The sequence below is a fragment of the Megalops cyprinoides genome, chromosome 24 (genome assembly GCF_013368585.1).
Source record: "Megalops cyprinoides isolate fMegCyp1 chromosome 24, fMegCyp1.pri, whole genome shotgun sequence".
Taxonomy (NCBI): Eukaryota; Metazoa; Chordata; class Actinopteri; order Elopiformes; family Megalopidae; genus Megalops; species Megalops cyprinoides.
The window spans coordinates 7462974-7584869 of record NC_050606.1 but is presented as its reverse complement, the minus strand read 5'-3'; the positions used below and the strand labels follow the sequence as shown (position 1 = coordinate 7584869).

At 44.7% G+C, this 121896-nt stretch overlaps 2 protein-coding genes across 4 annotated transcripts in view; both read right to left on the bottom strand.

The window, feature by feature from the left end:
• Positions 1 to 3825: 3825 nt before the first annotated feature.
• LOC118770978 (5'-AMP-activated protein kinase subunit gamma-2) lies at positions 3826 to 83614 on the bottom strand. Of its 2 annotated transcripts, XM_036518782.1 has the most exons (16): positions 83050 to 83614; positions 68246 to 68317; positions 58352 to 58637; positions 33053 to 33282; positions 24796 to 24847; positions 18250 to 18359; positions 15380 to 15461; positions 11370 to 11428; positions 10344 to 10389; positions 10158 to 10212; positions 9103 to 9229; positions 7832 to 7997; positions 7661 to 7698; positions 6900 to 7046; positions 6415 to 6508; positions 3826 to 4669 (listed from the first exon to the last, which is right to left on the bottom strand). In XM_036518782.1, the coding sequence occupies exons 1-16, from the start codon at positions 83134 to 83136 to the stop codon at positions 4638 to 4640; spliced, it is 1683 nt and encodes a 560-aa protein (XP_036374675.1). In that variant the 5' UTR covers positions 83137 to 83614; the 3' UTR covers positions 3826 to 4637. The 2 variants fall into 2 exon arrangements, with proteins under 2 accessions (XP_036374675.1, XP_036374676.1); XM_036518783.1 differs by lacking the exons at positions 33053 to 33282; positions 58352 to 58637; positions 68246 to 68317; positions 83050 to 83614 and adding an exon at positions 25979 to 26018.
• A 12110-nt stretch (positions 83615 to 95724) lies between these two features.
• Positions 95725 to 121896, bottom strand: part of LOC118771234 (histone-lysine N-methyltransferase 2C-like) — a 103799-nt gene continuing 77627 nt past the window's right edge. For both annotated transcript variants that reach the window (XM_036519167.1, XM_036519168.1), the window contains 29 exons: positions 121603 to 121741; positions 120279 to 120511; positions 119997 to 120070; positions 118774 to 118971; positions 115869 to 117899; positions 115369 to 115685; positions 113482 to 115232; positions 113026 to 113137; positions 112558 to 112636; positions 112258 to 112321; positions 111709 to 111941; positions 109114 to 110703; positions 108034 to 108231; positions 106083 to 106247; positions 105415 to 105556; positions 104936 to 105083; positions 104249 to 104427; positions 103762 to 103898; positions 103004 to 103232; positions 102073 to 102197; positions 101281 to 101388; positions 99571 to 100693; positions 99252 to 99388; positions 98618 to 98760; positions 97808 to 97976; positions 97298 to 97414; positions 97050 to 97123; positions 96060 to 96168; positions 95725 to 95845 (listed from right to left, as the gene is read on the bottom strand). In XM_036519167.1, coding sequence (XP_036375060.1) covers positions 95753 to 95845; positions 96060 to 96168; positions 97050 to 97123; positions 97298 to 97414; positions 97808 to 97976; positions 98618 to 98760; positions 99252 to 99388; positions 99571 to 100693; positions 101281 to 101388; positions 102073 to 102197; positions 103004 to 103232; positions 103762 to 103898; positions 104249 to 104427; positions 104936 to 105083; positions 105415 to 105556; positions 106083 to 106247; positions 108034 to 108231; positions 109114 to 110703; positions 111709 to 111941; positions 112258 to 112321; positions 112558 to 112636; positions 113026 to 113137; positions 113482 to 115232; positions 115369 to 115685; positions 115869 to 117899; positions 118774 to 118971; positions 119997 to 120070; positions 120279 to 120511; positions 121603 to 121741 — 10217 coding nt within the window. In that variant the 3' untranslated portion in view covers positions 95725 to 95752. The remainder of the gene's footprint in view (positions 95846 to 96059; positions 96169 to 97049; positions 97124 to 97297; positions 97415 to 97807; positions 97977 to 98617; positions 98761 to 99251; positions 99389 to 99570; positions 100694 to 101280; positions 101389 to 102072; positions 102198 to 103003; positions 103233 to 103761; positions 103899 to 104248; positions 104428 to 104935; positions 105084 to 105414; positions 105557 to 106082; positions 106248 to 108033; positions 108232 to 109113; positions 110704 to 111708; positions 111942 to 112257; positions 112322 to 112557; positions 112637 to 113025; positions 113138 to 113481; positions 115233 to 115368; positions 115686 to 115868; positions 117900 to 118773; positions 118972 to 119996; positions 120071 to 120278; positions 120512 to 121602; positions 121742 to 121896) is intronic.

Here is a 121896-nt window from a genome sequence, read left to right as displayed (position 1 = left end):
TTTCTGAAAGTCGAGAGTGCCTTCAATTTGAAGAGAAACAAATGTTCCTCAGACAGGAGCCCAGAAGCTAGCGCACTTCCTCAGAGTTGGAGACGCAGCCCCCCCCCCCCCCCCCCCCCCCCCACCACCCCACCACCAATCGGGCCCAGCTCGTGTGAAATTCTAACTGGAGTAAAAACCATCGAGCTTCCCGGCCCTAATTAGATGGATTCAGAGCCAGGCTAGCCCCCAGCGTTGCTGGCTCTTTCTCTTGCCCTGACACGAGACTGGCATTGTGGGAAATTCCCCCACGCTGAACGGCAGGTTGGAGGCGCTTTAGCGCCGCGTATGATCCTCTTCCTCCCCAGCCTGTCTCCCGCATCCGTGCACGCCGTCCCCACGAGCTTCAGCTATTGGCTGAGACAGCAGGCAGACTGTGCTGTGCTGATTCTGTATTGGTTCATATTAGAACTGGGGCATGTAAAATTTGGAAATGTCTGGGTGTAGTTATTTATTAAGGCTAGTGTATGTCTTTCAGATTTTTCAATCAGCTTACACACATACATACTATACTACACTCCTGAATAGAATATTCAGAGAACAGTGTGTATTTTTCACAAAAAAATGACAGCAGGTAATTTATGATCAAAACTATACAGTGCAACACGACGTATTAATAAACACAGAAACAACTGCATAGAATTGCATTTGCTCAAAGTACCACAATCTGAATTCTACGCAATCACCAGACAGTCCAGCTAACCCCACAAAACCCCTACTAAACTGATGCCAGTAGGTAATGCTAAGACACACAGAGGTTTGGTAGATCCAGGGTGGCAGGGTGGCACAGTACATAAATCAATGAGAGGCCCTGGCAGACTGGAAACATTTTCTACACCCTCCCAACAGCAAGGTCTAACCACAGCATGGCAAAACGCACCAAAGCTCTCCTCTCTCGGAGAGGGGACGCATCTGCTCCCCAGCAGAGGACAAAGTTCAAATGTCGCGTTCCCTGTTATCGCCGCCTGCGAGCGGAGCAAAGCATCCAATTATTTCGGGGGTTTCACAGGAAGCGGTCCTGCGGGGTAACCATGACAGCGAGAGGCGAGATCCATTCCGGCGCCACGTTCCTTACCAGAGCGCCGAATCCGCGGGCGCACGCTGCGCGCCGTGCCTGTCTCGCCGCGGCAGGAAAACCTTCGAAACCTCTGAACCTTTCGACAAAACGGCGCACGCGGAGCAGCGAGCGGCGGGTGTCGGTTTGAGGGCGGGAGGGAAATCTGCACACAACACAAAACCTAGGGCCACATCAAGAGCGCGCGCCTGACGCATTTTTCTGGAGAGCTGCCGTAATGCTCGCACTCACAACAAACAGGAGCTTTTGGTTGTTGAGGGCTTCTGCCTGTGACACAAATTTTGATTTGAACATTGTGCATACAATGTTACACCCACCCAGCCAACTTTTGCGGTAATAATGCCGACTTCCTCTCAAAAATTTACATACACCAGGATTATGTAAATCCTTGAAAACATAACATGGGTTTCACGGTCAACAGGCTGACCCCCTGAGGGAGGAATTCACCGGGAGGCATCAGAAGCCGCAAATTACAGGGTATTTTGTTTAAAATTTGTGTGTGCGTCTGTTGTCAATTTAGTGGAGTATTTACTTAAAGTAATTATGCAAATGAAGACAGCTGCAAACAATCAATTTAAATATTGCTAGCAGCTATTAACAGCTCATATTGCTGTGAGGCTGGGCTCTCAACGGGTGACAGAATCCGGTTAACAACAGAAGTCGGGCCTATGAGCACCGCTAACAGATTGCCCCGAAAGTACTGAGAATACATCATTTTAAAGCAGAATCGTACACTGATTGTACAGTTGCTTATTGTTTTACAAGGTTTACCTCCCAGTGAGCTTTCTCCATAGCCCTAGTCTCTCCCTCAATGGCTACTCCTGAAGGCAGAAGAATCGTCGGTGCGGTTGTATCCAAGGCCAAAGGGGCCATTGTTCACCTGAAAGAATGGTCGTCTGCTCTTCAAATAAACTAGGGTGCCACAATATGCATTGTCGCAGATGTTTCTTTCAAGACCAAGGTAGGACCAACCTCTACAATATTTCAGGCTGTTTTAAAATGCCTGTTTTATTAAAGCATTGTGTAGGCCACGATAAAAACATTTATCAGGGAGAGACACTCTATTCTATACAAAAGAAGGTGATTTTGGAGGGCAGCCCATGGGACCATAAGAGAAAACACGGCCACTGATAGCATGCGGTTTGATTCTTGGTGTGTTTAGTTATCTGGCATTGCTGAACCTGAGTGTGAGTGTAGGCGACTGAGGATGGAACATGTCTCCTAGCTATGTAGGCCGAGAACTGTTAAGGGACTTTGAATCGTGCTGTTTTGTGTTTAAGTAATGCCCAACTTTTAAATATGAGGCACACATTATGTTGACACATACAGGAGTTAGTAATCTATGTAAGCCACTCTGTCACTGTTTTTTACATTTAGCAGACACTCTTATCCAGTCATTACATTATTGACATGTTACCCATTTATAAAACTGGATATTTACTGAGGCAATTCTGGAATAGTTACCCTGCCCAAGGGTACAACAGCAGGACCCGAGCAGCAAATATAAGAGCCAACCTTTCCGTTAGAAGTCCTGCTCCTTACAACTATGCTACACCGCTGCCCTGTAAAACAGTCAAACAATAACCAGACAAACCTACCATAACCTACATGATTAGCATCTGGGTTTCATGCTTGGCACTGACTGAAAGAGACTTATTTTGATGACCGGAGGACATTATCAGGCAGTAGTACTTCACAGATTGCTTAAATATTACCTTGATAAAATGTAGATTATTATTTATATAATTTCAGCAAGCCAACATTTCGCTGACAATCCACTCATCTTTCCATCTGACTGTACAATTTACCATAATTTAGTGTTATGCATGGATTATTTTGGTTGAATACCTTTTAAACCTCAGTCTCAGTTGGTACACTGCTGTAATATACAAGATGGCCACTGAGTGGCAGCAGTGTACTGAAAGTCCTGAAAGCAGTGGTGTCAGACTATTCCTGAGGGGGCAGGGGGTAACACTGGATATTGCACCAATGTGTGCGGTAAATTACATAATTAGTCAAATGACTCATAAATAAATATGACAATAATTAGGATGGGAAAGAGGGTGTTTATGCATGAATCTGCCACTTGCTGACTTCTGATTGAGAAATATCTAAGGACATACCACTAGTCCTTCTTTGTATTATTCTACATAAACGGATAGCATTCCACCTATTCTTCACTATGTGGCACTGTGTACGCTACATACAAGATACATATACCAGAGAGGTAAAAAGATTCAGTAGCATGGTTTATTTTTCATCAAATCACCAAAATAATAATAAAAAATTGTTATAGTGTAATCTGCATACCAGTAATGCACACTTTAAAGTGGATAAAACGTTCCCATTCATGAAACCGGATGAACTATACATACCACTATACAATTTACAAAAAAAAAAAAAAAATCTGCAGTCATACAAACATGATTTTACATTTTTTTTTTTTTCATACACAGAAAAAATAAACCTTCTGGCACTTAAGTCTCCTCAATATGAAGGTTTCTTCTTATTTACAGTACAATACGCGGAGTCGGAGAGTTGTCTTCGATGCATGCTCTGAGTCCACAGTCTGGAACAGTGCAACAATGAAACACCCACAGCCCGTTTCTAACATAAGTCATTTACTATTACTTTCATGCACAAGGTGGGAAGACTTGCCGTCACGATTTACCCCCCCCCCCCCCCCAACCCCCCAACTCAACCCCCAGGAAATCATTTTCAGAAGTCGCTATTAAGAAATAATCTCTCTGAAAAAGCTCAATCTTCACAGCACATTCAAAAACTCATCTTTCAGGAAACTCAGGCCCAAAATTATGATTCAAAGGGGAAAAAAATGAAACAAAGGCTAGAAGTTCAGTAATTTACTTGGTGTTTTGGCATTTTAAAAACTCCCATGAGTTAATTAGTGTAGCTAAAAATCTTCTTCCCTAGCAGGTACAAATGGGGCCATCATCAGTAGTTGCAAGGCACTAATGATACAAAACCGCAGCGACCTCACCTTTTGGCACGGTGACATCAGGTGAATTTGGATTCCGCCCCACAGGATCCTCGCAAAGGATTGTGGGGGTTGTAGTGCCTGCCTGTGAGCATTGCCCAGTCTAGATTAGACCGCCCTCCTACATTCTAAATGTCTTTTAAACCAACAACCTTTTGTGAATGATGCAGCAAACTTAAGTGTCGTGCCGTTTACTCTGAGAAGTAAACAGTGAAGTGTAATCAACATAAGGACAAATGAAGGCCCAGTCCTCATCCATATGTTTAGAGGGAGTCCAATGAGTCCAGAAAGTGACGTCTCAAGCCTAGCGAGGCGTGTACACTGTAACTGTTCCTTTTACACAGAAAAGGCGTATCGGCCAGCTCCCGCCCCAGTGCAGAGTGCCCCTCCCCCTTCCCGTCCTGAACGACCACCCCCCACGCCGGTGAAGTGACCCGAAACTTCCTCTCCCAAGCGCACGATTGGGAAGCAGGGCCCGGATCCCTCTCCGCCTCCACGTCCCCGAACGGCAGCGTCGTGCGTCCCGCGTCACTCTGTCTCGTTCTCCTTTCTGCTGGCGCCTGGGAGGGAGGAGGCACACACAGCCACGCCCGTCAGTCTGCATATCTGAGGAGGACATGCCTCCCCTACCGCAAAAACAAGGCTTAAAATCTGAATTAAGTGAGAAAATAAGAGCGAAAAAATTGTCTTCAGTGTTTGCTAAGCATCAGGGGAAATTTGTTAAATTTTTCTGGTTTTACTTTGTAAATGAGAATGTAGATTTCTTCCTTCTAAAACTTTGTGTTGTGGAGATACCTTTCAAATTTTGAAGGGGGACAATATTTTCCCCAATACAAACACATTGGGATGAGGCAGTTTTTTTTATTATTCAGCAGTAGGGGGCAGTGGAATATCCACCTGTGACTATGGATAATTTGAAGAAACACATGATACAGACTTTTCCTCTGAAATATCCCAAGATGCAACATGCAGATTACATGTGACATCAATGTTTAGTTGCTCAACTGCAGAACAGTCGATCATAGCTCTCTCAACACCATTATGACATCATCCAACCAATGAGAGTGCATGCATCTGCAGAGGGAAAAGCTCGCCACCCAAGCTCAATCTGTGCTGTTCCTCCTCAGTTCCAACAGAGCAAAGACACGCAGTGCTCTGGGACCATCCTACTCTTCGAGTGGCTGCAGACTAACTGCAGGACAGACACGCCTACAACACACGACTGGAGAGTTCTTCTGAGTTGCTGACTCTTCTTCTATAAGTGTGGTGAACAGGTACAGTGAGTTATTGCTCCAGACGGAGGTGGGAGTGATGTGTGTGTGCACAGAAAGCCCAGGCTGGGCGTTGATAATTTTCTGGAATGGATGGGAGTCGGCCCTGAGCGATGCCTCTGTTGTTCCGGGGATGAGAACGGCATGCTGGGATGGCGGAGGTGATTTACTGAGGCTGCAGAGCGACACAGCAGAGAGAGGAGAGGAGAGGAGTGTGGCGGCTCAGGGCTCCAGACAGCTGGCGTATCGATCACTGCCTTTAACAACCTCCATCACTGCGGCGCCGGCTCAGTACTGCGGCTCCACAGCTGCGACTCACATTATAACGAATAACACGGCGGTGATGATAAAAATGATAAACACATGCGCTTCTCAGCGGTACTGACGAGCCACGGCACAGAGACAGACGGCCTTTAAGCAGAATATTCAGGACCCATGTCCGATTCATTTGGGGATATTGGCGATGAAGGTTGAGTATTGATGATGATGATGATGATGATGATGATGATGATGATGATGATGATGATGATGATGTGCAGGTCCGAATGCATTGATTGGTCAAAACACATGCAGGCAAGATGCAATGATGTCACAGCAACTAAGCATGTAGTACAAACAACATAAAAACCACGCAGCAGAGACATTATGCTGTGCCTGATGGTTCATAAATCTTCACTGGCTACAAGCTGATTTAAATGAACTGGGCACCAGGCAACGATGCTAAATTAGTCATTTAAATAATGAAGCCTTATCCATTCAGCTTGCTGCGGACTATTAAAATAGCACGGGAGACAGCTGCCTGCTATTTTCAGAGGGGGAGCTTTCTTAGTTGGCATCTGACTGGCACGGCACACAGTTCCAGGCAGAAACCACACTCCACAGCTGGCACGGCCCACGGGCGTCCCGTTGTGCCACGTCTGACCCCTACCTGTGGCGGCCCGCAGGGCGGGGGCGGGGTCAGAGGTCAGGTTCCCGGGGAGGAGTGGGTCGGGGTGGGGGGTGGGGGGTGGGCTAGGAATGTAGCGCGTCTATACCTGCTGGGCTCAGCACCAGCGCCTGCAGGATGTCCGACAGCGAGACGATGCCCACGATGCTGCCGCCCTCGTCCACCACCACCAGCCGATGGACCTGCGGGCACGGGACAGAGCCTGGCATCACATCTGTGCCAACCTCATGCCTTACAGCTCTCAGGGGAAATGTTACTTAACCTCTACCAGTAAGCTGATCACTTCAGCTGCCAATTGGATATATAGGCTAAAAATGAGTGTTTTACTGATCATTCCAATTATTGCTTGATTTATTCATATTTTAGAGAACAGTCCTAGAACCCTACATGCTCTTTACCAAGAAGTGCTGCCACATGACTTAAAGCGCTTTTACATATCACTACAAATCCCACTGTATGTGGTGTCCAATGCAACAGTGTCATTACATATTACATTACATTTGGCAGACACCCTTATCCAGAGCGACTTCCGGCACAGCAGAACATAAGTGTGTGCAGGGGGGGAGGGCTCACCTCTGCTTTCACGATGCGGTCCACGATGGTCTCCAGCGTCTCCAGCCGGTTGCACTTCATGACGCCCTCAAAGTACTGCGACCGGTGCTGCAGGGCCTGAGTCACCGTGATGTCCAGGTTGTTGTAGGTCTTTTCAGCAGCCAGGTTCTGCGCACGGTCAGTGACACACCGATCAAAGGGGTGCAGCCTTTCCCCCCCACACACACAATATTGCACTTATGTTCACATTTATTCATTTGGCAGACACTTTGCCTCACTTGCAAGTCGCTTTGGATAAGAGTACAACACAAGCAAAAAGCCAACAGTATTAGAGGTGCTGCATGAGCAGGTTTCAATGGTTGGCCAGACAAGGTACAAGCTAGCTGGTAGAGATAACGAGTGCATTAGATCTGTTTTACCAAAAAAAAAAAAATGGTATAACACTCAAAACTCAGCTCCCTTTCTGTAACTTTACCACAAATAATCCACTCACTGAACACCCCTGAGATCCAACCCACACCAGCCCTTTTATATCTTTAAATTATATTATGTCATTTAGCAAAGGTTTTTTTATCTAGAGAGATTTACATAGGTTACCTACATTTGCCTCTGTAAATATCCAGGTGTATGAGTGGATAAAATTGTAAAGTGCCTTGCCCAAGGCTACAGCAGCAGTGGAGCTACAACATTCCCCAGTGCAACATTTTGGTTATGAGCCCTGCTCCTTACCACTACGCCACACTGAAATGAGCAAAGCAAATACATTTAAAAAAGGTACTTACTATGACGTCAAATTTTGAATAAATATCAACAACCTTCCCTGAAAGACAAAATGAAAGGAGACTTAGGATGACCTGATGTCACATGTCACATGTCACATGTCACATGGTTATGTGTCATCCTGTCAGTGTGACACACTCCAGTGGCACTGTCTTGGAAGGCAGTGTCCGCACCTGATTCGTCCACCACCGGCAGGGCTGACACCCTCCTCTCCACGAAGATGTTGAGTGCTTTGATGATGGGCGTGTCGGGGTGGATGAAGGCGATGTCGCTGTAGGTACCTATCCCCAGCTCCTCCAGGGTCTGCTTCATGAAGGCGGGCTTTGGCATCTCACACACCTGGGAGGAGAGCAGGACCGGTATGACTCATTCGGTTTCTCATACACACACACACACACACACACACACGTACACGCAGACACACGTACACGCAGACACACACACACACACGTATACGCAGACACACACACACACACGTATACGCACACACACACACACGTACACACACACACGTATACGCACACACACACACACACACACACACTCTCACACACACCCAGACACACCCAGACACACACACACTGTCCCTCTCCCCCTTCCTCCAGCACAGCTCTGAGTCATGATTTTTAATATCTCCAGAAATAGAAGATCTCCATCTCTGTGGGCTGTTGCATCCAAACAAATCCAGGCAGACACCAATATTACTGCCAACATCTGATGAGGGACTATTCGGAAATGAACCACAAATTAAATGCACTTTGCACGTTACACTGAAAATACTGCAGCATCTCACAGCAGAATACAATATCTCTCTAAAAAGCTAATACTGCAGCAGGTAAGTGGCACAGAATCTGTGGGCAGATGTGGAAAGCGGGTAAGTTTATGTAAGTTACACAGTGATATGAGGAGCCATACGAGAGGATGGAGAGGAGAGGAGGGGGCAATGAGGTAGATTACACTAATCCTCTTAGGGGGGGAGCTGGGACAGAACATCCCAACAAAGTGCTCCTTCTGCCTCTCAGACTGCCAGAGGAAATTAACCCCTCGCTCACAGGCGCTGGAGGATGGCATGAGACAGACAGAAAGGTCTTTAATGCGACTTGGCTGAAATTTGCCAAATTCTTCAAAATTTATCACAAAATCAGTACCTAGCCAATTACCGTGAGTTATGGTCCAGTGTGTCCCTAAGGAAAAACAGACCCAATCCTACATAAGTAAGTAAACATTAAATACTAGAGGTCGCAGGTGTTAGGGGGAGGGGACTGAGGTGGAACTGAGACACAGTGTGAAGAGGTGGGTCTTCAGTCTGTGTCAGATGTAAGGAAAGTAAAGCTGGCTGTCTTCCATCTATGTGAAAAGCTTGAGAGATGTACCTCAGCTTCAGACACAAAAAATTGGCACTTGTCGGCGAAAGGCGGACTGTGCATAAAGTCGGCCTACTTACGAAAAGCTGGAGGAACTTGAGGATCCTCTTGTGCGTGAGGATGTAAAGTGCGTTTCCTGTGACCGGGTCGATGACGGGCAGCCGGTGGATCTTGTTCTTGATCAGCGAGTACACGGCGTCGAATATGCTGCGATATAAAACGGAGGTCAATCATGTCCTCAGTGTGTACACGCTATGCTACTGTCCTTTCAGCCTTTAAATGGGTTCTTTTCAGTCAAACCTCACAAATATTTACTTGAACTACCAGTTATCAAGTGCTGCATTGCTCAGCCTCACAGCGGTCGCAACAGCACATAATTATCAGCGGGTTGTTATCGCTCATGCTGGAGAAACAGACTCCTTGACTATGCAGACTTCCCGATAATTTCCTGAGCAATAATGCTGAATGCTTTAATTAAACATGGGTCTCAGGCAAACTGGTACACTAGAACTCTGGAAACATGACAGGAAGGGAGGCCTGACATCAAACCCGAAATCTGGGTTTTCAGCCAGCTACTCTATTAAGAGCTTTTGATGGCTCTTTAGAAAAATCCATATAGATCAAAAAAAAAAAAATAAATAATCAGCACAAATGCTATTCAAACACTAAAAATGTGTTATGAAAAAATAAACATACTCTTAAGGATGCACATGCACACAAACATGTCACATCCAGCAAAAACTAGGATGCAAGAATTTAGAGAGGTTACGGAGGCTTGGATTTAGCTAGTGATTAGACTTAGCGAGTTAGTGAGGTGTTTTATCTCAAGCTGCTTCTATGACCAAAGGCTTCACCAACACATCTCAAAAAATGAATCCTGAATACTGCCAAAGGTGAGACAATGAATGTTTTTCTAAGGTCACGCATGATAAAGCACAGTCAACTTGAGTCAACGTCCTGGCTTTGTGTTCAGTTCAAAGAAATGGATTTCTGTTTTTTTTCTAAATCTGCAGATTGCATACCAAAAACCTTCTCCCAGCTCAGAGAGAGGATCATTAAACAGAAAAGCATACATATTCTGCACACAGTATTGTATCTGCACACAGTATTGTTTATGGATTCACAAAGGTCTTACCTTGCATCGGGCGATATATTTACTAAGGGCTTAAATGTTTCTTGAAGGTAGAGTTCTATAGGAGAGGAAACGTCAAAATGAATTTCACACAGATGTGATCTATTACACATAACTTGACAGTCTCAGAGAGAGAATGTGATTATGAGAAAATAAAGGTAAGGATATGAAATGAAACAGGGCAGGCACCTCTCCATGTCTCAATCTTATGCTCCTCTAGCTCGTATATCTGTACCTGGAAAAAAAAAGGAGAAAAAACAACTGATGCATTTTTTTGTGATAATCACTTTGACGATTCTGTTGGTCATGGTCATGGTTTAAAATCTAATCTATAGTTATCATTTAAAATTCATCCCATTGCGCAAATGAAACTGGTTTAAGGCACAGAGCCCTCGGTAAACCATAGTGGATTTAATTGTGTTTGGAGTGTACTAAATGAATACGTGACATGCGTGGTAAATTCACTTTCAGATTAACATCTTAAATTCATAATCCAAAGCAAAAATATTTTCATTTCAATTCTTCCTATATGAAAGCAAAGCTCAACAAGTCCATCTTGAAACAGTATGGATCCAGGCCTACTGAGCTCACTCTGTCATTGATCAGCGAATGTGCATGGATCCCAGCACTGAGAGAGAGTGATTACTCTTCAGGAAGGAACTCTTTACCCAGAGAACACTTCCACCTAAAGCCTGAAGAATTCAACACTGTTGATGTGCTACATCAACACAGTGAAGTGTGCAACAAGAAATGCAGGACATGTACACGTACACACACACACACACACACTGCTAATTACGGGCCTGTACAGATGTCTGTGTACCCTTACATCCCAAGAGAGGATGACCCACCAAAGTGCTTCAGCTCCTATTCGGTTTGGCCACTGCACATTTACTGCAACCCTGACTGTTCTTTATTTACTGCCATTACAGCACAGCGGCTTCCTCCATGTTATTTTTATCTGGTGCACTCCAGCAAATGGACTCTGGTTGCCACTGCTATAAAGAGCCAGGCTGAAAGCCGACCCGCGCTGATGCACTGCACTAGGGTAATCCCAGCACACGGCAGCTTTCCCTGCTTCAGCTTCTCACATTCTGACTTAACAAGTGGGATCCGTGACACTCCCCTGCAGTATCAGCCTGTTTTATTTGGGGCTGCAAGTCCTGAAAACATTATTCCTTTACAGCGGGAAAACCGTGTAAAATGTTCACATACCAGTGGTGATTTGTAGTATCTTTGTAGTATGATGATGAAGTCTGTGATTGTTAACATTCCTGGAACAAAAAAGACAGAGTAGAGTGAGTATAACAGCAACTGTTTTGGGGACTTCAGTAAAAGGGAAGGTTATGTTGTTCATGCCACTTCAAACAGTGTATATAAAATATTCCTGTCAGCCTGTACCAAACTCTTTTTCAATACAAAGGGCAAAGGGCAAAGGACAAAGGGCATTCATCCATAAAAGCAAAACAAAATATTTTTCAAGTACAGATATGAACAACTGAATGATATGAAATGGTTTCGCCTAACTTTCATGTACACCAGATACATATGGGAACCTTGCTCTAACACCCATCAACCATCCATTTAGCCTGAGAAGAGGGGAGCATTCTCCTCCACTATGAATAAGTAAAAAAAAAAACTGCTGTAAATGGATTTTATTTTTAACAGTGCTTTTCAGGCAAGGCTTGTTTTGGAGGCTGAACTCGGCGAATGCGTAGCTCTCCCTTTTTACACCTCACGCCTTGCTTTATCTGAGCAGTGCAGAAACCCTGGAGAAGAAGAAACAGAATAATGGCTGCACCGCTCCAATGACAGCAGCGGGGATACAGGAGAGAGAAAGGGGAGAGAGAGAGAAGGGGAGTAACGGAGTGAGAGGGAGCTAGGGAGGAAGAGAGAGAGACAAAGGGAGAGAGAAGAAAGGAATGAGGGAGTGAGAGAGAGAGAGAGGGAGGGAGTGTGAGAGAGAGAGAGAGAGGGAGGGAGTGTGAGAGAGAGAGAGAGAGAGGGAGGGAGTGTGAGAGAGAGAGAGGGAGGGAGTGTGAGAGAGAGAGAGAGAGGGAGGGAGTGTGAGAGAGAGAGAGAGAGGGAGGGAGTGAGAGAGAGAGGGAGGGAGTGAGAGAGAGAGGGAGAGTGAGAGGGAGGGAGGGAGAAAAAGAGAATGAGAGAAAGGGACAGAGAGAGAAAGGGAGAGAGGGAGAGAGAAGGAAAGAGGGAGGGAGAGAGAGGAGAGAGAAAGAGGGAGAGAAATGGGGGGAGAGAGAGGGAGTGGGGGGGGGGGGGAGGGAGAGAGGCGTCAGCCGGCTATATTTACAGCAGTTTTTCATTTCTGAGAATCTTCCCTTCCCTTCTTCCACCTCACATGGGAAGAATGTTTATGTATCCGTCTCCATGACGCTGCCCCAGCTGTGACAGAGTGCCCCTCTCCACGGAGACCTGGTGCCACATGGGATTAAAATCAGCTGGACTGCTGAGGGCATGAATTAAGGGGGGGGGGGAGGGGGTTGAAAGCCAGCGCCAAATCGATACCGGAGCAGTCCGACGTCAGGCCCCTCATCTCTGTTTGTTCAACACTTGTAGCGTTTCAAGGGAGAGGCTGTAGAGATACAGCTGTATCTGCATGCGTGGGAGAGCACCGGCCTGCCTTCAACAGCGCTCTGTAAGCGATAAGACAGCAGATAGGGGGGCCGCATCCTCTAACGGTGCAAACAGCCGATATGCAGATACTGCGTACACCAAATTGATCAGGTCTGCTTGAGCAAACCACACCCCTACCTCTACGCTGGCGGTTTTTAACTTCTCAGTCAGATAAGTCCCATGGCTGATAAATAAATAAATATGAAAAACAAAAAGCATTTAAGCATGTATGTATTAATATGAACGTCATCGTTTCCAACAGACAGAGGCTTTCGTTTGATGCTGACACAATTAATAATTCAGCCCCACCCTTCTGTCTGCAAAGCACAGATTTCTGTTCTGACTGAAAAGACCAGACAGCCTAAATATAGGACACGGTCGTTACTCCGGCGAAAAGATTTTTCGACAGATAATTGTGCAGCGCAACACTTCACCAGAAGGGTCATTGGATCGAAACAAACGTAATAGCGGATTGTTATCGCAAATAGGAAACGCAATTACGTGCTTGGGTGGAGGTTAAATTCATGTCGTAAATATCGGGGGTAGTGCCGATTTAGTCCGGCGCAAAATCCCAGAACTGAGAAAGGACGTAGGAATAGTATCCCCTCTCTCGCTATCATTGCAATGTTAAACCTGCATTTACCAGCTGGATCCCTACAAAGACGATATGACTGATCTCATTTCGTTTGACACATCACCCGCTTAAGTGAACTGGCCACAAGGGTCCTTCAGATGAAACTCACAGGGTTGGATCGAATCCTGTCTTAAATTACGCTACAAACCGTCAGCTCCAAAGGACACAGAGCCCTGAGTCTGACAGTTCCTGCCTCAGTCCCTGTTGGCTTCGCTCTGAGCCAGTGCAGCCTCCTGCTTTACACAGACCTCGCTTGCCGAGCAGATGGCTCCTACAGCACGCGCTTAGCATTAGCATAAAACACTCATTAAAAACAATGGTGATTACAAGGCAGAGCGCCGTCGCTGCGCGGCCCGCCCCCCCAACGCGACTCCGTCAAAGTCAGACAGGTGTCGGGGTAACTCGGGGGACCCGTCACCTGCTCCTGTCAGAACCTGCCCCGGGGGACTCCTCCGGGTTTAGCTTGGGCTGCGTTTGCAGATTCTGCTCCTCATTACCGAGCCGACTCCGCCAACCTGCGTGTCAGGTGACGACCGTGCTCTAAACTGAGATAACGTATGTGCAACGGCCAGCCAATCACAAGCCATGCCCCCTCGATTGCAGTACGTGATTTTCTAATTGCTGTGTGATGCTGCAGCACACAGTGGGATCTCATAACTATACAAGCAGTTAGGGGCGGTACATGCGCATGCATCTCATGTTGGGGCGCGGTTGCCTTCAGATGTACGATATGCAAGCCTGGCTGAACAAGGCAGGGCTGATGTGCTTAATTAGATGGGGCCTAGATCTTTTTCTAAGCCTGGGTACATTCAGTTGGATGTGACAAAACATTTTCAATTAATTCGGAGGGCCATCTATTTCTTAGGTCCTGGAGAAGTCTAGCCAAACACTTGCCCTGGGTTCACTTTTGAAATATTTACCTTTCTACAAAAAGTGAACCTCAAAATATAAAGAGGTAATAGCTCAAGTCTAGGGTGGACCTGAAACCTGTGAATCTTTGCCACTTTGGTAATTATAAACAAAAACTGGATATTTGTTAGCTGAAACAAAGTGTCTGAATTTTTATGTTCAATGTCACCAACAGCTTAGGTTTTGTCCAATGAAAAAGTAAGAAAGTGTGGTGGCCAAACAAAGCCTGTCTCCAAAACAGTTTATCAGGGGGACTCAGAAATACTGTGCACTGCTACCTACATACACCATGCTCTGTACACTCCTGCCCGAAGGCTGTGTCTGTGCAAGACCTGCTGAAGGTTCATTAGAAACCAGCCAGCTCGTAAGCAGGAGCACCTGCAGGATTTTCCCGTTCATCACGCTGCACGTTTAATTTCCTCCGCCTCGGCCTGCCGGTGCACTTTTTATTTGTGCAGGGCGCGCTGTCGTGAAGCATTAGAGCAGTCGCTGACAGAGCCCCTATCAACACATGGCGGTGTAATGAAACTGACAGGGAGACGATCCTGCTCAATATGCAGTTATTTTTGTAGAGCTCTGACGGCGAAAACAATGGCTCCATCAGGGTGTTGTTATAGGGGTTAGAGAGCCTCGATGGGTCTGATTGATGAAGCATCTTACGCGAGAGATCAGCTCAAATCTCAGCTTGAAAAAAATGTTTGGGTGGATGCTTCAAGCACGCAGCACATAAATGGCCCTTATGAGGCTGAATTAAACTGACTTGGTCCAGCCAAATACTTCCCCTGGGTTTTACTTTCTCATAGAACAATCTCCGGTGCCTTTAAATTATTCATTGGTATTGACTGGAGGGGTTCCCCCCCACACTTTTTAATTTGTGATTCCACTTCAAAGCCCCATCACACTGACACAGCATTACACTAGATACTGATATACTGGGATTATACTGAATATGAAACACAGAGTGACAGAATTAGCCAAATCATCAGAAAGTCACACAGGTGGCGGTTTCCTCCGTCACTGATATCCGAACCCAGCACAAGCTCCTTACCTACAAAGCTCTGCTTTTTTGTCTCCCACAGGGGAGCAGCTCGAACCCCATTGGCCACCAGGGCGAAGAAGGCCTTCTTAACCTGAGGGATTTAAGGTGGAGAGAGGAAAAAAAACTTCACACAGAAGAAATGTGTGAGAATCACGCTCATTATCATCCGGGTTTGAATTGCATATTCAGCAGAGGAGCCGAGTCTTCCCACTTATTTTCACCTTCGCTTCTAACCGCCCTTCAGTCAGGTTAACCATTTGTTCCGAAAGTATGTAAATTCCTTGAGACTTTTTGAAAGGGAACGGTGTTTCTGCTGAAGCTCACTGGGCCGGAACTGCACATTTCACTTTAACACAGTTTATTTTTTTAAGATTCAACACAGATTTCCCCACAGGACAATTTGTTGTGGACATACAGTCAAGTGCTGCTTTACATAAACACTGAAATGAAAACGTATAAATAGTAACTCATAAAATAAACATATATCTAACTGGCTCTAAAGGATACAAACACTCTAACAATATTCCATGTCTCCACAGCTCCTCTCTTACCCCACTTATTATTACATGCACCCTGAGACACCGAGGAGGAGGAGGGGCCCCTATCTATGCAAACGCTGCACCGATCAGCCAGGCCACTGATCAGTGAAGACCACAGTGGTGATACAGTTCACAGTTTCTCCCTCCTGCACCCTGTTTCCCAGGCTCTTCGCATCCTGCTTTCCGCCCCAACAACTAATCCAGAATCAGGCCACCGAGTCTCATCCGTGACCCCCACACATTATCTACAAACATCTAAGGCTGATCTGGGGTCACTGCTCGTGGGCAGAATTCTTCTACACCATTCCTATATCTCCTTTTGTTCTTGCAACACAGCTACCAACCCAAAGTGTCCTTATGAAAATTCATTAACCATAACCACACAGTTTTTGCATTGTGCTCATGTGCCATATTCGGGCGATGCAACTGATTCTGCTGTGGGTCCATGGTTTGATCCACAGTAGAATTCTTACAGGGTAGAAACCAATGGGATGTGACAGGAATCAATCCAAGCACAGCCATCTAAGAGCAAGCTGCACAGCGGGGTGTAGGTGCGGAGGACATATTGACTAATAAGAGGAATGTGACTTTTTTTAACTCAGGAAAAAATGGTGCCAAAGCCCTTTGAAAGAACAGCAGGGCATTCAAGTGGTACCGCTCATAATCACTCCAGTAAAACACACCCTTCATATTCAAAGCACTGTGACCTCCTGAGACCATGTGACCACAGAGGACAGTAATGACCGTCCACCTCATGGTCATTCAAGGAGTTGTTACGCTCTTAAAAAAAGCTATTACAGAGGGCTAAATAAAGGACCTCCTTCCAAGACATTTATTGTCACAACACGCATTTCAAACGTATGCACTGAACACATGAGAACGGCTCATTTAGTTTCGTTTGCCTGTTGATTGTTTGTAGGGCAAAGGAACCTTACAGTGCTGTGACTTCTAGCTCTGTTCAATTGCTCTGCGGTCCTTTGGCGGAGAGCACGATCCGTTCTCTCTATCAGCACGCTCCTCAAAATGCAAATGTTTGCGTCCGTGTGATAATCAAATGAGGAGGGAATGAGCAGGAGATAAAAGCCTTGAGGATTGTTTATCATGGAGCCATAAAATATTCAGCAGCATTGATGGCACAATAACCAATCAAGTGGAAAAAAAAAAAACTGTAGAAAAAGTCCTGATGTTTGGCTGGGGTTCTGAGAGAAATGGAGGAGAGAACAGACAATAACCCTTCATTCCCCAGAAGCCTGAAAACATTGCAGCTGTGACTTAAATCTGGGAAAGAAGAAACACTTTACAGCTGTGACTGCATTTCAGTATGATTCTTGATACCAAAAATGAATAAAATAATTACAACGTTTTTGCTTCTGAATCGCATCATGGGGGTCTAGAATACACAGTGGAACTTGCTATTCAAAAAGTAAAGTCATATGTGATTAAGTGGCGTGTTTAATTGTCTGATATTAAGACAATTTTGTTCCCGGTTTCATTAAACATTAACACTTTCATTAAACATTAAAGGCTAAACTACTAAATATACCAATTCAGCAAGGCAAAACCAGTAGATTTCTGCTGCAATTTCAGGTCTCTCACAATTCTGTACTATTGCAGAGATCTCTGTAGTTCTTCTCTAACCAAACAGTTGTCATGCAACAACACACCCTCAGAATACACTCATCAAAGATCCATTTTGATTAATCTCAATGCTATTCAAACACACAGTACAACAGAAGATAATTTCAAACCTGTGCTATACAACCGGTATTGCAACAACATGATTTAGTTTGGCTGTCAAAAACCAATAAAGAATATTAATTTAGCATTGAGAGACACACCATATTTAATCTGACAAGTAGTCAAATATAATAAAGTATTGACTGGTTTAGCTATTCACATACTGGCGTGCAGATTGCCTGAGGATGGGGAGGATTACACATTACTGACACACCCATTCAGGTTAAAAACAGAAATGCAAACTATGGTTACTTAAGACTTTGGTTCACTCTTTTCAAATGTTAATAAGTATCCAGGTACTCAACTCATTAACAACATTATTTGCGTTCTCAATGCCAAAAATAGTTCACAAAATAATTTACCCAGTCCTACCTTTGCAAATATAACAATGGTTTGCATTATCAAGAGCCTTGGGCTACCCATAACAAGTGATTTTTTTTTTCCCCCACAAACCTTAAGGAGTATGTCCAGTTTGAGCATTTTTTTTCCCTTAGTGTAATGCTTTTATAAAACTGTATATATAAAACTAATTCTGTTAATTTCACACTACAAGAAATTATTTTCTTGCTATCCAAAAGAATTTCCCCTTATTATTGTACTTACTTGCAATGCAGTGTCAAAGACAACTAGCTTGGAGCTGGTCGGGACAATATCGTAGCACTTGTGGGACTTCATAAACCGCATGTATATATCACTTTCGGATTCTTCAACAGCTGGAAGGAAATAAGATGACACAACAAATTTCACTGCAGACACCATTTCATAATCAGTGGACTCCAAATGCTGCCTACCAATATTAATGTGATGATGAATGCTTTTGACACATCACATTCAGCTACTGGACATTTGGTTATAAAACTGTTTTGGCCCTGAAGTTACTGGTTATTTGATTCAATTCCCCTACTTATTCAGTTTAAAAATACAGGATGAAGTTCACTGGATGTCCACACAGTAGAGATGTTATACTATGATCTCAATCATATTTGCCGTTGTAAGAAGAGCAACTCAGGTGCATAATCATCCTGATGATTGTGTTTCCGTGATCCAGTTCCACCAGGTTTGTGTTTATTTTTACTGGTTGTGGTATTTTTACATGCCCACCTGAGCGTGAAGGAGTTAGGCAGGCACCTTCCTGCACACCACAACTTAGCCACCAGCTACGCTGTTTACATATAGGAAGATAAATCTGGGTACATAAGATCTATATTTAGCCAACCAGTACACACTCAAGTTGCAAAAAAAACTGAATTTTCTCTACACATGGACATCCATTATGGCAGCTTCATGAGAATTCACACAAGATTCTATGATTTATTTTTATATTCAATAAATTAAGACTGATATTTTAGGGTTTTTACTGCATTCAAGTTGAACTTTTTCCATAAACATTTAGCTATGTCTGTAGCACACAGACAGTGTTCAGCAGTCATACTGTATTGATCAGCGGTTCAAGGAAATAACTGTGGCATTTATTCACCAAAAAAGAAAAGTTCGAGAGTAATTTTTTTCTTGTGTCCTAATGCGATACAAAAAGAAAGATATTATGTAGAATTTAAATGACTAAATATGCCACTGAGGAGTGTTTCCTAATGCTGACTGGTGAAACCTCTATCATTTATTACATGGATAGTTTGCTGTTCTGTATGGTTTCTCAATCCACTCTGTGTCCAATCAAACAAAGCGTATACTTCCAATTCTGCACAAATACAAATGAGGTGTTCTTAAAATTAAATCCACACACCAAGCAAATTAATATACCTGCTTTGTCTATTAATGAGGAGACGAAGATTAAAAGACTAAACGAATTTGAACAATCTCACACCCTTTGAAGATCGTACTGATGTTAACACAAAACACATTAGCAGTCTTTCATTGATGTGAACAAAATTAATTTTAAAAGGTGTTTGTTCTCTCAAAAGCTTACTGCTTTAACCCGAGAACAGACTCATGTGCTAAATACTTAGCAACACCTGAGCTGAAAAATTAAATCTCGCATAACAATCACAAGCCGCAGCTATTTTTCAATCATCTCCACGGACCTCTCACCCATTAATTAATGCGGAGGAATTTTCTCGGGTCTGTGGACTGTACTGAGCCTAAAATACCTCCGGTTGGCATGGAAGTTGGCATGAGACAGCAGGCCCTTGTCTGTCAGCGCATGGGTACTCTGGAGGTCATTTTCTCTGGAGCCTGGCCATGGTGTTTACAGTGGCACGCTTCTTCTCCCCCCGCCTCCCACGGCGGTCTGACACAATGGGATATTTCTCAATGGGTTCCCCGCTGGTGCCGTCTGGCACGTCTGCGTGGCATGCCTTCACAGTGGCTAGCGCTCCAACCAGGCCCTGATCACATGATCGCATTAAAATGTCTGCTGTCCATTCACTGCGCTTTCCAGCCCTTCCCCAGCGCCATCTTGATTGATTTGCGTGCCAAGTAATACAGCCAATGGCCGGAGTTTGTTGTAAAATGCAGCTGCTTTGAGTTATTGCTAACTAGAGCGAAAGAGAACTCAGGCTAAAAATGGGGTGTCTGCACTAGCTTGGATTCTGCTGAACCTCAACACTGCCAGGGCTAACGTCATATGTGTATACACACCAGGTATTCCTCGGCCTGGGTAGAGATGAGTCTCACTTTACAACATGATGCTGAATGTGGTCAAAGAGGGCCAAGCAGAAGCTAGTATATTTATTATGGCACTGTGCAATATGAATGACAAGGTTTTCCTTCAGGTCCTCCGTACATAATCAGCAAGGTCCTTGGTACAACACATTATAAAAATGAGGGGAAAGGTACAGAAAATGCACCCAGTAGTTGCTATTTCGAGTCCTGTTGATGTAGTTACCTAATTACCTAACAAAGTAAGCTATTTCAATCACCTTGGATAAGCTGGTAAGTCTGCTAAGCAAATAAAACAGTTTCTCTGCAGCCAACTTCTCTAGAATTCTCAGAATTCTAGAATTATGGCTTGGTAATGCTGAGCAGAACACTGAATCACTGCTCAGACACAATCAGACATATACACTAAATATTGGCGAGATCATTTTGCCACCTTTAGTTACTGTGATTTGTTTGTTTTCTAGCAAGCTGGAGAGCTACTGTAAGCTAAATAGCCCAAGTATTTCATTGCACTACATTGTTTCTTTTGAGTCACATTTTAGATTCATGTTTAAAAATCTGTTACAGAAACTGATACCTGGCACTTCTCGGGGTTTTGAATGAAGGGATAAAACATAGCTGAATCGTGTAAGGATTAAGAGGAGTTTAGCACTGAAAACGGAACATCTCAATTTGAAAAGGCCTGGTATAAATGTATGCAACCTTTCCAGCCAATCAGTCGTAATAAAGATTAATTCACAAACAAACTTCTTCTGTCAAACAAATGCCAGATAATGATTTGATTACTTGACATGCTAGCTGAAAAAGAAAAAAAAATCATCATAAACTCAGTGGTCTGATTAAAGATGGCATTCAGATTGCATGTTAACATTTCACAGTTTGCAAAGCCTTCCCGAATCCTTCACAGAGCCTTCGGTTCAAACACTGTGGCGAACGGCTTAATTTCATAGCCCGGCAAGCGCCATAAAAATATTTGCCGTGTAAAGACAAAGCATATGAGCGTTAGGATTTCCCACCAAGCGCAGACATAATGCTCTGGCAGGCTCCCATAAGCGCTCGTCTGCGAATTCAATTACAGCGGAATGGGCCTTTTGTTGAGAGAAAGCCCAGATTAGAGGCATTTTAACTGCTGCAGAATTCTGCTGCAGCCCCTGATTAAATCACGTATTTGAGATGACGAACTGCTGCGTTTTATATCTAAGCTAACCTTGAAACCCTGTGGCCTCTGACAGGATTTTATAAACATTCACTGTTATTAATGTATTATTATTACATTTTATTTCAGTGCATCTGTTAATTCTCCATTCATTAAAAATACGACAATGAAGGCTGCTAAAATATTTATGATTTATGGGGTGAAATATCAGTCCCAGTGACTATAACTGATAGAGCACAATGTAGAGCAAGGCTGATTTTAGAGTGGCACTCAACAGCAAAACGGAGAGAGCTGCTCAAAATCTCAACTTTAAGTTGTTCAATTGTTATGTTACAATAGATACATATACTGGAAACACTCTTCACTTGTCTTCATAACTGAAAAAAGACAGTCCGATTTGAAATCATTGTGTATTTTAAGCAAAATTAACTACCCAGCCATCAGAAACCCATACAGAAAGCCCAGAATCAAGTGCTACATCTCTTCCCATTGCTGTGCAAACCACATTGCTGTTGCTTGCTACTGAAAAATTCAAGAACCACGAATAGAGACTCAAAATGCTGCTGTGAGCCGTAGACATAGCCATAGTCTACTTTTACAGACTTGGCTAGATTGCATCCTACTGCATTTCTTTTGAATTTATATACATTGTGGCAGTGTAGTAGCTGCACGCCAACGGACAGAGGGGATAAGATGAACTTCAGAGAACATTCTGGGTACTGGTGGCAGATATGACCAAAGTGAGAAGGATTACACTCACTTTCAACTAAAACTTTCAGAAATATGTGCACTTCAGTAAGAAACAGATGGCCTAAATGGTTGAAGACAGCCGCCTGCACTCACTTTGTAGGCTTCTGTGAAGATCAAAAAAAAAAGTATTTGTTTCAGGATGTTAGGGATCTGATTCCTAATCATCTCTCAGTTCATTAGTGGGAGAACTCTTAACATCATGGCCAGGAAGTACTTGTGAAAGGAAATGGATTCTTTTCTGCTGTAAACCCGGTTCCTTGCCATTCAACACCCATAGCTACTAAACTATAAGGAACAATAGCAAATATTTTATAGTACTGACTCAATGTTCTAGATTTACAGCTTATTCGGTCTTCCCAGCCTAAGGACCTAACCCAGAATATGACAGTTGACGCCCCCAGCCCCCTCTAACAGTCAAACAGAGTGGTGATCGGACATCATGATATCCTCCACCCTCCTGCTAAGTGTCTGTTGTTAGAGTACCAACAGTACCCAGTTTGCTGGCTGCAGCGTCCCACCAGATCTGATATGAAGGATCTGGCTACAACTTGGGAGATCTGTCCAAAGTGACAGTCCCATTGAAACTGAATTTGTGCATGTGGGTGATGCACCTAAACCCAGCTGTTACCCAAACAAATGTGTACAGGCTTGCTATATGGATATCTGATCTGTGGACAGGATGCATTGGGCGAGAATTACTTTTTGGACAGGTGCGTCTCTGGCACGTATGGTAAGAAGTGATGGGACGTGACTGTTCATGGGATCAGACTCAAGCGTTTGAAGTGCTCAGCAGCCATATTCTCAATTCAGGCACAACCACCAAAGCTCACCTGTTGATGAGCTCACCTGTTCATTAACAGGAGGAGATCATGTGGTTCGTCTGATCCAATCATGGATCAAGGTCTTGACTGTTCATGGCAATTAACACCCCAATTTCACTTTCATTCACACAGATATGAATTGCATGTGTGCAGGTCAGGTGACAAACCCAATCAGAGTTTACAGGATTGCATAATTACAAATTACAAATACAAAAGGCAGCAGGACTGTAAGGCCCCTACAACGAGGAAATAAATGTCAGACAAGTGCCAGCAAGAGACATGAGCCCCCTACACTTCTGTAAACATAAATTGCATGTGTCTACGTGTCATGAGTCTTTTTTTTTCTGGATACACAAGAGCCAGATGAAAAGATGCCACTATGTGAGAATGTTGTAAAACATGGAATCACACCTTCAATTGTTTTGAAGTCTAGGAAACGAAAACAGATCGTAGAGTTTGATGATCTAATCTGTTTTCACAAGATCGTTCCGCGTAGATGTAGCAATCGACAAGTTACCAGAGAGTAAACACCATGACGGGGCACTTTTTAATCACCCAGTGAACACCGATATCTGAGATAGTCGCACAGACCGTCATAGCTCGTCAGCACTGGATCTCAGGGGAAACCAAAGCCGATGAACAGGTAGAGCATAACGCACGTTTCAGCTTCCTTTTAAGTCCAAGAAGAGAACAAACAACCACCAATTGCTCATGCCGTGAACCATTATCATGGTGTCCCTTACTAGCATGAGCGATTCCTCCTTGAAGGGAAGTGAAACATACGGCGCTTAAGCGCAAAGCCGCAGTCCCGCCCCTTAAACTATGTTGGAAATTACCATTAGTGGAGCATGCAGCTTCTGTATAAGAACCTATGGCGGAATCGTGGGGTAAAATGTACGCAGAACGCCAACGAAGCGCAACACTTTCGTGCCTGGGGCAAACAGATAATCGCCGATGACGATGAACACATTCCCCGAAGACGGAAGGAATCCCCCCCATTTCCAAACATTGCAACCATTCACGCGTGCCGGGATAGAGTCTGGACCGGCAACAGCGGGGACCCGAGGATTATGACAAGGCTGTGAATTACAGGAAAATCGAAGTATATAAAAGCCATCAAATCACATTAAGCTTTTTGCATTAGCATGTGGGCAGTAATTACCGCGGTATAGCCTACTATTAAAATGATCGCATTAAAAAGATGTAAAAAGCACATCGACTACCCATTAATGAATTAGGGCAAAGAACAATTCATTTCACTCTCGATGCCTTGGGACAACCCATCATTATACCTGCGTGAACATATACAAACACACCTAACAGAATGTCGTTGCGTTCACTCAGACTAAAATGGTTGGAATCTACACTGCAGTTTTACTGTAGATACTTTTAATTGTTTCAGTATTATTTTTTGTTTCATCTCAAATGAAAGAGTTGCTTGCAGAGACAAACTACAACTGACTATGCATGGTCAACAAAGATCGGCTTGTGTGTGTAGCTAGTATAGTTTTAACTAAAGCCTCCCGTGACAAGTTGGACGTACGATTTGGGAGCTATAGGCACTGCAGTAGGGCTATCTCCGTAAGCTGCACAGTTTGCGGGGGAAAGACTGCTCTGTGGAAACGCACTGGACATTTCATCAGTTTAAACTGCCTCTTATGTTGGCGAGGGAATGTTTTTGTAACGCCACACATCAGAACTACAAGCTTCTAGATATACACGTCTGAATTCATCTAAAAATATTACTCCGTAATAGCCTACACTTCAATGCAAATCGCTGCAAGTCAAGGGAGAGAATGCACTTACCATCACCGTCTAGTTCAAGTTTCTCCAGCATGCCTTCAGCTAAACCGTGGACCTGTGGATGAGATGTAGAGGTACACTGTGAACAGCGAGCTCTCCCTCTCGTCGTCTTCCGGCACACACACACGCACACACACAGGTACTGTACAGTAGGGCAAGGCAGACAGGACTCAGGCGGCTCGGCAGAAGCGTTTCAGTTAAAAGTCATCTGGCCGGAGACCGCTTCTCACACTTGCGGGATTGCAGTTTGAATATGCAGAGGCGATACTGTAACCGCGGAGCTCAGCCGCTGGCGTAAAGTCAAAATTGATTCAAATGGAAAGCAACAAGCTTCCGTGCAAGTGCGCTCGCTCCGGAGAGCGGACTTCGCTAATTGACAGCCCACACTCCTGAAATTCCACTTCGCTGGAATGCAGATAAGAAACCGCCGAGCACGACGATTCAAGGGCGATGTAAACTGAAACGCCTTTCATTCAAGCACTCTTCCCTCGCCAAAACCGTGCGAGAGCAATAGCTTCCGCGGGACATTCTGTCCGCAGTTGCGAACATAAATATTAATATACGGACAAACCCCCACCGACGTGAAAGTGGAACATTCCTCTACCAGCTTGCTGCAGTCGAGCGACGAATGTACTTACTTGAACTCCACCACCAAACTCAGCAAAAAGACGCGCAATCCCCCATCGCGACAAGAAAAGCCTCACTCAAATTAAAAGGGGACGGGGTGTGAATTAAACCGGCAGCCAGCTGTAGACTGGTCTCAGTTTGTACATGTTAACAGGCATAATAAGCCAGTGTTGCTCCTCTAAAAAGAACAAGACACCAGAAAGCTTCATTTAGCCACAGATTTAAATCTCATGCAAAGAAACGGAAACCTGTCCTCTTTCATTCTGGAAATGTACTACGAGCGAGTTCTTGACCAAATTAGGAAATCCCCCGCGTTGCCTGGCAGCGAGAAGCCAAGGATTTCCCGACCTCTATTTGTATTTGGGGTCACAGCAATAGAATAGCCAATCTCTGTGCGAGAATTACTGTTATAGTACTGTACTGCAAGAGTGGCTTCTATAATTATGTCTCAGACTAAGCGTAGTAGTGCATATTATTGTTAATCACAGGATGGAATGTGTGTGTATAATGCATATTACAGAAAAATTAATTACGTTAAAATGAATAACGCTACTCTTACCTGAAAGAGACAAATCAACTCCTAAAAGGCAGCTTGGTTATCATTCAAGTAATAGAAAGAGTCATGCAAAGTGAGTGAAGTAATCAGTTCACTCCCACTTCATCTTAGCTCAGGGCCACACCTCATTTATGGGTTGCGGAAACATAAACCAACCATATACCGTAATGCCGAGGGGGCAGAGTTTACGGGGAGAGAGGGCAAGGCAGGAAGACCCGTCGCAATTCCAAACCAAAGATCGACTGTGCCAGTTGAGTTATCATGTGTCATAGATGGCCTAGATTTTCACACTGTGGTTCCACCCTAGAATGTAGCAGCAATTGTAATTTTGGGGGCATGTCCGCCAGTTGTTCCGAGAGCCCTCTGTATGGATTCTCACGCTGATAGTGCAAAAATGGACACAACAAAAATAACACCAAACTGGCCATTGCTCACATGGGAAAAATCACACCAGGAAGACTAATACTGTACAAACACTAGCTGCACGCAAATGAATGTCCACAGAATGTCTTTGGATGAATTCTAGGATAAATCTGAAATGTATTTCACAGTCTAACGCAGAGGGTTAAATGATACTTGCCAATTCTTACCAATTCTGTCTATGATGAGAGATGTGCATTTTCATATGGCAACGGTTTCACCTGGTCCTGTCAACCCATGACAGAAAAGACCAACTGACAATGATTAACTGTAACTGCAAAATTTAGAGCACTGGACTGTCTTTCACTAAACTGTAAATGTAACAATTCCCCAATGACACTCCCCCATGTTTCCATGGGGAGACGTCCCATGAATCCAAAGGTCGTTGGGTTTGCAGATATTCACAGTATTCCTCACCAGTTTATAATGAGGTATTTACACTGATGCACAACTTATTTTTTTTCAACAGGAATCCATCCAGTTCACTACTAGGGAACAGCTGTCTGTTACAATGCCTTGCCAGCCATGCTTAACCTCCTGCTAACTTGTGCTGACTATTGCTATGGAGCAAGCAGATGTAATTTGCTTGCTTTTTATTTGCATACTTTGGTTTCAAGTGACACACAGGTGGCAAAAACACATGTCTTTCATTCATGTGCACATACGAGTGTGCAAAGCAGTGCCAATGGTTTAAGTTGCTCCAAGGTCATGGCAATACCAAATACACTGGTAAGCGGCCTGCATGCTGACCTAATGTCCCCCCACAGTCAGAAAACCAACAGTCTGATACAGGAGGGGGAAAGGTGCAGAACTTCATTCTGTTGGGAGTTTTAAAACTGGTAGGTCTGATGGGTTTAAAACTGGGAGGTCTCAACAGAGACCAGCAATCGAGCCAAGGTCCACGGAAAAAAATGAAGGAACTAAAAAAAAAAAAAAAAATAAAGTCACAAAAATCCAAAAATGGTAAAAACAGCTATGTTGCCTGTGTGGCCTGTGTGAGCACTGCCGCTAGTTCAATTGTTTTTCCTAGTGAAATAAAAAGTCCCATCATTAGAAACTTAATCTGCAGTGTGTGGTTATGAAAATTTGAAATCCATACTTCGTTAAATTTTCCTGAGGAAAAACACCTCCAAGTTTACTCACACATCTTGGCGCGTGTTTAACTCTCATACATAAGAGTACGTGTTAATTATTGGACCAGGCAAGCATGCTAGTTAGCATAAGAGTAAACTACAATATGAAAAACTGAGCATGTATTCACTGGCCAGAGTTTGGCTCACGAGGCATTCTGCCCCAGTGAACTGACAGATGTCAATTACACACTGAATCACAAGGAACAGCAAGAGACAAGCTAAAAGGTCCTGACAGGCAAAGCCGGCAGAGCCAACAATGTTTGTTATCATTTGTTAAAGGATGTCAGGTCAGTGTGCGAGCACGTTTATGTCTTCAAGGCTGCATTAGGTTGTTACATTTGATTGCTTTACAGCTTCATCATTAAACATCTCCACTAAGTACAAACTAAATCTATTACTGTTTTAGAAGTGATTCATTGTGATAGGAGACACAGACACGGAGATAAAATTCCCAGAAAAGCACTGATGTCAACAACTGATTAGGTAATTGAGTTTTTACAGCAACAGTTCGACCATTCATCTTGATGAACTTCAATTACCAAAAACCGACAACCTTTTAAAGCAATTTTATACAGATCTGTCCTCTATCATTTCGTGAATGGCTACATGGGGTAAGGATGATGCATTGTAATTTAACAGCACAACTCCATGCCCAGAGCCTGTTACACTGTGTGCTGTGTGACAACACTGTGTACTCAAATCATTTCAGAGGGAATTCTGGGAAAACCTGTTTTATGGGCTTCTATGCATCATATAATCCACATTACAATTTTATCACACCTGCAGGGTAATGTCTCTTCAGTTATTCTACTGGCAGCGTTACAAACCTCCTGAGTTTATGCTTCAGTTAACTCTTGGCTTTTATTTTTAGTCCGAGTCGGAACTGTAATTCTACAACCTTCATAATGTCAAAGGCTAATGTCTATCATTTGAACATTTACCATATAAAAGCCACAATCCCAAATGATCAAATTCCTGTGGGACTTGATATGGTCAGAACGTTTATTTCATACCAATGCATGGAAAGCTATTTTCCATGTTAATAGCTGCCCTTATGGAGAAGAAAAAAGAACAAAAAAATCATGACATGGTCCCAAAGTAAAATGGTCTGCAAACATAGCAGGACAGTATGGGACTTCCTTGAGGAGTCAAGACTCCAAGTCCTCCAACAGACACATCTCCTGCACAGACATGTTGATGAAGGTCAGGAATTTGCCCATAGCTCTACCTTATCTTTAACATCACCCATTTCAAGAGATATCTCTAGTGAGGCTGTATGAAAGAGAACCAAGAGATGGAGCATGGCAGAGAGTGATGTTTACTTTTAATTTTAACTTTTACTTTAATGTTGAAGATATGAGATGCATTTCTGTCCAGCTGCCAGCCTTCCTCCAAAGGAGAAAATATCTGTCTGCACAGGTATATAATGCAAACTCTAGCTGTGGAAAGCTTGGACAGCAATCGAAAAGTACTGTAATGCACAGTACATGGAAATAAACATGACAGATTCTGCCTCCCCATGGGACTTTCAGGCATCGTGTGTGAGGATGTCTATCACCTGCCAAACCAGACTGACGTCAAACAACTGGAATGTCCATTTTCATTGCTTGTAAAGAACTGCAGCTTCAAATTAATTAATGCAGCAAATCCGTGAGATCTATCTATTGGCAGCGTAGAGTGGGTGAGAAGAAGGCATGAAACTAGCATAACTTTTGGCGGCAGTGTAGCATAGTGGTTAAGGAGCAGGACTCATAACCGAAAGGTTGCTGGTTGGATTCCCCGCTGGGACACTGCTGCTGTATCCTTGGGCAAGGAACATTATACACAACTGCCTCAGTAAATATCCAGCTGTATAAATGGGTTACATTGTTAAAAAAAACTGTAACAGATGTAAGTGGCTCTGGATAATGTAATAATGTTAATCTATAATGAAATAAATCATAACAGGACAAATTCCTGCAATGCTTTTTTGTGCTTTACAAGATGCGTCCTGTTGGGCTGTGATAGAAAACGGACCCCATCATAGCGCTGAGGTGTTGTAAAGCCCCGGTGCCCAAGGTTCTCGGATTACTTCCTGGACTGCAAATCACTGCAGCAGAGGAGGCTGGCGATCTCGACCCCCCGAGGCAGCCACCGGAACACAATGCCAGCGCATTACACAGCAACTCTCACGCCAGCGCCCAAGGCGCGGTCGTATATCTGCCTGACGTGGGCGGGGATCACATTTGGTCGCATTATTGCAGGAAACGCCGAAGGCAGCGGCGCAAGCGGCAGGCGCATTTGTGCGGGAGCATTTCAGGCCGTTTGGGATTCTTTGGAGGAATGGGATGTCAGGGGTTCTTTAATACTTTGGGTCATCTTGAGGTTGACGTTAGACAAAAATGGTGGCGGTGGTGGGAGGTGTAGTTAGGGGTGACGCTTAGGAGTCCTAATGCCTTGAAGGAAGAACAGTGACACAGTAGCATGTCTGCCAAGGGAATGAAAAGGGGGGGGGGGGGGGAGAAGTTTGGGTGAATTGCGACCACAACGATGAAGCCTGTTTGCCAGATGTGTAATGGACTTGAAACTTGAAAGGAGCCACGGTTCAGTTTCTATATAAGGACTATATACATGTTTTAGAAATAGCCAACAGTGGCAAGATCCAAGGCCGGGTGGCTCATCTTTGTGGCTTGAAGTGGGGTATAGTGGCAAGGAGCAGGACTCATACTGTAAGCTGTGTCAGTTATTCTAGATTACATTTGCTTTGCAGATGCCATAATTTAAATATAATTTACTGATGTACAAGTGACTGGACATGTTACCAGTCCATCATAGGGCCCCAGGACCAATCTACATCTTTTAATGCTGATTAGTAAGCAGAGAGGACAGGGGTACCATACCAATGTCTTTGCTATGCCCTGGCTTGAATCCACCAGCTTCTGTAGAAAATATTTAAAAAATAAGGTCAATTTACAAGAGTAAGGAATATTAACTTCTTTAACAACTATTCTTGCTAGACTGAAATCACAGAGCAGCTGTCAAAATGCAAGTCTGTAGTTACGGTGCAAAAATACAAAAGATTTATTGTTGAACACTCTTAAACAGAACAAACAGAATTCTAAATAAATAGAGGTAGGTAAAATAAACAGAAGATAAGGAGTCATAAATTATTAAAATGCTATCATTTGTACACTAAAAATGACTAACGTACTAAAGAGGGAGAGAGCCCGGGACAGGCACAGCATGTGAAATCTCGCCACACTTTTAATCCCACAGGAATGCCGTCTATCATATTCTGGCTGCTTTATATTCTTGGCCTGTACCAGCACTAAGGAAGCTGAGATCACCGAACCGCCATCTGCATCAGGGGCAACGTGCTGGGAGATGGTGGCAGAGCAATTCTGATTCCTCCCGATTCCCTCAGGTTCTTGAAAGAAAGTGGGTAACTACTAGGGATGTAGTGGCAGTGTACCATAGTGGTAGGGAGCAGGGCTCGTAACTGAAAAGTTGCTGTTCGATTCCCTGCTGGGGCATCACTGCCTGGACAAGGTACCCATCCCAGAACTGCCTCAGTAAAATCAAGCTGTATAAACAGGTTACAGTTTTACATGTTATCCATCTAAGTCACTCTGGATAAGAGCGTCTGCTAAATGACAATGATGTAATGTAATGCAATGATGTAAGCAGAGTAGGCACATCTGTTTTAAAAAGCAGGGTTCCCTCTGGTCTCCTTGGCCCATTCAGAGCCTAAATATTACTGAAGACTGCTATGAATATGCACTGAATATCATTTTTCAAAAAAAAAAGTGCACATCCGGTGTGGCGAGCAGCATTCAAAACAAATGCTACTGGTGGCCCTGGTGAGATGTATTATTGAGGCGACAGGAAGATTTGCGATGATATAATGCGGCAGGAGAGACAGGCATGAAGAAATGGATGAAGGCACAAAATGATCCAAGCTTGGCCATTTATTGCATGGCTGCATGAACTTGAATTCTCCCGCCAGCCGCCCCAATGTATCACGTACATTACAGACATGCAGGATAACGCCAGTCTGTTGTAAAAATAAAACCCCTCTTTCTACCCCCTTTGTTTGTCCATAAATACTGTATACACACTCTTTCCTTAGAATATTCTGGAAATGCCATTTCTCGCTGACAGAACGCTCTAATGCAATCTGTTGATACATGCCGGTTTTATAGCGGCGGTGGGGGCTGGGGAAGTCGTTAAAACCTGACGAGTCTCATCCGCGCTCCTTCGATATCGCGCTGATCTCCCGAATGGCTTTTTTTGATTTATCGACAATTGGGTTTTGAGGATCCATCATATCGAGTGCTGAATTCAGCATGCTTCCGTAGGCACCAGCGTTTTCTGATAAAGTGCTCCGTAATGAGCTTTGACTTTAGCATTCCGTCCACACCGTGGGACACTGCCAGACCTAGCGCATGCAGGACCGCAGCCTTAGGTGCGTGGCTCAGCTGACGGTGAGGAGAACGGACCAACTCCCGCTGACTCCGAGGGCTGTCGCACCCTGCTATAACAGGTTCTTTTCAGTGAAAGGCACTCTGTTAAAAGCTGAAAAAGTCCTTTGTGTTTACCAAAACTGCAACCTCACTCACGAATGAGACTGCCAAGTAGTACAGCCCATACTGGGGAGCCATTTCCTCAAACTAATGGGGCCGCATTCTTCAGAAAAGGCTAAAGATTAGCAGGAAATTAAACTGGTGATTTTCCAACATTACTTACCTGTATGGGGAGATGGAAACAGTGCAACTGGAACTACAGCCACTTTATAGTCAAACCAGCTTGGACTGAAACAATATTTGATGTTTCTGAACAAGCGTTTGATGTTTTCCATTACATGGCACGTTACATACTGTATATTTGTGTAATTTCTGCAAAGCAATGACCATGAAATTCCAGGTGCCAGAATATTTGTGTGAAAGGACGATGCATCATCTTCAGACTACACTGCAAGCATAGGTGTGAGCAGTACAATGAACAGACTAATGTGCAAGCAGTGGGCAGCAGAGTGGCACGGTGATAAGGAGCAGGGCTTGTAACCAAAACGTTGCTGGGTTGATTCCCTGCTGGGGCACTGCTGTTGTACCCTTGGGTAAGGGACCCACAATTGCCTCAGAAATTATTCAGATGTATAAATGGATAAAATTTTAACCTATGTAAGCTGCTCTGCATAAGAGAGTCTGTTAAATGACAATAATATAATATGTTTTGCACATTACATTATTGCAGACTTAATGTGTTTAATTTGGACATTTGAGGGGATGCTACATGTAGAATCAACTTTGATGTGTTGTAATGATGCAAAGCTGTTTGAAATGTCTTTAGTTTGCTTCCAGCTTGGATCATTCACAATTTTCTGTTTGTCCTTGCTCGATTATTTCCTAACGTGGAAAAGCCGCTCATGAAATTAAGCATTAACATCTCATTACTTTAACGGCAAGCATTCAGTTCTGAAAGACAGGCATTACATAGTCCGTTGACTCAGCATTGATCGGGCTGGTTTGTGAGGGTTCAGACAGACCTGTGTTTTGGGTGCAGCGCCTGCAGGCCGTGAGGTAGAGATGGGGATGGCCGAGGGGATGGGAGGTTTGCTGGACAGCAGGGACAGGCGCTGGCCAGCCTCTGACGGTGAGGAGAAGGAGCGCATGCGCACCGCCGGCCGCTCCGGCTCCGCCTTGGGGGCCTCCAGGGGGAACGTGGGCTGTTTGGTCACTTGCGTCGGAGTTGTAGGTGGCGAGGAGAGCCCCGATGCTGTGGAGGTCAAAGGGCAGGAAGTTAGGATTTGACTAGAAAAGAAAACAAACATTCCTTCTCACTTTTCAGTATTTAGTGTTTGGAACAGACAACGTTTCACCCATGTTTGTATTCACTGGGTACTGGGATTACAGTTTCCCCAAAGAAATGCATATTTTACTGTCGATTCTGATTGGTGTCCTGTAAACACACACACACACACACACACACACACACACACACACACACACACACACACACACACACACACATGCACACACATGCTCACACACACACACACACACACACACACACACACACACACGCACACACATGCTCACACACACTTTCTCTTCCCCCCTCCTTGAGACTCTATGGCACAATCTCATTAAGAAGCCAGAGGCTCTTTCTTAAGCAAACATCAACTATCTCAAGACAGAGGACTGCAGAATGCAAATTATTCCTACTGAACACCCAAACAAAGGGTGGAACACAGGATGAACCAGTTTTACTACAGATCCAGTTTTAGTTTCAGTTTCATAGAACACCACACTAAAACGGCACAAGCGTAGAGCGGCTCAAAGAAAAAGAGAAGGATACTATCTGGTTTCCTTTCCTACACCCACAGATGTCATTGACTCTGACTCCAGTTGCTTTTGCAAAGCGAAGTGAAAATCACTGAAGACATCTGGATGAATAATGGAGCAATATAAATATTCTAAAATGATTCTCACTGACACATGATTCAACAAATTAAATTGTAGATCCTGCCAAAAAAAAACAGAAAAAACACTTTCACCTTAATCGACCACAACACACCAGTAAATCTGATGCAGCAGGCAAAACATCACAACCATCACTTACTATTTATTCACACACCATCTCTACTGTATATTCTGATTGTTGTTCAGATTGATGTGAAATCATTGCCTTTCCTGTCAAGGACAACAACGACTGCTGTCAAATGATGGAACGTTCTGAATGCTTAAACAAGTACTGAATAAGCAATGAATACAAATAACTGCCGCCCTTGAGATGAGCTTTAAGGAGTGCCACAGAGAATCATCAGATACGTTATCACTCTGCCAGGGATAAGGTTCCATTGAAACTGGGGGATATTCCTGTCATGGTGGCAGCCCCACTGATCTCAGGTCAGTTCCTGTCAGAGAAGCAGCCACTTTAGCCATTTTCTCTTCTGGGAGGGGGACAGGGGTCTCGTCTGGTGGTTTGGTGGTCACTGCAGCACAGAGACACTGTGGTTTGGGAATTAGATTTGTAACCAGAGGGTTGCATGTTCAAAAGCTGGGCAGAACACTACTGTTGCACCCATAAGGAGAAACAACTTCTGTGTAATGCCCATCTTGTCAAAACAGGCAATGGAAATACATACACAAAGAGTGACTAACATAGGTTACAATTCTAACACAGAATCCATTTATACAGCTGGATATTTACTGAGGCAATTCTGGGTTAAGTATCTTGCACAAGGGTACAGCTTTGCTGACCAGTGGGGGGATTGAACCAGCGGCCTTTCGTAAGGAGCCCTGCTCCTTACCACCATGCTGCACTGCCACCTCGTACTGAATTTGATTTAGAACCCCTCAGAAATGGTGCACGGTGGGACTTCCTTCCGCTGCATTCTCATGACATCTTGTGGTCATGGGGGTGTGTTCTGTTGTGAATTATGACCCATAAACACCTGTCATGCAGGGACGGGTCTCAGACATGTCACAGCAAAGGGGTGGCAACAGAGATCCTCTCAAGAGTGAGAGGGACAATCTCTGCACCCTGCCACATGGGGCGTGACATCTTGCACACGGCCCCCAACAACACAGAACCACACCCCCCCTGGCACGCATCACGGCAACGCCCACCCCTCTGCTCTGCTGCTGTATTTTGAGAGCCGCGCTTTTCTGGGGCGGTTTTGACCTTTGCTGGCTGGATCGTGTTTCTGTGGCTTTCTGTGGCTTCTGTCCCGCTCCGGCTCTCACTCCCTCTGCCTGCCTCTAAACTGGGGCACTTCAAAGTTCAAATTCATTTAAATTCATGACAATGCACAATTTCGCTCAGGAGGTTTTTTTTTTTTTCCCCCCCTCCTCAAAATCTTCAAAATTTACATGTGCTCTAAAATCTCCCAGTCCCAGAACTGGGATCACCAACCAAGTGTTGTGACTTCACCCCAGCTTATGAATCTGCACAGGCCTAGTATGGTAAAGGCACAGATTTTGTGCCTCCTAGAGACACAATTTCACTTCGTTCTACTAATTCAAACAGTACAAAGTGCCTAGTCTCCGTCACTGTACATACTTACATAATAACACAGCACCATCTATGGTTAATCAAACTCTTCATGCACCACTTAAACCAGAGTCTGGAAACCCTGCTGTATATAACTGACACCGCGACCATATCTATAACCAAACATTTTGAAACAAACAACAAGCAAATAAGGCCCTATTGACCTGGTGCTGTGGTCAGACTGCAAAACATAGCCTTGGTTACAGCCTGCTGCCATCAATGTGTTAAATGGGATTAAGTTTGACCCAGTATGTGATTTGTAGTCATTTCTGAGTTGTACTTTTTTTTGGATAATATAAAAACTAGGTACACTCCAAAATTTTATCTGTAAAATAGCAATCACAGTTTAGACTTGATGACTATCCTTATGCAGGGGGTTGTGCAATGATCATGGATGCATTAACAGAAGGAAATCAATACTCTATACCTATAACTTATCTAAAATGCCTTCAACTGTGGGTTATGTTTATGAAACTCAAGGCTGTACTTACACTCACTGAGGGTTTGCAAGTTTATGGCACATATTTAACATTTTACCCCTAACATCTGTTTGCAGAGTAAGATAGTACCTCTTCCTTCGTTACAATGGAGACACAGTTACTGTGGCACTAGATGCTGACGGGCACCTCTGGTCTAAGTTGGGCTTACACTGCTGGTGTCAGTGGAAAGTGGGGGCCGCACTGACACAAAACTGCAAGTGATCTTGCGATGGGAGAAAGGGCAGATACATGAGAAGAGCACACACAGAGGGGTGTGACATTACTAAGGGAGCATCTATAAATTCTCAGCCCCTCCAGAGGGGAAGCTGTTACCAAGGGACCGCGGAAACGGTGAAAGTGCTAAACTGTGTTTTGGGAAGATTTCGACAGGCAGACTCAAATCCGGTCCTGGAAGACTGCAAACCGGCTCTCTTCCAATCACTAACACTCTGAAAAAACTGTTAAGGAAATGAAAGGTGGCTTGATCCAGAAAATGGTTAATGAAATTGTTGAGTGCCTGGCTCAGGCAAAAGCCTTCAGACAGTGTTGCTTCTGAGTGTTGAGATACATTCCTTGGAATGTCAGCAGATTTGAGCCATGGAATGGTCTGTGTTGGCCAACTCTCTAAACTGCATTTAGACCCTCATTACCAACATTGTTTAAATCAATGTTTCCAAACTGTGGACCAGAAACCACACAGTGTACATATTCTAACTTTCAATTCATGGGTCAACTGAGTACCAGTTGGTTAGCATGGTTAACTGAGCACTGAATAGTATTTAGCATTTGTTAACTGTTAATCAGGTGGAAGTGTTTTATAAAATGTGGCTGTTAAGGAGCTGTTGTTCTACAAGAGAAGCTGTTTATTATGCATGCTCTGGTTTACCGGGGAACTAACTGACTTCATTAGTATTTCAACGAATTTTTCTAGACCCATAAAGCAGTTACTTGAACAACGAATTAATCTTCTAAATTTAAGATGAATGTCGATATGTATTACTGATTTAACTAAATTTTTAAATAAACTTTATTTGGCCAAAGGTATTACAATTAAAATCAAGAAATGAATAAGCTTACCTTGTGATTAGTCAAATCATCCAGCCATTTAAAAGGCCAGAAGATGACCATTAAATATTATTAATTCTATCTGCCCAGTGCCGGCCAGAAGTGGATGGGCTCCCCCCACTGGGTTCTGCTCAAGGTTTCTTCCTGTTAATTAGGGAGTTTTTCCTTGCCACTGCTGCCTTAGGCTTGCTCTCAGGGGGTCTCAGGCCTGGGAACAATGTAAAGCTGCTTTGTGACAACCTGTGTTGTAAAACGCGCTATACAAATAAAATTGAATTGAAACTGAATTGAAAATATTTCAGTATGTGAAGCCATAACTTTAATAAAATAGGGGAAAATGACTACATGTGTACAGCTACAGATGAGCCTGGTGATTTCAAACTAGGACTAAGACATTGCTTCATTAACATAAGCAATTTATGTGAGTGAGGCAGTTCTCAGAGATCTCCTAATGAGCAAGATAATTGACCGATGTTCAGTCAACAAAGTGCTGTAAAGCGAGGGAAGGACCCCTGCGGGCTAACAGCCAGGTCAAGTTGGTCATTTTAGCCAACATGACTTTGCTGAAATAGACAGAGAACTGCTGTTTGAGTGCCACGCTATCTATGCTGCACTTCCATTTCAGACCGGGTTTGAACTTTAAGAGATTATGCATTTAAACAGAGACATGGGGGTAGCGTGAAAAAGGGCATTTTAGCTTTCATCTGACTGAATAAAAATGAACTCATTAACATTCAAAGATAAAAGCCTTCTATTTAAATGGGACCGCTTATCATGTAAGTAAATGAATGTGAGCAGTATCCCACTCATATGATGATAATTCAACCGCAAGAATCCAATTCATTTTTATCTTTGTGTGCTTTGACTTGTGCAACTGCTGGTGCCTGAAGCACTCTTGCATACCAAAAATGTCTCCGATAGTTTATATCTATATTTTGTTTTGTTCAATAAGTGTATTTTTACAATTTTGACAAAATAATATTAATAAAACTAATGTATACATTTTCAAATCCCAAGCTGAAGGCAATCATCTGAATAGGTTAAAAAACAAAAATGTATTCAATATATGTATAAAATAATAATAAAATAACAGTGGAAATAATAATATATTTATCTGCCTTACACATTATACATTCTCAGCCTATATATGTCGTACTTTCTCCATATATACTATTTTTTTATCAGGATATAAGGTCAAGTTGATATTCAACTGATATTTCCAATTTCAGAGCACATTCATTATCTTACAGAACTATCTCCTGTTTTTTGGGTACATGATTACTGCACAGCTAAAACATGGAGTGAAGACAGCGAACGTTGAAAGCGGAATGCTCAGCAGTTCTATGCGGTACTCGGAAGCTCCGCCCACTTCACCGCCGACATTGCTGTAATGGAACCAGAGGCATGCGCACATCAGTACATCAGCTGTGCAAGGTGGCAGAACTGCCCCATTGTCCAGCAAACAGATTCCTTACACAGTGTCTGGCTCAGGCTAACAGGCTGATCTGCAGTGCCACCTACAGCTCTGCACGTGATGTCGACACACAGCGGTCTGCAGACTACAGTGCTTAGACTGCTTTGCATGCTGGGAGCCACTCGCTTGAATTGAACTTCAAAAATCCTCATCAATTCCCCCAATACAGTCCTCACCTTTACCAGTTAATAGTGCAACTACAGCAGGACTCACAAGAGGTTTGGGAATTGTATTTTTGACACGTATGAAGTCAGAGAAATATAGTAAATGAAATGACCGTCACAATCCAGCAGCTCAATCATGACAGTACATATATACTCGTCAACTTATGCACATTTCCCTAGTAAATAAAATGCATTCACTATTATTCTTCGTACCAATGTCCAGCAATATTGCTCTTCTTTCAGTCTGTACAGGCAGGCAGGGCAATCCAACTGTAGCTGCTCTTGCTTGCCTGCTCCTCTCTGGCTCTCTGTGACAGTCCGACAAGTAAATAAGGAAAGATTGCTACCATTTGTTTGGGAGGCTGAAATGACACATTCATTCACAGCTGTTTCTGAGATTTTTTTTTTTTCTTTCTCGATGTGCCCTTGCTCTACGTTACCAGTTTCCCCTTCACCAAGAGCTGCTTTTGAGTCACCTCATCTCAACAGCTGGATTAGAACACTGAAAACCGAAGATAAAAAGGTCCTGGAGCAATTCTGCTTACAGGAATAGTGAATTGTTAGAAATCCTCCCCCAGAAGAAACTCATGTTGGAAACTCATAAAACACTGCGGGAAGGATCTTATCAGTGCAATTCATGCCAGAGGATGATTTACAAAATATTACCTACACTAGTCTGAATAAATGTTTCCCCCATGTTTTATGGAATAGAATTTGTCATTTGCAAACAAAATTATTGACTTTTAAAGAAACAAAAAAAAGACGATTTTTTTCAAGCCCAATTTGTGTAATTCATCCAGTTATATCATAGTGGCATGAATAAATGTTGAAGGGCACTGTGTATATATATATATATATGTATATGTGTATGTGTGTGTGTGTGTGTGTGTGTGTGTGTGTGTGTATACATATACATATATTTACAAATGTATTTATCATTAGTATTATTATATTGATGCGAACGCATCAAAAGCAATCTGATTTTCAAATGTTAGCATTTGCCATAAACAGCGACAGAGAAGTCCTTTGCAGCCTGGCAGTTTGGCTTAACTGTGGCTCAAAACGCATCTTTAAATGAGTACTCTCTCTGAAGCCACAGCCTGGATTTATCACAAATCATCACGTCATATTACCATCTCACCTACCAGGAGAGGATTTACACTCCAGTCTGAGCATTAACCTCCCTCAGTAATTCATGAAAGGCTGATTTCAGAGGCCTGGAAGACACAGACACCGAAATGTAGTGTCTTGCTTTGAGTCAGTTTTTTTTTTTTTTCCCCCAAGCCGCATTAATGATATGATAACACAAACCACAGATGTTGGACTCTACTGAATGATTGATCACGAAGTGAACACTACAAAGGAAAAATTAACACGGATCATTACCTTATCATTTCATACAGGTACTCAGTTATGCATGTATGACGTATATCTATGTAATTATGTATGTCTATACACACACATACACACACACACACACACACACACACACACACACACACACACACATACATATATATATGTGTGTGTGTGTATATGTTTGTTTCTATGTATATATGTATTTATGTACTGCTTGATTCTGCTTTCACTCAACCATCAGATCATGCATGTGAACTAAAGAAAAGATTTGTTTTATGCCTTGAAGCTCCTGCCTAATCCTATTGATGGCATTAGGATGGCATTTGTAGATGCAGATGAGGTTCATGGTTCAGCTTTCACACTGCAGGGTAGTGTCGATGCTCAGCACACAACGACCTGCTCATCTTTTCCACATGGTACAGAATTACTGCCAGTAACTAATCTCTCATCGATCGTGTCAGCCGTGTGTGTGTGTGAGAGAGTGTGCGTGTGTGTGTGTGTGAGTAAGAGAGAGACAGAGACAGGGGCTTCATCTCTCCAATAAACCCACTCAATATTGTCAGTGTCCTGCTGCTTGTAGCCTGGAAACTCAGCTGTATCTTGGATAGGCTTTATATTCTGAAGGATGCTCACAACACTGAGCCCCCTTCCATGGTGGACTATATTGAAAACCCGGGCATGAGTGATCAGATGATAGCCATGATATTTTACATTGCTCTGCATTTAGTCACAAATAGAAATTGCCTGTAAGCCATTTCACTGACGTGTGTCACACCCCCCAGCCACTACATAAAGGGGCTTCAAGCTGCTCTGGTAAGTGGTTTCACAGAACCATTTCCACTCATGCCGGTCTTTTATGAAATGGTTTTATCTGATTCTAGCAACAAACTCATTTTCAACGATTTTGAATGCCTGTAATGTGCAGTCTCAAGTGACTGGACACATTCTGGAATGTTCGAAGTAAAACATCAGATCAAATGGACTGGAGAAGAATGAACAAGAATGTTTCTAAACAGTGCAAAATTGACCAATAAGATGAAATGCGATGAGGTCAGACCACAAGAACACTTCACAAATAAACATATTTTTGCTTGTTTTCATCTAACGATCTCATCATCCTAACAATGAAGCAATCCAACCTCGTAAGATTTTGTCAGATTTAAACACGCAAAAGAACTGCCTCAATAAAATGCTTGAATACACATAAACTGACATTCGAAGTCATGAGATTGGGAAACTCAGGAGGTCTTGACACCACGCTGACCTCACAAGCATCTCTCTTATGTTCTGCGGGACGAGTCTTACATCAACATGACCCGTCAATCACCCGGGGTCAATGCCCTCATGAGCAGTGCTGGCTACTCCCTTGCTGCCAGACAAACGTTGTAATTAGGTCGTGACCTGCAGGGCTGACTCACTGAAGTACAGGCAGCTTCAAGTGTTTTACACTATGGAGCAGCTGTATTCTGTATAAGAGTGCGCAAAGCCATTAAAAAGTCTAGGGACATTACTTCCTGCTTTGTGACAGCGAGTGAGACAGCGTTCTTATAAAGAACAGAATAAAGCTACAGTTACTGAGGAATGCATCAACTCTAAAACATCCACTTGAGGCAAAGTAGGCCATCTTACGACCGGCATCTGTGCTACATTTGGCTGCGCTGGACCGGCAGTCAAAACATCAATGTTTAATTTGAACATCAGAGGACAGACGATACGTGCTTTGAATTGATCCAGCACAGTGTAAACTATCGACAATGCTGAATGAGCTGCCCCAGTGTCTCTTCCCATTCCCGCACGAGAATGAGATCAGCGCTCATTCCAGGCTGGATTTTTTGGCAGGGGGGGCAATGGATCGGCCTTGTCATCCCCGGTTAGACACCGCCCCTCCCTGCGGCTGTGCCAGCTCTACTCTGCCCTGCTGGGGGGTGCCGGAGTGAGGCCACATCAGAGAGGCAAATGAGGGGGATAAACAGCCCGTAAATGTGCGGCAAGCCGAGAGAAAGTTTCGCGCTCAACTTTCTTTGGCCCGGCTCCACCGCTGCAGCAAATCCACTGGCAGCCGCTGGGACTGTTTCTCACCGGCGTGACCAATGCTGACAGATCGGCGCGTCCGCACTGTGCCCCTGCGCAGCCACCGGAGAGACGTCTTCACCTCACTCCCTTACCGCCATCTGCCTTGTCATTTTCCTCTCCTTTTTAGAGATGCATGAGTGAGGAATGGGCTGCTTGTTCCACTACGTCTTCAAAAATGATCGAGCACTTCCGTGAGGAGGACCAGAGGTCTCAGCGGAGGTTCGCTAGCCTCTCGAAACTTGCACATATTGACACTTCTGGGCTGGGAGAAACACGCTGTACATGTTAAACCAGGATTTCTATTATCTCCTGACATTTCAGGCACTAATCTCAGCTCTCTGGTGAGTGCATTTCCATCATGGCCGCATCTTATTATAGAGCTGAAGCTGTCATGTGCTTTGAGGGGGTGATAAGCTACAGGGCCAGTAGGATCCCATTTAAATGCAAGGTCCTGTCCACTTGTGAAGAGTGATCAGAACAGAGTTTATGCAGTCAGTAATCACTGTTAGGTAATATCTTGATGCATGCATATTTGCAAACTGTTTTGAAGTCAGTGCTGCAATGCCTAATGGATACTCTGAGAAGCTTCCATGGATTGACCACATTGATGCAAATTTAAGAGGATTGCCTTTGCTTATCATCACTAAAGATCTTTTCCCAATGGAGCTGGCAAAACTGAAGATGACGTAAGAGACGTTCCCCTGCTTATTATCCTACTGACAAACCTCTGGTACTGCTGACGCAGGAGTTCAAAATTCTGAATCTGTTGTTAATGCATGAGGAGATTTAATGGGTTTTACAATTAGCGCTATCCCCTCCAGATGACAGATTAGACACATTTGTTTGCAAAGCACATTTCTCCTTCAGGAAAGCCTGCTTGTGACAGTGGAACAGGGCAACCCAGCCCTGCTCCTGGAGGGCCACAGTATCTGTCGGCTTTTGTCCCAGCCACTAATCCAGCTAATCATTGTCTTTATTAAACCAATCTGTTTACCCTCACCAGCGTGGAGAGTGCTTGTGGTTTTACAGAGAGCTGGAAAAGCTGCAGAATTACAGCCCACCAGGAAGGGAGGCTGAGTCACTCACAAGCAGATATCGATTCTGCCCTAACAACCACATAAGGGAGCATGCGAAACAAATCGTGTTTCCCTTGGACCAGTGCACTACAGCATACATCTGAGGTAACTGCATACAAAATTACTGCATCTCCATCCTGTTTGTTGGATAAACATGCATTGACTGAATATGCATTTGAATGCTTTGCAAATGTGTATCCCTTTCAGAGGTAAGCATCGCTGGCAGCTGACGAGCACGAGAAAAAACGAGAGAGAAAAATTACGTGCTAAAACGGCTTCGGGCTCCGGTAAGCGGTAATGTCAGTTTCACATGGCGAATGTATACGGGAAACCCGAGCCCGGTGGATTTGTCTCAGGACCAGCAACCATTTCCCTGAGGGCAACACACAGCTCCCAGACCAAAGTTCGCCCATGACAGCTTGTCTATAATAGCTGCATGTTCATACTAGAATCCGGTAAAGCTTACGCATTGAGGGCGGGGCCATGGGTGTGTCCATGGGCATTGATTACACTCATTTAGCAGACGCTCTTACCCAGTGCAACTTCCAGCACAACAGAACATAAGCGTATCCGTTCAAATTGAATGAGCAACAGTTTCAGACCAACAACAACAACACTCCCAGACCAGTACATACGCTTTTAACAACAGGGAAGCAATGGCAAACTTTGCAACTAAAGCAAGGCGGTTGCCAAGAAGGGACAGCATTATGCTGATGCGTGAAGACTCTTTGCAAGATGGTCTCTAGCGAACTGCATTTGTGCAGCATCTATACTGCTCCCTCTGGTACATGTTACGAAGGGCACAGTTTCACTGCTAAAGGTGTAGGATTTCATGGCTGCCCATTTTGATCTGATCTTTAACAGCTAATAAATGTCAAAAAAGAATTCAAACTTAGGGTCTTAATTAAATGTTTCCAAGTTTAAACATTTATTTCTTTCTTTCCATATTTTACTTACATAACTATAATACTTAAAGGCTACTGTGGGCTTCCCTTCAAATATCAAATTATTAATATTATTGATCATATAATATTGTTATTAATATAATATTATAGATAATATTATTTATTATTTTCAAAATACATTTTATTTATTTTATTATTTATTTATAAATTATTTATCCTGCAAATGTCATTTAACATGCATATTTAACCTATTTCCTTTAGTTGAGGATGAACCCCAGAGACTTACAAATGGAAACCCAATCAAAATCTTTCCCCCCATGTTCTCACAATGCCATCACAGGTACCTTCTAAACGTACCTCAAAGGTATCTTTATCATATACTCAATGTGTTAGTGCATTGCTTTGCATCAAGTGAATGCTGTCACAACTACCACGTAAACGTGAGGCCGGATACAGTAGGCCTTTATCTTGCAGGAACTTGTCTTATCTTGAGAACGGCACAGACCTCGGAGACCGAGAGCACCGCGGTTTTCACCCTTTCTCGTGGTGGCTTTACGGTGTCTCACTATGAAAAAGACTTTGCAGAATTTGTGCCTGCAGCACAAAACGACCCTGGCGGTCTCAGTTCCCTCCACGCTGGTCTGAGATTTGACCTGGTTTATACCGGGATTGGTCAAGAGCATGAGGAGGCGGTAGTCTTTATGGCAACAGTGGAACAGGCTTCAGTGCCTCCACTGTACAACAGTGTGTGTGCGTGTGTGCGTGTGTGTGTGTGTGTGTGTGTGTGTGTGTGTGTGTGTGTGTGTGTGTGTTTCCTTGCAGAGGTCTTACTAGGCTGTTCTATTTTGAAAAGTTTACTGTTTAAAAATAGAGTGGCAAGGCCAGAGAGAGAGACAGTGATGGAGCACGAGAATAACTGCATTAGGTTAGCCTCCTGGCACTCTGCACAGAGGTCGTCTGCACACACAAATGATGACTCACAATCTAGTCATTTAAAAAAACATTGCTTTTTTGAACATGGGGGTAGAGTCTTGTAGCTATTTTTGGAGGAAAGGCACCACACTTAGTGTTTTATGGACTGAAAGCGGAAAAAAAGAGAACCTGTTAAAACTCATTTTCACTTGCAAATGTACTCGGTATGTGATGCATTTCCTTGGTTTAAAACTATTCACACGTCAGACATTTCATTCATCTTAGCAGCTAAAATATTTGGCCCGTTTTGAGTGGCCATAACACTGGAATGCATAAATCTTTGCTGATATTTCAAGAGTGAATTCACTTCACAGAATCCTCTCTCTTAGATTTGGCAATGTGTGTTCCCTGTTCCAGTAAGAGATTACTTTACTTTCTTCTTGAGCCATTCTCATAATCCAACATTCAAGAATCCGGAAAACCACATCCATGCACAGCCTTTTAGACAGCTTGTGCACTGACAAGGACAGACATCGAACTTGCCCAGAAGCACTTCAATAATTAAAATCGACAAGTTTGGCTGTCTGGCTGCTTTCCACATCCTATCCCATCAGACCAGTTATGCTGTGCATCTTACACAACTCCTACTGTATGCAAAAGAGCTACCCCACTAATTACTAAAAAGCAGGCGCTATAGTGTGATGAGATGCTAGACTTGGGCGGTGCGCACTGATGACATCATTCTTACTGTACCATGCAGGCCATGGGGCGCAGACTGCTGTCTGTCTATCAGCCTCTCCTGCTCCTTTTGCTTCTTGCTCCTCCTCAGGCTTCCAAATCGCTTCATGGGGATCAGTGGGGCGCAGGACTGAGACCAGAGTGTAGCATGTCCGGGTTAAACATGGAGGGGGCGGGGGTGCATCAGCCAGAGGAGCAAGGCTCGGCCTCGCCTCCGTGCCCACCGAGGTACACCGCAGGAGGTTTCAGTCAGCCATTCTCCCACGGGGAGGGAGACCTGCGAGAGAAACCTGTGTGATGCAGTCAGAGAGCACAGTGGCTGCTCACGGAGTCTTCGGGAAGATGGCAGAGTGCAGAGCCAGTGAAGCAAGTCAGTCTTCAGCAAGGCCCATGGAGTAATTCAGTCTTCAGCAGGACCAGTGGAGTAATTCAGTCTTAAAAGAGGCTGTTGAGCCAGAGGAGTAATTCAGTCTTTAGCAGAACCAGTGGAATAAGTCAATCTTCAGCAGGGCCAGTGGAGTAAATCAGTCTTCAGCAGGGCCAGTAAAATCAGTCAGTTTTCAGCAGGGCCAGTCGAGTAAGTCAGTCTTCACAGAGAGTGCAAAACCAGTGGAGTAACTCACTCTTCAGCAGAACCAGTGGAGCAATTCAGTCTTCAGCAGGTACAGAGGAATAATTCAGTCTTCAGAAAGAGTGCAGAACCAGTGGAGTAGTTCAGTCTTCAGGTGGAGTGCAAGGCCAGCAGACTGAGTCTACCTTCAGTGGCTTCTCTGTGGTGTCACCTGGGAAACGCAGAGGCTGTAGACAGACTGCAGCTTCAGCGTGCTCGGGGAAGTCCGGCATTGGCGACAGCACTTTGGAGCACGACACTCAGGGCAGCACACACGCTGGCATCACCAAAGCTGAAAATTTCACACCTTTGCCGCTAAAGTTCCTTGCGACATAAGTGACGCTTCGTCACACAAATACACACACACACGCACGCCAATAGTATCCGCGTGAGGTTCTTCACCCCCGTGGTTCTTTAGCTGGTGTGGTGACAGCTCTGCTGAGGCTCCTGCTGGATATTGTCAAGTGCAGCTGTACGTGACGTCTCTCTAAAATAGCTTGCATAGCAAGAGGCTGTAAAAGGAACCTAGTCTACACGGAGTCTAGCAGCAATTGGCTCTGTACACCCCTCCTCCTCCCCTCCCTAAATTCGGTTCTCACACCTCCCTCCCTCTCTCTTCCTCTCTCTCCCCTCTTTCTGTCCCCCTCCCTCCCCACACACACCCTCTTCTGCTATTTTTTTTGCTATTCGTATCCCATGATACACATGTCTGTATTAATGAACTTCTCTGCAGCTCTGAGGCAGCAAAGCATGTGTGAGCAGGACCTAACAGGCTTGTGGGCTAGATGCACACACAAACACACACCCCCGCATACACAAGCACAAAACACACACATGCACACTCATACTGACACACACACACCCACCCACGCTCACACCCTCTCACTCTCTTTCACACAAACTCACAAACTCTCACATGCACTTCCACACGCGCACACACGCACACACACTCTCTCACTCCATCTCATACACACACACACACACACACACACGCACATGTAAACTCACACTCACACACCCTGAATTTTCAGGTTTGGACTCAGTGGCAGCACTGACTGGCACACAACAACCAGGGGGGGAGAGAGCTTACCACCGATTTTAATAAGACCGACAACATCCTGTTCATCACAGGCCAGCTCTGGTCCAGCAGAGCCTGGGGGCTTTTTTCCTTCGTTTCCATTACAGCTTGAGCCATAATGACTTCATTTGCAGAATTAGCTTACTGTGGACTGAAGCCGCCTGTTATTCCAGGTATTACTCAGCTGCTGGCTGAACGGAATGCACAAAACCTGCTGTACCATGTCTCCCCAGGTAAAGGGTTGGCCACATCTGAACTTCAAAGCAGTATATCTTTTAGGGGGTGTCTGTTGACAGTACATCCTAATTCAGGGCCCCTATAAAGTTCCCTGTCTCTGGCTATTGTAGGTTTTTATACAGCTACATGGCCTAGCAACTGGCCAGCGTATACTGTTCAATTGACAGCTGACTTGCTAAATATGTGTACCTATTTTTGCATTGACAAGTCTGAATGGATAGAAGTCCCTTTTAGAATGTTTCACCTGTTAAATCACCTGTTAAATGTCACCAAACTTACAGCAAGGTAGAGCAGTACAGCTAGACATCATTAAAGCTACTACATTGTAGTCTATTTAATGAAAAAATAACTACAAACAACAAGGACGATAACATAAATGCCATACTTCATCCAATGTGCATAATTCATATTAAATGTTAGGCATCCAGATACGTGGACTTGCGAGTAATGGGAAGAGAATGGAGGTCACATAGGCTATACAGTAAATCTTAGACTTATGAAACACACTGCTCTTTTCCATGATTATAACAATGTTATCTGCATAAATATTGCTGGATGATTTATATCAGGCCAGATTATACAGCCTAAAGTCAATCCCTGGAACAATTTCACTTCTGAGCAAATGAATTGCTGTTAATTCCCAAAATTGCTCTGAATTTTCATAAACTGCGTAAGACACTACCATATAACACTGTCAACATACTGTATATTATGGCATGGCTAATGCCAATACAGCTAATCTCTTTTATAGATTTAAATTTACAGTGAGGTACGGTATTTAAATTTGCATCTTGCACCCCTCATTCACCCAAATTTGTTGCCCTCCTCACTGAAACTTGAGATGCCAGCCCTACCTACACAGGGTCCCTTACAGGAGACTGTGGTGTGGTCATGTGGTCACACACCCACCTGGTCACTCTCAGGTGCCAAGTAGCTGGGGACAATGGCCTTTTCAGAATGCCGAAATAAACTTGGCAGATGGCCCTACAGCCCCGCAGCAATCTTGTGGCACGATCTCCACTGCCCGCTGCCTACGAGTTGTGCAATAACCCTAGTCAGCTAATACCAGAACACGCTGTGTTCAAAACTGCTGTGGTGAAAGTCTGGGGCAGATTTTGTGGGTCACCTTGTGCACACTGCAATGCTTTTCCCCTTTTCACCCCGGGAAGGAATTCAATCTACTAAAACGCGCAAGACCTCACCTTAAAGGCATGTCTGGCAATGTTGTGCTGTGACATTAGCTGACATCGTCTAGATTAATTTAATAAGTGGGTGTTCTGATTTTCCATAAGATATTAAAACACAGCATGCTTACCGTTACATTACATTCATTTAGCAGATGATCTTATCCAGATCAACTTACAGCATGAAAAAACAGAAGTGCCACCCATTCAAGTTGAATGAGCAAGTGTCTGACCAGGCTAACAACACTCCCAGAGTGTGAGCATAACACTATTCCATACAATCCCAGAGACAAGCATGCACACATGCATCTATGCACAGGGTAATTTGCATTATGCAGGCTTGCTGATCACTACACTCTGTTACTGTAAAGCAAAAGTTTACAGCAAAACGGGAAGTTGAGGGTGACAGATTAGAGTGTCAGGCCCACTTAGCACAGTCAGACTGCTGTGGTGTTAGACAGCTCAGGAGGAAGAGAGCCATTTATCACTGAATGCTGCTCTGAACCTTCAGTGTACACTTCCTGGGCTGTGCCATCACAGCAAGGAAAAATGAGAGCTTTTAAAAGCCAGGAGTGCTTTTACTGTAAACCCTACCACCCCAAACCACAGAACAAAGAGTCATTATAACAAAAGTACACTGCCAGTCAAAAGTTTGGACACACCTACTCATAAAAGGGTTTTTATTTTAAAAAATAGTCAGAAATGGTATGGCTACAAAGAAACTACAACATAATATGGGGCAGCAGTGTAGCATAGTGGTAAGGCGCAGGGCTCGTAACTGAAAGGTTGCAGGTTCGACTCCCTGCTGGAGCACTGCTGCCGTACCCTCAGTCAAGGTACCTACGCCAGAATTGTCTCAGTATATATCCAGCTGTAAAATGGATTACGTAAAAATTCTAACCTATGCAAGCCGCTCTGGACAAGAGCATCTGCTAAATCACAATGTAATGCAACGTAATATAGGAATATTTTTACAAGAATATCAGTGACAACACACAGCTTGCTGCAGGAGAAACTCTCCACCATCTGAACAATAACGTTATGTAGTGTCATAAAACACTTGACAGCACTTACTACTGAGGGATGTCTAGATGTTTATGGCAGTGATATACGACAGCTGCACTTTGAACCACTTCTTTCCTTCAATCAGCTTTATGCTGAGCATCACCTAGACGTTAAACTGAGGGCCTAATACCCTTCATATTCCATACATGTCGGGATCAGTCTTGTGTCGACAGCTGGGTCTGAGTGAAGTCATTTCCAGATAAGGCCACGCGGTGTTCCGAATGTCTGGCATAGTGACATAATCCAGACTTCTGGAAAACTGCATGGAGAATGACTATGAAAACTACACGGCGTTATTCATATTTCAGTTTCCCCTTTGATGTCGCTGCTGGTGTGCTCTCAGGAAGTCTTCAGAGCTGTCAGCAAGTCCCCTTCTGCTGTCTGTGGGCTTCAGTATGAATCCTACACTGTCATTTCACGCAATTCATCTCCTTTCAAATGGAACAGGGCTATTGTTCTTGCAACTCAGCAGTATTTAATAAAAGTTTACCTCAACAGGAGAATTTTGAAAGAGGGTGTTTTGTAAAAACCAGGTAATAAGTGAATATGAACTGACAAATGTGAAATTGACATAGAGCTTGAGACTAAACTAGATTTACCCAGTTTTGATCTTGTGCATTCTCCACAATGATGTTTAAAGAATCAGTGCCATCCTACCAATGGGGCTTAGACGAATGTTGAAATGGGTTTGTACATCACTCACAAGCATTCGGTTTGAATAGACACACGATAACCCCAGACAGCCATCTTATGACAAAGGATGACGGATGTGGTTACTGAGGCGACACTATATGTGACCCCTCCCCCACTTCCTGGGGACAGATTAAAGCTCCACCAGGTTGTATCATGCCTCGCACATCTACTGCTAGGTGAATCATTGCATTACATTACTGTCATTTAGCCAGGGCTACTTACATAGGTTACAGTTTTTACATGTTAGCCATTTATATGGCTGGATATTTACTAAAGCAATTTTGGGTTAAGTATCTTTAACGCATGAGGAGCTGGTAGAGCACTCGACACATCTGGACTCTACACACCATCACCCTAATCTAAGGTGCAGGACTCACCAAGTATAATACAAGTGCATCCACTTATCATTTATTTCGACAGTTCCCTGAATCCTATTGCATAGTGTAGGGCCTGACTATGGCAAGACTCATTGTATTTTGAAACCTCATATATCAAGGGCCAGTTATATCTAAATGATGTTCATGTTCATGATGTTTGTTCCTGTATGATGGGAACATAAATAAATGTTATGTATTAAGTGTCAACATTCATGGCTCATTGAGTGTTAATAACAACGTTAATAACTTACCCACAACAGGACCAGGACAATCCATCAGCATATATGGATAATTAATATAAAATGCATCCACGCTTAACAGTCAGATTTCTCAACTCATCACACAGCAGTACCACTCTGTCTGAAGCACTAACACTCTCAGATTTTGAAAGGGAAGCAAAATTGATTCAGTCAAGACTAATTTGGTTGTCAGATGACTGGAAGCCTGTCCAGAATATAGACCTCCAGTCACTATGGCATGCTTAGGCAAGGCCTGAATAGTCCAGCTTTACGGCAATAGGGGTAAACCCCAGTGGATATATGTGACAGCACAGGATAGAGTTATCCTGTCATGTAACCATTATTTATGTTCCTTTAAAATGCATAAGCCCCAGCTATGCCCCCTGTGTAAGGTGGTGTCTGTTGACAAATTAACAGAAGCACTCGAGTGTCAGTGACACATGGGGTCACTGCTCTCACAACATGTGGAGGTTTAATTTCACTTTTCTAAGGACAGCCAGGACACCGTTCAGTGACCTTCCTCAAGCTAACACAGACCAGTGGACTTTTCCTGCCACAGCTCTCTCAGGTACACTCCGTACGCCAAGGACGCTGGTCTGAAATTTCATATAAACAACAGCTGTCGATTGCCACCCTCTCCTATTGGAAGGTATTAAAAACCATCTTGAGCAATACTATATAACCACATGGCTGTGCATGTAACTACAAAGTAGTCTTAATGCACAGTCTGTGTGTGTTTGTGTGTGTGTGTAGATATTATGCATTCGGGGCTAATATAAGAGCACAGTCAGTGGAATATTCTGTGGAATATTACACAGCTTGAGCAGAAACTTGCACATCTGAATTCAATGGAGCGTACCTTTCAAACAAAAAAAAAAAAAAAAAACAGGATATGGTTGGTACAGGCACACACACATGCACATGCAGGTACACAGCCAGTACACAGATGTGTGCTGGGCAATAACATGAGCCACTCACGCTGCCCTATGATACCTGCAAAACATGCTGGGCATTGGTTCCCATGGGGCTCACATACTCCCCTGACCGCACAGCCCACAGCTTATCACTCAGCACAGTGCAGGCGCCTGGCTGCTTTTCACAGGACACATGCACACTCATGCACCTTAGGTCTGCAGTGCATTTTGGGAAAAGTGCCCTCGGTTGTGCAAGGGCCAGGTGCATACTGATCATGATGCGTTCCCTAGAAAGTGACCCTAACGGTGCAAATTATGGGATGGTTCTGAGGTAAAAATACCAGAGCTGCAAGCTGTGGGAATGTACATGTACTTGCACACATGTACATTCACCTTATTACATTACATTTTTGGCATTTAGCAGACCGTCTTATCCAGTTTTACAATATTATCCATTTATACAGCTGGATTTTTACTGAGGCAATTGTGGGTGAAGTACCTTTCCCAAGGGTGCAGCAGCAGTGCCCCAGCGGGGAATCGAAATGGCAACCTTTCGGTTATGAGTCCTGCTTCTTAACCACTATGCTACACTGCCACCTCAATGTGCTGTTCACACACACACTCATGTAAGCATTGTGGTTAATGGCATTCACCAGCACTCCCTGTATGAGCTGAAGTGATACCCTTCCCTGCCAATGCTCATTCTGGTGCTGCTCCTACCCCAGCAGAAACCCAGAGAAACCCACCCTTATCTGCAGTAGTACAGGGGTTTAGATGCATCATATACACCATTCAGATGCTGTCAATGTTGTCTCTGTTCCATTTTGCTCCTGGCCATAAATGAAATTGCCCAGAAAACAATCATCAACACTAAAAGAGCAGCTTTGTCTATCAAGGAAACAGACCTCACCTCAGCGTTTCTACAACAGGAGTTTTCATGCCAGCAACAGCAACAAAAAAAGATTTTCCTCAACATGGACTGGCACAAACATTTTCCATCTGCAGCACTCAATTGCAATGTTACCTCTGACCAGTAGGTGGCGGTGTGGCTCCAGAGAGAGCACGACTTCGGTAGTGAGGCACAGCACCCTCTGTCGGTGACAGCTACAGTGATCTGCATTCGAACCCAGGCACGGGTGTGCCAATCCACACCCTAGCAACATCGCAGTTAATCACTCAAATTTAAATTATGGTTTGTCAAGTTGCCCACCCTGAATTTATTGGTAATTCTCTACTGCATCCTGTCAAATTTGCCTTTTTATCGGAAAAGCTTGTGGTTAGGCATCTTAGGAATTTAAAACCTGTCTCTGGAGCTACCACTTTACAAACAGGCAGATTTTTAAAGGTTCAAGGATTGAACAATAATAAGGGTTTATAACTATAATTTCTGTCATCTTAGTGACAATCCAATCAGCTACTCAAAATAATACCTCAACCAGCTTTAAGTTACACTGCTTTGAAATGAATGATCCATTTTACCAATCTTCAATGCTTTTAAAGGTCTGAATAAAAAAATAAAAAAAAGACAAAATTATATGCATGGTGCATTTTGAAGCGGCTCCCGAAGATATTGCTGAGATTGAGCAAACGTAACCATGAGTCACTGAGCGCCCATCCTTTCATCTCTGCTGTATTCATGGATAGAATGGGCAGCATCATCACTCTCAGAGAGACAGAAAAGGGCAGGCGGTACACTGCTAACACGGAGAAGCATTTCAGCTGCACCCTAAAAACGACTCCTTTAAAGCACTGAGGCGTGTGGTAAGTGTTTGAATGTATGGGCCTTTTTAATTCTCTGACAAGGACTTAAGTTACAAGCAACTGTACACCAGCTCGCGCACTTAAAATGGAAGACACAGAAATTTCACCTTGAGACTTGTGTCTCAAAAAATAATTTAAAAAAAAGCACACGCACACAAACACACACGACAACAAACCATTGCTTAGGCTTAGCCACTAGGAGGTGAGGCTGCAAGGGACCACAGCTGAGAGGGGGAAGAGAGTGGTTATTTTTTTCTTCCTGGAAACAGCGGATGAAATCAGAGCAAAACCTCAGGAAACATGGCCGGCGCCCATGACCTCTGAACTACATTCATTTTGGTGCGGTTCCGTGCGCCAGTCTTCAGAGGAAATGGAAATAGCCAAAGCCTGGCACTGAGGCCCGCACCACAAGGAGAGTGGAATATTCCGGTAACCGGGCAGAGCGGACCACTGCAACCATGGATACGTCAAATTTCCTCCTTTGTTCCATGCTCCTCTTTGAAGTTCCCTTGTAATAGTGTTGTTGATGAGACAATAACATGTTTCATAGCTGATGCATTTCATATATTTTTTTTTTCCACCAAGGCAAAAACAAGATGAACAGCCAATGCTGGGGAAGAATACTGAAGGAGAGCACAGTATGTCCACAGACAAGGTCAGCATTATCAGCAAATAAAAACAGCCCAAAATCTGATACTGTATAGAGCCTGGACTGTGTCTTTGCTGCGTCATTAGACAGGAAACAAATGGAAGCTTTGGTCGGGCAAAACTTTCATAAAACTAGTTCACAATTGCTCCAAAAGTCAAGTCCCAAGGGACGTCACTTCTACTTGGAAAATGTGATTTATACCTGGAAGCTTTTCACAACTCAGACAGAAAACAGGAGCTGTTCAGGTAAAGTTTCCCTCAAAGAATCTGCCACACAGGGGAACTCCTTTGTGAAGCGTGGTTTGATGTAGCGAGGCGCTGAGGACTTAGAAACAACTGTCATTTCCTGTGCTCTTCAACACAGCAGAACACAGAACTGACACTTCATGCTCCAACCCAGACTTCTTTTTACACTTTTCTAGTCAGGTCCTCATGATGCTCTTCACACCCCATCTGGACACTGGCTTCTGGGTACCGAGCCAACAACCAGCAGAGTACAGCCAACGATTCTAGCGCACACATCACATTATACATTACCGCCATTTAGCAGATGCTGTTAACCAGAGCGACTTACATAGGTTACAATTTTTTACACATTACCCATTTATACAGCTGAATATTTACTGAGGCAAGTCCTGCTCCTTACCTCTATGCTACACTGCCACCTATATCCACACATACCCCACGAGGAAGGCCAATTGGTAACAGGATCCGAGAACAAAAGAGGCAATACCCTACAGTTAACCAGCCTGTGCCATCAGGACGTCTATGTAAGGGAAAACCCAGAATCTGCCTGCCCAAACAACGCGAGTGTCATGAAATGTCACAGGATGGAGCACTGTGGAGAGAAACCACATCCGCTGCCAGCCACAGAGCCGTCACCAACCCCGGCTGGTCTCCAGCCAGAAGTGCCGGCTCATCAAAGAGCAGTGTTTCGGCGTTATCTGTGTGGCGCCCGGACTGCGACAGCAGGGATAGGATTCAGCACGTCCAATCAGCCGATGGGATTCGATCCCGCCGGCCACGGAGACGTACTGAGAAATGACACAAAGAGGAACGCCACGCGCCACGCGACAATAACCACCGCTGATCACAGCTAGCGCCGCCGTGAATTGCGGCGACGGGCACAACGACCCTACACCTCTGACTGTTACCAATGTGGCCGGTGAAGCCCGGTTAGCGACACAGCGAAACGGAGGACGCGGGTTTCGGATATCCGCTGGCGGTCCGCGCTGTAAGGCGATACAGGCTCGGGCGGGCAAAACAAAAGCGCACGTTTATTTATTTAGGAGGAAGTCGTTGGAAACTGGATCAAGGAAAAGCAGGAAGGAGGCGGATCCGTCGGATTTCCCGCACTGTTTGCTCTGCTGCAGGAGAGCGGAAACAAACACCCAGAACCCTCTTGGGCGATTTGTTTTTCGGGGGCCGATTCTGTTTTTCTTTGCGGCACAGAGCTGGACTCCTGTGCCAACCATTCTTTGTAGCTTTCAAGTATTTTAATTTTGACTTCTATTGAGCTGGTTGCAGGGGGGGGAAAAAAACTCCACCATTACAGCTGATGATCAATGCAAAATGCATTGCCACAAAATATTTGGTTCCATTTCTGAGGTGGGCCAATATCACGGAAAGGAGAAAACAGTCATCAATGCCCTCTGTACTGACAAGTTTGTAATTAAAACAGATGCATACCATGTGTATGTCATAATCTTCTCACAGTGGTTTCACCGGCTGTGGTGCCCTTATGAAAATGTGGGATATGAAACCTAAAATACCAGGAAAATATACTTTAATATATGTCTGAATATTGTCCGCAAACGCACTGATTTTGACCTTGACAACGCATTTGGATAGCTCAACCATTACAATGAGCACATGATATCAGCCGATCCACACATTATACGAATCGGTGAAATCTGCAGAATCTGTGCAGCAACCAACAAAAATACGCCAGCAATGCAGTAAGGCTCACTGTATCGGTAGTGTGATAAACCCCCCCCCCCCCCCCCCCCCAGCAGCTGCTGAGAGGTCCCATACTGGGAGAGAGCAGTTCTTATCTTTCACAAGGACAGTTCAGTCTACCCGGTGCTGCATACAGCTGAATTCCACAACGAAGCCATATCATCACAGAGGCGAGAGGCAAAGGGTCACAGAGGTCATGGAGGGTAAGGCAGCATTTTACGGGGCCACACTGCAAGGAATTCCTCACACACTCAACCGTCCTTAGGATTATCTGATTGGCTCATCCAGTGTATCCATTTCCTGTTCCCCACACCGTAAGCATCAAGGACTTGCAATCCCCTGCCCAGCCTACAACATGACCACTGTTATACAGTCTGATACTAAATGTCAGCTCAGCATCAACAGACAGCACGACTCAGGTACAATACCCACCGAGTGCAAACCCAGAGAACAAATGGTTTATAATAAAGATCAAAGTATAATCAAAAAAACAAGACAACAAAATCATTGTGTATTCCAATGAAATGCTTTAAGGCAGCAGGCATATTCCAAAAAAAAAAGTCAAAGAAGGAAATATCAAAGACACCATTTGTAATCTAACTACCCAGTTGCACCATGTGCTGTTTTTGCATGTTAGTTTTATTATGTTCCTCTGCAAAGGACTCAGCACAAAAAACAACCACTGAACAAAGGAATTAAAACATTTGTGTGGGTGTTTGAGTTGGACAGGCTCGGAGACTAAACAGCAGGGAAGAGCCCTTCCTTCATGAGAGGGGAGCTCTCACAGGCTGCTACTGTGGGGCAGCCCAGCCTCCACTGACACGAAATGCACTCTATCCACACCGACAGTACACACACACACACACACACACACACACTCACACACACACTCGCACACACACACACTCTCTCACACACACACACACACACACACACACACACAAACACACACACTCGCACACACACACACTCTCTCACACACACACACACACACACACACACACAAACACACACACAAACACACACTCCACTCTCTCACACACTCGCTCGCACACACACACACACACACACACACACACACACACACACACACACACACACACACACACACACACACACACACAAACACACACACTCACACACACTCGCACACACATACACGCACACACACACTCTCTCTCTCTCTCTCTCTCACACACTCACACTCTCTCTCTCACACTCACACTCTCTCACACTCGCTCACACTCGCTCACACATGCACACACATGCACACACATGCACACACACACACACTCCTTCTCTCTCTCACACTCACACTCTCTCTCTCTCACACTCACACTCTCTCACACCGACACACAAATATAAAAAATTGTTCTATTGTTGTCTGGGCAGTTGGTACAAAAGCTTTGCAAACCACATGATAATGTTACATCCTGCTTTGAGCTTCAGTACAGGAAGCCACAGAAAGCTGCAGTCTCTTCTACCCACAAGATTTTCAGTACCGTTCCAACCTTCTGATGTGTTTTGAAAAGTTGCACTTGGCAAAACATTTCACGCGCATACAAAATATTGATTTATTCACATGCTTACTCCATGGTATCACACCAAAAGGATTAAACTACCTCCAACTGACATTACAGCCGGGACTCAGACATGCCAGGAAATGTCACTCCAGGTCAGCCGTGCGCTCAACTCGGCAATCTGCACGGTAATGAGATTCGCCCACCTAAGGTGTGATGCTGGCTGCTTCCCAGCATCCTCTGTTCTCAGGTGCCTTACCTTTTCTGGTGCGTGAGAAGAGCTTGATGCTGATGGGGGAGGGGGAGGTGGAGGAGCTGGAGGTGGAGGAGTCCTTGGAGGAGGAGCGGAAGATGCCGCTGAAGCTCATTCGCCGGGGGGACTTGGGCGGGGACTCCTGATGCGGGGGGTAGGGAAAGATGGTCCTGGGGGAGCCAGGGCTGTACTTGGACTTGGCGGGGGCAGAGCGGGGGCTTGGGGGGCGGCTCGTCGGACCCCTTGTAAAGAAGCCTTTGTTTGGGCTGGCTGAGTGACAGCTTCCCTCACCCTAAAAAAAAAAAAAAAAAAAAAACAAAGTGGGTGGGGGGGTTGGGGGGGTGTCACTGAACAGCAGCATAATGAATAATGTGTACAACATCCCGTTCACTCTCTCTTACCCCACTACAGCACTGGTGCACGGCCTGGTGGTTTACTAGTCTCCTTTTTGTCATGTTGCCTTGCGTTGGCTCACCCTACTGATGCTGGCCTACTTAGAAATGAGCTGGGAGTCTGCAAGCCGTGCATCTATGCTACCTCTTAGACACCGAGGAGCCAGATGTCGAAGGAAGACAGGAACATGCTCCCACTGCTGATCACAGATCACAACACACCACCAGACGTGGACATAAATTGTGTATTAAACTCTTTTGTTTTTTTGTTTTTTTTCTTTTTAGGGAACCTGCTACAGACAAAGTCCAGGCAGTCGTCTGGATCTGGGCGAGCGGTAATCGGTATGATGTCATACACCACAGCTCTGGTTGCAGGTAATGCAATGAAAAATCAATTATGCTACACTGGGTCAGCCAGCTTTAGCTCCTACTCTTTTCAACCCGTTTCCAGCTCTGCAGTGCTTAGGTCACCCTGCATAAACCTGCTGACATGCAAATAAACTCGGCACATCTGTGTACATTATATATATACGTATATATATATATGATTTAGTATAATCTATCATTACTATGGTTATAAATACGATAACATTACACACACTGAACAGCACAAGCAAGTCTGAAAGATGGAGGGACCGATTTAGAGGGTGTAAAAACATGGCACAAAGATCAAACACCCCACAGTCAGAGTACGATCTGTGTTTTGGCACAGCATAGTCAAGGAAATAAAACACTTGTGCCAAGGTTGCTATTTTGGTCCTTGCTTTCTTAGTGCATGCGCTGAGTGGGTGTGAGCTGGGTGTGTCTGTAATACACAGAACGCTTGACAGGGGGCAATTATGAGTAAAATAAAGATTTATTGAACAGGCCTCCAAACAGATACTGCTCAAGTAAGAGTATTACATATAAATATTGTGTGTTTATGTTGTTGGTGGGCTCCATTTGAAATGGCATATTTACCAATGCATATTTTCTCATAATTGCAAATAAAATATTAAATCAGAACAATTAATAAAACAAACAAAAATTACATCAATAAATTATACATTAATACATGTATTGGAATTCTTGATTTTGCTACAATAGATTTCTAGTGTTACACACACTTTGTGTTTGTGTCCAAATGATCTTTTGCCTTGCCAATTTTTAGGATCATTAAAACATTACTGTGCCAATCCACATACAAAAACAAATGGCTACACTCACAAAATACAAGCACTATGAAAAGCAGTAATAAAAAACAGCAACTTCAGCATCAATTTTCACCAACTGCACCATCCTAAAACACAGATATTGTGCTAGACTCTTGCATTTCATAACCGCAACATCTTTTAGTACCCTCTGAATGTGGCCCATACCGCAACCCCAGAAATATTCCAGAAATATGTGAGAATACAGCCTCAAGGCTATGGCCTGCCTCATATCCACACTGTCATTAATGCAGAGGAGCGCTTTGATTTCACCCAGTACCAGTTGAGCTGCTTTTCCCAGAGAAACCACCTGCAAAAGTCTGTATGGTGAGGTGAGATGCATTTTTAAAGAGGGATCCTGTGGTTGAAAGCAGTCGTGTACTCGCGGTACATGAAAACAACCGTCAGAGAGCAGGCCCGCCGTGCATGGGAAACTGCCCTGAAAATCCTTTCCCAGACTCTTGCGTTTGCTTGGTCAATGAAAACCATCAGTACTTTTTAAGTACCAAAAATTCCAACACTTAGAGTGTGTGAAAGTGATGGTGACAACCAGGAGCCAGGCTTCAAGACCTTTTCTCTCTCTCTCCCTCTCTCTCTCTCTCTCTCTCAGAGATTTGAATATAATCATCTTTGTACACCTAATTAGGGATGTGAAAGGTATCGGTTTCCCATCTCGCTACAGCAAAGCCTGTGATAATAATCCGATGAAACAAACGCAAACTGTTCTGTGGAGATAATGACAGTCAAATGTCATCAGTTAAACGGTTCCCAGAGAAACTGAAACTGGAAGAGATTAAGGATTCTAAGAGGATCTAATTCCTCCTTATCTAACTCTAAAAAAACAGAACATGAGATGGCAATCAATATATGCTAAAAATGCTTCTAACAAACTGTGATGTCTGTAAAGATTATTATGTCCAAGATGACAAGTAACTCTGCTTAGACCGATACATATGGGTATATGGATTCTTAGATCTATTATATATAATTATCCTGTATGAGCTTTTTTTTTTTTTTTTTTTTTTTTAAAGAAAATCACTTCATTCTCATGACTTCATATATGACCACCTGAACTCACAGCAGTTCATTTCTTCTGTCATAGTAAGATCTTGCTGGCGTGAAAAGAGAGGTTCTCTCTCTTCAGTGAAAATGATATGCCACAGCTACACAGCTTACATGAAGAAGACTAAAAGACCACCGACAGAGAGGAGATCCACAGCAACTATCTACTGTTTCTATTGATACTGATCCATACTGAGCCATAATAAGTGTTTGCATTACGGACGTTGCATGCAAAGTCAGTACATGAATTATCATTGGAGGAGGACATTTATTCATGCCCTGCCAAAGCACTGCCTGGCAACGACAGTGTGACATCAGACTTAGCAGGCCCAAAGGTTCTTTGCCCACAGCAACGGACAAACATCATCTACTTTGAACGTGCCGCTTTGCACTCGGAATGAGCCAATGGCGGAACACGCAGCATGCGGCCGCCATTTCTCAGAATTCCACCACTGGATGGAGCGTGAGAGACGCCCGTCGCGAGCCCCGCTGGCTCTCTCTGTCACACCACAGGAATTTGGCTCCGGGGGGACAAGGAACAGAGTCCCTCTACCAGTTTGCGTTGCTTAACATACAAACAACAATTCTGTTACTTTCAGGTGGGGAGGTGGGGGAGGGGGGGTGGGGGTGGGGACTTTTTCTGGCAGAGAGCGAGGACAATATAAGTGCCATGGCCAAATATGCTGGGTTTTACAAACATGTCAATCAAATACATTTACCAATGCATAAGGCTCAAACGCTCTTTAGATAAAACAGGGCGTGAGTATGTGCCAGGTGTTAAGTAAATGCTGGCTGATCTTCATAGCCAAAGGTGACAGCTGCCAGCAGGTTCCACAGAGACAAGAGTGTTTTCAGTAGGCTGCACAGTAAAACGCTGCAAAATCTGACCGTCGGGACCCTGCACATGGGTGGAGTCTCCCAGGACCTCTCCTGCTTCACCATCCCTGCTGAGGATGTGTCACCTCGAATGCTCTTCTGCCAACACACGGGTTTTCAGTACCACGAATCAAAACGGTCATTTCAAGTCATTAGTGCAAATGATTGGTCTGTTGCTGAGCTAGCCCAACGGAGCAGTCAAACTTTTGGCCAGTGCTTTTTGACAGCCCCTGAGGAACGTCTCTAAAGCCTCAGCGGGCCAGACCGGATGCACCTGAGTTGCTATCGCTAAAACCGTTCGAAAATTCCTGCCATACCCTGTCTGACGTGCTGCACTTGGACAAGTCGTTAGCTTTTTTTTTTTTTGGACCAACTTCCAGACTTAAAGCCAATACTATTGCAAAAGAGCAAGGGCAAAGCACACATTTGTTGTGTATGCCTACAAACTTTTGAAAAGGGTTTTGTCTGCACTGTTGAGCAAATCACATTAAGACCAGCGAGCTTGGTTTGAATATTGTTAAGTAGAAACCAGCCAAGTGATGTGTTCATTACGAATGAAGGCCACCACAAGCAGCACTTTCATCACACACCTGGACAGAAGAATAACCCTACAGTGTCTTCTAAAGCCCTGAGGTTTAACTGAGACCAAAAAAGTTTAATACAAAATATACCCCTTTTTATTCTAGGTATTCTAGGTGTCTTTTGGAAATAAATTAATAAAACTGTTCACCACTCGTTCCAAATGTCTAACACACACTCTTATGCAGGCAACAATGTGTACAGCTGTAAACGGTGACGAAACTATTGATACAGCTGGATATTTACCAGACCGTGGTGAACTACCTTATGTGTGGATTTGAACCATGACCTACATGTCTGTCTAGCACTCTAACCACTACACTGCACATGTGGGCAACACCACAGCCAGTTCTCCAGGCCATATGCAAAAAAGGCACACCCTCACCTTACTGATAAAGCCTACTTTGTGTGACACCGCCGCAGGAGAGACTTCTCTGCGCCTTTCATACCCCAGGGGGCACTCCGGGTAACGAGGAACAGAGTCCCTCTGCCAGTTTGCATTGCTTAACATGGGCGGCAGTGTAGCATAGTGGTTAAGGAGCAGGACTCGTAACCGAAAGGTTGCCAATTCGATCCCCGTTGGAACACTGCTGCTATGCCCTTGGGCAAGGTACTTAACCCACACTCACCTCAGTAAATATTCAACTGCATAAACGGATAACATTGTAAAGAACTGTAACCTATGTAAGTCACTTTGGATAAAAGCTGCCAAATGAATAAATGTAAATGTAACATACAAACGACAATTTGTTTGTATGGGACAGGACCTGCCAATCCGCCACAGTGTCACACAGAGGAGGGGCAACTGGTTTCCTTGGTTCCCTTTCCTTTGAGCAACAAGCCAGGGGCCATTTTACTGTTTCAGACCTTTCTGAGCTGGAGAGTGGTTTTATATGCCTTGTAAAAGCCAGAGGTGCACACTTTAACAATCACTTTCTATTTCCACTGGTGTTTTTCTTCCAGTGTTTCCTATTCAGCGCAATCAGTCACAAGGGGACAGAACAAACACTTCACACTGTTCCACAACCTGGAATCAACTGCAGAATCAGGGCCTGCCTTTTTCATGGGCAAATAGATTTGCCATCCATGGTTCCAACAACCCGACATTAATCTCCAGGATGAAAGAGCCCAGACACCTTTACAAACGTCCATCAAGATTTCAAAGGCCTGTTACTTCTTGCCACAGAGTGAGTGCACTAAAATTCATGGCAAGAGAGAGAAATATTAATTGCATTTATACAGCACCACACCTTCAGTTCCTTAAAAAAATCTCAAAGCCCTTTTACAGTGATTGCAAGGTGACCTGGCTCAGCCCCCACCGATGTGTTTTCCCACCTGGGCGATGCATGGTGGCCATTTTGCATCGGAGCGCTCACCCCTCGTGAAATGACGCAGACAAGGAGGGATTAATTTGTCCAGTTAGAGAGGATGAGGACAGATGGCCAGATTTTGACAGCCAGATAGGGAGAGAAAGAGGGAGAGGGTGAGAGACGGAGAGAGAGAGCAAGAGAGAGAAAGAGAGCCATTAGCATTTCCTGCGTTAGATCTAACAGCCCCTTAGAACTTCAACCTTGGCTTTGTTTGGGCTGCAGTGATGACGAGGGAGAGTGGGCAAGGACAGCACAAGGCCTGTCAACCTCTAAAACGGATAACATCAGGAGAATATCAACGGGACGGGCTGCTATCGCTCTCTCTGAGCCTCCTTGACACCCAAATACCTTTGGGTTCCCCTCTGTGAAGGACCACACCACAGGCAGGGTCCTATGGGGCCAACCTGAGGCCTACAATCTCCTCACTTCACACCTGTCTCTCCAGCTCTTCTCCCAGCATGCCTCTCACTGCCCTGCATACCAAGAGGAGTTCAACAGCTGTCCTCACATCTCAACTGCCGAATCAACATCAAGGACAGAAATATGATACAGTTCAAATTATTACATTACATTACATTCATTTAGCAGACGGTCTTATCCAGAGCACTTCCAGCACAATAGAACATAAGTGTATCCAACCAAGCTGAATGAGCAATAGTGTCAGACCAGGCTAACAACACTCCCAAACTAGTGAGTGTGTGCATAACACTATTGAAACCCTACCCTAAGTTAACTTGTGTGGCCTCACTAGACAAGAGAAGCCAATCATACAAGTATACTGGAGAATCACCTGTTCTCCACTGTTTGGTGCTAAATACTGAGGGCTCATGTTATTAGAAATCTAATGCTTTATGCCATAATACAGAAACAAATCAGCAAGCAAGAAAGAAAAACTCCTGCACATACCGATACTCATTCAGTTTGGAGTACTGTATCATTTAAGAAAAATGTAGAAAATCTGCCATTCCAACTCATTTGTATTATTTTAATAGTTACTTGCCAATTTTGATGTAAATGGATGATGTCTGCATTTTACAAGTAAATGCTTTTTTAAAAATTATCTATTAATCCTACTTTTTCATAAACCACTCCAGCATACCGCGGCTACTAAAACACCGCCTGGAACAATGCGATAATACCATAAGCTGTGTTTGTGATCCTGGTTAAAACAACAAAGGCACATGCTGTATCTTTTTATGGCCTGAGAGCTGCAGCGATACCCCATTAATCTTTTAATGGCTCTCCGCTTCCCAGTCCTCTCTCTGATTGTCATGCCTATATATCCTCTCCTGAACTCCAGGAGAACAGATGACCTTGACACTACTATAGAGAGGGAGAGAGAGAGAGAGAGAGAGAGAGAAAGAGAAAGAGAGAGAGGGGGGGGGGTGGGTGCCCTGAGTGAGTGAGGCCATTTGGCAAAGAATAATCCTAAAATGAAAATGTTTCCCGCTACCATCAGGGCAGAGACGGGCCTCGGCCAAACCTCACTCCTATTCCTAATGAAGGAGTGCTATCTTGGCAAAGCTTCTGTGAACTGATTGTTTTTATTCAAAACCTCTCCAACGCTCCACAGAGCCTCTGGGGAACGTGACTACAGTACTGTCCAGAAGACAGTACTGCACTCCTACTGAAAACTGATTGAAAGATTCATATTCAAATGAATCCCAAACATGGCAACAAAGAGACTTAGCAGACCTGTTTGGCACAGGGGAGATGTTTTTGATGTCGGGGCTTTGCGGTACACCAAATCTTCCACATAATCATTCCTCTGGTTTCAGCAGGAGAGCAGTCTCAAGTAATGCTTCCCTTAAATGAACCCCTAGGAAGACATTACAATTCATAAAGCACTAATGATGAAAATAACATCTGATGCCATATGATTATTGTTCTCATAGACATATGCTGTTCAGCTATAGACACTATTATTATACTGCAATGGACAGTGTGCAATGATGTATATCGATTTAACTGTACTCAGGAAGATCTCTTCTTTTTTCCGTTTATTTATTGATTGATTAATCCATGTTAAATTACTGTAATTTTCAGAAGCAAGCTCTCATTTGAGTCCTTTCTACAAGACATTTTTACAAAATGTATAACAAAGAACACAACACATCAACAAGTTTACGGACCAAACTGCCATCATGCATTAACTTTTTGTGAAGTAATGTTTTCAATGTTATATACTTGCTCAACACTAAATGAAATTCTGCAGTCATTTCAAATATCTCAACTGAAAGGTTTCTACTCACTCTCTGATACCTCTGACTGCTGATACTGCATGCGAGACAAGCTGCTACACAAGTGACTTCATTTGTAAAGACTGGTGTCTTCATACACATTTCCCATATGATCATCCTTCTCATGGAGTCTTACTCATCTGTTCACACCAGCATGGTAATTTCCACATAAAACTCCATTCTGACGTTCTCTCATGGACCTCCAGTCATACCTGACTCCATAAGCATGTGACTTTCCAACTGATGCGTTAAGACGTCATGTGATTCTATGCTGTGCATACTGCCTCTGGTTTTCCATTGCCTTCCAATTCTAAAGCCTAATTCTGCCTTACGATTTAGTACAATCACATTCGTTTTTCACTATTTACTTGCCTAACCAGGGTAGATATGTACTGAAAAAATTCAGGTACTTAGACTCGAGGACTCAACAGCAGTGTCCCATATGGGATTGGAACCTAACCACAACTCTACACTACATTACATGTAGACGGATTCCCAATGACCAACTGGACCACCAAAATGCAACTGGACCACCAAAATGCAAGAAATACTAAGATAAATACTAACATAAACTAACACTGATTCAACGAGCCGATTTCAGATAGTAACAGACCATACAAAATAAGCTAAGGTAAGCATTTACAAATGACCTCCCATACAGTAGCAGCAAATAATACTGCATTGCAATCTTACAAATGCAATTTTCCCTCTCTTCAACCACAGTGTAATCAGATCAGTTTTGTAACCTTATACTTATATGTCAAAAAGGGGAGCTACCTCTCAGATCATGGACAGACTGTGCATGCATCTTATTTTAAAATGAATATCCAGCATATCTATTTCTGCCCCAAACCTGTTTAATTAAAGCTAGCAACTTTAAATATTTCAGCGCTGAAGTGAACATGCCTGACAAACGTCGCTGTACACCAGTGAAAAAGATACAGTAAAACATCCAACGATAGAAAATTTAACATTAACAAGCCTCTTCATATTTGTTCACATAAATACACTGTTAATGTCCTAAGAGGACAAAGACAAAAATAAAAATAAATGCCACATCTAGCTTGGCCATATACGGTGTCACTCATGCCGCACACAGTCCGCCCATCCCCTGTAGCACATCTCGGGTTACAGTAAGCAAGCAAGCAAGCAAGCAAGCAAGCAAGCAAGCAGTCTGCCCCCAGGGACAAGTCCATAGCTCAGACTTACATAATACCAATGACACACGCGTAATGAAAGTGGGTCTCAGGAAATAATCAACTTAAGAAATTAGTGCACAGATGCACACATCCCGGCATTCCAATTTACAAGACATGGAACATCGTGTAGTCATAAACTGAACAGGTCAGTCTGCCTGTAGTCATAGAGGGAAACTGTGAACAGATCACTCTGTGGAAGAGTCTCGACGCATAAGGTAACCTAAGGACATATTTCTTTAGGTCAGTGCTGCATGTCACCAGTACAGGGGATCCATGGTCCTGGTGGTTTTTACAAATGCCTCTCAACCAGCAGCTGATTGAAAACAGCAGGGTAATTCAGTCCCCAAACAGTGACTCCAATTAAACTATTAAGAACTGAGTAAGAAACAAAGACCCAGAGCATATGGGTCTACAGAGGTCACCACAGCCGTAGGTCAGTAGCAAAAAAAGGCTATTATGTGATTAAGAACAACAACAAGTGTCACCAGGTCATCCCACTTTAATTTTACCGCAGCGTGCACAGTGTCAGGTCCCTCGTCACAGGCTGGACGTCTGACAGTCCAGCTTTTTAACCATCACCCTCACCCACAGGGGGGAATCATGGGAAGCTGAATGTGTTTCAGCTTGACCAATTACCCATCATGCATCTTGCAGTGATCACTGAGGACGGCTTGTGTTCCCAGAGAGGACTCTCCACCAACTCTGCGCTGGTCATTTGCGATGATGTCATGCCTCACCAAGGGTATCAGTGGTTTGGTTTGGTTTGACCCTATAATTATTCTCCTTATTACATCCCATAATTTAAAATCCACACTAACAGCCCCATATTTATGGTTTTCAGCTGATGGCAGTGCAACAGCTAAATAATATCTTTATATGTGGTTTAATAAAAACAGAAGAGAAGAAAGGAGACCTTTTGAGTCTTAGGGAGAAGAATGGGGTCATTTGTGAGGAGCGATTCGATGAGGCGGAGGTGGGGGTGCGGGCATTACCTTCCGTATGCTGTCTTTGTCAGCGCTCTCGGCGTCAGCATCCAGGAAGGGCATGGCGAAGGAGCTCAGGTCCTGTGCAAAAAAAAAAAAAAAACAGAAAGGCCTGGTGTTACATCTGACCCACACTCAATTCTGACCCACAGAGCAAGTCAGCAATATTTCAGGCTCATTCAGTGCTCAGCAAGCATGAGTACAGTCATACTGTACCTCTATCATTCAATGATAGCTGAAAATTGCACCTGGGTTGTTTTATGAGGAACTGGGGGAAGTCGTTGGTTGGACGTACCAAACTTATGGTAATTCTTTTTTAAGGCAATTGTCTTGGTGTGTGTGTGTGCTACGAATAACAAAACAATTTCAACAAAACTTCAACAATTCAATAAATTGCATGTATGGCTCCAAGAATGACTGTAAAGTGAACTGATACTTTCTCAAAGACCATCCACTTAAGCATTATCGCAATTAAGAAAACAAACCCAACAGTTTCTCTAAAACTGACTACAGTGAAAATGCATGACGCAGCTGCCATGGTCACTGTTCCAGTGGTAAAAACACAGGGTAAAATTGGACTTGGTACCAATTTGTGCCAGTTAAAAGAACAACTGCATATTGAGAGAGAGAGAAAGGTAAACATATATGATGACACAGGCTCTGAAAAAATGCCCTGGCCATCCCAAAAAAAACATCTCTACCCCACGTACATTTGAGTAGACACAACCCAGTATGGCAGGTGGGTTTGGCAGACCGATGCCGAATACCAACAACAACCACCGAGGAAATTTTATGGCACAAAAATTAGCTACTTCCCCAATCATTTCAACATCAGCTTCCTCGTTTTAACAAATAGCACATGGATGTAGGGGGGAACAACCACATTGCATGAATCAGTGCTTGTTGGTAGTGTTTCAGCCTCCTCCTATTCCCTTAGTTCAGGGTCCTTTGTGCACAAAAAAAGAAAGAAAAAAAAAAAGATTTGGATAGCTCTTTTCTCAAAGAACTGCCCCGGATCCTCATATGAAATTTCTATCCAAGCCCAAAATGAGAGACCTTTGCAATGTTCCTTTATGCCTCTACCTTCAACAGACAGGAAGTGACCTGGAGGAATTTACCCACAATCCTCTGCACAGCATTACATTACATTACATTACATTACATTATTGGCAGTTAGCAGACGCTCTTATCCAGAGTGACTTACATAACTTACAATTTTTCACGTTACCCATTTATACAGCTGGTTACTAACTGAGGCAGTTCTGGGTGCACCTTGCAAAAGGGTACAGCAGCAGTGCTCCTGTGGGGAATCGAACCGGCAACCTTTCGGTTATGAGTCCTCCTCCTTACCACTATGCTACACTGCTGCTAGACTGCAGCAGACCCGCAGATGTGTTGCAAGGTAGTGCACAAAGGGATATGGAGTTGCTCTCTTGTGAATCCCAACATCTTTTGTCACATACAGTTAATATACAAGAGGAACATTAAATACACGGACCCTTAGAAGACTGCTGGACTGAACACCACCACTGGTTTGGCATTGTCTGAGGAACACTTCGTCAGGAGGAGGTCACAGTGCTCTCTTTAAGAACAAAGAGCTTTCAGTGCTCCAGCATAACACTCATTGGAAGTAGAAAAATAGAAAGAAAAAAACACTCACACTGGACATAAAGCCAGTACACTCTGATCACTAATGTGCAACATGACACAGATCCAACCCCTTTGTATATGTGCAGCCAAGCAATTATAAAAGTCGTTGATGCTCTTCTGTGAAAACTACTACTGTGAAAAGGGCACACCTGTGCAAAAACTGTTCTAAGAAGACACATAACTGATGTTCACTCACACACAAGGTCAATATAGTTTCCCAGTCACACGGCCATACTGTACGTACAAAGCTTGCTTTGGGAATGGACGTGAAGCTCTACTTATAACTGCCATCCTTAATGTTCACACCACACCTTCAGCATAGTGGCTGCCTTTCACAATTTATCTTACTTATGTTACATGAGGGCAGGTTAGGGAGCCTGACTTACAACCAGAACAGTGCATGTTATACCCTTCCAAGATGGGGTACTTCTGTGGTACCCTTGGGCGAGGAATTTAACCTGAACTTCTCCAGCAAATATAAAGCTGGATATGGATATTGATTAATGAAATAAATAATAACAATAATGCACCCTCACTTCCTCAACAACAACTTGCAAACAATACTTCTAGTGATGCCACATAATATGCAGACTGTAAATGGTGCACTAATGGACAGAATGACAGGATCGATGGAAATTCACCACACAGTAGTCCGGTAAATCTACTGTCAAACGCACATTAAGGCCACACTCATAACAAAACACCATCAAGCTTTTAGATTGGACAAGAGTCTAGACTAGAATATAGTGCTACTTTTTGCAGAAACAGCTCTGATCGAAGCGAGACACTCCTGTTGAGTCTTGAATAGGGGTGTCTCAACCTGGTCGTGGAGAACCGCAGAACCACAGTCCTTTCAACCAGCAGTGGTCTGACGCATGTTATCACAGGTGAATAGTTACCAAAAAAAAAAAAACTCAAAGCCACAAATACTCATAATTTTCGTACAAAATGAGTCACAGCCATACTTGGCAAAGGCACTATTAATGTTTGAACACTCCATTTTTTATGCAAATCTTTTTTTTCATAATAATTCTTATCATTATACTTATTAATAATATGTTATCATGTATTTATTTGATCTGAGGTAAGGTCAAGTCAATGGCTTTGGCAATGACTACAGACAAAATATATGGTGATAAAACACCTCTGAATTGGAATTTGGATTCAATTTTCTGGAAAAAAAAAACAACAGCCCAACAAGTGCAAAACAAGCGCACTCCAGCAGTAACGGCTGATCTTCCATCGATACGGCTTCAGATGGGGTCGTCACCTCTGAGGCCAGGAATGGCAGTCAGTTTTTCGGTGACACACGCCTCAAGAGACAAGCGAAGACGAGTCACTTCAGCAGCTACAGTCCACCACTCAAGAGGCTGCAGGGGTTCGGCTGCGGGAAAAACTTTGGGCAGACATACGCAAGAATGAATATACAGGCACGCCACAAACGAACAATGCTTCCAGTGTATGAACATAGCCAGGTTACTCACAAAGTGAGTGTACAAAGTAGTTATTCTCTATAGGCCAGGAAAAACAGTTGCAAAACAGGTCTGCCATTAAAGTCAATGAAGCCAAGTCACACTGAACAATTTGGGCCATAAACAGACACAGCAGTGACATTAAAACAACTGCCCGCTGTCTGAGAACAAGGATCGCTCAGTGCTCTGTACGGCATTATGGAGGTAAAAGAAAGAAAAATATCCAAGGGGGGGAAAAACATTTAACAAACAGTGTCTGGAAATTTCTTTTATGACAATAAGAAAAGATAGGAGAGAATGACAGACTTCATTCAGACTTCAGACTTGTTGTTTCAAGCTATTTCAAAGTCAAATGAAATAAAAAAGCACATGCATCGACATTTTTTAAACACACGTCCAGCTCAGTGATTTTTAACTACTGAATTGTTCTGAGAATCAGCACGCATAGTTTGTTTCTAACTTTCATTTGTTTGAAATTTCAGCCTCAGCTTGTTGCAAGGGCTTATTTCATACCTCATATGTTAGCATTTACAGAGAAGATATTTTAATAACACAATTAAACGAGGAACAATGCTGATTTATGACTTCATGACTTCATTCTGCTGCAATCCTGCCATAGGTCCTGTTCACAGCCTTAGACACTACAGAGCTGCGGATAGCGTCTTATTGAATGAATGACCTGCATGGATTGGTTGCCTTGAGAACTACTTACAACTACAGTAATTAACCAATTACTACCAAGAACTACTACCGATTACAATATACTGAATTGTGGAGAAAAGGAAAGAGCGGGAGAAAATTGCTTGTGAGGTATTTGTGTGTGTGTGTGTGTGTGTGTGTGTGTGTGTGTGTGTGTGTGTGTGTGTGTGTGTGTGTGTGCGCGTTCATGCTCAAATGATAATGTATGCAAGGTAAGGCAAGGTAATGATCAGGTGACTTCCCACCATTTGTTCATTCACCTTTGCCAATCACTTGGAGGTGTAATGATGTCAGAGTCCGAGAAGCCTGCACATGAGGCAACTCTACCACTGGAACGGCCATCCTTCCCAAGAGAAAAATTTCACATAATAAAGACAGGGTGTAGAATTACCGAGAGGACTACCACAGAGGAGGCGAGCCATGTTATGTAATCATTTGTTTTGGTCTTCTCAAATGGACACATAAAATTTGCAGCCACGCCCAGACGTGGTGCTTAGCCTTACACAGACAAACATTCCCACGGAGTAAAAGGCTTCCTGACCCCAGCCAAGTAAACAGAGGTTGAGGGTGTAGTCAAGTCACTGCTTTCAGCAATGACCAAGGGATGAGTGCTGACCGCTGATTGTCAGGAGATTACCCCCACAGCTCTAGACTGCCTTAATGGCAGCTTTTCAGTCAGAGCCTGAAGGCCTGAAGGAGATTCACAGGTATCTGGCTTTCGTTTCAATACTGTTACTTAACTGGAGACATTGATGGGATGGGACCTTGAATCTCATTGTTTTAGGAGTCCACCAGGTCCTGGTTCAGATGCATCTCTAAAACAGACTGCAAGATGCGGAGTGGACACCTGTGCCTTAGACAGGAGGTGCCTAGCACGAACAACAGTATGTCTTAAAAAAAGATTTAGGTGTGTAAAAATTATAAATGCACCTCCTCTATTGAAACAAAGCAGCAATGCATGGATTTCAAGCAAGACAGTGCAAAAGATATACCGCAAAAAATCTGCTTTCATTTCAATTTCATAATATCATAATCATCATAATCACTACAACATGTAACATTTACTCCAAACAAGTCTGTTTGTAATTAGACTGCAATGATGAATGTCGCCAAGTTTCATTATCGTACCTCGCCAGCGTACGCTTATGCAATACATGGCAATCAGTGGCCGCAGTGCCGCAAAAGCCAAGCAGAGACCCCCACAGATTAAAGAGTCAGTACAGTGGAACCACGCCTCCAAAAAGAACCCCTCCCTTAAGAAAGCCAGTCTTAATGATTCCGAAAGAGGATCTGCCATCTCTGGGGAGGGAAAACATACTATGTGGAAGCTGGCACCCCTGAGCTGTCATTTTCCGAGGCTCCTTACGTCAAGCCTGCCGCCCACCCCACCTCCGATTGGCCGGAGCTGCCCCCGGGGGTCAAGAGGGCGGCTATAATTCAGACACAGTACATAAGAGAAGCTGAGCCCCAAAAATAACCCTACCATTGGGCCGTTCTCCATCATAACGGGGACTGACTTGGACACCGTGAGCAAGATGTCTGCACACGTCTCGCTGATAAATGCCACATTCAGAGATGAATGATGGCTGTAAAATGTTCCTGATGTGAAAATAAACTTGTTTCGCTGCCATACTGGGTGTGGCCTTGATTGCAGGCCAAAGACACATATTTTGCTCACATCTACAGAACTATAAATGTGCCAGACTGGAGAGAAATTATGCAACCCTGACGAAAACTGTAGTATGAGGAAGAAAAACAGGAAGAAAGAAGAAAAAAAAAAACAGGGTGAAAACAACAGACTTCTCAGAGTTTCTAGTTGGACAGCTTTATTAAACACCCGGTGAATTAAAGCTTTTTTACACAGCTGGGTGCTTGCTGATAGTCTATGCCACACCCAGGTTTGAACCTGCAACCTTCAAGCTGTCCGGTTTCGTAATGACCCTGGAGGTAGAGTGTGTGCCACATGATTTAACACACTAGAGCGTTGTGCACGCTGGTAAATGGGCAGGTCTCCTGCACGCTATGTACTGCACTGTTCTGTGCTGCCTTTGGGAAGTGAGCTTCACTTTCAGGAACGCTCACAATAAAATAGGACATTGAAACAGCATTAATGTGAATGTGATTTCAAGGTGTCCTCTACAGCAGGTCTTTCACAAGCCTCATCCACCAGGCTGAATGCGTTTGGTATTTCTGATTTCCAGTGGAAGTGTTAATTCAGTTTAAGGAGTTGGTATTTCTAAACTCAGCTGGATTCAACAATGATTAACTGTTCTGTTAATCAGTTATCCTTTGTAATCGAACCAGGCTGTTGAAAGGGTTTGGAATAACTAATGTAAGAAGTAAAGGCACCTAATCTATGTCTGTATATTTCTGCCATTACAAATTAAACATAGGGATGAGCAGTCCATTTATTTAGGAAAGTCAACTAGCACTGAATGTAGACTGAATGTTGAACAAATGCCACCATTTTATCTTTCCTGCACAAATACAACTCACATTTCACATTAGCTGAAGACGTCAAGTAATGTCAACATCCAAAAAACACCTCAATCAGCCATTAATTAAACTAGAAGTTAAATTGGAGCAAATCTCAGAGAACAGAAGTGCTGAGGAATCCTACTCTACAGCATAGCTCTTTCTGAGGTAAAGAAACCCAGCCTACAGCAATCAGAGAAAGAGGATGCAGAGCGTAGCACTACTAGCTAGCAGCCTGTGAGAACTATTGGCACATCCACAGCAGAGATTGCCAAACGCACACCACTAAACTCATTCCTTCCTGACATGCACTTATCAGGCTGCAAATCACTGTTCACTTTCAAGAGAAACAGCTTCCCCAGGGCTCCTCCTATTCTATCTGTTCCTCTTTTGTAACCTTTCACTTGAACTCATCTCCCAGCTCAGGCTGCAGTTTCTGTCTTTTTCTTTCATTCTGATATTAAATCTGGCCTCCTCTATTACCATTTGCTTTTGGAAAAAAAACTTCTAGTTCTTAGGGTTATGTCTGTATTTGCAAAAATGACATTGGCAGAATAAATTACAGACAATTTAAGTGCCTTCTCAAGCGAATTTATACACTTATTTATACAATAAGTCATTAAATAATTCTAAAGATTTCTTGATTTCTTGAGAAAATTCTAAAAACATCAGACAACAGTCAATGACTGTTCCACTAGATTTTCCTGTCTTGGAACTGTAAAGAAGTCATAGATCACCAAAGACAGAAACATGACAAAACAAGACATAGCAAGTTCCCACTGACAACTTTCCTGATGGATAACTGATATAGATACTAAACATACTATACATGCCTCAGGTTCACACAAAATAAAGCACCCTCAGTCTTTGCTGGGCAGCCCAAGTTCAGGCTGGATGGAAGTTCTTACGAGACTTCAGACTAATGTGCAACAATGTCATGCTGAAACTGCTTCTTCAAGGCACAGCGCAAAGATGCACTCATCGGAAGCCCAGCTGGAGTACGAGAGTACTCGGACAACATTTGAATGTGTAAAACTGGGAACTGCCAGACTAATTCCTGTCGAAACTTGGAACTCTTGGCCTTCCAGGGAGTCTCTCCTGTAGTACACTCCGTAACTGATAGAGTGAAAAATGTCTGCTGACTGCAACAGAGTATCTTGGAAGAACAGCAGACACCTTGCTCTAATGCTTCCTGTGCAGCTACGCATTGGGCAAGTTAATTGGACATTCCAAAATGAGGTGAAAATAGTGGGGAATTGTTTTTAAACGATAGGTGCTTTACCTCTGAATTACCATTCAACATGTTTAATTAAATGGGTTCTGAAATTAGTTTTTAAAAGTCAATGAGAACTGAACCCTGGGTAAAGAGTTTAGATGGATGTACAGTACTTTATAAAGCTGATTTATATAGGCTTGCTGTACCAGCCAAACATTCAGATTTAATCATTCGGCACTACCTACTCGGTTTTATTTTCTTGCAGAACCAACCCAAGTGCCTTTTCAAGTCACCTTGCGGAAAAGAAAATGGCATTTCCTGTGCAACAGCACATTTTTTATCGAGAAACGGAAGACAAAATGGAACACAAACGCTGTTTGTGCAGGCAGCCTGCATTGGGGTTGCACCACCGAAACAGATAACAGCATGGCGTGGTTCCAACATCACGTACCGCTGCATTACGGAGAGAATAGCAAATGGGGGTGTGTCAGGGGTGTGTCAACTGTCGGTGGCTGGAGTTTACTCTGTGATTTTGAAAAGAAAAGAAAAAAAAAAAACACTCAACAGCCGACAAGTTGATACACTTATCATATACATGCTGGTGCAATTATTTGCTCCTAAGAGACAGACCATGCCAAGGAAGCTTCAGGGTCCTACTGCTCTCCTTCTTCACGAACTCAAACCTCTCTTCAAACTATCATGTCATGTTATCATATCAAGTGTCATGATTGGTGAGGTCTGGTGATTTGTCCGTAGAATTTCAGATGTTGTCACAGGTCAGTCTTGTTCAAGACTAATATCAAGCCAGTCACCGGATGCTAAAGTGTAGAACGGTTATTTGTTTCTACAAGTCAGCATGATTCATAATGCACTTTCTTGTGTGCACACACCTGTATCTAATGTGCAATGGAGCCTAATTACTGAAGTTGGTACACCGCACCCTAAAAGGCAAAAAGTTCACTGAATTATTTGACCTCCAGGTTGAGACTGGCTAAGACGCATTAAAAATAGGCCTTTACCTTAAACCGGATACATTTCTTAGGGTCTATAAAATTATTTCTAAAAAAAAAAAAAACAAGTCAATGCTAAGCACTGCAGTCAGACAGTTACATAACTTAATTACATAGCAACTGGAGAGACAAGCAATCCTGAAGAGACTGAGTGAAGTGATTTCTCTCACTAAAAGAAAGATGACAAGATGGTCTACACTACACTAAACACTGCCCAGGGTTATTTACTGTGACATTAATTGTCCTACAGTAACAGTATAGAAAGAACAACATATTGTCCAATCATGCCACTCCAAGGACAACAGGGGGTTGTAACCAAAAGCAACAGCTTGCAGAGAAATTGTTTTTGTCCAGAAGGTTTGTTATGATGTAGAAACAGTCTTGCAGTAACAACCCTGGGCTGGCCTGAGATACTGAGATACTTTTAATGGCTGCAGTAAGCATGATGGACAGAAATGTTACTTGCATTACTGAAGGTCTTGACATTAACATTATACCTTGATGTGCTGTGGTGCCCTTAATTTAAGCAACTGTTAAATTTAATCTATCTTAAGTTCATGATACTATAGAATATGCTGTTATGCTGTGATATAATTATGCACTCTGCTACCTCCAGACATTCCATGACATTTGAGCAGGGTCAAGTGACATGGAAAGATCATTAACCTCCTGTTATTGCCCATTAACACGCAAATCTTTCTTCTGAAAGTGCACAGCTCCCAAACAGTGCAGACGGTTGGTGCAATGAACCACTATATAAGTTCAGGAAAAAAAAAATTCTACATTCTTCTGCGAAAGGTGTGGTTCAACAAATGTTTTGCACCAGCATGTATTTTTCATATTGGTAGATAGAAACTGCTTTTTCAAATCAAATCTGAAACAAAATGTTTTCTGCCAGCATAGCACTGCTGGAAAATATTTACAGATGGTGTCACTACAAATTCAGCTATATATGTCCACCATGGTATGGCATGGTTCCACAAAATACCATCTCTGGTTTTGAGTAATATGAAAAAAGAAAAAAAATCTGGATATATACTCTGGATATACAGTGTCATTGGCTTGATGTAAGAGACATACCAGAGCAATATGATGCTGTGGAAAAATGCTTACTTCTGATTTTATCCTCCAGGCCTTTCACTAAATTCACCGGAGTGATGTAATGACAACAGTCCTATCCTGTTCCTCAAGCACCACAACGCTGCAGATTGTCTAGTTTTCTCTGTACACATGGCCACCTGAAATGGTTTGGTCCAATAACCAAATAAGTTAGGTCACGATGGGATGGAAGAGATGGATTAAACAGAGGACAGAAGTACCTCCACAGTAAAACAGGCCACCACAAATTTTGTGCAGAAATGATTAGTAATGAACCTCGAAAAATATGATTCTAACATCCAACATGTCCCTATCCTCACCCAAGTCCTTATCCAGCCCATTATAGACCTAATGTAACTTTGCTGTAAAGCAAAGATACAACACCTACAGTGGTACCTACATAATACTATGGGATGTATGGGTTCCATATGCATAAGAGGCAAAAAGGAGCCTGAATACTTTAAGAATTAGACAGTGCCCAAGCCTGTTTTAAATCACAGAACAGGTCTGTACCTTTATCTTGGAACAGACCCCGAGATACTCATTTCAAATCAAAAAGTCCAAGCAAACTACTTATTCTACAAGCACAGCAATGTAAATTACCAATCCAATTGAATTTGAAGAGAGCATTCTTGTATACAGTAAGTCTGATTGCACACTTGAAGCCAAACTGAGTTTGAGCATTTAAATTATGTTGATGGCAGCATGTTGACAGAAGTGTAAATTGCATCAATTAGCAAATTAGATCTGGTATGGTGCTCTCTTCCCATTAATGTGAAATATTCCAAAACGTGATATTAGTGATGTTGTAGCCCACCAATAACATATTCCTCAGTTGATGTGTGGCATCAAAAAGGAAATCTACCAAATTGTTGTATTAACTGTAAACCGTGTGGATTTTAGGAAAAATAAATGCAGAAAATTATAACCCCATGTCAATTCGATGATTGGGTACAAACCATCAATGTTATCTTAGGTAACTCACACAACACCAGACCCAAAATCAATGTGACATTTGTCCATCAATGATAGTGAAATGGATAAACCAAGTAAATGACAAGGCTGTGCAGATTAAATCACGAATATACACCATTTTTTGCGAGAGGTTACATTTTGAACATTTGAAACAACTGTATTTAGGTTGCTTTATATACAGAGCAACCAACATAAAGGAAAGAGGGAGAAAATTAAAAAAATAAAAACAGGAGCTACTGCCCTTGGTTACACAGAGCACAATGAATCATGACTCAACAGTTCACAGCAACATGTTCCTTTGCAGACGTTTCCTTAGCTTCCTTTCTGCTCTTTGTACACGAGCTCAGAGTCTGATTGCTTTGTGGAATTAATGTTGTTTTTCACCGGGGCTTAATGACTCACCACAGACTTCATTTCCATTCAAAATGTAATGTTGGTGCAATATTCATGCAAATATCTGTTTTGACCCCTTCTATGACATTGTTCATGCAGTCAGTTTGTTAAAAAGACTAAGAGTTGGTGTGATTGTAAGGGAGAAGCCTTTGTTCACAAACCTTCATTCTACACAGCAGAAGTGGCACCACTCCAATTTCAGAAGAGGCTCTGGGGACCTCAATAAAAACGAGAAAACTGACGTCCCATATATGGTTAAAGAGTCTTGTGTTATTCAAACTGCACTCATTTTTCATATTATTGGTATAGATTCAACTATTGCCAAATGACAAATACCTAGGATTTATCATCTGCACAAAGCAGTGCTGTTGTACTCAACTCAAGTTTAACACAAGACAACTGGAATTCACTATTTTGGCAACTTGATCTGAGCCCAAGTCCAAGCTGTATTTAGTTCAGAATCAGATTCAACCGGGGACCTCATTTTTATGGTCATTTCTACCTCACAGAACAGACCTGAAAGCTTGAAAGAAGAAAGAAAGGGCAACAGCTGAAATCGATGATTGTTCAGTTCAGTACATATACTGTTCATGTCACAGTATGGACAATGACCAACAACAATACAGTACATACTGGACAACAACAACAACAACAAAAGTACTAACTACAGGGGCCGGGGGGGGGGGGGGGGGGGGGGTAATAAAATGGGCCTTAATTATTGCTAAAATTGAGTGACAAAAAGTGACAATTTATTGGTTCCTTTGCATATGTTAGTATTGTTGGAGTTAAAAGTAAATCTGAGCAATGTGATTTCTACTTTGAGCATCACCACCAGAATGGATTAAAAAGTAGATTTCCAATTGCTCCATTTAAATGTTCATCTATTATTGTATTTGCTACATTTACAGTTTGCTTATGTGTGTGTTTTTCAAAAATCCACATCAATAATTTCCTATAGATCAGATAACATTAGGTCTAACAATCTGTGGGAGTTTCTTCGATTATCTACAACCAAAATCAAAATCATTGGTATTGAATATTTAGGATCAACCTGTAATTAATCCAAGGTAGCAGCTTAGCACTAGATGTGCAAATTCAAACAAAGCCTCTAAGTTTCATAAGAACTTCCCTCAGAGGGACAGATCATTTGAGATTTCTTTGGTGGCAAAGGCCACAGACTGAGCTCTTAATTAAAAAAAGTCTGCTTGTGGTCTTTGAAGAAGGTATGGGCACTGCACCTTCACATCTACACTGTCAAAAGTAAAAAAAACAGAAATCCAAGATGAAGAAATGCTCTGAAATTCCTCCATGATCCATGCAATGGTGTGAACCTATGACAGGCAGAATACTTTTTTTTCCATAATGGATATTTTGCATGACAGTGATGACATCATATGCAGTTGCTGAAAGGTGACCTTCAGGAATATTAAACCTCGATGCTGTGCTCGGTTAATCTCATAATACGTGGCAGCACTGGCTTCTACTTCCCTCTCATCTGCAAATACGCACGCATGCATGCACGCGCGCACACACACACACACACACAAAAACAAACTAACAAAATCATGCCTCACTCTTGTTCTAGCTCCTACATCTGTGGATCGTGAATCAGCATATCAGAATCCAGAATTATAATGGCCCAGGATGCTATATACCCATGCAGTCGGGAGACAAGTGGTCATCTGGGCTGCTGCCTCACTAACTGCATCAATGACAGCTGAAATCATATTAACATCCGGCTTACACTGCATCTGGAACCAGCGTGGTCTGAGTGGGAATCAAACTTACAACCTTCACAACCACGTGCTACCGGTTCCCAACATGAGATGCCATTTGCAGCAGAGGCAGAGGTTAGTTCCACATGGAACCATTAGTTCCACAAAACCTCAACTCAGCTCCAGGTGTTGACATCACTGTCCTCCGAAGGTCTAAATATCGGGCAGAAAGTCCATATGTCTGAAGCTTTTAACTTCTTTGACCTTTAATCAAAATGCAATTTGAAAAATACTGGAAAAGGTACCAGCTGCATATTGGCAAGCATCAACCAAGACCTCTGTTGCAATGAGTAGTCTGATAAAAGGACAGGTGGCAGCCCATCCAATATCCACAGGAAGATAAAATGGAGGCAGAGTTTAATTCACTCAGCCCCCAAATTCAAAGGCTTTTTAACAGAAAGCTATGAGCTGGCACAAAAACCGTTCAGCGATTTCTAGATGCGGTTTTATTGACGGAACACTCTATAGCCAGAGTGTTCCGAGGGCTAATTCCATTATACTGTGTACGGACGAGATGGCACCAGTCCCAGAGCCAGAGCCACACATGCATGTCTGTCACAGGGGCTCCGCGAGAGAGCTGGACAAACATGTATTTCTGGCCATACAGCAGCCTCCGTCTCACTTCTAGGAGCCATATTCTCATTAGTGATCAGAGGTGCATCTGCACCATGTTTAGTTGCAGAGAGGGCAAACACTATACTTATTTTAAGAACACATTCAAGCAGTGTGAAATCCACCATCAAACCCTGGTCCTTGATCACTTATCCATCTCCTTCACACAGTGGTTATAGTTACATTATATTATTGTTATTTTAGCAGGCACTCTTGTCCAGAGTGACTTACATAGGTTACATGTTTTACATGTTATCCATTTGTACAGCTGGATATTTACTGAAGCAACTGTGGGTTTAGAATTTAGCAGACACTCTTATCCAGAGCAAATTATGTAGGTTACAGTTTTATTCATTTATACAGCTGTATATTTACTCTGGAAATTGTGGGTTAAGTACCTTGACCAAGGGTACAGCAAGTGTCCCAGCGGCGAATCAAACCGGCAACCTTTCAGTTACGAGCCCTGCGCCTTACCACTAAGCTACACTCTGCCCCAAGTTAGTTACTAACACTTCCAGCTGAACGGATGCTGAATCAGGTGTTAAGTGTAGACGGAATCCAGAGGACAGCAATCACAGCATGACTCATTTGCTCTGACTCATCAATGTGAGTTGACAGTTGAATGCGGATTGAAGTGTGGTTTAATCGTACCACGAAGCACGACAAAATCTTTAGGAAATATAACGCAACGGCTGGTATGGGTTTTTCACCCCGCAGTCTTAATTTATACTGTGACAATACGTGAACAATTTCTGGGTACTCCTTTGCAACAGCTGATCCAGGAGCATCTCGTAAAATTAACCCTGACACATAAACCGTTATGTGTGATAGCCTGCAACGGGCTGTGGTCGCGGACAGAACCTGTCAACACCAACGGCAAACAGCGACAACAAACACGCTACAGTAATTGCAACAATTCAAATATCCCCAGTGACCACAATGCTCCTAAAGTTGCAAGCAACGCACAGCGATTCAGGGCAACGCAACCTCCGAAAACAAGAAGTGCAGAGTGAAAGTAGTGCCCACACGCTGACACGCTGAAACTGATCAGGAAGTGACCGTGCGCAAGAAGCTGTAGCTCTTCACTACTTGACAGACTGTAAAACCTTGTGACTGCAAGATTTATTGTGCTTTATTCCATTTCTGCGGTGGAAAAATAATTGCTATAACAATGCAAGGTTGATGAAGTTGATAAACATCCTATTGTGTTGACGCCGAAGCGCTCTGTCCTGAAGACGCAGCTTCCACCCAATTAACAATTACAACATGTTACCAACGGCACTTACATCTGCCAAAAAACCCAACAACCCTTGGGCTGCAACCAAAACCCCGCCTTCATTCCCCTTCTTCACTATCTCGAAACACATGGGTTACCGTGCACCAGTAACAATATTAGCTAGTTATGGCTGTGATTTCGTTTCGTCGTATTTTAACTTACTGGCATGTTTAACCGAAGCGATCTCCTTTTCTTAGACGTCTTCTTCGCAACATCCTTCTTTTTAGAGTCCATCAGCGTGCTCCCCATTTTACGGATATTGTATTTCTTTCTCTTCCCAAAAACAAGAGATTGCGTCTCCCCAGACGCACAAGCGCTGCCCCCCTCAAATGAACTTGTGGTAGGCTTTGCTACTCACAAGCTCTTGGAACACAGGTTGTTGCTGGTGCGGTGAATTTAAACAAACACCTGAAAATGCAACATTCTTCGGCCCCCTTAAGTGCTTTTTTTAAAGCCAGCAGCCTACATCCGCATTTATTGAGTAGTGGGCATGGAGAGAGATTAACGAGCTGTGTGTTCCGCACCTCCACCTATTTATTGTAACTACATCGTACACTGTCGGAGATTAAAAGTCACTATAAAACCTGGTACGAAAATCGACTTCTGAATTATCAAAATTCCTTGCAACAGGAAGTTTAAAAGAAAATGCGACACGAGATTGTATTTCTCGCCGAGGTTAACAAGCAGGTTTTGCTAACTCGCCACGGCAGGGAATGTGCGCGTTCATGTTTGGTTTGCGAAATCGTGCCTGCATGTTTTGCGCTCGTAATAAATCGGGGAGTGTGTTGGGGGCAGAGCTTTTGAAGCACTGCCCTGTCACATGGCCGTGTTTACGTTTTGACAGTGAACATGTCGTACGACTGTTGGATGCACTGGTTCTAATTCAACACAGCGAAATCGAGTCCTGATACTGCAAAGCTCAGCTGGGCGCCCCAATGTTGCGCAAATCGCCGCGCAGAGAACGGCCGAACATGAAAAGCGACAGAGGCATGAGGGCGTGACGCGTCCGCTCATTTAGGAAAATGCTGGCAAACTGGCAGCAAAAGCACTGCTCCCAAACGCACCCCAGCAAGCAAACATAGCACGCCAAGGACGGCACAGCTGTTCAGTAAGATTTTTTGCTCACGTCCTGTTCACTTGGCAAAAACAACGTTAGCCCAATTTTGCTTTAACATTACTTTATGGGGCAAGACAGTAGGTTTGAAAAGGTTAGCGGATGCACCATTAAAATCATTGCAAAAAAAAAAAACTGCGAAAAAAACTAGTTACCTACTGTACACTGCAGCTTTCTGCCCCCTTGTGGTGTTTCTACGCCGTTACACTTAACGTCCCAAGGAAGGAGACAAGGAGTCAAAGTGTCGGGGTAGGCTATACTGCCATATGTGACGCTGATGGCTAAATATAGAAAAAACACCTTCATCTATTGCAAACCATTGGGTGAAACAAACAAATCTGAATCAGCAAGTGTGTGAATATAGCATATTCTGAATACTGTGTGTGTTATAAAGGTAACACCTCTTCTCAGTACTCTACCTCTACATGGAACACGGACCCTTGCTGTCACCATTACCTTACTTATAAGATAGTCCGGAATAGAGTCATAAATGGGTGACGAGAGTGACACCTTGGGGAAAAAAACCAAAATAAAGCCAAACTGTGAGGTGTGAGAAGTACCCCCCATTCTCTCTTCTTACAGCATAAAAGATGACATTGAGATTGCACCGCATTAGACAGCCCACAGAAGCTCTTAAAAGCCAGCCACGAGAAAGCATTTCTTTTCACAAGAGAAGCATAACAGTGTGTGCTTGATATTAGCTTTGCAGCATTCATTGTCCCTCAGTGTTCAGAACAGTAGTTAAACAGCAGTGGTCTCATGGAGCCGGGGCATCATGTTTCTGTTACATAACTTATTGCTTTGCTCCGGCTCTGTGCGGCATCAGATCGATCGCTGGGTTGATCCCACCTCGCGCTCGGAGAGCGCCAGCTACAGCGGGGTGAAAACAAGCTGTCTCCAACTGGACTGGTTTCCTGAACAGTCTGAGGCGTCCGCCTAATGCCCCCTCCCTGACCAGTCCATCTGGCACAGGCTGATGATGCGAGGAGTATGAGTCATCTAATTCCGCTGCGCCGGTGGTGTTGGTGCAGTAGTATTGTGATAATAAAATGGGCCTAGTTTCCTTCCTCTGGGCTCTGTGAGTCTGTGGAATCAGGCTTTAAGCGGGTCACATGTATGGTATCTGTTGTAACAATTGTAGCCGTTGTAGGCCTTTGTTTTCGTTTGAAAACATCCTCAATAGGCGTGGAACGCACAACAGATTTGTGTTTTAAATTTGCACTCACTGATATAACTGCATGTGTGTTGTAGGCATCACTGACTAATGGTTGATGCATAAATTTACCAGTGGTTGATTTATTTTTACCTTCGCTTTTGCTGGGAAAAAGATCTCCGTCACTGTTATGTAATTACCTAAAGTGATGTTACACAGCAAATACAGTATCTATGACAAATTAAATGGAAGACAGGATTTAATCGGTGAAGCAGACTTAAGCCTTCTTCCAAAGCAAGGTAACCCATGTGATGTTTTGCCTCTCGGTGTTCTCTTATAGCATAAGCAATGGACTGCTGTCAATTTGATTTTAATGGATAGTGAGGGAAGACTGGATTAGCCAGCGGTAGTGATTTAATGTACAGCATGACCAGGACAGCCAGGAACTAGGAACAGACTTTTGCCTTTTAAAAGCATTTTTGTGCAAACATACTGCAGCTGAGCTGAAGTCGACTTTTTCCATACTGGTTTATTTCACCAGAGCATAACCAGAATGCTTATTTGATTGACAGTTTTTTTTTTATTTATTTATTTTTTTTACTATGGCTGTCTGGGTGGTTATTGTTGTGATCATTTAGATTACATTGTAACACTTGTTGTCAGACCAGTTAGATTGGTACTGTACCTGGACCTTTCCAGGTAGTGCATTTCTTGTTCTGCGTAAGGTTATTATCATGAACATTAGGTTATTTAAGGAACTGTTTGGCATGTCTCACCCTTCTCTCTGTCTCTCTCACTCACTCAGTCATACGCCACCCCATTGTCTCCTCATTGGTTTCACACTCACTTTGTCTATCTCCCCACCTTTCTCTCTTTTCACTCAATCACTCACTCACATTACTGCACAAGCACGTTACTCCTTCATTTCCCAGGTGCCAAATTATGCATCTAGCTCATTACCCTAATCATCACGACTATGTGTTCTTGCAGTCTTCCTTCGTATGACTGGTTGCGTTTTAATTATGGAGGGGCATGCATCTCGCATTCACCCCACCCTTGAGAATGGCTTTGTAGAAGTCTGGTATCTGCCTTTAACAAAGTCTATTAATGTGGCTGCAAAACTCAATTTACAGTCCTGTAATGGTGTTCAATGATTATCACAAGCATCAAGAGTGTATTCCACACTGCCAAAGCTGATATGCTTCTGATGCTGAAGTAATGTAAGGAGATGCAGCCAAAGTTCTCTCAGTTTTGATTGGCTGGCTTCTTGCACAGTGACCGGGACATGGCAAAGGAAGGTGTTATTTGTTGATGAGACCACATTGCACGTCTTCTTTAATTAGGCACGCATTCTGTGTTTCAAGTTACTGGTCTTCTCCAGAATCTTCTGACCTTTCTCCCTGGTTTTGGAAATGTCATTTCATTGCGCTGAAATGCAAAGTGATTACAAAGAAAATATATAATATTAATGTTGATGGTGATGATGATGATGATTATTAATAATAATGATTATAATAACAGCAACAATGACAGTGGTCCCAACACCCATCTTTAAAGTATAATTCAACCACAGTTTTATAAATGTATGTTTTCCTCAACTTTACTGTAGTGGGACTCCATACTGAAGAGACTTTTGTATTATTAACAAACAAAACAAGCTAACTTAAAGTTGAAATAAGTGCAATGGTTTCCTACAAACCCCAGAATGCATTTTGCATTCAAATAGAGAGAAGAGGCCCAAACTACACCACTGTACCTGCTGATAACTGGAAGCAGAGACTGGGAATGTTGAAAAGATCACCGTCAGCTTCAGCTGAAATCCTATGAAATAATATCACCCCTTTAAAAACATAAATCAATTCATTGTCCCAAAACAGTCACCTGAGCATGCTTGTGAAAAATGTTGGCCTGTTCACTGTTCCTGAGACCTTTCAATGCCCTTCATTTGGATGTGATATGAAAGCAACAACATGTAAGGTTTACTGTCCCTAAAACCACACAACTCTGTTCAGAGCATTACCCATAAAACAGGCTCTGGTTTCTGTGACTTTACAATCACCAGTACTTACACACTTACAATAACTTGTCTTTATGCCATTCAGCACTTTAATAGAGCAAAAAAAAAATTTCTGAAGTCTGAAAGCTGATTCGTCTTAGAATTCTACAGACTATCTCAGACTGAAGTAAAGTCCATCTTCTATTCTCCTATATCATGATGATAATAACATATCATGTTCATACAGCCAGCCGATATAAACTTCGTCAGAATAGAAATGGATACACTATTACACAACGGTAACTGAAAACACTCAGGGGGTGTAGGCATTAATATCAGGCTATGGATATGCCCTGTAATTACGTTGTTATGGCACAGTTCAAGCCAGCGCATTAGATCCTGAAACTGACACTGGTCTGGGACGCTGTTTTGTTTGCCTAAGAAAAATCGAATTTCTTATCGGTTCCCCTGTCCAAATAGCATCATTAAATCTGTAGGCAGAGCTGGAGGGAAAACATAGATGCTCTCGTGTTGTTGTGTCTGAAATGAGTCTTTGGTCTGCACGGCGTGTCGGCCTTTTCCGTTCCGTTTCCTTTTTCCTTTTCCGTCTGTTGTTCCTGAAAATTTTTGCTCCCTGTCACCTGGTGGATCATTTCTGGTGACGCTCAGAGAGAAATGGTGTGCAGCTTCAGCGTGGAGGGTTTGTTGGGGGAGGTGAGAGAGAGAGAGATAGACTGCACAGCAACAATTGCCGCAGTTCCCTTGAGTGAGGTGTGGCGTTCGTGCCCTTGAGCTCAGCTGTCTAGAGAAGGTCTCAGAAGTCAGCTGAAGTGCTCCTGCTGCCATCTACTCTGCCCCCCTGCTTTCTTTTCAGCACTGAGAGTTACAGGAGGGATGTCTCAATGTTAGCTGGAGCTGTTTTTTTAAACAAGACTGCTTGGATATAACACTGGGCGAGATGAGAGTTGGTTAGGGGCCCTGGATCTGGAACAGGGGACGGGGGACAGGGGACAGCTATGTGGGGCTGTTCCTCTCTGACTGTGCCGTGCGTGCCAGCGTGTCCTGGCAACAGGCCAGATTTTGAGTCTGGCTCTGGAGGTCTGTCAGTTTCATTACCCAGCATGCCGTCTGGTCTCTGCAGGTGAGGAGCAGCATCGATGTCGGAGCGCGGCAGTCCATGCAGGGAGCCGGTGGCGCCATCAGGTGCGCAGGGGTCAACCCGCAGCTGCCTAATCAATAATCAATTAAGAGATCATCCTAGCAACCTCTCGGCTTCAGACGGCTTACCCCGTGCGGGCCCCCCAGTGCAGAGACGGCCCTCTGAAAATCGATAGGAGCGGCTGGCTGAGATTGAGGCCTCAGACCTGACTCCGCCGGGACCGCACCGCCGCGACCAGGCTTTCATTAGGGCTTCTGCGATTGGATCTGGCCTATTCAGTGTCTCCTGCCTCTAGAGTTTCCCTCAGACTCAGCACTGCAGGCTGATTCTCTGCGTGTCCACCTGGGGAGGAGATCGGTGGCTTCCCTCTCGGCAGCACTCACAGGGGTGAGAAAATACGCCGGAGCCCTACCCGTTTTTGATTCTAATATTCCTGGGAGCTAAACGCATGACATATCAGTTGCTGGAGTCGGTCGATGGAACTCCAGACTTCATCACTCTCACCTCTCTGTAATCGACAGCGATGATCATGCAGTTTCACAAGCAATCCTAGCATATATCATGATTTATACCACCAATTCTCAATCCTGCTCCTGGGGGCCCCCTCCTCCACACGTTTTCCATCTTTCCCTGCTGTACCTACCTGACTGAACCCATCAGTGGCGCTTTTGATTAGCTGAGCACACCTGATTTAATCAAGAGCATGCACACCAATTTCAGTCAGGTGTGTTTGGAACAAGGATAGATAGAAGATTGTCAGGGCGCAGGCACGGACTCAAACGCAGGCCAGGCGTAGTCAGGTTTCAGGAGGTTTTATTTGAATGGGAAATCGCAGGACAGGTTCGTAGTGGCAGAACAGGCAGGGTCAAAACCAGAAAGGCAGTCCGAGGCAGAATTAACGAGGAGCAGGGAACAGAAACAGGAGCAGGCTGGGTCAAACCGGGCAGGCAGGCAGGCAGAACAGGCAACCAAGGCAGGGCAGCAGGCAGGGAATGAGGTCAGATGTCAGGCAGAAGTCAGCGCAGGATCAACACAACAAGTAATCAGGCAAGTACACAACAGACAAAAACTGAGACAAACTGGCAACAAGATAGAGACAAGCAGGGTAGATAAAGGCAGGCCTGACGAGGAGACGGAATGCAGGTGGGCGGGCAGGCAGGTGGAGGTGATCAGGAAATCAGGTGGGCGGGGACAGGGCGGAGAGCGGGGCAGGGCAGGAACACATGGGATCTGTAAACAAAAGCACATGGACGACACTGACAGACAGGGAGAAACACCAAAACAACAGCTAAGGGGCCGAAGTACTGACTTGTTGGACTACTTGGACTTGTTAGAGTTCTGCAGTAATGTACAATATTGGGAGAACCGAAAAAGACACTGGTTAAGTTTTTAAATATTATGCTGAATATTCTAGGCACAGCATACTCCAGAGCGACTTGCGTAGGTTACAATTTTATTCATTTATACAGCTGTGTATGCACTGAGGCAATTGTGGGTTAAGTACCTTTCCCAATGGTACAGCAGCAGTGCCCCAGCAGGGAAGTGAGCTGACAACCTTTTGATTATGAGCCCTGCTCCTTACCACTACGGTACACTGCCACCCCATTTACCCGGTTTACATACTGTACATGATTTGCATGAGCTGAATGTTGATTATCTTACTGCTTATGTCATCATCCGGCATGACAGTGACATCCACGCTCTTTGTGGATAGGAAGCAGTTCAACAAACCATCCTGGGGAGGAACCTGGGTAAAGACTCAAATGGAAAACAAAGACCAGAAAGTACCACAGCTACTATTACAGTGCACATAATTGATCAGTTGCTGACACAGTTTATAATATAAATATATATATACACATCAGTGTCTTATGCCATCAAAACACTTAAGGGAGAATATACTGCAAGTTCCAGCTACAAAAAGCACAATGACATACAGCAGGTAATGTTAGTGCATCAGATGAACAACAGGGGGCACTGTGGTAAAGAGCAACTTCACAAGTGGGCCTTAAATAGCAGTAAGAAATGAAAGGACATTATTAAATATTTTTTCCAGCTCACAGGGGACACTTTGAGGCTGGCATCATGATCCACAGTTTTTGTGCAATTGCTGTTTATTATTACGCTGTGACATTTTGTAGCCATAAATAATGAGCATTGTTTAATAAGTGTCATGATAATATTTTTTATATGGTGACTTCATTGTTCAATCAGTGTAAGCACACTAATTAGTAGAACAGAATTGTGTATCATGTATATATTTTTATATATATTTTTATCTGCCAGCTGTATCACAGAAGCAGAACTAGAGGCATGAGGAACATGGATGCCTCAAAAGTATCTTGGATGCCTCAGATAACATCTCCAAGCAGAGAAAAGGTTAAAGCTATGCATAAACTGCTTTCAGTGTATGCTGACACAGTTCATTGATATTACAGTTGAGTTTCAGTTGCTTCTGTCTTTGGCATCAGTACTGTTCAGTATGTGTTCCTCCTCTTTGACAAACATGTCAATACCTTCTCCAGATATTCAATACTCTGTCTCATACATAGTAACTGACCCTGGATAACCTCATCTGCTCAATCGCTTAAACATTACATACACACACACACACACACACACACATATAGGATGATATTGAGCAACAGGACAGCGATGGTCAGCATGGTGTGCTGGCTTTGGAAGCAGATCCAATCACAGTGGGGGGGTGGGGGGGTGGATAGGCGGCAGTAAATATATCACCTCTCTCATCTGCACCTTTCCACCCTCATATGGAGCACAGCGACCCTGTCGGGGAGAGAGATTAGGCCTGATTGCCCAAATCTGTACCTTGCTCTTGCTTTCTGGATGCATGTCCACATCCATTAGTGCAGAGCACTCCGCTAATCTTTATATTACACGGATACCTTAAAGTCATCTGTGCCCACTATCGGCCCATCTGGATGAAACGGAGATCGGTAGATCTGTGCACCCCCTGCTCTACACTGATGGCCATGAATAAGCAGCCGGTGTGTCAGCTGTGTTACCTCCATGTTGTGAAGTGGGTGGCGGACCGTGGGGTTATCACAGTGGTGAGGAGCTGGGGCTTCAGTGTCCCTAGGCTGGTGTCACTGTCCTATCAGTTACTGATAGTTCCTGCTGCTAATATAGATGTGTGTCTATTGGTTCTTCAGTTCCCTGAGGTTCATTTTATTTTATTTGTGTAACAACAGTGCCATTTTCAGTCCACCTTTCTGTCGAGGCACATTACCTTCTGGCAGTGAGAAAATGGGCGATACCCAGTAGTTGTGGGGTGATTCTCTTTTATTTGGCAATTTGAATGCATAAACAAGCTGAAATACATTTGCATCGCGTATGTAAAATATCTTATAACTGTGCCAACTTCCTGAGTCCCCGCAGTATGAAATGGCCAGGCATGAGTCACTGTGTGGCACAGTTCCAGGGAGGCTGAGCTGGAAGGTGACGCATCCTCCTTTCTCAGTCTTTCTTCTCTCTCCATGTCTCTATCTCACTCTCTCTGTTTTTGCTCTCCCTCCTTGCCCGTCTCACGCTCAGTCTCTCTCTCCTCCCCTCCCAGACTCCGCCTTCCTCTTTCTCTTTTCTCTATCCCTCACTCTGCCTCACTCTCCCCCTCCACCTCTTTTTTTCCTCTCCTCACTCTGCCTCACTCTCTCTCTCGCTCTTTTCTCTCTCCCTCACTCTGTGTCGCTCTCTCTCTCTCTCTCTTTCCTGTCACCCTCCTGTCTGTCGCATTTTCAGGGGGGTCAAAACTTTGCCGCAGTGGCCCTGGGGTAGGACCCCCTTCCCCCGCCCTGCCCTGGCCCACTCGACCCTTCCAGCAAATCTAGAAGGATTTCAACTGACTGAAATGTGTGTGTTGCAGGGCATATCCTCACTCGTTTTCAGTTTGAGCTCTCTTCTGAACAAAAATGTAAATCAAACAAATTATTAATGTTTATTGCTTTACATCAAGAAATGTAAATAGGTTAAACTCTACTCAAGCAATGTTAATTGGAGCGAGGAGATGTATTTGGGACCGAGGAGATCTCAGTGCATGGATATGTTATTTACAGCGCCCCCTCTCTCTCTATCTCTCATCTCCAGCTTGTTTTGAGATGTCTGTGTGTTCATGTTTGGCTGTACAGTTTCAGACGAGGCAACGCCTGTACCAACCGGCTGTGGAACGGGCGCTGGACGGCGGTCGGCCCACTCAGCCGTAAAGGCGCCGTTGCCATGGCGATGCACGACGGCTCTCGGTCCCAGTAACGGGTAAGGGGGGGGGCAGCCTGGGCCTGCCAAGCGAACAAGGGCCCTACATAATTCATAAAGCCCTCACATGGGGGCCGAACAGCACTCATCTCCGGGCCAGAGGCTCTGCCGGGGGTAGGGGGGGGGGGGGGGAGTGGGGGGTACAACTGTGCCAATCTGGAGACCGCCCTGGGCGCTCGAATCGTACACTGCTCAAAACAGGATAACAAAGGGGCCACTCTCAATGGGCTGCACCACGGCCTCGCTTCTGCGTACACCAGCGGAACATACAATGGAGATGTCATCATCCATTCAACAGGTAGGACGCAGACACACACGTCGCTTCAGTGGTACTGCCGACTGTGATTTGTTTTCCTGAAAGAAAGAAAAAAACCTTTCCTGTTGTGTTGACGTCCCTGTCATGTGATTGAATTCATTTTTTTGTTGTTTGTGCTTGTTTAATCATTATAGTCATTGTTTTAAACTGCTGGTCTGAATTTAATCTTTCATCTCGTTTGCATGGTGACCTTCAGCAGCTTTATTTGAGACTATATGAAGCCGTAAATGATTTGCCTAGAAATCAGAAAGATGTTTACTAAATTTTTTAATGGTTCTAAATAATTAAGCATGTGACAGCTAGCATTTCAGATCCCTCTTTTGTTCTAAAATGTATTGTTCTCTGATAATTACGTGGATGTGCATAGTTAATTGCTAGGTGGACATGCATTATTAAAAAATGTGAACCGTTACTTGAATGAGAAGTTGTCTGTGTAGAGGAAGGTTTTGTCCCAGCCTCTGATTCTGGTTATGCCCTCCCTCAAAAGAGTTTGATATGTACTTGAAATGTTTAATCACTGAGCACAAACTTTTTTCTCTCTCATTTGAGAGTTTTACACAAATAGTAAACGATGCGAGAAAGTTATTCCTGATAAGAATGCTTTTTTCAGTTGAACACATGCAAAACAAATGCATGAATATCAGATGAATATCAGATTCAAGAGGTAGTTTGATTTACTGCGTCAATCAGCCATTTCAATGGTCCACAGAAAAGTGAAAGTAGATTAGGATTTGAACCTGCAGACTTTATATGTTAACGTTACATAGTATGGACAAGAAGAAATGTGGTGAAAAAGTGTAAAAGTAGCATATATGGCAAGGACAGATGATCTGATTTCAGATAACTGAGCATATTCAACAAAATGGCTACACAAAATTAAAGATGTAAAATATTTTATTTTTTTGCAAATGCTCCTAAATCTGTTTCCACAAACTCAAACCCATAACACTGTGTATACTTCAAAAAGGCTTCATTTCTTTAAAACATTAGATACTACTATACAGGACAAAGAAAAAAGGTAGGGCAAATACCAGTAAGATGTTGGAATATTGTACAAGAGAAAAATATCCAAGGAACAATTTCATTACAGTGATTTATCAAGAAAAAATATATACAATTTGATTCTTCTCGAAGTTTAAAAAATACATCATGCCATATACAAGTTCAAGACCATCTGAATAAATCAAAGGTTTTACAGTCGACTGGATTTGTGCACACAAAATGAAAACTTCATTTCAAACTGCGGTTTGCAAAGTGTCAGTACCAGATTAATTTTTTCAGTATAAAATAAAGCACGATCCTGGTTCCAAAATGTTGCTCCACCGTCCAACGCAAAAAAAGTTTATTTCTCTCGAAAAGAAATGTAAACAAATCCATCTCAGAGTATTTTTTTTCATCGTTATTTTTAAACTCATTTTTCTCAGCTCTTGCAGCTTGGAAATACAAGGCAAAAGAGTTTTCTATTTGAATGGCTGTGGCTCTTATCAGTCACAGTACCAAGTCTGCACAAAATGGATATTAGAGAAAGTCTATCTGTGCCTACCCGAGTCAAAAAGAAGGAAAAACAAACTCTGCTTGGGTGTTAAAACCTAAATTCACAGTTCTTACTAGTACTAAACTCAAGCCGGATAAACAGTAAAAATGTCACAATGATCTTTTCCTGCAGTTTCTGACCTGCACCACCACCAACTCAATAGAGAACAAAAACAGCTCAAAGGAAAGTCAAGATAACGGGAAATTATATATTTTTTTTCAAGTGGTCAGAATACATTTTTAATCACAAAACCATACTATATTCTCCATACAACAAAAATACTTTCTTGTGAATTATTGTAATTATCTTACACATTCTGTACAGGTTATTTATACAGTATATACTCTCAGAACGATATCATGACATCCTTATTAAATAATTTTGTTGAAAAAAAAAAAAGAAGAAAAAAAAAAAACATTTTCAAAAATCACCCAAACTGCCGTGACGTTAAGGTAGCATTTGGTCAGTTATTACTATTTCATTTCAACTGTGGCTTCAAAATATTTACACTTTGTACAAAGGGACTAGATCTGTCCAATCTGCTGGCGGGAGCAGCAGTTTGGCCTTCTTCCGTCTTAAAAATAGCTTCATTCACTTAATTCAGTAATAAATACAAAAATGTTTCTCTTATTTTACAGAAATCAAAACAGAAAAAAAAATAAAACTACGATAAACTGACTCATGGAATCAAGTATTTTAAATGTATTTTTTTGTTGTTGTCATTTTTTTGTTGGTTTTTTTAAGTTTTTTTGTTTTTTTTTTTAGTGCAAGTTAATTTTTCCCTTAGCTGCATCCCAAAGGAAGTGATATCCATACATTCCCCGTTCAGTGATGTCTACGTTTAATTACTTATACTTTATATGTATATATTTATCTTCTTATACTAGAGGGCCTGCCCCGTATTTACCTAATAAGGCGGTGGCCAGCACGGTGCGCTCTCTTCCCATTCGCTGGTGAATTCAGGCTCCTCCTTTCATACGCACTCACACAGCACACGCCAGCCAATCGGCTCTTTTCCTTTCGAGATCGGGGTGTGGGGGCGGGGGAAATCCTTCTTATGTTAACAACGGGCAGCAGGTGAGTCTGGTGCCATCGTGTCCCTTGTCCAGGCGTGAAGCAGTGTGCCAGTGTACCCCCGCGCAGCCATCTCTAACAGTTCGCCGGCATCGTCTCTGCCGATGTCGCGACCGCTTTAGCTACAAGTGCTTTTTTTTTCTCCTCCTCCCCCCCCCGCAGAAACGAGCTGCGCCGGTGAAACTGATGTGAAATTGATGTTGAGGAATGCAGGAGTTCTCGTTTTTTTTTTTTTTTTTTTTCTTTCTCTTTAATTCATCCATTTTCGGCAGTTTACTGCCCCACAGTGACAAGGGATCTTATGCTGGTCGTCTTCGAGGTCAAACTTGTAGTCGTAGCACAGCTGAAAAAGTAGAAAAAAAGCATCCAATGAACATTTTTCTTCCTCCATTATTTATCATACAAAAATCAGGTGACGGCATATACTGAAAGTGTTGCTGCATTAATGTAAAAATATTCAGCTAAATGGGAAAAATTCTACTACTTCACATTTCTGCATAATGTTACAGTCTTCCACCCATTATGATACCAGGAAACAAGACGCAAAAAGGTCCTACCTCTTCTCCTTTTTGAATTCTGCGATTTGAAGTGATGATGATTCTATGACCTCGCTCGAATGTCACCACTTCAGCTACACAATTCGGAGCACATGAATGGTTGATATACCTGAGGGAAAACAGAAACCATTCATAAAATTTCACGAGGGATACAACTTTTCAAAAACATCTTCTGACATCAGTTTTACCCACTGCTAATTGGTCACATTATGAAAAAAAAAAGAACAATTTGACATTTGCAATTATGTATTATACATGCACATTTTGATTTAAAAACTGCAAGAATTGAAGAGTGCATTGACGACAATCAAGGAAATAATGTTAAAATATCATCAATAAATGTAACTGTGTCGACAACACATTCTCTGCAAGACTTGCTCAGCCTTGAGCAGGTAGAGCTGTTCTCAACGGGCAGCTTCTCTGATTGCATCTGGGCTTTATTCAAGTCAGCACCTCCCTATGCAACTTCAAACGCTCAAAGAGGAGGCAGCTAATCCGAATGCAGCAGATTGCGCTGAACACTATTTCCAGAGTCAAACCCCCCAGCAAGAGGGGTCAAGCTCCCAGCTCAGAGAACAAGGGGTCAAGCCCCTGGCTCAGAGAACGAGGGGGCCCGAACCTGCCGGCGCAGCAGATAAGATGTGTGACAAGCACGTGTGTGAGAGCAGGCAGTGACACAGGCATACTAATTAGGTGATGTCCGTCCCCTCTCATCAAAGACACCCGAGGATTCCGAGGCGTCTTTTTGGAGTCGGCTCGATAGTGGCGGTGTTCAAAAAAAAATCCCCGTTGCAAACACGCCGTGACAAACGGCTCAATTCGTTCAGCTGACATGAAAGTTGCCAGTGATTTTGGAGCTTTTTCGTACACGCCCAGGCTGGGCTCTTCATAAAACGGCTCGTCGACCGTTAAAGGATGAGAATTCTGAGCACAGCTGCACAGAATATGGCCTGAGTTTACGCTCTTTTTGCCGAATGTAGCTGCTCTCACCTTGCCGGACCTCCTGTGAGAGTCGCGTCGATGACGTGCTCACTGTCGATGCGGAACATGTACACACCGCGATTCTGCGAAAGAAAACCACAGAAGAAGAGCAATTCACACCCGTCATCATCACCCGAGACAGCGAAACTAGGGAAATAAACTCAAGCTGCTCTTCACATTGATTGACCCTGTGTACAGAGGTCGTGGAGGTCTTGGACACAGTCCCCTGAGAAGAGAAATGGGTTTCTCTCTCATACCTGAGACTCATACATCTTCTCCTTCCTGTTTGCGACTTCATTGCGGATAACCGTTCCAATGTACTCGATCACCATGGTGTGCTTCTCGATGTCTCGGGCAGCGTACAGCCCCAGGCCCTGTGACGAGACAGCAAAGTCAGCCCACGTTTTCCCTAAACTGAGTGGCGAGGAATATCAGAGTACCCCAAAATGACACTCTGACTCACACTAGCACACGCCGGGGTTGGAAATCACAGAACCATTTTTGTCACTCATTTGCCGAACTTGACAAATTTGAACTCCTTTGCGTTTCCCGGTTTTTTCCATGCTTACATGAAACAGAAAAGTTCATCTCTCCAAGTTGTTGAATTTGGAGCTTTTTGATTGGTGTACATTTGAAAATGAATTCTTGAGCCCACATAGATACGTAATCAATGACAACCACCGTGACTGGTTAAAAATAATACATTTCCTGGCACGTCTGTTTTGTGGTTACTTTAATTTTGTGTTAATGCTGCGGTCTCCGCCCACCTGGATGCGCGAGCGAGCGAGGAAGACGTTGCTCTTCCACTCGCTCTTCATCCTGCGGTACTGCGACGACTTGGAGTGGACGAACTGCTTGCTGTAGAGGGCGCCCATCTCCCCGCCGGCCACGCTCTGGAAGGACTTGGAGGAGCCCGAGCTGGTCAGGGTGCGGGGCCTAGGGGGGAGGCATGGGACAGGAACACACATCGGAGTGACCCTGGCGCTCTCTCACCGCCACACACAAGAGCTTTCCATAACATCGTTAAACGGGCGAAGACGTGAACGAGGGCTGGAGTGACAGACGTCTACAAGCTTATGGAGGTAGACCCGCAGCAGTGTTCAATGCTGCACAGGGCAAACAATTAACAAAGGGGGTCTAAGGGAGACACATGACCACAGTTTTACCAACTAGTCAGTCCTCCCATCCCTGGATATACAATATTAGACATTCAGTACAAGCTAAGAAGCCAAAGCAGACACAATAATTGCCTCAGTAAATATCCAGCTGTATAAATGGATAACAGGTTAAATAACATTACATTCGTAATCTGCAGATAACATTGTAATCTGCGTAAATCGCTCTGGATAAGAACATCTGCTAAATGGCAATAATGTAACGATGATGTGATCTATCCAGAGGAAGTTCTCTCATCCCTGGATATACAGTATTAGGCATTCTCTACAAGCAAACCAAACACCAAACTCCAAACCAGATACGAGAACAGCATGCTAAAGAATCTATAATGGAGCAGCGTGCAGGCCACAGGACACAGGATGCAACACATAATAGAGGAAAAGTAAAATCCCACAGGATACCTTAACACAAACCTCTTGCTGTGGGAGCTGGCCTTGGGCTCGGAGCGGGCGCAGCCGGTGGGGTTGACGGCCAGCGGCAGCTCCATCAGGGGGTTGCGGCCGTAGCGGAAGGTATAGCTCTCGCACGCCTCCACCCCCGGGAGCTGCAAGGTAAACACTGCTTTTAGAGTCCTGAGGGAGGCGCACTGGGGTGATGCTAATGTCTTCAAATGAAACCCAGGGAGTGTCTTTTGTTGTACCAACCAGGAACCTGTGTACCATCAGTGGTGAATCAGAGTACGAGTCATGAATCGGACTCTGATCAAAGACTTTCCCATTTCAAATGCTTATATTTTTTCCTGCCAAAATCTAAATTTCCAAATTGATATACAGGGTAAATTTAAGATTTATTTTAATTTTTTGGAGAGCATCCACCTTGAATTCATGTCACAGAAATCATTGCTGGATATGAGATCATTGCTGAGACCAGAACCAAATAAAAATCCCTTTTCATGCTGCTAACAATGGTGTTTTACTTTGCCTAACATTTGTAAAAGCACCACTTATGAGGTCAAAGTGGGTTTTACCCAACATGAAGAGGAGGAAACTAAAACAGTGTATGATAATCAAAAGGATCATATGGTCATCTCCTCACCGATTCAGCGATCCTGGTAACTGCGGAGACGGTGAGCCCGAACAGATCCTCTCCTTTCAGGTAGACTGGGAAGAGCTTAAGCGTCCCTGACTCACTCCTCCTCTCCGCCACTGGGCCCAGAACCTTATCCCAGACTCCTGTAGGATGGAGAACAGAAAAGAGAAATGATGAGGACATAAAGCAATACTCCATGTGACCCGTCCCTGACACCTTCAATCTGCTGCAGGTCCAGTCTAAGACAGCCGATTGCTGGTGCTAACTGATTCGTAATTGCTAATTCTCGAATGCTAATTCTCTACAGTCTTAACTCAAAACGTACCTTTCGGAGTGGTGTCGGTGAGCACCAGGTCCTCGTGGCCCTGCTCCACCACGCGGATGCTGAACTCGGGCCGGCCGTCCTTCTCGTCGATGCCGCAGAGGTAGCGGCAGCGGCGGTTGCCGTGGCGCATGCTCCAGTAGATGCGGCTGGCCTCGTAGCCCACGGGGAAGATGGCGGTGGGCCCGTGGAAGGCGCGCATCTGCTGCGGCAGCAGCTGGCCGACGGCGTGGAAGATCAGGCTGCCCACGCGGAAGGTGTGGTCGCGCTCCCCGCGCCGCACCACCCCCGCCAGCTGCCGCACCTCGTCCCGCTGCACGTAGACGCGGCGGAACACGGCGAAGTAGCGCAGCTCCTGCTCCTGGGCGCCCCCGCGTGGCCGGTGCTGGTGGCACAGCATGGTCTTGTCCTTGAAGAAGGTGCACTGGGCCTTGAGGGCGCAGGTGAAGTGGTAGACGTTGGCGCAGCGCAGCCGGTGGCAGCCGCTGGTGGCGCCGGTGCGCTGGCAGTAGGCGCAGCGCACCGACAGGCCCCGCCGCAGCGCCAGCTCCACGTTGATGAGGGCGCCCGCCTGCGTCTCGTACACCTCGGTGGACCACAGCGCGCAGTTGAGGTGCACCCACAGGTCCACGTCCAGGTTGAGCAGGCGGGCGGGCCCGTCGGTGACCCCATCGCCCTCCTCGTGGCAGAAGCAGCACTTGCGGAGGTCGCGGGGCAGCGGCTCGGGCCGCAGGGAGGAGCCCAGCTTCTGCAGCAGCTCGTCGATCTCGTCCTCGTCCGGCAGGTGGAAGTCGCCCTTGGGGACGACGATCTGAACGCTCCACTTCCTCCAGCGCAGGCCCTTCCAGCGTTTCCCGTGCGAGCGGGCGTCGGCGTCGGCGTTGTGCATGGCGCGGGGGCGGGGCTTCAGCTTCACCGTCACCTTGAGGGCGTCCGGCTTGGTCTCCGCCTTGGTCTCCGAGGTGGCTGACGGGAAGGAGATGGGCGGGGTGGAGGGCGGAGACTGTTTGGGCTGGAGCTGGGCCAAGCAGTGGACGTCCAGGGTGGACATGTTGTTGTTGTACTGGTGCTGGGTTTTAGTAGGGCTCTCTTTGAGAGACGAAGGAGGGAACAAGGCAACAGATTCCTGTGGGGTTCACAACACAAGACAACAGGGTTAACCAATGAGCACTTAACCCCACATTCAACATGCAGTGTACTCATCCCAAGTGGTTAAGAAATGTTCCTTAACCTATATTTAACCCTAACCTCCACCTATTTTTCCCCCCCAATCACCAGATGAAGGTACGGACAGTATTTGAAGAATTAAATATGAATGCTGAATATGATATGATAAGCATAATATATTTTTACCTTCTACAGTTCAACACAATTGAGGTAGTTTCATGGCAACATAATTCTTAAATCAAGTATAAAAAGTCTACTATTTGTCAGGCAGAAGAATTAAGAGGCTCCTTGACATGTGTATTGAATAGGAGTGTTTTACATCAAATGTATACCCAGTCTAAAAATGAACTGATTTCTGATATAAAAATGATAACAAAACGTATGTCATGAAACCGGCTCTTAAAAGGCTGATTCACAGATGCTTGCTTTGTCCAACTAAACACTTTCCCTGTGTTTGACCAGGTCGTAGATGCCCTCTGTACAGTGAAACCACGGCACGCCCCTGTTTCCACGGGTGTGGCGGTTAGCGGGCACCGCGATGCGCACCTTGGCATCAGCAGCTTTGGACTGCGTGGAGGACGAATACAGGACGAAGCAGTTGTGGCTGCAGAAGACCCTCTCCCCCTCTGCTCCTCCTCGGACCTCCGGCGAAATCTGGGGGGAAGGAGATCCGGGAGTGAGCACAGCGCTTACTGTCTCCTCTACCCCCCCCCCCCACCATCTCCGCCCGCCCCCCCGTCGTCATGGCATTACCATTCAAACACAGCCACGGGGGACACATCGAGAGATCAAAGGCTCCCGCGCACGTGAACCCCCCGCGCGGACGCCAAAAGGAGTCACTCCATTTACATACCCCTTGTATCTGGGGAACATCAAACAGATCCCGGATCTGAATAACCTGCGTTTTCGACGGCTGCGCCATTCGCGGACTGCAGGCCTTCTTAAAAATGCACCCTCCCATCATTCTGTTCTCCTCCCAGACAGCATCGGTTAACCCCCTAATTGCGCTGGGACTGCACGTTTCGCTCAATAGGCAAGGATTTGCATAATTACAGTCTGCTTCGTGTGCCTCTGAGCGGGATCTTGAGAAATATACACTTTGAAGTCCACTTTGGACTCTTGATTACTGCGTGTCTGCAGACTGCATCATCCAGGAACAAATGAAAAAAGTAATACATATGAATATACAGTGAGATCTGACAACCAAAGGAAAACATGCACATTCATATCACTTCTCATTGTTTAATAATATACAACACACGTTAAACGATATTCTCACAAGTCAATGGAACGCTACTTTTTCTGGTACTAATGCTTTCTCTCTTCAGACGGCTGTACCTGTTTGTCAGGGGAAAAGTCTTTGTTGGACTTTCGAACTCCATTTCCCAGAACCACCACCTTGCAGTGGCAACACCACTGTGGTCTGGGCCCGGTTGGGTGGTTTCCCCTGACCACTGCTGGACCTGGAGCGCAGACAGACATAGTTATTCAACAAGGACACACAGCCGAACACTCGTCTGATGGAAAGGCAATGTTTCCACAGAAATAAATTAAAAAAGCTACACGAATAAATAAATATCAGAATAGTATGTTTGTTTTATGGCGATAGTGTTTACAGGGTGGCTCACCAGACGCGCTCAGGGTATTGACCGAGCTTCCAACCTCTAATGAAAACATTTTTAAAGTGTGCATAAACAGGATGAGTGGTGAACAAGTGGACTGACAGTTAAATTATAGTTTGCATCCATCAATCAGAGCACTCAAAAAAGCCTATTTAGCTTTCATTTTTCCAACCCAAGAAAACAAAAACAACGATATTGTGAGAAAATGACTTCTCGACTGTGAGAAATCTTTACAAATTTGAGTTCCAATATTTCAACATGACATTTCAATTTTGACTTAAATTTTAACACAAAAACACACTGTAATGTAGAATTTAGATGTCTTAGCGCCCAACATGACATGACCTCTACTTCAGGATGTGTAGGCAAACGGACCACATTCATAGGTCATATTTCTGTACATCTACTCTCTAAACACTCTGAGGCTCTATATCAACTAGCTCTAGGGGCCTTTAATGGATGACATCAGGGTAAAGGACAGCAGGGAATACAAGGCTGAACAGTCTTTGTTGCCTGCTTGATAAAGCACCATAAAACAAGATTCACGACAGAGCCTCGCAATAACGGCTCTGGGGAAACACAATAAACGCCCAGCGGGGGCCGTAGTGTCGTGATGAATGTGTCACGGGCCTCGGCGTTTCGCTCACCAGCGCTGACGGGGGGAAACTGGATCTGGGGGGGCACGGTCCCGGGCGGCCCGGCGGGCCTCATGAACCGCACCATGCCCTGCGGGCCGGCCCCGGGCCCCCGGAACATGGAGGGGTGGCTATGGTGGGGTCCCTGCGGGCCCCTGTCTGGGGCATTGCTGACCTCGTAGCTGCAGGGGGTCTTGACGCACAGCAGGTCAGCCACGGCCGCCACCACGCCGCTGATGTTCTGGGAGAGAGAGCAAAGAAGCGCGGCTCACTTCTGGGTCCCCCACGCAACGTGGGTCAAAAGGTTGGTTCCCTGAGCACATAAGACCCGTGGAAAGTTCTGGATACACCAGATTTATAAGCCAGCCTGTTGGCTCTGTGTGTGCGCTTGCCTCATCCAGCTGAATCTGCTCCCTGTGCTTGGCTTGGAAATGCTAACTTTTTAAACAGAACTATATTACTGTAGTATAAGCTATGTTTATAATGTTTCAAATAATAAAACACGTACCTTAAAACTTCCATTAAACTTCTCTAACAAGTGCTGACCACTTTTAGTGCAAGAAAGAGTTTATTCTTCCCCCCCAAGTAACTAAATTATGTAATTCTTTTTTTCCAGCTGACAATCTAGATTGATTGTTGCTGACAATATTTTACCTATTATCAATTAATATATCTGAATTTGATGCTTTACTCAGTCGCAATACCCCATCTCTAATTTAAACCCTCTGGTTGGAGCCCAGTTCCTTAACCACTACGGTCTAATCACTCACCTCTGCTGCGGTTGGGTTCAGGGTGATTGCTATGGACACCAGCCCTGTTTTCGGGCCGTTCGGGGCATACCCAAACTGCGACCCGAAGAAAGAGCTCTGGGGCTCCATCTTCACGTCCCGCTCCCGGGCTTCAGACCCTTCACCATGAAACAAGGACACACTTTAATGTCAACTTCACACAGAAGATGGCGGCATGCAATTTCACGCAAAGCAGGCTGGCAGGCCGGCTCTCCCGCACATAGCAGTCCCAAATGAGCCGCGATTCTTCCACTCCCGCCAGTCCGCTCTGATCATATTCAAACAACCAATCAATCCAGAGTCACTGCGCTCACATTTCAGACAATTACACCCGGATGCCTTTTATCTTCCCTGCTAGTTCAATTCCAAATTTTATAATAATACAGTTTCACATCATCTCCTGTTTTCTTTGTATTAGGGCCAAGGACTGGAGGATGAGGGCTGGGTTTTGGGGCGAGGGGGGGCCTACCTTTGCCGCTAGAGCTGGGCAGCATTGGAATGACAGGGGAGGGTGCGGGGGAGGGGGGCTCCACCTTCACCAGGGACAGATCCGGGTAGCGGCTGATCTCCACGCCGACCACGCTCTCCGGGGACGAGGAGGGGACGAAGCTGTCGGGCGTGTCCCTGTCATCGCAGTGTTCCTGGCCCCTGCACACAGCGGAGACAGCGGTGCCCTTCATGAGCCAACTGAGTCCAAGAGCCTAAAGCTCAACTGTACCAGCCCCTCCAAAAACACTGGGTGCATTCCCAATCTTTCACGCTGGCACACGTTGTGCTCATAAGCACTGCAGATGTGTCATGTACTTGTTCTTTGTGTGGTGTGGCTTGACTGTGTATTTTTGTGAACTTGTGTTGAACACTTTTTGGGTATTTTTGGCTCCTTCCTTCTAGTTCTTTTTACAATACAGATAGCATCTCTTACTGCCGTTATACGATTTTATGTGAACATTGTTTATATTGCTTTTATTATGTGAGATTATAACAAAGTGGTCTGACCTAATCTTATCTGACTCAGCTGAGTTGACATGCAGCGTGGTTTTTCATGGCTTGAATGGTTGGCAGGTTAAAGAGAACCAATCAAACAAAGTGCCCAACACTCCTTTTAGTTGTGTTCAAGAAGCAGTGGACTTCATAACCACGGTTGCCCATGACCCACCTGAGCTCCTCCTGGTTGTTGTGAGGGGGTGTGGGAAGGGAGGCGGGCACATCCACTGTTTTGGGGCCCTGAGCGATTGCCCGTGCCAACATGTCCTCCTCCGGTCTGAACGGGGTCTGCATCTGCTTTGGGCCTAAGCTTTTAGCCACTGCAGGAGAGAGCAACATAAATACTCTTCAGCCATGCACAGCACATACTCAGAAATAAGACCTGGGATCCAGCATGCAGACTGGATAGGCAACCGAAAGGCAACGCCAGCAGTGGGATCACTGTCAGTGACACTGCGCAAACGAAACATCAAAGTAGCTTGACAGAATGAGTGATATTACAAATAGTTAAAAGGAATCTCACAGACATTTCAAAATTAAGAACAGAAGGAAAGCAAGGAACTGGATGTACCATTTCCTGAGCTAGATAATGACAGATTTCACAGGCTCAGTAAGGAGAAAAAAAAAAAAAAAAAAAAACACTGTCCATACCATCATGCCCACCCATGATGCCAGCCTTGTTGGCCAGCTCCTCACTCGTGGCAAAGCCGTTGACCATCTTCTGCCGGGCCATTGGAGGCGGGGTGGGGGGCAGGGAAGCAGGGGGCGTCGGGGGGTTGCTCAGGTTGTTCTGCTGCAAAAGTTCACACAATCATTACATTCACCTCAATGGTCAGTAAGCCAATCAATCAATCCGATCAGACAGCCAATCAGTCAAGAAAGCTGCAGCTTGAAAGGTTATGCATTAGTCATCTCCACAGGTGTGTACCGCATAATTCTTTGGCAATAAAAACAAGACGGAAAAAAAAGAAAAAAAAAAGCTGTCTGATGGGACAAAAATAGAAAAAAATGATTCATTGACGGCTTTATTTAACTTATAATTCATTTATTAAATTACTTCCACCCAGCTTCATCCTCAAGGTCTTGTATTATACATGCTGAGTGACTCCCCCTGATGAGCTGCCAAGCCAACGGGGCCTTACGCAAGACCCCCCCCCCTCTCAGGGCTGCCAGCCAGGAGCTGCAGAGCTGACAGCTTTACTACTGTCTGGAAATCCAGTTTGGAGCTGGGCTCACGTGTGCTGGACGTGATGTGGGCGGGCGGGTGGCCGCTCCTTCACAGGGGTGGGATGTGTGTGTGTGTGTGGGGGGGGTCTCACCTTGTAGATGAGCTGGGAGTAGTAGTCAGAGACGCCGTCCAGGGACGCGCTGCCGAAGGTCCCGGAGAGCCGGCTCTCCCCGTTCAGCTGGCTGCTACCATAAGGGGGGAAGTGGGCGAAGTTGACCCCTATCAGGGGCTCCATCAGTGGCAGGAGCGAGAGTTGCTATGGGGATGGGAGATGGAGGGAAGGGGGGGGGGGGGCACAGGTCAGACAGATTCTCAAGGAGTAGAGAGGTACCACCACCAGGTCCTCCAGACATCTCCACTCTGAACCTTCACATGCTCCTCTCTCTGCAGCACCTTTCTTGATTTGCCTTTAAAAAAATTACACCCAAAAAAAAACTTCTCATGTTGTTTTGAGGTAAAATTGCATGCATCACTTTGGTTGATTGTTTGAAGACCTGGACTTACTTTTGGATGCAAGACAGACAAAATGATGTTGGACATACAAGAAATATGTATATAACATGTGTATATGCAATCGGTTGTTGCGACTTTCTGGTTTCCATGGAGAGCTCTATCTGAAGCAGGTACACTTATGAATATGTAAATAGGACAGTAAATCATATTGAATCCATTTAAATACAGAGCATAATCAAACCATAATAAGAAAGTGACTGCGGGCCAACTCCAGAATTCCTCCGTTTCTTTGAAACGAAGCAAATCATCGCCTTTGTTTATCGTTTTAAAATAATTATACTGACTTTTTCATTTAATTCCTCTTTAAGCATTCCAGAAACTCCATTAACAGCATTTTCCATAATTATTCTTCACCGTACTGCAATTAAAACATAATGAAAGTAATTGCTTACCAAGACAACTGCAATTAAGTAGGTACTTTGAAAGTGTAAGTAAAAGTTTCTACTTAGAAAAAAAGGTAATTTAAATTCGAATGCCACCACAGTGGAAAAAAACAAACAAAAAACAACATTAAACTTATATTTACCATACCAATACACCCCCCAAGGTGTATAATGCAGTCTGTATTTGCCTCTCAGAGACTAATTTAGAAATACTGATTCACTCGATCCATATTGAGCCATATTCATTTATGTTAATCCTCACTAAACATCCATCATCGCCGGTGACAAATTATAGCATTCTGTTGGAAGGGAGAGGGCAGGTTTTTATCAATAGCAGGAAAGGCAGTGGAATTTCCATACTTTGGCTTCATTACGTGCTCTTCCGCAATCACCATTCATAACACGGCCCGTTATAGCCGTCACCCGACGGCATCATCCGTTAGGCGATAATCACTGCGTCACGCGGTGATGCATGAGCCGGGGTACGCCGCGGAAAAAAACGGCACACCGGAGGGAATAGATCATTACAGAGGGTGTGGGTAATTACCGCCGTGATCGATATGTTACTGGGTGGTTTCTTTTCCGATATAAGGCTGGATTTCTCAACAAAGGGATGCCGAGGCTATGTAAATCCTAAACGAGCGCCTGGTGAATAAAATATTCAGACCTCACCTCAAATCGCACTGCTTTACATATATGTATTCACGATGAGTACCTAATTTTCCCGGGGGGGTTGCTGGGGGAGGGAGGTGGGTCAGAAAGCTGAACGAGCCACCGCGTGGCGTAACCGTTTGAACTCGGTCATTAGCGTCTCAGCGCTAACAGCATGTTGCGTTCGTGTTTCAGATGGGTCATTAGTGTGCTGGTGCTAATTCGACATTGCTTATCTGTTTGAGCTGAGTCATTAGTGTGCTGGTGCTACTACAAAAGCTGTGTATCTTTGAGCGAGGTCATTAGTGAGTAGGAGCTAATGCCGCATGGCGTATATGCTTGCGCTATGTTGTTAGCATATCAGTAGCAATGCCACAATGCCTGCCTATTTTTGCTAGGCTATCAGCATGTTGGTGCTAATGCCATACTGCATACAGTACCTGTTTGAATGGGGTTGTTAGCATTTCAGCTCTAAAGCCGCATTTGGTACAGTACCTGTTTTAGCTGAGTCATCAGCGTGTCGGTGCTGGAATAAACCATCTGTCTGTCCTCCTCCTCCTTCTTCCTCTTTTTGTACCGAGAGGCGGGCTTCTCGCCGCTCTTGGGAGCTCTCTTGTTGCGCTTTTTCTTGTCCTGATCCGGCTGATGTGCGAGGGCCTCAGGGTTTCCCGAAAGCTGGCTCACACCAACCACCTACGGAGCCGGGAGAAGGACATTCAAAAGAGGATAAATTAAATACTGGGGAAACGTGGCCTTCAGGACCACCATCCTAAAGGCCATACGTGTGCACATCCAGGAGCATACAGAACACAAAATGTCAGCAATGACAGCAAAATACAAAAGCCGTCATTCTATTGTTCTGTTCATTCTTTGCGTGGGAAATTCAGGACATGGGGAAAGGGAAGTCAAACGTCAAAACGAATTTATTCACGTTACTGATCTGTGAAATGCATTCTGCTGAACAGAGTTAACTGCATAGATCAATAAGCAAGACCTTAAGCTGTCCTCTATTAAATGCCACAGTGGGAAAGGCAGTTAAAAGAAAGTATTTGTCCACTGCATTTACAGTTAAAATCCCACCGAGACAACTTCCTTTAAGTGAGTTTATAGTTCAGGTCATAGTTTTACTGGGGTCACAAGGATACTGTGAGATTCAACTTATAAATGATTTTCGAATATTTGTTTAATATAAACTTGTGTATAATCAAATGTTGCTTGAGATGTATTTTTACAGTGCAACATTAATAATTAAGGTAAATGTCCTTAATCAGAAAATCTAAATCACCATTTATGTTTCAATACTGACGTATGTTTATTTTTACTGGCGCTTAAAGGGCAAATTAATATCCATAATGATGCATTACTTTTTCATAGGACACGTTCTTATCTTCCCTGTCACAAGTATCTGTTGTTTTATAACAGTATTTCTGGGCCCATATCCGTTGCTGTAATTTTCCAGCCTGCTGGTAAGAGTGTTTACAGTATGAGTCACACATATTTTCTGAAGCGTGAACCCGAGACCTGCTCTCTCTGTGATAATCTGGGAGGCTGAAGAGTCAAGCCCAGGGTCCTCACCCCTGTGCTGTCTGCAGGGCCACGCTTCTGCAGTGCCTTGGTCTCCGGCGGCTCCTCGTCCTCCGACCGCAGGCTGTCGTCCGACCTCTGGTGGGGGAGCGACGGCGGCGTGCCCTTGTGCTTCAGCAGGTGCTTCAGCAGCTCGTTGCTGGACTCGCCCTTGGTGGCGTGGGCGGGGCTGTGGCCCGCGGGGTGAGGCGACGCCCCTTCCTTCCCCTCCTCCACCTTCACGGCTCCGGCCGCCTGCTCCAGCCTGTGGTCTCTGGGCCCGTGGCACTCGCTGGCCTCTACCTGCTCCAGCTTGATGTTGCTGAGGATCCTGTCCGCTTCGTCTGGGTGGTGGGGCCTGTCTGCATCCGAGCACGGCCGGCCCAGCCCCGCCCCGCTGCCGCTACCCCCCGACAGCTGCCGCTCCAGCTCGGAGGGGGGCAGGCTGCCCAGGGAGCCTGGTGTGGAGGAGCCTGCAGGAGGCTCACAGTCTTGCTGGGCGCTCCTGGTGGGTGTGGAGGATGTGTCGGACACGCAGGGGGTCAGTGGGGCGGTGAGGTCCGAATGCGGGGTAGAGGGCGTCTTCACAGAGTCTGCGTCCTCGTCCTTCTTCTTCTTCCGGTTCCTCTTCTTCTTCCCCTTCTCCTCAGGGATGATGTTGGAGTAGAGCTGGATCAGTGACTGTCCGGACCCCGGGTAATTTGGGGGTAGGGGTGTGGCCGACTCCATCCCGAAGGGGGGTCCCTCCCCAGCCCCGCCTTTGGGCATCATGCCGGGTCCCCCAAATCTCATCGGCCTGGGCTGACCCGGGGCGAAGTTTGGCCCCTGCATTGCAAGATTGTTGGGTCTAAAGTTGGGTCCCATCTCAGGGCCAAAGGGCCTGCGTTCTCCGCCCTGCATGAAGGGGGCGCCAGGGGGTGAGCCCATGAAGCCCGGCTGCATGCTCTGCTGCTGGGGGAACATTTGGCCGAGCTGCCGCTGTGGCCTCTGCGGCTGCATGAAGTCGTGGGGCAGGTCCGAGTTGTAGAAGGCCATCTGGGAGAGCGGCGCCCGGTTGGCGTCGGCTCCCAGCATGCCTTGCTGTTCCATCTCCAGGCGCTGCTGCAGGGCGCGCTGCCGCTCCACCTCCTGCATCAGCTGCACCCGCTGCCGCTCCTGCTGCTCCCGGAGGCGCTCCTTCCTCTCCCGCTCCTGGAAGCCCTCGCTGAACGGGTTGTTGTCGTCGAACTTGACATGGGGGGAGTCGCCGGTCGCCTGCGCCGGCTTGCCCCCCGCCATCGGGGGCTGGGGGGGCTGGCCGGGGTTGGCGGGTGGGGCCCCTTGGGGCGGCACTAGTCCGGGCATTCTGGGGCCGCCCATGGGGAGTGGGGCGCCGGGGTGCCATCCTGGTTGGTTGGGCATTCGGGGCGGGTTGGGTGGGCCCGGGTGTGGCTGCATCTGCATCATGGGGTTCATCATGGTCTGGGGCATCGGTGCGCCCCCTGGCATGACGCCCGGCTGGCCTGGTACCCCCGGTATCCCCACCGGCTGCAGCCCACACTGCTGCTGCTTGACCCGGTACTCCTCGATCAGCTCGGCATGCTCCTTCTGCTGCTTCCGTATCTAACGGCGAGAAAGAGGCCAAAAGTGAGGAGGTCAGCAGGCGAAACAGTGCCATGCACACAAATCACCTGAGAGGCAGAACGGGAGAAGCCTAAAAAACTTGGAGGTTTTATATAAGCGATCACAAAAGGCCCTGAGTGTGTGCTTATAGAACTGACAGAGGAATGGTGCAATGCCGGGGTGTAATTGGTCTTCGCTGTTCTCAAGGGTGCCTGGCCGAGCAAGGTCTCCTCGCTCTCTGTTGAGAAGGGCAGAGGGAGTGGACACAATGGGCAAAATAAACCAATTTGTAACATCAGATGCGACGGCAGAGAGAGGTCATGTGACTTCACATGTCCTCAGATTTTTCCAGGGCGTACTGTTTGCCTCGAGAACCGGGAATTACTCCGGGAAGATGGCACGCTATGCTCTCTGCTCTTACAGCTGCTAACAACGGGGAGCCGTCATGGGCTAGCAGCAGGCTGACCCCCACCGAGAACAAATTACATTAATGGGATGTCATGGGGCACCATAGTATTTTACGGCAAGAGAGCTGCCAGTCAATACTATGGGGCAAATAATATCAGATACAATGGTAATCTCACCATTCTTGCAACCCATATTTTTCATTTGTTTAGCATTTTTTTTTCCACAGTGCTTACTGTCTCTCAGTTTTGCTCAGCCAAAGACCTAATAAGAACCAAACAATACATTTTGGTGTGAAAGATTAAATATGGCTAGCTTATACAACCTCATGTCAGAGTAAGCACTCAGAACCACTGATTCACATCAGCTATATAAACTGCATGGGAAACACATTACAATGGCCTTGGACCTCTCTATTTACATACATAATTTGTGTAATTACATTATGTGTTGAGGGCTTTCTATACAGTAAGCAAAAAAGCAGCTGCAGTTATGTATGTAAATACATAGGTACAGGGCCACTGTAATGTGGAGTAGCACCAAGTGTAGTGTCACATGGGTATGCACAGACCATTAAATGGAGGCACACAGTTGCAGTACCTGCTCCAGCTGCTTCTGCACCATGCCCTGCTGCTCTGTCACGTGCTTCAGCTGCTCCGCATCCTCTTCCGGAAACTCCCGCCCGGCTTTCTTGGCCGTGCGCTGCTTGGCTGAGAGGGCCTTTTTGGATTTCCTGTGCGCCCCGATCTGCTCTTCCAGAAACTTCTGCTGCATCTGGAGAAGCTGCTGTGTCTCCTTCAGCCACTCTTCATACTGCTTCTTTTGCGCGTCGTCTGAGGCGGAGAGATAAGCAAGGGACGGTCAGCTCTGAGAATCTGCCACCGTGTTCTCGTCATTAATATCGTCTTCATTTTGAAAACAAATTTCTATAGAATATGCAGGTTGACACGTGATATGACAGCTTCGCAAAACCATCTATATATATATATATATATACATACACAGGAAAATCATTTCCAATCAAAATGACAATGAACACCAATTGGATTATGCATTGTGTGTTTTAAAACTTGATACATAATCAATTAAAACAAGTAAAACAAACCTGAAAGGAAAAAGTTATAATTTAAACATTGCGATTACACTCACTGACAAATCCTGGTCCAAAATTGGGAGGATTGGGTCTCGCCATATGGGGTACCAGCTTGCCATCCTGGAAAAGGTTTGGAAACAAATGCTCAAATTATCATACAATATGTACTTTACTGTACAACTGATTTGTGAATTAAGCCTGCTTTAGGTAATAATGGTAGAGTGAATCCCATAATGGCCGTAAACCACCATCGAATTAGCCAATCAAAAGACTTTGTTCTCCACAACGCAGCTCTGGGGTTCTGCTGGCTCAAATCAGTGAGTACCTTCACCCATTTTGGAAGGTTGTGAACCTACCATTCCAACAACCTGCTGGGGAACTGCAGCATTATCAGGACACTCAGCTGCTGGCATTTGATGGGCACCCATCTGAAACCTGCCATTAAATGAAAGACACTATTATTCCAGAAACAAGCTATCAAATGTACAGGTAAATCCAGGGTCGCATTCCTTTTGTGAAGTATATCATTAAACCACTATGCAATCTGAAGCAACTACATACAGAACGGCTGCAAAATGCACTGGTTATAACAACTTACAGGTCCTCTTTTAAAGGACTGATACAGCCTAACACATGAAACTCCTCACTGGCAGATCTAATGAATGCCTACTAAAGTTATCATAGTTACATGTTGTGGACATTAATAAAAATTTGTACAGCCTTTTTCCCCACAACATAAATCAACTGACTAATCTTTTATAATGAAAGACCTTAAGTATAAGTGCTACCAAAATAGCAGAATGGCAAATTCAAGAGCTTCATACCTGTTCATGACCATGGGTGCCATTCCCATGTTGTTCTGAACCATCACTTTGTTGATTCCCTTTAGGGCGACCATCTTTGCTTTCATGATAGGATCAGTAATTGCATCAAAATCTGCAGATGTATGAGACATAACATCAGTAATAAAGCCAAAGACCATAAATATAAAACATTTTATAAAGTAACAAATATTTAATTTTGTACATAATTCATCCGCTGTATAATCAAAATCCTACATATGACTATCCTCCATTCTATTGGGAAACCTTGAGAACTTGTTCTTAAGGACTTTGCTTTTCTAACACCCTTGACAAGATAATCTGAACCATTTATCCATTACCAGATCACTAAATGATGCTGTACTGTTCTGAAAGCAAAAAGTCTAGGACAGCATGGGCTTGTGGACAAAGCCTAAGAAAAGTGAGGGTCAGCATGGTCTCAATGCTCCTTGGCCTTACCGATGTTGGGGAAGAAGGAATCACTGGAGCGCTGGCGGATCATGGCCTGCATCTGCCTCTGCTGCTGCTGCTCCTGCCTCTCCTGGTCCAGGAGGTCCTGCAGAAGCAGGGGCTGCTCCTCCAGTAGCAAGGGCCTGTTCTGCTGGCCCACGGCCTGGGAGAACATAGCCTGCTGGCCCTGGGCCATGCTGTTATTAGCAAGCTGCTGATTACCCATGGGGAGCATCTGGTCCATCTGCTGGGTGGCTCCAAAGTTCTGGCAAGGGGGCTGTCCCTGCATGATGTTCTGATTCCCCAAAGGTGCTCCCTGCGTGGGGTCCATCATGTGGCCCATAGCCAGACTAGGGTTCAGCACATGCTCTGGGATTTGCCCCGCAGTCATCATGACGCTGGGATTCTGCGCCATTCCTGGTAACTGGCTAGGTATAGCTGAGGGGTCACTCTGTTCGGGACCCATCGGGCCATGTGGAACATCCTCCGATTTCTCCTTGATGAGCAAGCTGGAGAGGACTGGTGTGGAGCCAGGGAGGGCGCCAGCACAGGGCTGAATAGCATGCTGGGCTGAGGCCTCAGAGAGGCCTGAACTATTTCCAGCTGTCCCTTCATTACTTTGGTCTCTGCAGGGGGGCTCCTGCCCATGCATTAGACTGTCTTTGCCTTCCATCTTAATGGTCTGTTCAGCACACATGGTATTGGCTCTCTGATTGGAACCGGCTTCCTGTTTGACATGGCTCTGAGACTCTGCCACATCCCCAGGCCTACCCATCCTGGACTCAGCCATTGCCTGAGAAGATGACCCAGAACTGGTAGAACTTGTGTTCCTTTTCTCCGCCAGCGCTTTCTGTAAATCCGAGGCCTCACTGTGATCATCGATGGGATCGCTGAGGTCGAGCTCTTCATTGAACATGTCTTTCTTGTCCTCCAGGTCAAGCTCGGGATCTGTGTAGGCGATGATGTCAAACTTCCCCGACCTGAAAAAGTCATCCAGGTGCAAGTCGTTGGTTTCAAGGTCCAAGTCCTTCCCATCTTCTGGGTCGAGGTTGAGGTTTTCCAGGTCTGCGTCGACCAAGTCTTTCACCTCCACGTCTTCGAGGTCTTTCACCGCAGAGTCGTCGGCATCCAGTTTCTCCTCGATTCCGTCGGCGGCGGCTATCGGGATCTCTTCGGATTGTTCAGCAGGTGCTGCAGGAAGGAGGACGGGTGGAGCCGTGCTGAAGGACTCACTGGAACTCGGGTGGCTCAGAGACCTCACAAGCTGAGGCCCGGCATTCATTTGCATGGGGGGCTGGTGTAGGTTTTCCATGCTGGACGACATCTGCATGTGGCCGGCCATTCCTCCAAGCTGGTTCATCGCGGGGTCCATCATCCTGGGACCCTGAGCCGCAGGGAATCCAACCTCAGGTCCACCAATGAGCCCTTGCGGCCTTGGGGCCTGGCCAGACGGATCCATGGTGTTCCCACCCATGACCGGAGGCCCGAAAGGAAGCCTCATCCTGGCATCCGGAGCTCTGTGTCGGAGCTCTATGAAAGGCTGTCCCATGATATTGTGCTGTGGCATTGGCATTCCTCGTGGGGGGAAGTGCTGGGGGAGCCCCGCCGAGTTGTTTCCCATGGACCTGGCCATATCGACAGACGTAGACCTCCGCATCTGTGGGGGGAGGTCCATCATAGGAGCCTGCATCTGGTGAGGAGGGTTCATGAAGCGTTCCTGCCCTCCATGAGGTGCCTGACCACCAGGGGGAAATCCAAGCCTGATGGAAAAAAAATGACATCGAAAAGAAAGAGAATTTTAATACGAATTCATAACATCTTCAAAAGCAGTAAGTAACACTTAGTAGTAACACTTTACAAGTATTATTTCAATCAATCATAATGAAAGACACAAACCTTGGTCCATGAGGCCTCATTCCCATATTGACAACATCTCCAGGAAATTGTGGTCTTGCAAAATGCCCCTCGTTGGGAAAAGGTCCATGTCGGTCACCTGGGAAGGGCCCAGGGAACCTCAGTGGTCCTCTCATGGTCCCCGGGTACGGGGGAGGAGGTCTGCCGAACATGTCGTTCTGCTGGCCTGAGTTTTCCTGTGACCAGTGGCGGGGCGTTCCAGGGCCTACAGCCATATTCTGCTCCTGCAGGCTCTTCTCTTGGCGAACAGCGCTCTTCTGCTGCTGCTGTCTCAGGATCAGCTCTCTTATACGCTGCCGCTAAAAAAAAAAAAAAAAAAAATACGATATATTTGAGCAATATATGAAATAAACAGATTCAGCACAGGTCTTGTTTTTTCCTTGAAACACAGACAATGGTTCACATACATATGTATAACATATTGATAGCAACTGATGGGCAGTAAATCAATGGATGGAAACAGTGTATTAGAGAGAGCTTACCTGTCTGAGTCTCTCTTCTGTGTCTGCCAAAGGTCCGCCACTATGTGCCTCAGAGGATGTTCCAGCAGACTGTGGGAGGGCTGAAAACTGTCCCAAATCCTGGGAGCCACCCTCCTGTCCTGCTCCTTGGTCTTTCACATCATGAGAGAGCCTTTCCCCAGATGGTGGTCGAGGTGTCATAGGGGCCTGCTCGTAGGGATCATGAACAGGAGTCTGGTTGGGTGGGTGAGATGGAGAAAATCCATTGTCTGATGCGCCTGTATGCTTTGGTGTCTGAGATCCAGGGGCGGCCGGCCTCACAAAGGTCTCCTGCTGCATTCTGGCTTGAGGCACTGAGAAAGGGTCTTGATTGGGCATGGGTCCAGGCCTGGCGACTGGCCTATTGAACCCGTCAGGGCCTGCCCCGGGCCGTGGGGTTCCTGGAGGCTGGGCGTAAGGATCCATCAGCACGGGTCGGGGTGTTCCAGGTGGCTGGGCGTATGGGTCATTGCTCACAGGTCTTGGGGTCCCTGGAGGGTAGGCGTAAGGATCAGCATTTCTCTGGCTGCCAGGCGATTTAGAGAACCTCTCTGCAGAGGCCGGCCGGGGAGTACCGGGAGGCTGGGCATAAGGGTCTACCGAATGCGAGGGGGACGGCTTGCGATTGGGAAGCTGCTGCTGAGGCTGCTGCAAGTACTGGTCCACAGCAACTGGACGGGGGTTAGCCGAGGGGGGCTGGGGGTAAGGGCCTGAGGAGGGCCTTGGGGTGCCAGGAGGCTGAGCGTAAGGGTCAGAAGATGGGCGAGGAGTACCGGGAGGCTGAGCGTAGGGGTCAGATGAGGGTCGTGGAGTACCTGGAGGCTGGGCGTAGGGATCAGGCATAGACTGGGAGTAATCCGGCCTGGGGGTTGATGGAGCATGAGCGTATGGATCTCTCTGAGGTTCCCGTGCCACTGCACCTGGCTGGGGGAATGGGTTGCGTAACATCCTTTGAGGGTTATTAAAGCCGTCATTCATTGATGGGCGAGGAGTGAGGGGAGGATGTGCGTAAGGGTCACTCTGCTGGTTTTGAGAGAATCCATCCGAGGGCATGGGACTTGGCACAGGCCTGTCGTAGGGGTCAATAGGTCCACGCCGTGGCGCAGAATGCATGGAGCCGTAGGGGTCTTGCGACTGAGGGGGTGGCATTGGCATTTTGAAGAGTGGCACGGAGCCAGACTCATTGCTTCCTGGGATAGGCGTCAAAAGGGGCCTGGAGTAGGGGTCGGACAGGATCATCCGGTTTTGAGGCATTCGTTGGTAAACCTCATTTCGAAGAGCGGGCCTAGTGAACGTGTTGCCCCCCGGAGAACTCATTACATGTCTCCCCTGTTCAGGACCAAGGCTTGTCCTGGGGGGATCCATGGGCTTCAGAAATGGGTCGGCAGGCGCCACAGGCCTGGGGGTGTCGGGTGGCTTTGCGTAGGGGTCGCTGCTCATGGACGTCGGCGAGCCGAAGGACTCGTGTGCCGGTGACGGCCTCCCCCTTTCCTGCTGCTCCAGAGACCGCGGGGACTTGCCGGACTCCGAATTCCTCCTGGGCGCGCTCGACCCAATAGGCGGTGGCCTCGGAGTCCCCACCATCTTGGCGTACGGATCCCACGGAGAAGACGGCCTGGAGCTGGACGAGCCTGGCGAGAACACCTGCGGGGACTGCGGCTGAGACGACTGCCCCTGTGAACATCCGTCCTGGGCAGGCGTGCGGGATGCAGCAGGGGGAGGAGGTGGGGGCCGCAGAAAGACATCGTCTGCAGACTCCGATGCCGCCGCTCCGGGCAGCTGCGGCCTAGCGAAACTGTCTTTAGGCACCATCTGATGCATGGGGGATGCGCTCCCGTTACTAGGCTGTGGGGTTGCGGGACTCTGGTTGCCGCTGTTTGGAGTCTCCCCGTCTGCCTGGCCACCTAACTGCTGCTGTTGCTGCTGCTGCAGTTGCTGCTGCTCGTTCTTCACCTGCTCCAGCTTCTGGGTGGCTTCGATCTTAGCTTGCTGTTTACTTTTCTGTCTCATTTGCTGTCAACGAAAGACAAACAAAATCGTTTTCATATTAGGCCATTCATAAGTACTGCGTTACAACTTCCGAGTTTACACGCACTACCAAGAATGCTGGGACCTGCTCGGTTTTCAGAAAGATCTGCTGTTTTGCAGAAGCAGTGTGACCAGCAGCGTTGAACCAAAGAGAAAAAACAACACAAACCTTTCAATACAAAATAGAGGAAAATGGAGTTAGACTCAGAATTAAGAGTTAGAAGTAGAACTTGGAGCTAACCAAGATGAGGCAATTTCCAGCCCTGCAATTCTACTCTTGTATATTTGCTTTACTACTTTTTTGGCAAAAACAGAGTGGAGCAGTGCCTTGATATTTTTCCCCTTTTTTCTGTCATTCAATTTGGCTGACTGGAAAGTCCAAAAGGGACTCTTTTTGATGATTTCATAGCTTTGTTTTATGGACGCTTTTCAACTGCTTTCTGATATGAGGCCCCAGTGTTGGACTTGAAACCCCATTTTTTTTTCCCAGTGACAACTGAGAATTGGACCCTGTGCAATGCCAAGTGCATGACTGATGGTGAGTGTACCTCAGACTAAACTGTTATTCACATTCCAAGTTATGATCAAGCCTGTTCACCCACTGGGTGCGTCACCATTCCCAGAAAAGCAGAAAGTCAGTTCAGATCAATTACTGTGGCACTCCCTCCTACAAAGCACCTTTGATCTACAAGGAAATCTTGGGGTTCTCACTTCTACATTCAGGCAACTGTGAGCAGTGCAGGACGCCAATGAGCCTCTACTGACCCGGCATCCAAATTATCTGCCCACAAACCCACTTTGCCACTAGGGGGCGCCATACTGTCCCAGTACACAGCGGGTCCAGTTGGTTTCCCCTCACCTGTCGAAACTTCCACTCCTGCTCGTGCTCAGACTCCTTGTGCTTCAGCGGATCCTTGAAGAGGGGTTCCGATTCCAGCGGGACAGCGGGGTCGAATGCATCAGGCGGCTGCTGCTGCTGCTGCTGCCGTTTGATGGATTCATTAGACAGCTGGACTTTGTTTATGCGTAGGGCAGCCCTGTTATCTCTGGCCTTTTGCTGAAAACAAACACAAACGCACACATTGAGGGCATTTAATTAAAGGCGAGGGAAAAACCTGGCAAATTGTAATAAAAAAAGATTCACTGTAAAACAGACCCTTCTTAAATAGAATTTTTACAAGGTGCAGACCCCCTAGAATTTACTGCCCACTACATCATTTGATCCAATTATGAATTTATTTCACTAGCAGACCCGCTGTTAGCACCAACTCTGATAGCTGCAATTCCTTTGTTAGAGTTTGAATGCCAGAATTTTACACAATATGTTGAAAAAAACGTCCCAGAGACAACTTATAAATTAGCCTGAAGCCAATGGGGACATTTCCTAGCAGAACTTATTAGAGACACACTGGAAAAACAGATCACATGGGGATGACACCTTTTCGGGTCTAGTCTCTAATGGCGAACGGCAATTGGAAAATTCTCTTTTTTCCCCTGGTCTCAGCCAGTGTCACTTCTGCACAGAACTTGTAGGACAGATTTTCAAAAGCAAAGACATAAAATACTTTAGGGATTTGAAATGCCTTCAGAAAGTCAACTGAAGAGAACAAAACCCACATGCATTAGCACTCCCCAGAGTGACCTCTCCAAAGACTGTTTCAAGAAGTTAAATCTATTTTGAAACACGACTCCCTTTTTTCAAAAATAAAAGGGAAAACCACCATTTGCAAGTTTGCTAAAACAAGCTTACAACATGAACACATATCTGCAGTAGCTGTTATAGTGCAAAGCAACATTTTACACATTAATTTGATCATATCCTCATACTATTTTAATTACTCTTATAATTACTACTTATTTTAATAATTACTGAAAGTGATTTGACAGCCATTTTTTTTCAGTAGACTTCATTTGACATTGCATTTTTTCAGAAAACCACCTGAATTTATTGGGTGAAAACAGAGCAAATGCCATTTTTGGTGAACACTGTGCAAGAGCAAAACTGAAAATGAATCTGAATCAACCGAACAACAACAGCAGCAATGGGAATAACCAGCAAAGGATCCAGGGAGGATTTCTTACCACATATGGAGCTCTTTCCTGGGAGCTGGCTTTCCTCCACAGTTTCGCAATTTGTTTAACTCTTGTAGACCAGTCTGAGGAAGAATTGAAAAAGGTCATTTTTTTATTTTTTTAATTGGAACATGGTTAGTCACTTTAAAAAGACAAACAAAGACTGAGCCAAAATCTAAGTCCATCTGAGAAGGTCTGAAAACGCCTGACTGAAAGCAGACCCGCCTCAGCCGTACAACTGTCAAGGCCAATCACATGCTGATGAACAGCATTTGGCTTCTGATGGCTCACCCGGGAATTCGTCCCTGAGGTTGGGGAAGTTGACGTTGGTGTAGAGGACGGGTGCCACAGTGGCCATCTCCCCCAGGGTCTCCTCCTTCTCCCACTTGAGCGTGCTCCTCTGAGCATTGGACATGGTGTCCGCCTCTGCTTCGGGCGGGGGGGCAGGGGCGGGGCCAGGGCCGGGGACGGGAGTGGGCCAGGGGCCTGCCGCCTCTCTCCCCATCGGGCTGAACTTCTTTTCTCTGTGAAAGAAAATTTTTGCAACTTTTAAACTAAAACAAAGCAGGACGACTTTAGGACTGAAACTCTCAGAGGTGCAAAATATTACCATGTTTATAAAAACACCAGGAATCGCACTTAAGGCGCTGACATATCTGAAAACACTTTCCTTTGCTAGAGCTCAGGCAGTTCTACTATTCATTATCACTTACTATAATAAATGTTTTTTACGCATCCCACAAAATAGAATAGAATGTGAAGAGTATCTCTGCATACACCAAATTTTAGTACTCAGACTTCCAAATTCATCCCTGTCCATTTCTCATTCAATGCCTCCAATTTACAAAAAATCTTTAGAATAGTATAACCACTATAATCACTATGACGCACCCAGTGATCTTTACATCTGTTTCTTCCAGAAACTGTATTAATTTCCTTTGTAAATTAACCTTATTTCCATTTTAACAAGTTAAATATATTTTGACATGTTCAAATGTATTTTTTGGCATAATTTTATTTTAGATATAATAGATCCACTGTTATTGCATAGTGCACTTGAAATCAACCTCAATGTGGGAATCTCTAGGTGATTCCACCTTAATACTTGCAGCAGTAATAACTGCAAGGCAATAACTGCATGTATTACCAATGACCTTGTAATTTGGTGAGGCACTGAACGATGGTGGTTACGTCTGTGTGAGCCGATGTGTATTTTAGCTAAGAGAGTCCACGTGTGGTTAGCGTCGCACGCGCAACTTCACAGAGACGAATTGGAAATGGAAAGCATCAGCCCGGAGAAACGAAACGGGGACAGAAAAGTGTAAATGGGGCGGAAATCTCACTGACGAGCCGATTACGCGCTGGAACTCCCGGCAGTACGTGTTGTCAGAGGATAACAGAGCCAGGGGGGACTAAACGCTGCCGAAGGAACTGGAGCACTCGGCCATAAACATAATTTTTTTTAATACGCCGATTAATGTGGGAATGGGTGCACGCTTCAGACCACTGATCTGAGCACAGAGCTCTTGCAGTTTGACGAACACGCTATACTGAAAGGAGACTCTCCTGTAAGAAAAGAAAAAAGCCATTTCTGCAGCAGTGAGGGTAAGATTACCTTGTGTTATCAGGGAAAGGCAAGCGATGGAGGGGAGAGAAGGTAGGGGAGACGCCGGGGGTCATCGGGGTCCCGGCAAAGTGTGGGCCCCTTCCCATCATGCCGTTCATCATCGGCATCCGTGGAAACATGCCATTTCCTGCACGGACAAGGTAAAAATGATATTTGAAATTAAATAAATTATTTACGCTGACATTAATAAGCAAGTATTTTTTTCTTAACACCAGTATGTCATTTATATTTTCTAACCCTAAAGGCCTGCTGGCTATTACTTAAATAAATCCAGCTTTATTA

Coding starts and splice junctions, on each gene's coding strand:
- LOC118770978 (XM_036518782.1), bottom strand. CDS start 83,136: ATGGGGAGCACGCTGATGGACTCTAAAAAGAAGGATGTTGCGAAGAAG. Junction 10,390..11,369: donor GATACTACAAATCACCACTG/GTATGTGAACAT, acceptor TTTTTTTTCCAG/GTACAGATATACGAGCTAGA. Junction 6,509..6,899: donor ACCGCATCGTGAAAGCAGAG/GTGAGCCCTCCC, acceptor CCGTGCCCGCAG/GTCCATCGGCTGGTGGTGGT.